At 48.6% G+C, this 117,710-nt stretch overlaps 4 protein-coding genes across 6 annotated transcripts; 2 read left to right on the top strand and 2 right to left on the bottom strand.

Annotated features, from left to right (window-relative positions):
- The first annotated feature begins 6,784 nt into the window (after nt 1–6,784).
- Nucleotides 6,785–19,257, top strand: LOC144731411 (uncharacterized). The gene is made up of 6 exons (XM_078612432.1): nt 6,785–7,126; nt 10,906–11,110; nt 12,415–12,575; nt 13,812–14,019; nt 15,083–15,226; nt 15,945–19,257. The coding sequence occupies exons 2-6, from the start codon at nt 11,079–11,081 to the stop codon at nt 19,132–19,134; spliced, it is 3,735 nt and encodes a 1,244-aa protein (XP_078468558.1). The 5' UTR covers nt 6,785–7,126; nt 10,906–11,078; the 3' UTR covers nt 19,135–19,257.
- Nucleotides 19,258–33,546: 14,289 nt separating this feature from the next.
- Nucleotides 33,547–40,701, bottom strand: EBAG9 (estrogen receptor binding site associated antigen 9). Of its 2 annotated transcripts, none has more exons than XM_078612454.1 (7): nt 40,567–40,701; nt 38,054–38,176; nt 37,067–37,139; nt 36,566–36,787; nt 35,272–35,373; nt 34,403–34,494; nt 33,547–33,912 (listed from the first exon to the last, which is right to left on the bottom strand). In XM_078612454.1, exons 2-7 carry the CDS (start codon nt 38,134–38,136, stop codon nt 33,792–33,794), a joined length of 693 nt encoding a protein of 230 aa, XP_078468580.1. In that variant the 5' UTR covers nt 38,137–38,176; nt 40,567–40,701; the 3' UTR covers nt 33,547–33,791. The 2 variants fall into 2 exon arrangements, with proteins under 2 accessions (XP_078468580.1, XP_078468571.1); XM_078612445.1 differs by having other exon boundaries at nt 40,439–40,612.
- A 313-nt stretch (nt 40,702–41,014) lies between these two features.
- DRC1 (dynein regulatory complex subunit 1) lies at nt 41,015–59,999 on the top strand. 2 transcript variants are annotated; one of them, XM_078612424.1, is made up of 17 exons: nt 41,015–42,220; nt 42,892–42,979; nt 43,886–43,998; nt 44,680–44,944; nt 45,749–45,886; nt 47,063–47,149; nt 48,313–48,435; nt 49,440–49,579; nt 50,205–50,339; nt 50,868–51,106; nt 51,425–51,555; nt 52,930–53,019; nt 54,424–54,531; nt 54,929–55,203; nt 56,163–56,312; nt 56,922–57,024; nt 59,104–59,999. In XM_078612424.1, exons 1-17 carry the CDS (start codon nt 42,096–42,098, stop codon nt 59,161–59,163), a joined length of 2,370 nt encoding a protein of 789 aa, XP_078468550.1. In that variant the 5' UTR covers nt 41,015–42,095; the 3' UTR covers nt 59,164–59,999. The 2 variants fall into 2 exon arrangements, with proteins under 2 accessions (XP_078468550.1, XP_078468542.1); XM_078612416.1 differs by having other exon boundaries at nt 41,016–42,220; nt 51,422–51,555.
- A 1,022-nt stretch (nt 60,000–61,021) lies between these two features.
- LOC144731385 (EMILIN-1-A-like) lies at nt 61,022–94,003 on the bottom strand. The gene is made up of 9 exons (XM_078612406.1): nt 93,855–94,003; nt 89,713–91,797; nt 74,908–75,033; nt 74,313–74,614; nt 71,784–73,534; nt 71,234–71,432; nt 69,564–69,986; nt 68,757–68,882; nt 61,022–67,647 (listed from the first exon to the last, which is right to left on the bottom strand). The coding sequence occupies exons 2-9, from the start codon at nt 90,072–90,074 to the stop codon at nt 67,226–67,228; spliced, it is 3,711 nt and encodes a 1,236-aa protein (XP_078468532.1). The 5' UTR covers nt 90,075–91,797; nt 93,855–94,003; the 3' UTR covers nt 61,022–67,225.
- Between the last annotated feature and the right edge of the window lie 23,707 nt (nt 94,004–117,710).

The raw sequence follows: 117,710 nt of genomic DNA, 5'->3' as shown, positions 1-117,710 counted from the left end.
TCGCATCACGTTTGTTAAAATTTAAACTTGCCAACGGCAGTTAACATTGCAATGTATTCAGCGTTAACGTAACAGCTCGGTCTCCATTTTGGTGGTTCTGGGCCAATGGTGGAAACTCCACATTCCTATGGCAGGGGAAAGTTCAACCACTGGACAAAAAGTGTTGACACTGTGTGTGCATGTATATATGTATGTATGCACACAAAACCTAAGTATTTTTTTAAATGCGGTATAAATGTGGCAAATGTTACGCGAGAAAGTGATGAGTTACGGCAAAAGGGATTTTTTTTTTGATGAACGTTGTCGACTGCAAATAGATTTAATCGGTGTGTGTGTTTAGTCGTGACAATGTAGGGCAACACATCCGCCTGCAGAGCAAACAGGTGATGTCTAATGGTGGAGTCTGTACAGCAAGTTGGTTGCTCATTGTCATTATATGGTACTCGGGTTTCTTCCCATGCATAATAGTGATGATCATTATGATTATCATCATATGTCCCAAGCAGGACTCGCCAGCGGAGTAGTCTTGAGACTCAGTGAGGGTCTTCCAGGCTGAAAGAACCTAAGATTAAAGAAAAAAATCAACACATTCATCAAACACTGCAGCTTTCAAATAGTATATATATATCCACTACGTTTTGGGCAATTGGTAATCTCATGCTGTATTTAGATTCCAAAGAACACAAGATGAGATGTTACTATCCTTTGTGCAAGCACTTCCAAGAGTTCATGAAAAGTGAGCCTGTATGAAGAGGAACAATAATCCGAATCACTAACCGATTATTATTATTTAATTTTAAGGCCGCCAAGTTATTGACGAACGTGTTGAGTTGTGCTTGTGCACCGCTGTTCACCAGCAGAATCGCCAAATTATCTGTTAGATTAAAAATTGTAGCGTTCTGACTGTGTACAAAATTTTAATGTAAAATATTGCAGGAAATGTCAGTGGCCAGTTGCATATCTTAAAATCTCACTTAGTTGAGTCTGATTTTAATGGGAAACAAATGTACACTTAAGTTGAATGCAACTGACCGCTGAAGTTCCTGATCCCCAACTCCTGAGTCGATGAGATTTCACGCATTCTGTCCCAAGAATGTATTCTTCTAGTATTGCTGTAGCGAATGGTAGCGACCTCTAGCGGCTGCATGATCAACAACCCCGTTAACTAATTACGTAAAAGACGTACGACTTGAAAAAAAAACACGTTGATTATTGCATGTGCGATCGATTCGGTGCGTGTATCATAAGCTTTAGAATCGATATCAATCAACGCATCGTAGCAATGCATTTGACAAACTGTCTTAAGCACAAAGTAAACATTAATCAAAAGAGTATGAGCATTATGAGAATAGGTTTTCCCCTTTTTTCTGGCAACAAAACAGGTGTTAAGATGTTAAAACACCAAACTGAAACATTTTATAAGGAATCATGTCTGCATTAAATACTTGTGGTCAGAATGCAAACAAGAACATACTTTGATAATAAATGCATTGTCTTCTTGGTTCTTTCGGTAAAGTCACGTAGAAGGGAAGTAATAAAATAATAAAAATAAAACATAATATGTTTTATTTTTATTATTTTTATGTTTTATTTTTATTATTTTATTACTTCCCTTCTACGTGACTTTACCGAAAGAACCAAGAAGATGAATCCCTGCAGTCACGAAAGCTTTAAATCGAAAAAAATGCATTGTCCTTGAAACTGATTGGTCCACACCAGAGACAGCTTTCTTTTGAGCCTCGTCTCAAACGGTGTTAGACCAGAGGACGCCAGAAAAGAAGGGGGAAAACCTATTCTCATATTTTGGTACTGGCAAAGGAGGTCCCATGAAGTATGAGCATTAACCGCGCACTTGCATGGGATGTGTTGCAAGTCCTCGTTCAACGCAGTATATGCGTTCCTGAAAAATGCCGCTTAAAGCAAAAAACGCGTCAAGTGAAAACAATTTCCCCATACATAACGTACTGATAAAGTTTGGTGAGATTGGATGTACGCACACACACGGTGAGATGGCGGGACAAATAACTGAGGGTACGCCGCCACGCTACCGTATCATTCCGCTCAGCCGCGCAGCTCAAGAAAGTAGTTCGTCATCGACCACTCAGAGACCGCGTTATAACGGCGCGCGTTCCGCATTCCACGCGCAAAAGCGATCCCTGATGGACACTGGCAGAGACAGTGGGGGGGTGCGGTGGCACATTCCCCCCCAATGAGCCGATCGAAATCCCCAATTTCGATCGGATCATTGGCGTTTATTAGTACTAAATCGGCATTTTGTGACCCCCACTGCCACTGTGTAGCATATTATTACGTTCCAGGGACTCTATGATATGATAGGACAACAGTCTGAGTCCATAATTGGACTCAGACAGTTGCGTATACGGTACACGACTTCCCTGAAGGCATACCCTCAGCGAGCGCGATGCCGATCACACACGGTTCGAATTCGACCCTCGATCAATGGCTGTGCCATTGCCACACACGCGTCGAATAAAAAGCAAGGGACAAGTCCTTCCTTACTAACAACTCCTCTATCATTTTTCATTGCTGGAGGGGTTGCCCCCCCCTACCTGAAAATCCTGGCTCCGCCATTGCTGATGGAGTAACCGTGAAAACGCGTTGTGTGAACACCACGCGTTAAGCAAGGCGTTTGTGTAACTTAAACGGGCACCTTGCCCACGTGTGATGACATCATAAGCAGAGCCATTCAGTCGTAGAGGGTGATGTCACCGCGTCGAAGCCATAGGCGTGGCTTAATGGGCGATGACATCATGCGTAAACGCTGGGGGGGGGGGTTAAATTTAAATCAATGGGGGGGAACTCATCTTGTGGAAGATTCTACTAATAAAGTGCGAGTCATTCCTCCGAAAGATTTGTGCTCCCATTGGTTTGTATTGTATGTTGTTATTTTTTTCAGAATTACATTTCGGAGGAAAACTTTTCTTATTATTATTGGGAAAAGGCGAGAATATTTTACCAGAATGTCCTCGCCAAGAGAAACGTTTCTGTTTTGTTTTTTTATCGTTTCGACGAACCGTTTGGGAGATCGAGCGTGACGGACGGACGAATGGACACTAGCAAATGAGATAGATGAGACTTGCCAGATTGACAGGTCAGGCAAAAAGGCCAATATCTTTGTTTACAGCTCATTGTCAAACCAACAACTCCTACTGCATTGGTGTGTTGAGCTTGTAATGACTATAGGGGTGTATTATTTTGTACGTGTATATATAAGATGAACAAACACTGGACTTATAAATAAGTGAAAATGTGATATTGTGAGAACAGTAATTCATCTCAATAGCAGTGTGAGCCCTTCGTATACTGTACTAGCAATGAGCCTTTTCCAGGCCATTTGTCATTTAATGCATTAGCGATGTGTAGTATTCGATGTAAATGTTCCACGTCCGTACGTATGTTTGTCTTTTGTGTCAGTGTCTGTCGATGTGAGCGTGTAGGTGCGTGAGTCTGTGTATGCATAAGTGCGTATCAGTGTGTACATTGCGTGGGTGTGTATGTGTTACTGTGTATGCATCTGTGAAGGGCGCGACTGGGCAGTTGGAGGCAGTCGCCCTCCAGCCACAACAGAGCGCAGAGGAGCAACGCTCACAACAACGAGCGGAGCGCCGGGCAGCTAAAATGCAGCAAGTTGGCACAGTAGGGGGTACAGCTGGTGGTGCGTCTACCGGTAATCTCAGTCAGCCAACCCATGGCACCTGGGTCTGTCCCGAGACCTCCTCCTGTCAGCGAGCCTTCGACACTTCACGTGGCCTCAAAGTGCACCTGGCCTGGCACAGGCGCCGTGGTGACGTCACCGCCACTTAGTGGCGAATGGCGGGGGTATTGGTATGCATCGGTGTGTGTGTGTCAGTGTATGTCTGGGGAGCGTTAGTCCCGCTCACGGCCACCCACACCAGCGACGATTATCTGAACTGGCCCCGGGTCTCCCCTAGGTCGATCTGCTGCGGTGTGTAAACATCGCGACGAGGGAGACAAAGGCGGCCCGGCGTGGGTGCCCCCTCGTGTGCCATGCCGGGCTTATTAGGTGCTCGCTAACAACACTTGCCCCGAAAGTATGTTAAGGCTCTTTGTCCATGTTCGTGTATTTGTCGGTCCTGTTTTGCCCGTGGCTGAGTGTGTGAGAGTTTCAGCGTGTGCCCATGGCAGTGTGTCAACGTGTGTGTGTCCGTTGTGGACGAATGTCTCTGTGTGTGCGTGCGTATGCGAGCACGTGCCCGAGTAATTTGCCATGTCAGTGGGTGCGTCACTGTGTGCGAGTCATAGGTTCTCGCAACAATCCGGAGTTCTTCGTCGTTTGCATGTGTGTGTGCGCGTGCCTGTGCCATACTGTAAATAACGACGCCACTTTTCTTAACGCCATGTGAGTTCCACACTTTTGTGAAATAAAATGTAAATCGGACGAGTTGTACAAATCCTTCTGTGCGCCGGTAATTATTTGACGACGCCGTGGTTTGTGACGATGCTCAAAAAGGGCTTTCGGAGTAAACATGGGACGTTGAGCCAACGTCTGCTGCAATCTTGCCACGTTCCATGCGCCATCGCTGCACACGCGTCGAATAAGAAGCAAGGGACAAGTCCTTACTAACAATTCCTATCATTTTTAATTGCTAGAGGGGTTGCCCCCCCTAGGGGCCGTCCATAAATGACGTCACGCACCTAGGGGGGGGGGGGGTCAGACATTTGTGACGATGTGTGACGAGGGGGGGGGTTGAGAAATGTGACCTCACATCAAAATGCGCAACTTTAAATATAGACAACACGTTCTACTTAATTAAATAGACTTTTTAATAAATGTTTTCTCCTACAACATCAGAGTGCAGCGCCACATTAAATACGCACTACAATGACAATAGTTTAAAGCGATTTGAAGCATGCTTTATTTTTTTGGGAGGGGCAGAGCTTTGTGACGTCATATTGGAGGGGGGGGTCTGACTTTTTGTGACGCCGTGTGATGAGGGGGGGGGGGTCAAAAACGTAATTTATGGATGGCCCCCCACCTGAAAATCCTGGCTCCGCCATTGCATCCATTACGCGCTGTACGCACCTGCTGATTGGCAAAGCCTGAAGACGTCCTCTTTAATGGATGTTTCACCACTTTAATGGATGTTTCACCACTGCTTGCGACCTATGAGGCCACCGAAACGCGAACAAGAAGCACCAGGGCAATTCAAACACCAACCAATTAATAGCTCTGGATAAGCAGTTGCATTTATGGGACCCTTTCGTCAGTATCAAGATATATCAAGACATCGATGCCCTATAAATGGTGTCTATTTGGTGTTTGAACTTCTTAACACCTCATCTGTTTATTCCAGAGAGGGAACACTTTTAAAATTATATATGATTAAATGTATTGCTACAGCCGAAAGGGCGCCATAAATATGTGGGGTTATTGTTTATCAATCATCATGCGCAGGCAGCGAGTAACGACTTAATCTGTACAAATTTGAATCGAGGGAATTTGGTAAAAGGTGAGTTCAAAACCCTCAGTTCTACCCGTTAAAATACTAAAGCACACGCATTCATACAAAACAATATCGTACGGAGCATTGAAGATAGATAATTATCTAATGCGATCACGACTCATTAATTCTAAATTTGAAGCTTTCGTGACTGCAAGGATTCTTACTCTTAGGTTTTTTTCGGTAAAGTCACGTAGGTAAAAAATAATAATAATAAATGAAAAATTACATAATTACTCTAGCATTATTTTCCCCTTAATTAATAATACGACGAATGACTATCAAATCACGTGACACAATGGAACATCTTGTTCCTGTAAATCATGTGTGGGCCTGGGGGGAGGGGCTAGAGGGTGGCGGGGGGGTGGGAGATGGTGATGTTGATAATGGGGTTCAGGTGTGTGGTGATGTGGGTGATGGTGATGTAATGTTGGATTCAGGTGTGTGGTGATGTGGGTGATGGTGGGGAGCGGTAGTGTAGCGATGAGCGCGCTGCGCTACGAACCTGGCGACCCAGGTTCGATTCTCGCTCACGGCCAACACCGGTGACGATTATCTGAACCGGTCTTGGGCATCCCCTAGGTCGACTCAGCCTCAAATAAGTACCTAATGCGATGTGTAAACATCGCCATTGGGGAGACAAAGGCGGTCGGGTGTGGTGCTGGCCAACCCACCCCCTCGTGTACCGTTCCGACTTTCACATGTGCTCGTCAACAGCACTTACCCCAACATTTTCTCCAGGGATATTTGTTTTTCTATAGTATAATATGTATTGTATATGTATTTGCGAACACAAAGGGGGGGGGGTGCGATTGAGTCTGTAGACGGGTGTGGCGCTACCTGTTAGGCTTGTGTGCTAATTTGTTTTATGATTCCCACATCCGACCAAATCTCCACACCTCCCCTCTCACCCCCTCCCTCTCACCACACCCCCCTCTCACCACATCCCCCTCTCACCACACCCCCCTCTCACCACACCCCCCTCTCACCACACTGCCCTCTCACACCCCCCTCACACCCCTCCTCACCCACCATCCCTCTCACCCCCACCTCACCCACCACCCCTCTCACTCCCACCTCACCCACCACCCCTCTCACCCCCCCCTCACCCCCCCTCACCCCACCTCACCCCCCCTCACCCCCCCCCCCCTCACCCACCACCACCCCTCTCACCCCCACCTCACCCCCCCCCTCACCCACCACCCCTCTCACCTTCCCCCCTCACTCCCTCTCACCCACCCCTCACCCCCCCTCACCCCCCCTCACCCCCCTCACCCACCCAACTCACCCACCACCCCTCTACTTAAATGGTTTCGTCCGCATGGAGAGCCGCGCAGGAGAGAGAGATGGAGGCGGCGTTTGCACGATATCATCGCTCGCGCCGTCTCAAACAAAAATAATAATACAAATAACGCCTACTATAATCTTACATTAATTAGCTCCAACGGTGAGAATTCAATACGACGTGAATTATAAAAAAAAATAGCCAGTATTTAAACATTGTATAAAACGGTCACTTGTGTGTTTATTGGCATCATGTGGTGTAAAATATCGTGGTAGGATTTTTTTTTCGTACATCATCGTATCCCTTTCTTCAATGGCTGGACTGCACTGGCTGAGGACGTGTTCGTCATTCTGCTCCGGTATAGTGGCTGTTTTTGTTCAATTATTTTATCGAGTTAATATCTTCGTTATAAATACCGTGCGTACAATTGCCGCCGTGTTAACTAACATCGCTTGTGACGAATGGATCATTGGTGGCGTTGTTTCTACTGCGTTGTCGGTCCTGCCAACGCGCACAAACATTCGACACGGTACGTAGCTAATAACACCAGGGCCTTTAAAATACAATACATAAGCACAAGCTATGAAGGGCCATTGCCAGAAACGTCGCATATTATATATTGTGTAAGGCTACAGTGATATTGGCGAATGTGAGTCTTTAAATCTTGTGATCTTGTATAGTTTAACACGCGTGTGTGGGGGGGGGGAGCGGTGGTTGTAGCGGTACAAACCTGGCCACCTGGGTTCGATTCTCGCTCACGGCCAACATCGGTGACGATTATCTGAACCAGGTTCTGGGCCTCCCCTCGGTCGACTCTGCTTCAAATGAGTACCTGGTGTAGCGATGTGCAAACATCGCCACTGGGGAGACAAAGGTGGCCGGGCGTGGTGCTGGCCACCCAGCCCCTCGTGTGCCATGCCGGCCTTCATAGGTGCTCGCTAACAACACTTGCCCCCAACAGTCTGCTAAGGCTACACGGGAGGATCTTTGCGTTTAATAATTGTCATGATTTTAAAGCGTTTACATATTTGAAACTGAACCCGCTCAGAATTGCGAATCCTGTGAGAAATTAATGGTGGTATATTTAAATCCTGTACCACGGGGATGGTATTCATTTCTTAAGAAATACGGATTGCATCACCGTCGCATGATGAACACACACTCCATCTGTATTCGCGCGATTACATTTCATATCTCATCCCCCATGAGCAGCAGCAACAGTAGCCACGATCTATCCACCGATGGATGAAAGCTTCCCCCCTCCCCCTCAAGGCATCGAACAATCCATCGAGTTCTTTCCTGCACGCGAGCCCCATTTCATTTCTCCACCTTCACGATTCATCCTCTTCCACCACGATGAAACCTCCTCCACCACGATTAAACCTCCTCCACCACGATTAAATATCATCCACCACGATTAAATCTCCTCCACCACGATTAAATCTCCTCCACCACGATTAAATCTCCTCCACCACGATTAAACCTCCTCCACCACGATTAAACCTCCTCCACCACGATTAAAGCTCCTCATCATCCTTCTCATTCTCAACCACCAAACCTGCATAAACCACTCCAGGAGCGACGTGTCCCCTGTCCAAGCCCCACATTTATAATATTACTACTAATAGTTAATATTCGTTAACGTGTGCTCGCTACATACATGAGTAAACGCAGATTTTCGCAGCATGTTGCAAGATGTATAAGTACGCAGCAACATTGTTCTGTATGTGTGTTGCCATGTGCGTAGATGCATAACACCATTCTCTAATTCGAGTGGTGTGTCTTGGTCGAGATTGTGTTATTGTTTGTGGCTGTGTGTATTTATCGATGCATAGAATCAGTATATTTGTGGTGGCAGTGTGTGCTACGAACACGGCGACCCGAGTTCGATTCCCACTCACGGCGAACATCGGTCACGAAAAAAATCTAAACCGGCCCCAAGGTTGATTCGGCGTCAAATGAGCAACTGGTGCAGTGTAAGCATCTGCACTGGGGATACAAAGGCGACCGGGCGTGGTGCTAGGCACCCACCCTCTCTGTGCTCGCTTAACAGTATTTGTAAAAGACGGCACGGCACACGCGTAGTGTGATCGGCACCACGCCCAGTCGCATTTGTCTCCACTGTAAGTTTACACACCGCACTGGGTCCTCGTTTTAGGCTGAATCGACCTAGGGGAGGCCCTGGGCCTGTTCAGATAAACGCAACTGATGTTGAGTCCCCGGGTTTTATAGCTTAGCGCCCTTACCCACTACAGTACACGTGGACAAGCAACAGTAATGCTCTCTGGTTCTTTCGGTAAAGTCACGTAGGTATAAAATTAAAAAAATATATAAAATATTTATGAAATAAAATATTTATACCTACGTGACTACCGAAAGAACCAGAGCGTATGGATTCCTGCTGTCACGAAAGCTTCAAATCAAGATTGAAGCAACAGTAATGCACATCGCACACTGCAGAACGGCAATCTGCATATCGACGCACACGGAGCCGACGCATCAGTAATTATGTAAGTCTGTGTGTGAGCAACAGTTACGTAACGAGTTGAGGGGGGGGATGAAGGGGCATCTCGAGAGATGAGATGCACGGAGATTTTGAGAGATTTGGCTGGGGGGGTCAAAGGGGGGTTCACTAAACATCTAGGGCAGGATGCTCCTTGATTTGAGCCTATGGGACTTGGCGAGATTCCTATGAAGGCAAAGATTGACAATGGGGGACCGACCGCTCTTGTGTTGACTGGACGCTCTGATTCGTGAGCGTGTTGTTTTGAAGTGAACATGGGGGTTGTGGTGTAGTCCGTGTGATATCGCTTCAGAGCATTCCTCGCTCACAAATGTCTCATTACTATGTATGTATAACTTCATTCGTACCGTACGTGGCCAACCGCGCTAATCTCATCTTATGTGTATAGAGCGCCTTTGATCAAGGCGTATGCGTCCTGTTTGCTTTCATTCTAAAAGGGCATCTCTAGCAAACACACGTGTCGTAGCTATATGTGCAATGCGTGCGTGGTTAAAAAAAATCTTTATTAAAATCCCTGCCTGGATAATTCCTGGATGATGGGAAATCTCGCATTTTGCAAGGGTGTCAAGGTAATGTGGAGAAAGCCAAGTGGCCACGCGTTGTCCCCATGAAATGACTTGAAATCTTTACCTCATTTTTTAATCATTGCTTGACTGGCAGTAATGAGTTGTGAATACGGGTTTTATTTGTAAAGAGCGACCGTGTGTTTGGGATGGCTGGCCATGTTATGGCGCTTTGTGAAGTGTCATTATTACACGATGGTGGGTTATGATGTAATTACAATGACTTCAATATATTTTAATCGGAGTATGATAATTATGATGAGGATTAATGGAGATGTTGATAGCGAATGACATTGACGATGATGATTGGAAATCACGAATGACAAGAATAGCCGATGCTGATGTACAACCGAAATTATTGTGGATGACACGTTGGTAATGGGATAATGTCATTACTAATGACCATCTTGGGCTATAATGATGAATATTGATGGTGATGAATATGACACGGGGATGATACGTGGACTTGTAAAGCATCTAAATATAACTGCATCTCCAAACGTGGCACAAACCACGAGGAGAAAGGGGCGAGGTGTATTTGACCTATTTGGTTTAAAAAAAAAAGAGAAGTCCATCATAGGCAGAGAAGGGTCTTGGGCCTTGCAGTAAAATGGTAGCGGGGAGTGGGGGGCACAGATGGTTGAGGGAAGGCAGTTCCTGACTGGGCCACCACAGAGTGGAGACCAACTTCCCGCCATGAGTTAAAGGCGGCCGGGAGATTCAATATGGTGATGAGGCTGGATGATGACTGAGATGACTGCGACAGAAAACTACAATGAGAATGGCAATCTTGACGGTGATGGTATCTTATATATGATATAATGATTATGACTTTCTAAAATGGTTATAGTGAGCTGACCATTGATTATGCTATTTTAAATTATTCTGACGTTATTAAGCATGATGGTTGTGAGATCTTCGTGATTGTTATATTGTTGATGTTGATTTTGATGGTGATGACAGTGGTGGTGGTGATGATGGCAAAGTTGTAAAATTATGTTGCCGCTGGCGAATGACGAAGGGCTCCCTTCGACACTCTCGTCTCTACAGCCATCAGTGGATGCAGGCAATGAAGGACTTCACCCAGTGCTGAACCACGGCCGTTGGTGGGGGGGGGGGCCTTGGGAGATCAAGACAAAGAGGGGGGGGGGCATTAGTGGCCTCAAGGAGACGTGGCGAAGAGAGGTGACGAGCACGAGAGTCGAGGAAGGTCTCGGTTCATCATGGACGGCATCTTCTCTCCTCCTTCTGTTACGTGAGTCGATCTCTGCCGTCTAGGTCAGGGGTCAGCAACCAAAATAACAAGAAGAGCCATTTCTTTCCAATTCGGTACAACATTCAGAATTTCAAGAGCTGCAATGCATCTGAGTACATACTGTTCATACGTACATATCGTCAAGAAGCAGTCTGTAAAGAGCCGCATGCAGCTCTGGAGCCGTAGGTTGCCGACCCCTGGTCTAGGTACACCGAGCGGTGCGTGTTGGGTCAAGGTGCACCCCTGTAACTGCTTGTTCAAACCACTGCTGGTCGAATTGTTTCCACTTGGAGGAGATCGAGAGCCCCCCCCCACCCCTCTCTCTAAAGGGTATTTAGCCTTCTCTTCTACACTGGCAGACATCTTGTGTGAGGTGGGGGGGTACCGACATGTGACCCCACTGCACACGACCTGCCCATCGACTAACTGCTGTGCCCATTTAGACTGCTGGGTGGACAGGGGCAAAGGGATTAGAGAAACCTGCCCTCTGTTCCAGCTGCCTTGGCGGGAGTTGGAATTGGACTGGCGACTTCTCGATTGCAAGTCCAGTGTGCCCAACCATTATACATACCATGGCAGCCAAATTGGTTTATTTTAAAAATGTGTAAATGTAACGGATTTTCGTCCACAGCTAACATCAGTGGCTGATTTGAGATCTGCACGGTTGTAATCCTCCCCTAGGTTGGCGCCGTCTTTAGTTTGCATACCGAGTGTGCGGTGTGTGAATGAGCATCGGTCACACAACCCCCTTCTGCTCTGTGCTGCTTTTCATACTTTGTTCAAAAGTCTCTCTGCTGCATGGAGACTCTTTTGTCATTGTATGTCAGCGTGCGTCATTTGAGGTCTTGACTTACAACGGTGTGTTTTCGTCTGTGGCTGTCATGTTTCGCTGTTTGTGTGTGTCGGAGTATAGTGGTGTGGGTCAGTAGTTTTTTATTGCGTCGGTCCGTGTATAATGATCTTTGGGGAGAGCTATATTGTCGTGGTTAATGTGCTGCGTTACGAATCTAAAGACCCGGGTTCGATTCCCGCTCACGGTCAACACCAGTGAATTATCTGAACCAGGTCCTGGGCTTCCCCTAGGTGGATTCGGCATCAAATGAGTACCTGGTGTGGTGTGTAAACATTGCCACTAGGGAGACAAAGGCAGGCCGGGCGTGGTGCTGACCACCCACCCACCCCCTCATGTGCCATGCCGGACTTTGTAGGTGGTAACAGCACTTGCCCCAACAGTATGTTAAGGCTATACGGGTGATTTGTCTTTGTAAAATGATCTACACGGAATCTTTGTCTCTTTTGCACAGGAGGCCACCTGGACCCCATCACAATGCGTCTTCAATTTTCACCTCCGCCCCTGGGGCGTCGCGCTTTGCTCACGAGGGCCTCATGCCTGCGACCCCTCGCAACCTCGCTCCCATCATGCCCCGCGGGAAAACACCCACAATTCACCACTGTGCACCCAAAGGTGGTAGCATTCATTGCCTCCTCATTAACCCTTTCACAACAACGCATATTTTATATTTAACTGTAGGGGCACCTGGCAGCCAGCCACAGTTTAAAATTAATGCTCAGCATGGTCAGTTGGATTTTTTTGTGAACAATTTTAGAATGAATAAGATACGACCTTGGTCATGCTGTACAATATTCTACGTTTTCTCGATTGTTGGCACTAGATGGCAGCAGACATGAGTGTGTGGGTGGGGGGCAGGAGTGCAGCTGTTTGTGCGCTGCGCTAGGAACCCCACCGCCAGAGTCAGATTCCTGCTCACAACCACCAACACCAAGTGACGATTATCTGAACCAGTCCTGGAACACATCCAGATCAATTTAGCCTCAAATGAGTACCTAGTGCGGGATGTAAACATCGCCACTAAGGAGACAAAGGCGGTCGGGCGTGGTGCTGGCAACCCACCCCCTCGTGTGCTGGCCTTCATAGGTGCTCTCTAACAGCTCCAAAATGTTGACCCTCAAAACCTACATTGATCCCTTGAAATATCTGGACTGGACACAGGAGGGCATAGTCAGGTTCCCCTCGAGCAGTGGTTCTTGGAGTGCGGTCCCCGGACAACCACTGGTCCATGACGCTCTTCCAAGTGGCCCGCGGGGCTGTGATACAAATACAGGTTTATCCGGAAATAATGATTATACTATTTCCATCCAAATTTTCCGAATAATATTTAATTAATAGATGAAGTTGGGTAAACTACCCTTACTCTAAGATATAAATGCCACCCCCCTAAAAAGGATCCTTATAGCTGCTTTCATTTTATGGTCCAGTAATACGAGCCATTTTGTGTTATTGGTATTTAGAAATAAATTAATTAGATTTTTGTCACTAAGGGTGTAGGGCTGGGGGCTGGGTGCTCCGGAAATGTTTACATCAGCTGAGTGGTCCATAGACCAAAGAAGTTTGAGAAATACTGCCTGAGATGGAACCGGCTATGCAATGATTGTTAACCAGAAGAGAAAAAAAACCCATCCTATGATGGGAAATGTTTATAAACACACATCCTGTGATGAGTAAATGGTAATCTTGTGATATGTGAAGTATAAAATCGCTTTCTTGTTTCTTTTGAAGTTGGCTAACCCCATGCATTCTCACACAAATGCTTCTATTATTTCTCGGACATTCTAAGTCCTCGAAGGTCTAAGTTCTTTAACCTCCATGGACACGTTTGCTCCATTTCACCCCACCCACCAGGATCTACTCCCAGCACGTGCCAAATGGCGGGCAACGCTCCCACAATGCAGCGTGGCGGTGTTACCACAATGCAACGGGGCAGAGGTCCCGCTACCATAAAGACGGCAGCTACCACCAGCACGCAGCGCACGGGTACCTACGGCTCGCTCGGCACCGCCAACGGTGCTTCCGGGTCACGGCTGGGCAAAGGTGACGGCAATAATGGACGGTACGTTGACGCCCACGACCCTGGTTACAGCAGTGGATTGACCAAGGGGTCTGTACATGTGTAGTGAATCACTCAGAGACACTAACAGTAGGAGGCACTATATTTAATATATAGGCTTCACAGGTACGAGAGGTAACTACTATACTATGGTCAGGACCGCTAACAGGCTGCCTGACCAACAACGCCGACGAGGTGAAGACGTTGACGGAGGACTCCAGCAGCACGACGGTTCCACTCCACAACAACAGCCCCGAACCCTCGCTCGGGTGTTTTCCTTTATACACCCAGCGTGGCCTCGCTCTGCCTTCGGCCATGCCCACCCTTCCTGAATCCACCAGAAAGTCCCCGGGCTTTACCACACGTACCCCCCCTCTATCCCCCTTGCCTCACGCCCCTCTCTCTGGCTCATCACATCCTGCTGGAAAGACAGGGGTACTACACCTCCGATCCCCTTCTGTGCCAGCAACCAGCGCTATGCGCCACAGTGACACATTCCACGTCACTACACGTGTACACGTGCGCAACAGCTGTAGGCTGAAGTTTGGGGTAAAGAACCCTTCCCAAGCGGAGGGGAGGCGGAGCTTACGTTTTATCTATTTGTTGCACTCATATCATTCACTCATGGAACTTGCTGACCTGCCCCTACTGGACATCTGTGAAAAAGAGCTTCATAGCTCATCGAATTCCTCCAAGGATAACATGTGTAGAGTACTGTTCCGTGCCTGTATTGCTTTGATATACTGTTGGGGCAAGTGATGAAGGCCGGCACGGCACACGAGAGGATTGGTGGCCAATGCCACGCCCGGCCGCCTTCATCTACCCAGTAGTGATATTTACACACCGCACCAGGTACTCATTTGAGGCTGAGTCGACCTAGCGGGAAGCCCAGGACCAGTTAAGATAATCGTCACTGGTGTTGGCCGTGAGCGGGAATCGAACTCTGGTCACTGGGTTCGTAGCGCAACGCGGTAACCGCTACACTACCGCTCCCCACACGCGCACACTCGCCCGCCTGGTGCCTCTCCTGCACATGTACACTGTCTCGCCTGTGTTGGGGTTGCAGCACACTTGAGGGTGCGAGGAGCCGCGGAGGAGAGGGGCGATGTGGAGTGGTCGCTCCACAACTGACGCCACTGCAGCAGCGCGAGCGAACCATCCGGGAGCTGCGCGCTTCGCTGCGGGATGCGCACGCACACCTGGACGACAGGTACGACGTGTTCTCAATACCGTGGGCACCGTTGCCTTGTACACGTGAACTCGGTCATCCTCGCAGAGGCGCCTTTTGGCTGGCCATCAAACAAAGATGGTCCACCGCATCGCGCGTTATCAGATGTGCTTCTGCAGCCACCTGGAATGCTCTTCCTTCCGATATGAGGAAGCCGCTGGAACTATGGACTTTAAAATCTAGATTGAAGAGTCATTTGTTTAGAAATGCTTTTTGTTTTTAGTTTGTTCTTCCCCCGCACCTCAAGTTAGTACGGTTGGCTACATAAGGTGCAAAAGAAGTTAAACATGCCTACATACATACCTTGTACACGTTGACAGACAAAGATCCCCTGTACAGCCAGACACTTAGTTAGCGAATAAGCACTAAACTTGCTGACCCACCCCGACTGGACATCTGTGAAATAGAGCTTCATAGGTCATCGGATACCCTCCAGTCTAAATAAAGATTCTGATTCTGAAGTACTAAGGCTGGAACGGCACACAAGCGGCTGTTTTGGAAAATATCATGCCAGGCCGTCTTTGTTTCTCCAGAGCTGATGTTTACATACTGCACCAGGTACTCATTTATGTCCGATTTGACTGAAGGGAGGCCCTTGAAGCAGTCCAGAGATTTGTCGCCTACGTTTGGAGATGTCGCCAGCAACATGCCTGTCCCCCCTTCCCTATCCTCCCCTCTCCACTGCCCCACACCTCCCCAGGAATCAGCAGCTGCAACAGCTGAAGCAGCAGCTGTGTCTGCTGCAGGAGAAGCGCACGCAGGAGGTGTCCCAGCACACGGAGGCCGAGCTCATCCTGTCAGCGGCGCGAGGCGAGCTGGCCCGACTCGGCAAGACCGTCCATGGCCTGCTGACGAGCCCCGAGCCACCACAGGACATCTCTTCCATCAGCCGGGCCGCTCGCTGGCGGGCCTCTCACTCCAGCGAGCTCGTCCAGGAACGTCGCCGCCAAATATCTCCCTGCTGCCACCATAGCTGCTGTTGCAGCAGCAGCTGCCACCACTGTAGGTGCCATCAGTGCTGTGGCACCCATTTTCGTGACGCGACCGTTGGAAGTGGCGAAGATGAAGCCCGTGTGGAAGGAGGCGCGATGCGGAGTCGTGCTGGATATCTTTGCCCCGGTGGGATCTGCGGGGGCGAGCGCAAGTGTGGCGATGGACGTTCGGCAGGCAGTGAACGCCACCACACAATAGGAGGAGAAGAGAGCTGCCATCGCTTTCAAGGAGAAGGGCGCGACCTTGTACTCCTGTGCGGGGATGAGTGTCACCGTCTCAACACCCGCGGAGGAGGCGTTGGAGTGTTCGAAGAGGTGGACCTTACAAGATCTACCTTTAAACCGATGGGCAGCTGTGGAGAAGATGGAGTAAGTGGAAGCTGGCGGCCGAGGGGGAAGATTTCTGGCAATGGCGAAAGGAACGGCGCGATCGCCAAAGTTGGGTCGCTCTTGCTGGCGCCTGTTGATGTGAAGGTTCTTCTGGTGGCCATGATGGTGGCAGATGGTGACGAGGAGTTAAAATTTTCACATGCATGCTTAAGCGATAACTTTTCCGACAGAGATATTGGAGAGATACAACCTCGAAGCGCTATTGATTTACCCCCTCTTGAATCTTCACCCCCTTACCTGTCGCTCATTCTGAAGAAGCCTGGTCAATCGGACTATTCCTTTAAGAATATGATGAAGCTGATTGAGGGCCGAGCGATGGAGGCACCTCGTGCGAGTTGCGCGAAGTGGCAGAACGGAAGCGTGACCCGTCGCTTGATCAAACAAGCATTGTGGCTGGTTCGGGAGGCATGCACGTCGCCGTCAAGATCCCTGCAGGAGAAACGGCCCGTCAGACGCCCCTCGGTTGCGTGCGGACAGGCGACGTCCACCGGCGACGGTCTAGTCGACGCGATGCACACGAAGGACATTGGCCACATTGAGATGGATGGTGACAACGGCGAGGATGCGTTTGGCATTGAAAGGTGCACGAGGGATGTTGAGGAAGCCGATGGGGATGACCGATTGGTGGTTGAGAGGCGCACGAGGGATGTTGAGGAAGCCTATGGGGATGACCGATTGGTGGTTGAAAGGCGCACGAGGGATGTTGAGGCAGCCTATGGGGATGATCGATTGGTGGTTGAGAGGCGCACGAGGGATGTTGAGGCAGCCTATGGGGATGATCTATTGGTGGTTGAAAGGCACACGAGGGATGTTGAGGAAGCCTATGGGGATGATCGATTGGTGGTTGAAAAAGGTGCAAGTGGAAATGAGGATATTGGGGAGGACGCTACGAATGTTGAGATAAATGAGAATTCCTGTGACATTGAGAAATGCCACGTGATGAAGGATATAGAGAGGGACGTTGCAGCTTTTGAAGACCACACCACGGAGTTTGAGAGGGACTGTGAATACGTTGAGAACAACATCAAGAGCATTGAGATAAATTGTCAGGATACTGAGGAAGGTGCCACAGACCAGGAAAAGAACAATGACAACATTGAAAAGAACGCTGCAGGATTTGAAATCGTTGATACCGATTGTGGTAGTGAGAACTCTAAATGGAATGCTGAGGACATTGTGGACACTGCAGAATTTGAAGATGACAGTCGAGACATTGAGAAAGACACCACAGACTTTGAGAAGGACGTTGAGGACAACACTACCAACTTTGAGGATGAAGACTTTGAGAAAGACGTTACAAGCCTTGAGAAGGATGATGAAAATATTGAGCTGTGTGAAGTCATGGACAAGGGTGCTGCTGATATTGGTGAGACCACCTGTGATGCTGAGAAGGCTCAAAATAACCTTGAGGACAAAGACAATTACATGAATATTGCCACTGAGAAGGACAAGGCCAACGATTTTGAGAAAGGCGAAGCTATCGTTGAGACCGCTGTGAATGTTGAGAAGGGGAAGGTGATGGAGGACGCTCGGGACCGTGAACAAAATGAGAACATTGTGGAAGGCGTTGAGATGGATACGTGGGATGTTCAGGAAGATAACAGAAAGAACACGGAGGCTGTCGCTAAACAGATCCATGTTCATCTTGATACCCAATATGAGCAGGTATCCACCTTTCAACAGACTGCAGATGTTGAGCAGAACCTCTCTTCAAACATCACTGAGGACAAAGAAGAGCCTGAGGAGGATGATAACATGGAGTGTTGCATGCAGGCCACAGTCACTGGGCACCTTGAGCCAGATCCAACTGGGGTGGTGCCAATCCAGCAGCTGTCGGTGGACTGCACACAGGATGTTAATCAGGCCTTCAATGATGAAGCATTTGGATCGGTCTCTTTGGTGCCGAGTGGTGGCCGAGAGACATTGCCGGCCGTGCTGAAACGCGGAGACCGCAGTGCCGACAGTGATGGCAGCATCCACGCGAGCGCAGCAGTTTCCGTGCGGGGGACCTCGACTCTAAACGAGGTCGTCCGTAGAAAAGGGGGGGACGCTTCATCTCAATCGGCACAACCACCACCAACATCATCACTGGTGGTGGCATCATCTTCAAATTCTGCCGATCGGTCAAACTGCTCTGACGACCGGTCCGAGACGTCGCTCATGAGACTCGCGAGCACTGATCGCGAGGCTTCGGTGGTTTCCCTTTACCGACGGCCAGCCTCCGAGTGGAGTCGCTGGGTGGCACTGGACTGGCTAGCGGCTGGAGGCCCCGTCCTGCCGGGGTTGGTCGTGTGGCTGGCTTGCCGGGCACGAGGTGGCGATGGCGCATGGCGGTGGATCGCTGGAGGATTCACGTGGCCCGGGCAGCCGCTGGCGTGCGGCCTCATGGGCCTCCTGCGCTTGTGCTGTGTCCTGGGGATGTCTGGACTGCGCGGAGCTCGCAGGGAGCCAAATGACTCTGAGAAATTAGAGCCGCGGGAGGAATCTGAATCGAAATCTAGGCAGTAGCAATTCCCGCTAGAAACCTGGGTTTGGTAGCTGTCTCCTATGTATGCAGGTCCACACCCGATATGGATTTAGTTGCGCAACCAACTCACTTGAGCAGGTCACTTCAAAGTAGTCTAGTTAAGCAACCGGTTATGCAACGACTCGCAACCAGTTGCAGAGATGGTCCACGTATAAGCGGTTCTGTTGCGTGCAACTGACCGCTAAAGTGTGGGTCCACCTTTAGTCATGATGGCGAGTCACGGTCCCCAATGGTAGGTTCAGTGTTTGCTGTTAAGCAAATCCCTCGAATGTCCCTGATCCGAAACCATGTTGCGAATGTATCTGGAGCATGGAATGTGCATGTACGTTGAACTTCTTTCACACCGTACGTAGCCAACCATGCTAATCGGAGGTGCGGTGAACTTGCTGGATGTTAAGCAGGCCTTCAATGATGAGAGTTACCTTTGACCAAATCCCCCGAATGTACCTGAACCTGCCAAAATTTGGAAGTTAATCAGAGGGTAGGGCTGCCCGGTGAGTACTTGGTTGAGAGAGTACCTGAGAATACTTGGTGTCGTAGGCTTAAACTGTGAGGTGGCAAGGACATTGCAGTCCAATAATGGTCTCCTGAATCTGTGTGGAGTGTTGTCCCCTTCCATTAGTGGTGGGGGTTTTGATTTCTGGGTCCTGTGGTTTCCTTTCATACCAAATGCTCAATAATGGCATTGACCCAACATCTTGCTGCAGTGCCCTTCTGTGAAGCCTTGACTTGCTGTCCTGGCAAAACGAGTGCGTCATGGTGGATGAGTGAGTTGTTTGATAACAGCAAGGGGAAGATGAGATGTTCCCACCGTTGTGATCACTTAAGTAGTCCTAGAACCCACCGAAGTGAGGAGAGGTTGACAAAAGGCTCAATTTCCAATTGGATCCAAGGATCTGGACATTTTAAACCTCGGTCTGCTGGTTTTGTTTGGTACATTGGGTTTTTTTTTACATATAAACTTCTAACGTTTACAAACCGTAAAATATCAATATATTCTGCTAATTAACCCAAGTTGTATATAACATCAGTGCTCCTGTTCACAACTCTAAAGTATTAATTTTGCCAGATTTTTCCCCCCCCTCCCCTCTTTACCTCCTGATGCCGTGTAGGCGATGGGAGTTAGTTGACCGAACTTGACCAGACTGGTCAGTTTAGTACGGGGGAGGGAAGACTGGTGAGGTTGGTGGAGGTGGGGGTACCCCGGACCATTTCAGATATCACTAGCCACTGATATTAGCCATGGCCGGGAATCGATCTATGATCGCTGAGTTCAGTCCAGTGCGGGAACTACTGCACCACTGCTTAGCGTGCCTCCCTTATCTTTGCATTATCATCCTGACATGTGATGCACAAGATCATAAAGACCCTCTGACCCAACCTACCATCTCAAATAGTGCAAAATGGCACGTTGGCATGTCCTGGTCCTTGGGTAGGACTGTAAATTGAGTTGTAGAAAAACCATGATGGGTAATGTACCCAACATCGTCACCCCTCACCCAAGAAGTTTCCACGTCATTTCTGCAAAATGTTCCCCCATCAAATGATCTCGGCCGGAAGCTGCGTTGTTGTTGAACTCTTGCGATTTGGAATGGAACTTTTTGAGAAGTTTTAAAAGGGGGTGGGGTGGAGGTACTCTCGACTCTCATCCTGCAGATGTTGGATGCCCGATACTGTTATTGCCAGTAGCACGAGGATAATGCAATCACATACTTGAAGATTCTGTGAATGTATTTCCTCGCATGTGTGGGACCTGTGTGTGTGTGTGGTACAGTGCTTTTTTTGCGTGCAATGTGCTATCAACTCTGCCACTTGGGTTTGATTTCCAGCCATGGATAACATTCGGTAACCTGTCCTGGGCCTTGCCAAGGTGGACTCGGCCTCAAGTAAGTATCTGATGTGTGTGTGTGTGTGTATACTCAGTACTGGTGAGACAAAGGCAGCAGTGTGGTGCTGCCCACACCATCCCACTCTTGCTTAAAGTACGCTTTAAAAGGTGAATGCTAACAGCTAACATCATTCACCCCATCAGTCAAGACTAGAGGAGGGGGGGAGGGGATGTGGGGGCAGCTTCAGTTAGATTTCCACTCACGGCCGACACGATTGACGATTATCTGAACCGGTCCTGGGCCTCCCCTAGATCGACTCGGGCTCAAATGAGTGCCTGGTGCAAAGTGTAAACATCGCCACTGGGGAGACAAAAGGCGGTCGGGCGTGGTACTTGCCACCCACACCCCCTCTTGTACCGTGCCGGCCGTAAGGGGTGCTCACTAACAACGCTTGCCCCAAATGTCTTGGACTATACAGGAGGGGACCTTTGATGTATACGCATCTAAAGTATCGATTCTTCAACTGGTTAATATGTAAATATTTGTCTGCAGAGCTCTTTGAAAACCACCAATTTCAATGAATGAGGTGTCCTGTGAAAGCTTATGTATGTTCTTATTTTTCACCGTGAGATTCGGTGTATACAAACAATGTCCGAATTATAAAAAAATATGACCTTTAACTTGATAATCCGAGAAACAAAGACGCCCCCTCCCAAGAGACATTTTTCTCGAACAACTTCATTGTATGAAACCCTCCATCGCCCCTCAAGTGTTTTATTTTGACCGTTGTATCTCAACGGGCTTCTGTATCTAAGTGTCTGTGCGTGTTTATAACGTATATATTACTATTGTATTGTGTTTTGAGGGTATCATCCTAGTCGCCAACGATTGTATGCATGTCAACAAATCCAGTCACCAATTTTGGTTTTGCACTTAAAACTCTGCCTCGGTTCATCTCTGGCGTCAAGTTAAGTATACAGGCATACCTCCTATAGCGCTCATATGTTCTTGGTAAACAGCGCTATACGAAACAGCGCTATTGAAGGTCATTATAACATGGTTCCAATGGAGATGCGTTCCTGACCGCTATTTTTTTTACCTATAAGCCGTACGAGTGCTTCATTGAGGTATCGATAATAGCCTTAATTATAATGTACACATGTTAAATGTATTAGCGCATTTAGTATTAACATATATTTGAATGATAATGACAATACGATAAGTTTATGTACTCACCGGTGCATTCGGTCGGAGGTTGCATAAGATTAACCACCGTCTGCCATAAAGACATTCCGAGGGAAGCTAAAGAGTACAAAACTAAACAATGGGATCACTCGGTGCATTGATCGCCAATGAATGGATGCAGCGATTAATCCTCGATTAATCCATACTCCGACGATGCTGACGAATCAACTATGACCAGAATCGATATAATAGACACCTCGATTCTGGTTTCACAAGATAATGTATGGGCGAAGATATGTCTACTTCCATATATGGGCTGAGCCGCACAGGAATTTTCCTCCCAGCACAAACGGCGTTATAGGAGGCAGCGCTATAAGAGGTATGCCCGTACTGTACTGGATGACGGGCACAGCGAACATTGTTCAGAGTTGAGAGGTTCCACCTTGTGGTTTGCAGTCCAGAAACCTACCGGGTGTTTGCGGTTAATTATATGTTGATGTAATGAATGTTTGTTTTTTCTTCTGAGACTCATAGGAATTTCGGTAGGACATTTATTTTCCTTGTGCCTTGACTCGATAAAATATAATATGTAGGAGGAGTCCTTAAAGGTTAACCTGCATGTAAAAGTCGGGATGGAGTTTGCTCAAATCTTGCAGAGGGGGGGGGGGGGGCGCATGGCGGCAACTCGTGTGCGAATACGGCACAGATGTGCAAAGCAGTGTGGGTCTTTTCAAGATGGAGATGTTGTGCTGTGGGGCAGCAGTGATTGTTGTTTACGAAGGAAACATGTCAAACCGGAAGTTGGCTATAGTTTGGTGATGCATATCTCACACAGATGTGTGTTTATTAACCAGTTGCAACATATTTACAAATTGACGCGAGTCATACGTGATGATGGTAACTGTATGTTTATTTAAAGACTCCCATGCTTCTGGCATTACGATTGTTCCAGCACTCACGGGAAGAATGTGTACGCGTATCAGGGGGCATACCTTGAAACAAATAAGGTATGTTTCTATCGCCCGTCAACTTTTTCTAAAACTAAAGGTGTAGATTTAAACTTGACTGGCCAACAACTAAATAACATTTATATCACAATATTTAAGAATAACCGTTTTTTGTGGTTGGGAAATGTAAGGAGACCTTTGGTGCAAATGTAATTCTTGCGAGACGTTTGAGACTTCTGCCAAATTCACTCAATTAGAAATGGCGCTGGTGAAATGAAATGCTCCATTTTTCACCCGTTATGGAGCAGTCGTCATCAGCCACGATCTATCCATTGTTGAATGGAGACCTCACCGTAAGGCCGTTTCCGTCTCGCACGATCTTGCGGAGCAACAATCCATCTGGCTCCACCGCACAAACCTGTTTCATTGCTCAATCTCCGGGTCGTGTCACACGGACATCTTCCTTTAGCTTCCACTTTGCCATTAGTCTCAACCACGGGCCATCGTCCGTTCTCAGAACGTGCCTACCCAATTCCATTTATTCTGCAAGCCCAAGTGTTGTTTTGATGAACGTGTGTTGTCTCTAATCCACGTATCTCTGCCTGTATCCGTGTAATTCCATGCATGCAACTCCATCCCTTTTCTTCGAAACTTTGACAATGGACATGCCTCTGATCTATGTCGGCAGGTAATAATGGATAATATACAGTACACAGATTTAAACACTTTTAGCACATTGGTAAGCAGATTTTTTTACGAGTTTAGTTTTGAAAAAACACGAAGCTGTTCGTCTGCCACTTTCATTGGTTTGATCCAGGTCGGCATTCAATAACTGTCCTGGGTATACACATACTGTGTGTTATCCCAGATGTGCCCTTCTGACATACTTTAAATTGATCAATTATCTTTTATTTTTGTTGCTCATTGATTTCAGCTGCCTTTTGCTTAAATTCAGTGATAGTAAATCTAAGTGGGTGAGAACAGGTTCGAGTGCTTTAGAGAAACTTTCCGACTTGATCATGAAACCTGACAACCCAATGCATCTTAAGAATAGCTTTTAATTGATGTGTATTACCTGCTATGACATGGAATCTGAAACACGGACATTGACGAAGAAAGTGGAACAAGCTGCAAAGGTCCAAAAATTCTGGAGATGTATGTCATATTACAATGCATATTCAAAGTGAAACGAGGATAGAACATGCATGTCAGACATGATTGACTGTTGAAGTAAGTGGAATTCTGCAGGACTCTTCGTTAAGGGATGATTACCTTATGATAGCTAACGACGGAGTGGCAAGCCGAGAAACATGCCGACACAGGCACATCCACCGAGTAAGATGAAGCTATGTATGTTGAACTTCTTTCACACCGTACATGGCTAACTTAGTTAATCGGAGGAGCGGTTGCTAATCGAAGGTGCACCGCCGAAACGATGAGATCGGTTCGTGTGCAGGAACGAGATTGTTGGATCGTGAAACCCTGTGTGGCTGTTTAAGGCTTGTGGAGCCCATCCCAGCAGTGGACGGATCATGGCTGAGCATTTAATAATCTGTAATCCTCCAGGACCGTTCGGAGATTGTTAAAGGGATGGCTGGAATTCCAAAATATTTTCAGGAAGATGTCCGTTGGGAGAACCATGTCGCCAAGGATATGGTAATGGTGTTTAAAATGCAATCATTGAGGTCCATCGACCTTTGCGACCTTTTGAAACAGTTTAATTTCAACTGTGAGAAATTAAGTGCTGTTCTGAACTATCGTCCCATAGACTGAAAGACCAACAATGTTAATGTATTTTTACTGGGCGAAACGGACAATGACAGTTCAGTTTTGTTGATAGGATGGTACACCTGATAAATAAAATCACTGGTGAAGGCTTCGTGGTCTCGTTTGTCTTTTAATCACAAGTGTATACAGTTGAGTTTATTTTTTCAGGCCCTTCTGTTCCACACTGCAATACCAACTTGTAGATGGGTATAATTATGCCATATTTGGATGGATGACTTGGAGCCTCCATAATGGTAATGTCTCTAGAGGGCATTTGGATGTGGCATCGTCCATGCCGACTGTCCTAGGAAGAGGTGGGCATACCCACTTTTTACCCCACCACATGCAAAACCTGCCAATGTACTGGAGGTGGATTTTAGTAAACTGCGCAATTTCCCTGCCACGCCAATAAATGGAATCTTAACAAGTGAGTACCATGACATCACGGAAACATCCCTTCCAAACAAGACACCATTAAAACAAGTTGATAGTGTTTTTTGTTCAAGCGTGTTTACTTGGTCAAAACGTAATGTTTCTAACCGAGTTGCCTTATTTTAACAAGTATGGTGCTATTGTGAACCCCACAGCGATTCCAATAATTGCCAGGGTTCCGGGTCACAAGCTGCAAGAAAGACGTTTGGTCATTGGTGAAAATGTAGGGTTCACGTTTAACCTCATTGCAACCCTTACCAACCCTTATCAACCCCATCAACCTTCCCAACAAACACCACGCTTATCGCAACCACTAGAAATACCACCAACACTACCACACGCACTGGCACTATCACCCCAACTGACACAACCCCTACCAACAACACCAACCCGATCACCCCGACCAAACTCACAACCCATATCAAAACCAAAACCCCCTACCAATCCCATCAGCCATACCAACCCCACAACTCCTACTAAGACCACCACCCCTATGAATACCACCAACGCCACCGCACCCACCAACGCCAGCACCCCAACCAACACCACCACCCCACCAATATGCCCACCCCCACCCTAACCAATACCACCAGCCCAAATGTAGTGGTGATACGCGCTGGGGTAGCGATCAGGTGCCAGCGCGTTGTGATTGGATGTGTGGGTGGTGACGCGCGCTGAAGGTGAGGGATCAGGGGTCAGCGCGGGATCGTGGGTTGTGTGGTGTTGATTGGCTGGGTGCCGGTGACGTGCTGGTGTGGGAGTGATCGAGTGGCAGCGCGGCGTGATTGGTTGGTGAGTGAAAACACGCGTTGGGGAAAAAGGATCGTACAGATAGCGCGTTGTGATTGGTTCACTAACAAGCGATGCTCGCATCGAGGTCCGCATCCGCTCCGTCTCCCGGGAGGAACGACTATATAAGGGGATGCGCACAGGCGCACGGGGAGAGTGTAACCAGCGAAGACTGAAGACGGGAAGAAGAGCCAGGGCCCTGCGGTACCTAGTCCCGCTGTCCTGCGAGGACCGGGACTCTGTGTAACCCAGAGGCGGGGGTAGTGTGAGCATGCAGTGTCAGCATGCCGAGTGTGTAGCCGGGGCCTAGAGTCTACACGAGACGAGTGATAAGGGTGTAGCCAGAGGCATAGGGTCTACACGAGACGAGTCTACACAAGAAGAGTCTACACGAGACGAGTGATGTGTGTGTAGCCAGAGGCATAGGGTCTACACGAGAAGAGTCTACACGAGACGAGTGATGTGTGTGTAGCCAGGGGCATAGGGTCTACACGAGGCGAGTCTACACGAGACGAGTGAGGCGTGTGTAGCTAGAGGCTTGGAGTCTACACGAGTTCAGTACGGTGTGTTATAGGAAGAGAAGAGGTTACGAGTTGTACCGGTGTCTGGTGACCGTACGCGGAAGAATAGAGACTACACGTTGTATCGAGATAAGTGAAGATTTAATAAAAGAAGTGTGTTACCCGTCAAGGAGTTTCCTGCCGTCATTTCCAATACTTCACAAACAACCTCCCCCACAACACTCCCACTATCCCCACCTCTAGCCACACCACGCAGGGTGGCCCCTCAATCCCCAGACCCCTGCCTTTGTTCCGTCCTATTAAACAAATACATTTGTCACGAATATTTGTGAAATATATCAGTTGGTGTTATAAGTAACATCAAATTAAATGTTCCATATCGGTGTGCCGTAATTCTTGTGGTGGCAATATTCACGAGCTGAATGGCAATGTTGAGGTCTGCTCTTCATGACGAAGATGTCTTAAGGAGAGAGTATGTGTCGTTTTGCTATCCCTCTGTTGAAGCACATACTAGTTTTGCCAAGCGATTCATTATGGGTTCCATGGCCACAGTCAACACTGTGGCTTGTCTTTGTATCCCTTTGGGTCATTATGTATCTTTGCGTGTCTATAGGGTTACTATATGGTCCAGCGTTTTGCTTGCATGGCCACAGTCAGTGTGGCCCCTCTTTAATTCTCCAATCATGAAGGAGATGTGCACATTCAGCCTAGCTCGTTTTATTCACGTGAACAACACGTGGGGGAGACAGGGATCCAAAAAGACCCTGAAACTGGAACTTTTAATATTTTACAACCTAAAATAGTCGTACCGAGCCTCGTGGCGAAGTTTCAGGAGAGTATTGGTTGTTTCACGAGGCGGATTTGTGGGCTCATGACCAGGAGGGTATGTGAATCCTTGTCAAACCTACCTCTCTTGCGACAGGCAGAACACGTGCTATATTCATGGTGGAAATTCCATTCAAGAACTGTATCTCTTCCGTCTCATTTGGGCAATGTTGCTCCGTTAAACCTAAATGCACCATTTGCAATTACAGCGTTCCCTCGTTATTCGCGAGGAATACGTTCCAGAGATGCTCGTGAATTGCAAATTTCACGCAATGATATTGGCCTAGGAAAACATATCTTTTAAATTAAGTACCTAAAATAAAAACATACGCTATTGAATACCTGAACATTCTTTCATCACTTTATCTCATCACTTTATCTAATCACATTGTCTCATCACTTTCTTTCTCTCTTACTCTATGCAGTCGTTGAGATTTCCAGATCAGATTCGCAGATAGCCAAAATAACGAAGGAATGCTGTAATTCACGTACAATTTTCATGAATCTTAAATAATTCACCAGCACAAGATGCTTCCTCATCATAAAAATCGCTCCGTGTCTTGTGATAAGGGTGACCTGTTAATTGACACTACCTATCCGCTGAAGGATCATTGTCTGAAACGTCGCCTATGACATACTCCTTGTTTTTAAGACCAGTTGTGTTATTAACGAATATGTGTTTTTGTGATATGGGTGTATTGGCAAAGCGGTGGTGGATGGCAGTAGTGGCGATTGTGATTGCGCAGTTAGTGATGGTGGTAGTAGCAGTGATGAATGGCGGTGCTGATAGTGTTGGTGCTGATTGTAGGATTGGCAATGGTGGTGGCAATGATTTTGGGCTTAATGATAGTGAAGGCAGTGATGGTGGTAGCTGTGGTTATTGTGATGGTAGATTAATATTGATACATAGCGTCATGATAAATGCATCAAATACGCGTGCAAACCGATTATATATGAATCATAAGCATACATACTCTTTGGGTATATCGGTAAAGTCACGTAGATAGAAAAATAATATAAAATCACGACGTTTCGATTGCAACACAAGCAATCGTCCTCAGGTGAAAAATATTTAGCAAGAAAGCTGCTGAAACAGCAGGGTGTTATATAGGCCTGAGATGGGTGCAGCCCAAGAGTAAGTGGGCGGGGTCAGAGAAGGAAAATCGAGGGTACCCCAAAGCTGTTGGGCTGGCCATTGTATTGTGAGAGATTAGCATGTCAATGTAGCCACCGCCACATCGAGGAATGCAACTCAGAGAGTCGGAAATAACTGCTAACATCGGCAGGTAGGATGGAAACATCACAGCCAGTTATGACTTAAACTGGTTAATAACGTCCTTCCAATGATTGCTCAGTTTGTATCCATCTTCTCGGTTGAAAATTTGTCTGTGTTTATATATCTGGATGGCTTCATGAACGAATCTTTGTTGATAGCCAATAGGTTTGCAGAGTACTTTCGTCTTGGAGAAATCAATTTCGTGTGTGCCCACAGCGTTAAAACAATGACCAGCCACGGCCGAGGTATTGGTCCTGAACGTGTTTCAGATCTGCCTTATGTTCACGAACACAGTCCAAAACATGTCGCTTTGTTTCCCCAATGTAACTGCTGCCACATCCACAACTTAGTTTGTAGACACGAAGGTATTGCATGTCAGGGATCACATCCTTCACAGATGGGATCAGATCACAACTTTTATGTAGTGTTGAATCGAACCTGGATCTTGTGTTTGCTCATGATTTTGGAAATCTTTTTGGTAACCCCTGCTATGTATGGCAAGGTGATGGTTTTGATTGGGTACTCAGATGGTTCTCTCCCAACGGTTGGGGTGATGGCTTTATGGATTGTGTAGTCCGAATATCCATTCATTTTGAGGGCTTGGTGTACGTGCTCCAGTTCACTGGCTAGGTGGTGGTCGGAATGCAACGAGCCCTATGGTGTAGAGTTTTGATGAGGGAATTCTTCTGGGCTGGATGGTGGTGGGAGTCGGTTTTAGATAGGCATCCGTGTGGGTGGCTTTCCTGTAGACAGTGTCCCAATGAGTCATCTTTTCGATTAAAACATCCAAGAATCTTGATTTGATGCTTTCGTGACTGCAGGAATCCATACTCTCTGGTTCATTCGGTAAAGTCACGTAGATAGAAAAAATTGCCATCCTTTTCCACCTCCATGGTGAATTTGATGGCTGGGTGTATGGAATTGATGTGGTTGAAGAATTAGTTCAGAGCTGGCAGGCCGTGTGGCCAGATGACAAACGTGTCATCTATGTATCTCTTCCATAGGGAAGGACGTAGGATGGATGCCTGGATGGCATGTCTCAAATTGGTTCAGAGCTCGCAGGCCATGTGGCCAGATGACAAATGTCATCTACGTATCTCTTCCACAGGGAAGGACGTAGGATGGATGCCTGGATGGCATCTGTCTCAATTTTTTCCTTGAAAACATTGGCTATCACTGGAGATAAGGGAGAACCCATTGGGGTACCTTCGAATTGTTTGTAGAATGTACCATCATTCCAGGTGAATAAGTGTTGATGAGGCAGTATCTCACCTGGGCCGGTACATCAGCATTCAGTCCTTGTTAAACCAAATCTTCAATGATTGCAATGGTGTCAGGTACAGGAACTTTGGTAAACAAGGAAACTACATAGAAACTGACAAGTAAATCACCTGGAGATCGTGAGATATCTTTAATTATAGATACCAAGTGAGCTGAATTAAGTACAGCTAATCTCTCACCATACAATGGCCTGCCCAACAGCTTTGGGGTGTCCTCGATCTTCCTTTTCTAACCCTGCCCACTTATCCTTGGGCTGCACCCATCTCAGGCCTATATAACACCCTGCTTCAGCAGCTCTCTTACTATATATGTTTTTCACCTGAGGACGATTGCTTGTGTTGCAATCGAAACGTCGCGATTTTTTTTATTTTTCTATTGACGTGACTTTACCGAAAGACCCAAAGAGTATGAATTCCTGCAATCACGAAAGCTTTAAGTCAAGATCATAATTATACACATATTCTCAAGTGACATTTATATATCGTGGAATGAACAAGATGGAACATGAGACCGAACAAATAAAAACAATACAAATGAGATGGTAAAAAGCACCAAATAAAATGGATTCTTGAATCAAACCGCAACCTGGTATCACAAAAAGAGCATTGATTTACCACAGGTGTTAATGATTACATGCCTAGTTCATGTAGTGGTGGTAATGCGGATTGCAGTGATGCTGGTGATGTTAAGCAGTGATGGAGATGACCTTGGTTTGTGGTGGTGTTGGTAGTCACTGGTGATTGGCGTCAGCAATAATGATGATGGTAATAATTGACTCACATGTGCCACCTGCACTCCAGCTGGAAGCAAACCAAAATCCATTACAAACCAACAAACTCGACATGCACACACGGGTAAAAACGCACACGTTTCATTTAGACCAGTTCTCAATAATTAATCACCATTTAATCACCAATTGCCATCCCAACTCAAACTGAAGTCATCTGGTTTTGTTATCGTGAAAAATAGGCAGATTACCTCCTTTCACTAACCAGGCTATTATTCTGAAAGGGTGTCTGAAATGTAGACTTAAGGCCCTAAAGACCCCTACCAAAACCTCAGTATATTCCATCAAGGAAAGATGCCTCTAAAATACAGGTCGAAAGATTTGGTGAATTGTCGCAACTTAAGATGGCAATGCAAATCAAAACGTTATTTCTTTTCATTTTTTTGCGAAAGTAGTGGCTTCTTGTGGTCGCAGGAGTCGCATTAACCCTCATTTAGAACATCTAAAACAAAAACATGAGTCTTACACCTGCAGTGATATGCATACATCTTTTGAGCTTAAATAATCCATATTAATCCACAAATCGACGCACGATTACGTCCCTACTCAAATGCGATGCTCCGTGCTCGTTTAATGAACACGCGCGTTAGATTTTCACTTTTGGGAAAGGCCACGAACACTTGGTTATTTTCTCAGCACAGCCTCTACCATTCTCTCTCTGCACTTGAGTCAATGTGCAAAGCAACCAGGTTGGCATCCACCAAGAGAAAAGGATTCGTCGGCATCTTGTAGCCACTCGTGAACCACGCCCTTCCAGAGACGGTGGCATTTCTTTTTTTTTAAAACGGTGTGCACATAGGCTGTCGTTCAAGAGGGATGAACAGACCAGAATTGTGATGGCCGGTGGGGGGAGGCAGGGCAGCTGACCCGACCTGTCTAATGGTCCGCCGATGTTCTTGGGTTCGTTACGTGGTTTGGCACTGTCACAATTGAGCAAGGCTTCTGCCGTTTGACAGCCGTTGATATGATTTGACCTGTTGTCTTTCTCTTCAATAGGTTGTTGGGAAAGGAATGAGGCATTACTTTTGGGGATGTCCCGTGCGCTGTGGTCGGGTAAGAACATTACGAATCACTACATTTGGGGCATCTAAACGATTCACCTCGCCCCCCCCAACCCCCCACGATTGCTTCAGGTCACGATTCGATTCAAGAATCGATTTTATATCGTCTCGCCCATAATTGCTTCTCGTTCGTTCTGCCTCGTTTGTGGTTTTTCTTTAGCACATTACACTAAATGTAACAGCACAACATCGGATATAATTTGCAGAAGTCATAATCGATTCTATCACTCATGATATGATGCATGTATCGTAATAATCGATTTTAACTGATGCAAGTTATATGTTTAATCTTTTTTTGGCGCGCATAAGGTCTAACCCGAGGCACTGGCTTACAATAGTCCACTGCATAGCAGCCTATTGGCTAGTATTGTGTGGTATCTCCTTGTACGTGGGTTTTCTCTAAGCACTCCAGTTTCTAATGTATATGTAAAATACACCATGAGGAATTGGCCAAACAACCAAAGCAGCACTTTTCTGAAAAAGTATTTAGACTCCCTTTGTCTTTCCAAGGCGAATAAATGACCCATTATTATTATTTACAGCCGATGGCGAGCTTTGGTTAACATACCAAAGAAATTGTCAAAAGCTGCCTGTAGGGGGAATCAAACTGTTGACTCCCATTGTATGTTTGTATGTTGAACTTCTTTCGCACCATACGTAGCCAACCGTGCTAATCGGAGGTGCGGGGAAAGGACAACAAACTAAACACAAAGAGCAGTTCAAAAGGAATGAGTTTTCAATTTAGAAATCTATTTCACCGATGTGTGGCCCATGGACACTGAGGCTGGTAGGGGTCATTGTGGCCTGCAGTGCAAAATGAAAATACGAATAATTTCTAAAAATTTCACACACATCTGCAAGAAAACGCGCGTGAATGTTAACCTACAATTAAATAATATTCACAATTACCGCATCCCCTTTTTACAACGCCGTATCATTTAAACAAGAACCTCTCTTTCATTCCACCCCTTACAGACAAATGGAACAGTCCGCTGAGCTAATCCTATGCATGAGAGCACAGATTTGTAGGCATTTTCCCAGCACAGCGGGGTTTATAGATGGTTTGTCTCCCTTATCCACGCTGTCCAATTGGACTGTACCACCTCCAGTACAGACTCTCGCTGTGCTACGCAACGACAGAAGAATGGCAAATATGAAAGGTTTTGCTACTTTGAGGAGGTGCATGGACTGTGGTTTTACTAAAATGGACCATCAGAGATACAATTGTGGGTTTAAGCCTGTTAACTTTTCGTACGCTACACAAATGACAATCCGATACACCGAGAAATTGCAATCAAGGATCCGAAGATCTCTGCGGTGCTGGCTCAGTGCTCCGACACGGGCAAATGGCATTGTGTGTTTTTAACACTCCGTGTGAAGCCGCGTTAAAATTGTACCATGTGCTTGAACGCCGAGGGGAGGAAGCGGCGGGATTTTAAATGTTCCCGTCAACGGCAGGAACTTGTAGACGGAAAACAGTGTTTGTGCGACCTCCACTCACTCAGCATTACCCCCTGCCCACCTCCCCCGAAAACTCCCACACTATTCGCCGGCCAGAGGGCAGCTGCTTGCAAAAACCAGGTGTCTCGATCACTTGGGAAGAAACTACGAAGATCTAGGGCAGTGGTGGGTAACCTGCAGCCCGCGGGCGGCAAGCGTCCCATGCAGCCCCTCGGTGGTGGCTTGGTTTCTAGGGTTATGCATGGGGTCATGATCAGTGCACAAGCATGATGTCAAGCTCGCAGTCCACTGAGGTGAAGGAGGGCCGCTGATGTGGTCCACTAACTCGTCTGGGTTGCACATCACTGGTCTAGGGGAACTGCGGGAGAATTTGGCTCTTGCTGACAGCGCAGTTGTAATCTCGACGGTCCCTGCCACGGTGTGCACATACGACCGCATGTACGAGTGAGCGCGCGTGCGTGTGTGTGTGCGGGAAGGTCAGGAGAGCTTCACTGCGATCTTCCCGTGCTCCTTCCGTTGGGCTCTCAGGATGTCCTTCTCCACCTTTTTCCGAAGCTGCTCAGCTGTGCGGCGTTCCCTCTCCATTTGCCTCTGCTGCCTGCAAGGGTTGGCGGTGATGGCAAAGGTTGGTGTTAACGGCTGAAACGGGGTGCATGTTACATTAAAAGCTCCCGATCTACATGATAAGAAGCTACATTTGTGTGTCTGCCAAACAGAGCACTTACGCAACTCATTTTTATGATAGAAAGTTGAATAAGGGATCATTCTGACCAAAAGTAACCAGGGAACTATGGGACCAAGGACAATGTATGACCTTTGACCTCCTACTGGCAGACCAATGTCCACTTGCTGGCTGGTGCTGTGTCCACCTTGTGTCTTGCAGGGACAGCTGCCACTGGGGGTCCCTTGCAGCAGGGTTCTTCTTCATAGCAGAAAGATTGAGTGAACTATAGTTGCAGACAGCACCACGCATCGTGGGGCGCTTCAAATTCTCTACTCCTATAAGACACGTACCCTGTGTGGCCAAACAGGGAAGCCATATCCATTACTTGTGTGTGTTCGTGCGTGCAGGGGCAGTGCGCGCTCACCTCAACACCTCGTCCGCCTCCCAACTAGCGTCTCCTTCCTCCTCCCAGGCATTCCTCCCCTCGGGCCACGTGTCCAGCTCCCCCAGCTCAGACTACGCGCGGCGAGAACAAGGAATTTGTTAGATGTGGACAGATTCCAAACTCCCCCTTGCTGTGCTCAACAGAACTCGTTCGGTTATCGGTCTCCACTGATGTTAGCCGTGATCACGAAACTAACGTGGTTCACAGGGTTAATACCGCAGTGTCGCCACTGGACCATCACTCCATGCCAATACCAAAACGCAGCTCAAATCAGCATGGGGCAATGCACCCTTCCAATTTATAGTATCGAGTCCAAGAGGAATTAAATGCCTTTAGTCGCTCAACCTATTGCGCCTGATCACGTGACTTTTAAATAAAAAGAACGATCTTGTACAACAATATTGTTGTCCGATTGTTGTGTTGATTTGTCCCATGTTTAATATGGAGTGCTCTTTCCAACAACATCTGGGAATTCAACAGTAACTGTTAAACAAGTCCCGACAGCCAATGAAGATCGAAACCGGCCGAAGAATGTGCTTGCTTAAACAATTGCCACTTGATGATATTGGTCCAGCAAGCCAATAGTCTAATAGACTAAAACATATTTAAATTTACATGTGGAGAGACAGAATGGGGTTCTGCTTATATTTGCTTGTACAATAAAGTGCGTCTATTCCAGAAAAAAGGTCAGATATACACAAGACCAGCAGTCTCTTTCAAGAGACTTAAAAAAAAAGAAACAACGTAGCGGGCAAACGGCTTCTCGTGTCAAAATTGTAAATGTTACCATCAGAATGCCAAAACATTTCTCGAGGTTGTGCTGCCCATGATGACCGCGGTGTATTTACCGTGGGTGGGAGAAAGGATTGGTCCTGGGAGGCAACGAGTCGGCTGGAGAGGGTGGATGATCCTGACAGCCCGATGAAATCTTGTTTCTTTTTGACAATAATCTGGCGAGTAAATGCACACACAAGCATTGGCACACCACACACGTGCATACAAAGACAAAGATTCCCTGTATAGCCTTAACAGATTGTTGGGGCAAGTGCTGTTAGCAAGCACCTATGAGGGCTGGCACAGCACACGAGGGAGTAGGTGGCCAGAACCACGCCCGGCTGCCTTTGTCTCCCCAGTGGCGATATTTACACACCACACCAAGTATTTATTAGAGGCTGAGTCGACCTAGGGAAGGCCCAGGACCGGTTCAGATAATCATAACTGTTGTTGGCCGTGAGCGGGAATCAAACTCAGGTCCCCGGATTCATAGTGCGGCACACTAACCGCTACGCAACCGCTCCCCACATGTGTAAATACATGCACAACCACACATAAGCTCACCGTACAATACAATTTGGATTATATTGCACCTAAATACAACTGCTTATCAAGACGATGTACCAAAAACAGTCTGGCATGCGTATTTGGAGATGGTAACATATACAGTATATCCTTATTATATATATACCATAGAATAGATAGTCAGCGGCAGAAGACAAGAGGAAGATTTTGAGCCTGGATTTGAAGACAGGCAGGGAGTTAACAGCACGGATGGCTGGAGGGTATTCAATATTGCAAGGGCAAAAGAAGACAAAGAATGACCTCTCACTGAGCAGAAATTGACTGGGGGTTTCAAGTCACCATTATTCCTAGCCTTTGTAAGGTACGTATGTATGTTGGCCTCGTCTCACCAGTGTCAGACCAGAGAACGCCAAAAGGTGAACAGTACAAAAACAATGCACATATCAGAGTATTTAGTATTAATAGCTATATCAAGAGAGTACAAATAAGACAAAGCAAGGCCGGATAAATGAGGGAGAACAGATGAGACAGGATGAACAATGAAGACACCATAAATTAAACTTAACTGATGATACAGTATGATTTAAATAGGACAATTTGTTTTAAATATTAGAACAAATGGGCTCCACACAAGACAGAAGACATAAGATAATAGCAAAAGTACAAACAATATCGTACAGATGAGATAGCATAAACTAGCAATAACTTTTTATTCACGCATAAAATGTGAACGAATTGCTGGAGGGGAGTGAATCGTTGCATGCCTAGGGGCCAGAACCACGCACGCCCATCCGAAGCGCAGGGACACGAGGTGGCGTCATCTTTTCCTCTTGGCTCACTCACCTTCTGCGTCTTCCGGATGGTGGGGGTCATGTCGCTAAAGAAGTCCGGCTCAATGATGTCACCGGCTATGCCGGCATTGACAGCCGTGATGGGGAGGAGAGCAGCCGGGCCCAACCCAAGGCCTCCCCCGCCAGCCCCACCGTTCCCAGCTCCTCCGCCATTGTCGATGCAGACGCTGGTCGGAGCGTCGTCATCCCACGAGCTCCACTCCTGCAAGTCGGTCTGCACCGGGCAGATATCGGTACGGATCAGGCGAGATTAACAGCTATATCGCCATTGCAACCGTGTGGCTGTGGTGCGGTAATATGGTTGTGCGATTCTCTCAGAGATGGGAAGGATTGGCTGGGGAGTGTTGTTGTGTGGTTGCTCACTCCTCTCCCATGCAAAGAGCTGCACGCCAGAGATGATTGTATGGTAATGGTGTTTGTGATGTGGATGGTTTTACACGTGTAGTGGCGAGATTGGTTGGGTTGTGGTGTGCAGTTGTGGTGCGGACCTGACCTTGGGCAAGGAAAAATCCACGGTGGTGGGAAGGATCACGGAGTCACCACTCAACTTCCTCCCACGCCCTGACCTGGGGGTGAGGAGCACACAGAGGCCAAGTGGTTAAGCTCAGATCTTGTCCCGCATGTACTGGCACCACACATACACCCATCAAAACAAATATGGGCGACCTAATTTAGTGGTGGCCCATGGAGATTCACCATCTCTTTTGACCAGAAGATTGTTAACAAGTTATTTTAAATAATCAGGTGTGCCTGTATACAAATTAATATTCCTGGCCACAATTAACATTAGTGGGCAATTAAATCATCACTAATTCCCAGTGTCTCCTCGGTTGACTCAACCTTAAATGACAACCTAACATGGTGCGTAAGCATCAGCACTTGGGACAAAATGTGCCGGGGCATGATGCTGGACACATAATTATAACAACCTTGTATGCTAAGACAGGTTTAATATATGCGTGCTAATAGGAGTTTCTCCAACAGTCTACTAAAGTCTATATGGGGGATCTTTGTTTTGTGAATAAACTGACTGTGAAAGTGCGTAGGCAAGTAGGTTGCGTGTATTGCTATTCCAGTGAGTATTTGCTTCTTAGTGAACACAAATATCCATACGCTGTCTGTATACATTTGAGTGTGTGCTGGTGTGTGCAAGAGGATGTGTTTTGTACGTGTGTCAATTCTGTTGTAAAATACGTGTATTAAACAGGCTGGTTGTGCCAGTGTTTGTATGCCCACATGTGTTTGGTTGTATTGATATGTGCAAAAGCATGTCTGGTCTTTGCCAAATATGAAAGAAATTGACGCGGTTAAACAAATAAACTTGAAGACGGTCAAATAAAGTCTCTAACTCTGATAACCAACATGATCAACCTTAACATCAGCGTGACAGTGGGCTGTGCCTAATCGCGACTCAATTGCGAACATCGTCAACATCATCATCATAAACATCGAACGTGACGGTGTGTTGCGAGCGCCGGACCGGCACACGAGGCGCTTGAGCAGAGCGAAGATTGCGGAGAGGCAGGTGCAGAAGCGCAGCAGCCGGAACCGGGGCAGGGCCATGCTGCTTGTACGCGCCGCACACTCAACATGCCCCTAGCACCTACGCAACATACGTTCAATGCACTCGGCATGACACACGTACACACAGCGCTCCATATCTACAGCACGGTCAACATCATTAAGTGCAGTGTGTTCTCCTATGACGCGGAAGTTGCGTTCCTTGAAGAACACTGCGTTATGGAAAAATCGCGTCATCTATATATATAAAATCGCAAATCTGTCTGTCTGTCTGTGTGTGTGTCTGTCTGTCTGTGTGTCGCCGGACCATACGCAGTTTCATTGGACGAAATGTGAGGGATTTGCGAGACACGATTGGTCCGTTTGGTTTTCCACGGCGGTTGCCCCTGGCAACGGGTAGCGACGCATTCGCTGCGGGGTGGACGCCATTTTTAATTCCCGTTAAAAATATGCGCACGCATTAACACGCGACTCTGAGGTAAATTCATCAAAGTTTCACGTCCTCTTCACTCCCCCCCCCACCCCAATGTGTGCAATTACTATTATAGGGTCGGTAGATAATAAAATTATAGCGATTAGACAGTATTATTGTAGCGCGGGGGGGGGGGGTAACGGCCCCAGTACCCAGCCTCAGCCGGGTGGGCAATTTAGGCGAGGCCGGAGGCTCTGCACGGTACTAGGCCTCGACACCCCACCACACTATAGGCCGTACATATTACTGCACAGCGGCCGAGGAGATCGTGGCTGGGGGGGGGCAGGGGTAGCAGCCCATCTGTGTATATATGTATGGTTATTAAGAAATATATTTTTCACCCGGGCAACGCCGGGTACTTCTGCTAGTAATAATACATAATATAGGGTAAAGTGGGTAGCATCTAGAAGCAACCAACAGCATCCCGCCTTGTGTGATGCTACGGACGAGGCAGCCACACAACCGCTTATTCCTACTCACGTGACACAGTTCTGTTCACTAGATCGCGTTATATATCCGATTCGTATCCGCGTTATAAAAAAGTGTTCAGTCAAATTCATTGCGTTGTCCAGTCCGCGTCATGAAAGCACGCGTTATAGGAGAAGAGGATGTATTATACTCGACATGACATACCAAACACTGCATTTATAACACTCTCAAAAGGACAGAGCACAAAATGTCACCCGAACAAATCCCATCACCTAAATGCAGCACACTACTTGAATGTCATACCCTTTACTAAGGAGAGAGTTTTTCCAACCACCATATCTGTTAAGAGGTTGACAAGAGGCATGGTACATAAAATACCTTAAGTGGCGACCTCCCACCCTCCTTATATTAATTTAATACAAGGGTTGATTGACTGATCCAGAATTTACCTATTGACTCCAGTCACTCGCTCACCGGCGGTCAGTCACCTCCCTGTCGTTCTTCTATCGCTACCAACATAGTTACTGTTCCCATGAACTTACTCATTGATTTCTCCATCCACATTGGGAATTAGGTCCCATCCATACTGTGTTCAACCATCATACTGCACGTCAAAACATTGCCCGTACTGTTGGTCTCTCTTCGCACTGAACAAACTTGGAATTCCCTCCCATCGTTTCTTTCCCCAAATACGTATAGCCTTGCACAGTTAAATAGAAGCATTAACTCACATTCAATAGTGCTATTTGCTGTTGGCCACTGGCATGTTGGGTCTTTGCTCAGCAACCGTGAATTTAAAATGAATTACTAAGTCAAAATGTGATGTCAAATTGTTGACGCAAACATGGTTTTGGTTAATTCCGGACTCAGGGGTACACAGTTCACATTGATGCAAAACATAACACAATAATGAAGCGATTATAGTCATAGGTAGCAATTCATTTATAACCAGATTAAAGCACATTCAGACAAAGTCTCTTGTCCAAGGGAGACCAGAGTTAAAAACACATATAGCAAACAAGCAAACAATACGTAGTGCTCTCCAAATGCTAAAGGAATCCAACCGTGAAATAAAATATTTCTCAACAAAAGATCGCCTGTTTGATGGAAAGACTGAGCCGTGCCATGGGAATGAGTTTACACCACTGGTCCTGGGTCTCTTAACAGAAATCAGCACAAGCGACCCGCTCACTTAGGCATGGAAAAATATTCGCATTATTCAAGACGCCGATAAAGACCATCATAAGCAACGTAATAATTCACATTAATGACCTTTACAGCACGTTAAACAAATGCCGGCCTCGGAGCGTGAGGCCTATGAGAGTCCGGGGCAGCCTGGCAGTCTCGGCCGGAAGACCTCGCCCCAAAGCCCGCAACGATCTAGTCGAGGACCGGTACGGCCTCAGGGGCGCTTCGTCAAAAACGAATATTTCTTGAATGTACCTGCAACAATATAAAAAAAACCCTGTGCGAGCGCTTGGAGTTGTTTCGAGGGTGGTGGGTAAGCTGGTCCGTGGATGTTTAAAATATTCCAAGGTAGTAGTGGAGGCGTGTGAGTGTGTGTAGGTTACGAGCGTGAAGAGGGGGAAACGCCGTCAGAGACGAGTCGGAGGCTCTTCCGGGCGTCGGAGTTTTGTTCGTGGCCGTCGTTCCTCTTCTGGAAGACGGAGACGACGTTTTAATCTTCGCGAGGCTCGTGGAGGGAGTACGGGAAGACGCTACTGTGGGACCACCCTCCAACAACAACGACGGAGGGCGGAGGAGCGATGCTCACAACAACGAGCGCAGCGCCGGGCGGATAAAATTGAGGCAAGTTGGTACGGTAGTGGGGGCAACAGCTGGGGGGGGGGTCTGCCCCGTGACCTCCTGTCAGCGATCCGTCGGACACTTCACGTGGCCTCAAAGTGCACCTAGCCTAGGTTTTTTCGGTAAAGTCACGTAGGTAAAAATAAATAATAAATAATAAAAATTATAATAGAAATACGATTTTTTCTATTATTATTTTTATAATATAAATAAAATTATTATTTCTATTATTTTTATTTTTTATTTTTACCTACGTGACTTTACCTAAAAAACCTAAGAGTATGAATCCTTGCAGTCACGAAAGCTTCAAATCTAGAATGCACCTAGCCTGGCACAGACGCCGCGGTTGACGTCAACGTCACTTTAGTGGCGAATGGTGCCTGCTGGTATTGGTTCGATCTTCGGAAGGGAATCTGAACTCTTTGGTTCTTTCGCTAAAGTCACGTAGGTATAAGAAATAAAATAAATAAAATAAGTTATTTATTTTATTTTTCTACCTACGTGACTTTATCAAAAGAACCAAAGAGTTATGGATTCCTGCAGTCACGAAAGCCTCAAATCAAGAGGCAATCTGAAGTTTGAGAAGCACCGTCCGCGGGTTTTGTTTTTCACTCCGCACGGAAGGGAATTCCAATGCCGTAAGATAAACTTCCAGAAACGACAGCGTGAATTCCCTGGGGAGGAGGGGAAGGCGTTCTTTATTGTTTGTAAATGACGTGGGGCAGCAGTGTGTTCAGAAGCGACAATGCCAACGTTGACTGCACGCCACGAGAGGACTTCAGGAGAAAGAGAGTCCATGTAAGTTTTGCTATTCCTCCATTGAAGGAGCGCGCACGACACGGGTGCCCCCATAGTTTTGGTTGCATGGCACACAAAAAACCACGTGAAAAAGAGCTTTATAGCTCATCAGATTCCTCCAGCAGAGAAAAATAAAAATTCCCGCGCGCAACGAAACGGCTCCAACTCTTCTGAGAATCGTTAACTCGCGTCCTGATTGGTCAGGGTATTGGAAAGGGCGTGACTTTCCCCTGCAACGGCCCCTAGCAACGCCCCTCCCTAACAACGCCCCCTAGCAACGCCCCTCCCTAACAACGCCCCCTAACAACGCCCCTCCCTAACAACGCCCCCTAGCAACGCCCCTTGACTACAGCATCCCAAACCCAACTGCTTTGAAACCTCTCTTCACACGACCGATTGATGGCGCGGTGGATTTAAAAACAAAGTTGGTGGTTTCTAAATTGCCTTTGAATCAAATTTGTTTCGGTGGTGGTGAGGGTGGGGGGTGGGCGAGAAAATGAGCGCGGAGGAGGCCGACGAGGAGGTGAAGGCGGCACCTCCGTCTGTGGAGTCGAGCGATCAGACGGAGCGAATCGAGGCGCGGAGACTGAGAGTGGCGGCGAGGGTGGAGGCGTTGAAGAGGTGAGATGTTGACATCAACATGGACATCATCGTCCACATCATCGTGAACAATTCTGCGGAATGAAACGATAATAACGGGTGCGTTAAACGCTCGTGCGCGTGACGATTTAAATGTGTTTGGCTGTGTCGGGTGGTGGAGGGTCGTAACGACACAACATTGGCCATCTTTACGTGGGCCGGCCTAACAGTACATTTCGAAGCATAATAACACAAAGTGTAAAATTATCAGGGAAATTAATCAGGTCTAGTAAAAGAGCCCATGTAAGCTTCAATGTTTTTTGCACTAATTCCTGTTTTTCTTCATTAATCTACTTTGTCTCATGGTATTGCTTTTCTAATTTTGTGACCCAGATTACGCTTGCAAATGAGACTCATCCTGTTCTCCTGAGTCCGCACCTGTTTAAACAAATCAACTTGAAACTGGTCAAATGAAGTATCTTACTATGCTCTTTGGTTCTTTCGGTAAAGTCACGTAGGTATAAAATAAAATAAATTATCACGAAAAATTCAAATCTATCTTACTATGATCATCAACACGATCAATATTAATATCAGCACAATACGCTGTGCCCAATCGTGACTCAATCACCATCGTCGTCATCATGGACATCTAACACGAACTCTTTTCCTCCCACACAAATGTCTGCTTTCACACAAACCTGTGGACACAGGGCGATTCTGGGTGAGACATCCAGCCTATCACTCGATGCCCTCACCCAGGGTGGCCAAGCCCAGCGCCGTGAGGAGGAGAGCCGTCAGGTGAGGCCCAGGACATGGACCCCCACACAGCCATTGAATAACAGCAGTCATATATAACAAATAATTTGTTATTGCCGGGATCAGCAATTGCTAATGTACTAGGTAATATAATTATAGGTACCTCAAGCACACACAAGACACATACAAGGTACACACGCACAAGCAGGCACACAAGGCATGCACAAGCGATATACACACAAGACACACGAGACAACCATACAAGGTAAGCACACACACAAGACACACATAAGGCATGCAAAGACAAAGATCCCTCATATAGCCTGAACAGACTGTTAGTGCTGTTAGCGAGTAGAACCGATGAAGGCTGACACGGCACAGGAGGGGGTGAGTGGCCGGCACCACACCCGGCCGCCTTTGGCTCCGCAGTGGCGATGTTTACACACCGCACCAGATACTCATTTGAGGCTTAGTAGAGCTAGGGGAGGCTCAGGACTGGTTCAGATAATCGTCACTGGTGTTGACCGTGAGCGGGAATCGAACCCGGACCGCCGGGTTCGTAGCACAGCGTGCTAATCACTACACGACTGCTCTCCATAAGTTATTCATAGGGGATGGTTCTAGTAATTATTTTAATCACAGAAAAAGTTAACTTTTATTCATCCGAATTCATGAGTACTAATAATTTATAATATCTATTGTAAGTTTGATTGTTTGTTTTTGTGAGGTGACGTGGTTTTTCTGCCTCGCTGGATTTTTCTGACTTACTGGGCACCTTGAGATATACTGTCCTGCATGGGAGGCATGGTATGTTATATAAGTAATGATGGCGAGTAAAATTTTTTTAAATCACCATTTCTTCAAGATGGTCCGGAAGCAGCTTGTGATAGCGAACGAGTTAATGTGTCTCCTTGCTAAAGTGAGCTCATCTGGCTGTTGCTGGCACAGAGGCTGGACAAGCTTCTGGAAGACGGCACGGAGCTGGTGAGTAATGTACGCGTGGCGGGGGATGCCAGAGAGGTACAGAGGCGCGCGCACAACGAGGAAGCGCGAAGGCTGAGGTAAGCGAGAGGTTGTCATCATTGTCATTCTTATGTCATTTGCAGCCCATGCCTATGGTGTCATCGGCGTTCACCATAAATATTGTCATCCGAATTATCACAACCATTGTCACCACGATCACCATGGTGATCGTGACATCATTATCATGGTCGTGACATCATTATCATGGTCATAACCTTCATAGTCGTTCTCAGCATCGTGACGATCATCATCATCACGCATAATCATAATCATGTTGCAACCATCAACAGGGCATTAGCAGCACTGTGCAGCGTACACAAGAGGCATCAGCAGTAACACTGCTAGCGAGCAGTGCATCACATTCAGTTGAATAATGCTGCATATGTCATTGGAACCCACATTTGTGATATTTAAATTAAGAAACTTTTAACATTATGGGGTGAGACCATCATAATTATACATTTCAGAACTTAGTTTTAGTCAAATGTGACTGGTATCCTGTGGCTCAACTTTTTGAACTCAGCCTTCAATGGTGCAGTGTGCGAACATCATTACTAGAGAATGAGCCAAACATTCTAATTAGGACTTGGCTACTTCTTTAAGCACTATTTTTACCTCCTGGACTGTGAAGGAACAAACTAACGAATCAACAAAATAGGTGAATGAATCATTTCCTCGTGCTATTGACACATCTCCAAATCTCTGCCGTTGCCGCTCAGGCTGGAGAAGTTAGAGTCGGAAGCCCGTGAAAGCCTCGAGAAATTCGAACGCATCGCCAGCGGTTGGCACGCGCCGCTCGGCGGCTTGAGGGACTTCAGCGGAAAGACCAGGGTGACCGCCGATGGGGCCGTCAACGCTGCCACCAACGAGACCAAGCGGGCCCTCCCTGTGCCTCAGGCGCTGCGAGATGCCCTGCATGCACAGCAGAAGCTGTGCGCTGCTCTCATCGAAGACAAGAACAAGCTCATCACTGAACTCGAGCAGGTGCCCTGTGAATGTGATAGGACACCAACGAGTGGAAAGCAAGAACAATCATTAAATGGAAAGCAGGGTTAAGTGTCATGGTTGGGCTAGTGTTAAGGATGGGGTAGGCGTAGGGATATAGATAATGGCTGGTTGGATAGTTTGAGAGTTATGGATAGGATGAGTGTTCGATTGGCTAGTGTGGTTAAGGTTTGCACTCATGCTTGGCTGCCTTGCTTGTTGGAGTTAGGAGTGATTCTTATGTGCTTAACTTGTGATTAGAGTAGGGCTCATTACTTGGTTGGATACTGTGGATAGGATTACAGAAATAATAGACATTTATTTTCAGAAGTCGCTTGAAGGAAATGGAGTAGCCAGAGAAAATAATTGCATACAAGAAAATCACATTCAAACACCATTGTACAAAGTAGATCAGCATCATACTTGCTTTTTTCGATTTAAAGCTTTCGTGACTGCAGGGATTCATCTTCTTGGTTCTTTCGGTAAAGTCACGTAGAAGGGAAGTAATAAAATAAAAAATAAAAAAATTGTTTTATTATGTTTTATTTTTATTATTTTATTACTTCCCTTCTACGTGACTTTACCGAAAGAACCAAGAAGATCATACTTGCTGTACTGCCTTCTGCCAGTATCATCTCACTGCCCGTGCAATAATCCCACATACATGGGGAACTCGGCGCAGTCCACCAACGCCACCCCCTGGAGCTCTGGATTACAGGCAATTTCTCACTGCAAATGCGAGACTTGGTTATGTTCGCATGCATGCGTGCTTGTTAATTTATGTATGTGTGTGTGTGTGCTCAGGAGCTCAAGACACACGATGAACAGTTTGTTCGAGACCTTAAGCGACAGGCGACCGACATAGAACTTCTCACGGAGCGGATGGAGGAGCAGGCACGCAGCATCGCCCAGACATGCCGTGAAGAGATGACGAGCCTGGAGGTAGCGCTTGGCGTGAAGGAATATTGCCCTGTATACAGAAGTCTTGGGTTCGATCCCAACCCTGACGCCTGTATAATTGGAATTTACATGTTCTCCGCGTGGTCATGTGGATTTTTCTCTAGCTCATCCGGCTTTTCCCTCCACAATTAGAAACATGTGTTTAGATTATTTGGCTGCGATAAATTTTCACGTGAGAAGGCCGCACCTTCGATTAGCACGGTTAGCTACGTATGGTTAGAAAGAAGTTCAACATACGTACACAATGCTCCTAATATAACAGTAGTAATTGTCATCGCTTTGTCAATCCACTACTGGAGGAAGATCTTCCCATGCCATGCTGGTAATTGGGGGTTGTTTGATCAAACTTATCCATGCTGGTTATTGTGGATTTGTGAAGGATGATCCTAGCACTGGTTCAGGTATCACTTGCTTTTCATTTTAGCCATGGCTGGGAATTTTTTGTGCAGTCCAATAACCACTGCACCAACCACGCCACTGCCAGTATAAATAATAAAGCTGAATTTTAGAACTCATTTTCAGGAGGGGTTTTTCTACAATGGAATGTTTGGCCATTGAATGAATGAGTGTTTGGCACATGAGCGGAAACCAAAGTACCCGGATAAATTCTAGATTTGAATTTCGATTTAAAGCTTTCGTGACTGCAGGGATTCATCTTGGTTCTTTCGGTAAAGTCACGTAGAAGGGAAGTAATAAAATAATAAAAATAAAACATAATAAAATAATTCTCACGACGTTTCGGCCACAACGCAAGCAGCCGTCCTCAGGTGAAACGTCGTGAGAATTATTTTATTATGTTTTATTTTTATTATTTTATTACTTCCCTTCTACGTGATCTAGATTTGAAGTTATAAAACCCACCACACTTATGAGGGAATGATGCTCAGAGCTCTACACAGATAGATACATTGCTGTGCTGCCATTTTCTGGCCACCATTAAAACCCAAACCTTAATGCCTAATATGCCCAGGCAGTCTCCCATCCAAGCACCTACCAAGCTCAAACCTGCTTACCTTCTGAGGTCTGATGAGATTGGTCATAGACAAAATTACGCAATTGGGAGGTACCATGGCATATTTAGCAATTTGCCATAATGACGCCTTGGATTTTTAATACGAATGTATTTTTTCTGTATTACTTCTATGCCTATCCTTGCAGAAAGAGTTTGAAGCAGAGAGGCGTGAGCTGCTGGAGAAAAACCGCAAGGAGTGGGAGCAAGCGACACACACCAGGCGAGACAGGGAGGTGAGTTTTCACACACACACACAACACCACACTATATGGCCAGCCCAACAGCCCTGCCCTTACCCTAACCCTAAGTGTAGCCCTTAACCCAAGGACTAATTCTCAAATATATGGTTCACTAAACTTTACTTCAACTTTCAACCTAACATAATCCTAAACTTAAATATGACCCTGGTAGTAGGTGCCCTTGCGTGGAACAAGGTGGATGCCAGGGGGGGCGAGTGATTCTATATAGCTTCATAATTAAGAAATTTGCAAGTGATTTATAATACTTTTAAAAAAATTGGACCGCGATGCCGGAACACATGGAATAATGTCACGAGGTCTTTAGCTTCCACTGCGAAGCGGACAACACGTATCTTTTTACAGTTGTAGTGAGTTCAATTGAGTCGCAGACGCACTTCTTGGAGGCACCACATTTATTAAAACCAACACACGGGGCACTTACTACCCCTTAACACATTAACAACCTATGGTGGTGGAACATCAGGCTAATACTGGAGTTAGCTACACCGGACTGGACCCTGGCCTGGGTCCCGGTCCACGTGTTGGTGACTCTTGTAGGACCTAGAATGTAGAACGTAGATTCTTCCAGATGAACAACAGCAGTCGGTCCCTCTCGGGGACCCGGCTTTTATCCTCTGTGGCAGGGCTGGCTCCGCCCTTAGCCACGACCACCTTCTAGAATCCTCTAACAGGTGCTCGACCCTGACACGTGACCACCCCTAGCCCCTACCTGGGACCCCTGTGTCGACTTTACCGGTCACGTGTCATTCGGGGTCAACCAGAGTGCCATGGCCCTTAGTAACCCCATTCCCATGGCCGGCACTCTCACACCCTATCCTGTAGGGGTCGGCACTGCACGCAGAGCGTGGTGCCACTCAGCACTGTCGGACAGCGCTCACCGAGCCCCTCTAGGGCCGGTAGTGCACCCATATATACGTGGTGCCCGCAATGGCAATACATCGAATGCCGTGCCTGTCTAGAGCTGGCATTACACAGTGACATCCGCGATGTCACTAAACAGTTAATACACCTGCAGCATGAGTCAGGGCGGCCACTGGGACTGAACCGTGACGCTTTGCAACAAGCGGCGAGCGTGCTACCGACGGGCCACGTCACCTTCCAAGTCTGAGCCTGGCCGTGGCTGTTTGTGACCACAGGAGCAGCAGCTGGAGGGGCGACTGCGTCGAGCTGAGGATCAAGAGCAGCAGCTTCAGGACTTGCGGCGGCAGGGGGTGGAGGAGACCAACGAGATCAAGGAAAAGCTGGAGGGCGACGTGCAGGTGATCATTCATCAGTCAGCCAATTCATGAGTTCGTCCAACAGCTCATTCATTAATTAGTTAAATGGCATTAGTAATGATATGATTGGTGTATTGTAAATGCTGATGGTGTTGTTGACGGTGTTAACGCCAATGGAGATTATATTGATGACCATCAAAAAATTTGGGATGTGTTTTCATGGATGTTGATGGTGGTGGTGGTGATGTTGTCATTGTTAACTGTGATGATGATCATGTCAATAACGTAGAATGATGATATTATAACATGCTCATGATGATTTTTTAAATGATAAGTTCTAGTAGTACCATAGAGAATGAGTTACCTCTCACTGAGCGGATGGACGACTGGGGGCATCTAACCAAAGGGTTTGGTTTCTGGATTGTAGAGAGTATGGAGGGGAGTAGAGTGAAATGAGACAGGAGAGGTAAAGTAATGCATGGAGGGGAATGCCATGAGGGTAGAGGTGAGAGAGTATAGAGGGGAGTGGAGTGAGATGGAGAGGGGAGAGGTAGGCAGGGGCGAGTTCATATAGAATCTTGACGTTGGTGAGTGTGATCTTGAAAGTGATTCGAGATTGTATTGTCAGCATTAGGGTGATGTGGTCTCATTTATGGGTGCTAGTTTGGCAGCGGCATCTTAGATCATCTGGAGTTTAGAGATGAGGAATATGGGGGGGCCATGGAGGAGAGGTGTGGAAGCCGAGTCAGGATATGATGAAGGCATGAGTGAGAGTCGAAGCTGCAGCTGGTGAAACAAATGAGAAATGCAGGAGATGTTGCACAGATGGAAATATGAGGTTCTGCAAAGTTGAGTTATAATGTTACACAATTATGACATTGAACATTTATGATGATCTTGTTAATATAAAATGACGATGGTAATATAATAAAGTTACAATAATCATGTCAATAAAAATAATGGTGATTATTGAAAATGATCATGTTGATATTGTAAAACGAGGATCCATATTTGCTTGGTCTCGACGATGTTGGCTGACACTCCAGGCCCTGCAGCAGCAGCTGCAGCAGATGAAGGCTACATACCAACTCAACCAGGAGAAGCTTGAGTACAACTTCCATGTGCTGAAAAAACGTGATGAAGAGAATGCCTTGGCCAAGGCTCTGCAAAAACGCCGGCTCACAAGGTAGCACCACACTTGTGTGTGTGTGTGCATGTGAATATTGCACCTACCCTCCTGGAGCTGGGTGGCTAAAATGCAGCAAGTTGGCAAAGCAGGGGACACAGATGGTGCATCTGCCAGTCGTTTCAGTCAGTCAACCCATGGAACCTGGAACTGTCGCATGACCTCCAGTTAGCGAGCCTTCGACACTTTACGTGGCCTCGGAGTGCACCGAGCATGATTCACTCCCAGAAGGCTGTGTGGCTGATGAGTTGCATAAACATACTTTTTTAATGTGGTGAAACAAATATGGAAGATGAGGTATTAATTATTTACTTACAATGAAGTAGGGTTCAGACATGTTGAATTAGTTTTTTCATCAATTTTACTTAGAAGTAGCTTTAGCCCTCGCCGGCCAATTCTAATGAGAAAACAAATGCACTTTTCCTGGAATTTTTTTATTCAGCTGTGAGGTGTGCCAAATGCCTGTTTTAAAAAGAATAAGCGTGTTCTAGTACTCAGTCGTAAAATTGTGTTCATCATGACTATCTTGACTTAATTGTTTGGCCACACCAAAAGCATCACGATATTTTTGTGAATATAAATATTTAGAGATTGTTAATACTGCACTTGAACGTGGGCCCTACAGGCAGCAGGATTTGTTAACCTCCTTGAAGGCCCGTCACGCCAAGATGGAGCGGCAGTACAAGGACGAGAACTTGTCTTTGGCGAGCGACTTCACGCGGATGTCCGAGGAGCAGCAACAGGTGCATAGCCTCACCAGGTGAGAGGTCGGCACACGCGGGAGAGTCACTCCCACTGAGACCTTCATTTCAGCCGCAGCTGTCCAGGGGCTGAGTTTCTGAAAGTATTTAGGTTGTGGTGTGATAATGGGATTGACGGAAAGTAAATAGCTGTTGGGGGGGGGAAGTTCACATTAAAGTCTGTGATACATACCCTCATATACGTATGTTTAACTTTTTTTGCACCGTACGTATCCAACCGTGCTAATTGGAGGTGCGGGTGAAGGACAACAAACTAAATACAAAAAGCAGTTCAAAATAAATGAGTTTCAATCTATGTTTGAAAGTGGATAGCTCCAGTGGCTTCCTAATATCGGAAGGAAAAGCGTTCCAGACGGCCACAGAAGCACATATGAAAGTGCGCGATGCAGTGACCGTCTTTGTTTGATGGTTAGCCAAAAGCCACTGCGAGGTAGACCAGAGTTTGCGTGATGATTTATACTCCTTGACATTAGCCTTATCAATCACCGTTCATCTCCCACCCTCTGCCCTTCCCGTATGCGACGCAGTCACTTTGGCGGTGTGGACGCGCGCCGTTTCCGTGGCGTGTGGCTCATGGCGGAGGAGGAGGCACGCCGCCTCGCTCGCCGGGCCCTTGACGCCGACCGCGCCATCACCGAGCAGCAGCTGGGCCTGGACTGGGAGGCCCCCCCTGACTCCGAGGCCCTCCTGGTTGGGCCCAGCCGTCTCGCCACGAGCAGCCACCGGACGGCCGCAGAGCTCACCAAGAGCGTCCTCACCACGCCCGGTGAGTAGCTGCAGGGGGACACACTGCTGTCCGTTGTAGCGGTAGTAGGGATTAGCAGTGTGATGATGATTTAATCCTAAGTGTACGCTAGGCAAACTATATCTGTTGAACTCTTAAACCATAACACTGTGTGTGATTCCCAGAGAGATTAATAATGTGACGCCTCCATAATTACTATCAACTCTCGTTCTATTATAGAAAATGTTACGGCTTTTATTTGTAAATCCCTCAACTAGCTCCTAGCCACGTGCTGTTATGCATAAGTGCTGTTTTGTTGTAATTTGGAGTGTGGAGTTGGCACTGTGTCTGTTGAAGGAGGGCTGAAACAAGAGGATGAGGAGGAGGAGGAAAAGGTTAGAGAGGCAAACACATCGAAGGAAGGGAGGGAATCTCCAGCACTTACCCCTGCAACGTTGAAACGAATCCTAGAGCTGCTCAGCGATGAATCGGTAAGTGTCCATGACTTTTGTAATCAACAGTAATGCTTTGTGCTTGTCTAGAAGGTTGAGCCACAAGTGAGTCTTGGTGTGTGTATGTGTGGTAGAGCAGTGACATAGTGGGTAGCACACTGTACACTGAATGCTACGACCTGAGTTTAATTCGCGGCCATACACAACATCAGCGGAAAGTGGTGTCCTAACCTGCTTGGCCTTCTCTAGGTCTAGTCAGCCCTAAATGAGTACCTGTTGTAATTTGTACACATCAGCACGGGGGAGACAAAAATAGCATTGTGGTTCTTGCCACACCACCCCTTTGTGTGCTGTGCCAAACTTAACAGGTGCTTGTTAACAGCACTTACTCCAAGAGCCTGTTTGGCTATTAAGGGATCTTTGACTTCTGCTAACTAAGTTCCTCTCACCTGACAAAAACATTGGTGACATCACCACCACTTTGCTGTAATTTTGTGTGCAAAGGAATAAGTATAAAGATTTGCATATATAAGATGCTTATTTGCATCAGCAACTCAAAACGTCTTCCATTACATCTCATCGCAACCATTACAATGCCCTCCTGGAATCTCGTCAAGGGGACCCCCAATCGCAGCTGTCACTGCGGGTACAAGGTGAACGTAGCAGCGGCATTGGAATATTAATTAGCCTTCCAGTAGGGGGAAATTACTGCGATGTGGTGATTCCCAGTTACATAATTTCCAAGTATTTTTTTCAGATTTTATGAATATTGGCAAGGGGGGCCTGGGTGCGATTCCCGACTCGGGTGCCTTTTCTGTGTGGAGTTTGTATATTCTCCCTCTGTTCTGCATGTTTTCTCTCCGGGTTCTCTGGTTTCCTCCCATAACAACAACAACAAAACATAATGTAACTGGTATTAGCCAAACATCTCAATGCTGAAATATTACCAACTGAGATTACACTGTTAAAACGTGGCTGGACCCTCATGAATAACATTCTTGAGATTCAGTGATACTTGTCTAGGTAAACAAGTGTGAATAAATAAATACGTGAATAAAAAACTAAACTAAACTATTCTTTACTTTACCAGGTAAGGCACACTGAGCTATATAGCTCTTTTTCAGAAGTGACTTGGCCACAAACGATAGCTCAATGAAGTGGCTTATCACGTGTAAATTTATAACAGCCAAATACTCTAAACACATGTTGTTTATAAATGTGGAGGGGAAAAACTGGAGGACTCGGATAAAAATTAACGTGTCCACGGTGAGAGAGAACATGCAAACTCCAAATATACAGGTGTCAGGGTTGGGATCGAACCCACGATCTGTTTACCAGGCGAGGTAGTTAACATCTCGCCACCGCAGTGCGTACATTATAAATGTAATGTCCAGCACTGCCATTCTCCCCCAGGGTTTCTTGGTGGAGCAGAAGCTGCTGAAGCTGCTGGAGCCTCTACCCCGTGACGAGCGCTCCCTTCTGACGCTGCACACCGTCCTCACCGTGAGTCCCATCGTGAACCGCCCACCCCCGCGATCTCCAATGCAACACAAGCGCTCCTGCCCTCCCACCGCCTCACGTGAATAAGAACTCACGCTTTCGTTAACAACACTACTGTGTTCTCAAAAGAAAAGAAATATATAGCAGGTGACGTTTCGGCCAATGGGTCTTATTCATGGCACGTAGATCATAATCGAGTGAATACGAGTCACTTCCAAAGTGCCTCGTGCTGAAATGAGCGCCGGGTGGTGGTAGGTTTGTCACAATTTATCTAATAAAAGTGATTGTTATGCTCATGTTACATGCATTAAATAATGCATGTAAGTATCCATTAGACTCTACACACGTGATAATTGTGGTTTTGGGGTGATGATTAAATAAAAAAAATTAATACGTTTTTATTTCTATAATATATTTTAGCTGCAGGTATTATGCTAACCAATTTTACGTAACATTTTTGAATGTAAAATCATCTATTACTACACGTACAACTTTGTGCATGTATCATCAGCATTAAAAGCGATTTTGACAAATCTTTACTTAATTACCTGCATTTTATATATACAGCTTATAGTATAATACATTCATAATATACATGGTATACAGTCTATTGTATGGGGCTGGTTCAGGTATTCTCTTCAACCTGTAGTTGTTTCCAGCCCGTGTGTGTTTTCCGGTTGTGTGATGGGTTTTTTCGTCATTGACAGGAAATGTAATTTTTTTTTTGCCTTGAGGCAAGTACTTTGGGCATCCCCATAATGTAAATGTACAGTATGTTATCTCCATATATTGGGCTCCCAGCGGCATAGAGCGGCAGTGAACGTTGATGACTGTACTGTACGAATGAGTCCTAATGAGAACAAAACTAGTCTTTAGTTGCTTCTTTGTTTCACTGCTTCCTCTTGAGAGCAATAAACAAGCTCACCTGTTCCCATTTTGTGGTTTAGACAAGGCTGGGAGTACTGTAAGTGCAATGTGGTGGTCACATGAGCATGCATGCAAGGCATGATGGGAGTAATTCCTTCCTCCTGTTTGTGATTTATAACAGGGTCCTGGGGCAGCAAAGCAAACTGTACACATCATGAAACCCATCGCTCTATCATAAACACCCAAGATAAAACCTCTTTTATTTTCAGCTTAAATATCTAAATTCTGCATGAGACTTATTAAGACTCAGTAAACATACCAGTGCCAAAATACATATTAACCACTTTGCTTTTATAATCACTCTTTTGAACTAGTGGTGGTCATACGGAGAGACTGACCATGTCAAAGTGGAATTTTCAACACTAGCTCAGTAGTTGCCAGCGGACGTGAGCGCCACCCCTCACTTGAGCATGAAGGCACTCTTTGACTTCTTTGACTTTTTAATCTTTTGAATGGCGCTTGCCTGTGCCTTGTCTCCAGGCTCTGGGTTTGGAGACGGAGGAGGACGTGAAGAAGCTCGCGGAATTCTTCCTGGCATTCGGAAAGGAGCGGAAGGCGGAACGTGCGCAGCTCTGGGCTGCCGTGAAGGTAGTGCTCGTCCATAGTGCTGGGGGTGTGTTCCCGATTGTAGGATAAATCCGCAACGTGCGGAAATTGAGCCTAAATAAAAAGTTTGGATTGATCTGAAAGTATGACATTGCGGAAATTGACATCATTTTTATTACGCAACTTTCGTGGCTTTTCCTGCCAAAATCGGTGTCACGTGACACCGAGCGACGTCACTTTTATTAGCACGAAGAAACATGAAAATTATTACATAATATGCATTTTCCAACATTATGAAAAAAAAATCCAAAATTGTCCTAAAAATCGGAAATGTGAAATGTAAAAATATAAAATTCATCCCGAATCCATCCATACATTTACATACATACAAGGTAAAGATCATATTCACAAGCTGCTGCGATGGTGTCAACTTGTGCAGGGAAGTGAGAGGGCTGCCTCTTTGAAGAAGGAGAATGGAGAGGCTGGAGCTGCCAAAGTTGAGGAGGTAGGTGGAGGGAGAGAGAGAAAGGAGGAGAGAGATGGAGAGCAGGTGAGCGAGCGAGCGGAGGAGGAGAGAGATGCAGACGGGAGGAATGGAGGGGAGACAGAAGGAGGAGAGCAGCCCTTGGCGCCCACAAGCGATGATCTCATCGACCCCGACGATGTCCTGTTTGCTCTGAAGCTGTTCATGAAGGAGCATCGCAAGCCCAACAGGTGTGCACGCTCATTCATCCGACTTCATACTCATGATTTAAGTTCAACTCATCAATAATACAACACGATACCATATGTAATTATATACCGTATATTGCCAGCACATCTTATGACACTGTAGAGAAACAATGGGCATACTTATATGATAGAGAGTAGGCAGAGGAGAAAAGGAAGGTCTCTTTGATTCACCGCTGCTTGTTGGGATCGCTACATTTTCAACTATTTTTGAACCGGTGCCATAAACGATAATACAGCGACAAATTCAGCTCAGCTCTCGTGGCTTAGACAAGGCTGAGAACTCTGTACGTGCAATGTTGTGGTCATGTGACATTACGAGACGTGTTGCGTTGCACTTGTTTTTCTCGCATTTCACGTCAGAATTCTCTTGAAAAGGAGATGTGTTGTCTCGGTGACCTCCAACGTCATTTTATTAATTAAACGTTCTGCATACCCAACTATCCTACTTACCTAGCTGCCTGTCAAAACAAACCTACCTTCATATCTACTTACCCACAGTGGTGGCTCGTCATTAGGGGCTGGTAAGGAGGCAGGCCACACCAGGTGATAAAAGAAATTTGTCAAAAGCACGTAACAATACGTATTTGATGCTAGCCCCTGCCAAACAAGTGTGATTGATCACTCAAGTTTGCTGCTGTTGGGCCTACCCCTATCTTTCTTTCACTTTATACGTTTTCATCTCAGCAATAAAGAGGTCCAGGGAGCCTGGGCCTGATTTGCAAAGCCAATCATATTGCATCGTAAAAAATAACAAACAAATTTGTGCAGTTTTTACTTTGAAAATCTGTAGGCAAGGTAAAAGGGTTTAAACATTGTCAGCAACCAGCTTAAATCAGTGGGGTCGGCAACTCTGCTTCTGAGATAACTGCAACGAGGCTTCTACTTTGCACTAAAACTCCCACTTATCGCGCTGCCATGGGACGGGGCTACGTGGGCGGCAGGAGCGGGTTTGACCGAGCGCTGCTGGAGGCCGGGCTTGGTGAGCGCGACGAGGAGCGGGATCAGGAGTATTGGCACCAGCTCGCCGGGATCATCCCCGACGAGCGCCTCACAGTGTGGGACGCGCTGCTGCAAGGCCTCGACAAGTACCAGTGAGTGTGTGTGTGTGCGCATGCGTGTGCATGCCTTGTGCTGGCCACCCACCCTCATGCGTACCGTGCTGACCTTTAGAGGTGCTCGCTAACAGCACTTGCCCCAACAGTCTGTTAAGGCTACACGGGGAATCTTTGTCTTTGCATGCCTTGTGTGTGTCTTCTCTGTGTGTGTGCGCATGCCTTGTGTGGTTGTCTAGTGTGTGTCTTGTGTGTATGTGTTGATTGTGCATGCCTTGTGTGTGTGCCTGCATTGTGCGTGTGTACCTTGTGTGTCTTGTGTGTACGTGAGGTACCTATAATTATTAGATCACCCTGTACATTAGCAATTGCTGATCCAGCCGATCACAAATTCTCCACATGGGCCATAATGTACACGTACATCCCATTTTTCAATCCACTACTGAATGAGGGCCCCCCACACTGGTCAGTGCGGGTTGGTGAAGGTAGGGGAAGCACAGGACAACGATGGATTTTGCTGCACTGATTATGCTGCCCACATGCATGGTGGTTGCCCTTCCAAGTACTGTTTATATCTCAACTCTGCTCGGCTTCTGAAGTGGCTACAAACAAGACTACACCTCTTTGTCTACACCGTGTGGAGTGCAGCACGGTGCTGAGTGCCCGAGAGGGCCTCGTCGGTGAGACCGAAGCGCTCAGGCGGCAGAACGCCGAGCTGCATTTGCTGCTGCAGCAGTACATGCATACGCGGGTAAGACGTACACAACGCACGCAGCACATGCTGAGATCCACAACACACCACATACACATCATGCCACACACACCACAATAACAGCTGCCATATTCCACTAAGCGATGGTAACATCATCACAGAGCTTGTGCCAGGCTAGGCGTACTTTGAGGCCACGTAAAGTGCCGAAGGCTCGCTGATAGGAGGTTACAGGACAGACCCAGGTACCATGGGTTGACTGACTGAGATGACACATGCTATATACAGTAATCCCTCGCCACTTCGCGGTTCAAGTTTCGCGGCCTCAGTGCATCGCGGATTTTTCGAACTGATTTAAAGGCCTCATTATACCTGTGCAGTAACACCATAATCATCATCATTCATCATCACATTCATCGAACTGCACAGGTCTGTCATCGTCGTCATTGTCATCGTCATTGTCATCGTCGTCGTCGTCATTACTGGAGTCAAGTCTCAAGATACTACTGTCATTGGTGAGTGTAGAACACCATAATACGTATCGTATGAGAGAGAGAGTGAGTGTATAATATTAAGGTTTTATAATTAAATAGATTTAAGTAAAATATATATATAAAGTGTAAATATACATTTAAACATTCTGGTACCCACACACACATATACGGAAATTCCTAGGGGGCCAATCCTACTTCGCGGATTTTCACCTATCGCGAGGGGTTCCGGTCCCCATTAACCGTGATAAACGAGGGATCACTGTACACCACTTACTGATATATACACCATGCCACACACCGCATCACACACAAGCCATAAGCTGATATACACACCACACCAAAAATGTGTAGTGACATCGCGGATGTCACTGTGTGGTGCCGGTCCTAGAGAGGCACGGCGTGCGATGCACTTACATCGCGGACATCACGTGTGTAGCGACATCGTGGATGTCACTGGGTAATGCCGGCTCTAGCGAGGCACGGCGTGCGATGTATTGCCATCGCGGACACCCCGTACATGTGAGTGTAGTACCAGCCCCAGAGGGGGCTTGGTGAGCGATGGGTCATAGCGCTGAGTGGCACCACGCGTAGCGTGCAGTGCTGACTCCTACAGGAGGGAGTGTGGGAGTGTCAACCATGGGATGAGGTTACCCCAGGCCATGGCACTCTGGTTGACCCTGGAAGGCACGTGACAAGTAAGATCTACACAGGGGCCCCAAGTGGGGAGCTAGGGGTGGTCACGTGTCAGGCGAGATTCTGCTAGAGGATTCGAGAAGGTGGTCGTGGCCAAGGGCGGGGCCAGCCACGACCCATGAGCATATAAGCCGGGTCCCCTGAGGGACCGGGGTTGAGTGTTGCTGTTGTCATCCTAAAGATCTACGTTCTACGTCCGAGAGGAGTCACCAACACGTGGACCTGGACCCAAGCTGGGGTCCGATCCGTTGTAGCTACTCCCAGTGTAACTCGTGTAGTTAGCCTGGTGGTCCACCATCATAGGGTGTTATCTGGTAAAGGGGCAAGTTACCCCTTTGTGTTAAGTGTGTTGGTATTAATACATGTCTTGCCTCCAAAGAGTACGTCTGCGACTCAGTTGAACCCACTACACATGCAACATTCTAGGTTTTAGGCAGTATGGCAACAAAAGCAAAATAAACTAAAAAATAATAACTAGATGTCACAATTAATGATTAAAATGTTAAATAATTATCAAGGACAATGACATTAATAGCTCTGCACTTCACTATTATAATCATAATTAAGATAGAATGTTCAAGCATATGTTAGTCCACTGCTGGATGAAGGTTGTGCCAGTCATGGGGGTTATTTGAGCATACTCAACCATGTGCCAGGCGATGTGGGTTGTTGAAGGGAGGAGGCCATAATTAGTTCAGATATTACTTGCTACTACTATTAGCTATAGGTAGGAAATGGACTCAGGTGAACGGGTTCATAATGCAGTGTGCCAACTGCTGTGCCAGTACCATGAATCCAATACACTGACCCTAACCCTCACTTTTTATTTCTCCTGAGTTTCTACACTCCCCTTCTGCATATCTCTTTCTGCCACATCCACAAATCTCCCTGCACTGCCCCCCATGCCCCACTGACTCCACGCTTTCCTGTGCAGGTAAACCCCGAGATGAAAGAGCCCTCTTCTAAATCCTTCGAATGGGCTGTCCTGCCGTGATCTCCGAACGAGGCCGGGGGTCAAACGAGAATCAAGTGAAGATCACCCGTGAGGAGGTGCTGGAGGGACAAAAGGTCACAGCCACTGCTCCAATTACTTGGAGTGCGAGAAGAAGTGGAGATCACCGTGAGGAGGCGAGAAGGCTTCAGAGGGACAAAGGGTCAGAATTACTGCCCCCGATACTTGGAGTGTGAGCGTATATTTTATAATTTCTGATAATTTCCATGGGCAATTGCCAAAGCGCTCTTGCTAAGGTGGACCTCAAAGACCATGAAATGTCATCACTCACAAGTGACAACCGAAATCTGAATTTTATACATTTTCCTAGAAAATAAATTAATAACGCAGCCTGTGCAACTACATTCACCTATATGCCCCTTATAAAGAAGGACATTAATATGAAATTGAATAAGTAGATGTCAATCGTATGGTTAAATAAAGGACAACAATTGAAGAAGCTGTTCAATGAATAAGAATTATTGGCTGGTGAAGCCTGCATTACCACTGTGAGTGTTCACAGGTGAAACATGCCAGGCCGAGACAGCTGGGGTCAGAAGCTTGACACTTTAACTTTTCTAGTGCTCACTAGCTTGTTCAATATAGAGCACCTATGTATTTACTTCCAGTGACTACTATAAAATGATAATGTGCCAAGGAGAATGATGCTTGATTTTATTTTGTCAGGAGAGTGGGAGCAAGGGGAAAACCAGAGCAATGGCTCTAACTCCAAGAATTGTGGGTTTCAGATATTGTCGTTCTCACATTCACCTGAAAGCATTTTACTTTCCCGCATTTTTATTTTGCTTTTTAGTTATTAAAATACATTTTCCGAATCACTTATTTTTCCACATTCGTATTAATTTGCAGTTGCAAAGTATCAAGCGTCTGATCATTACAATATAATGTACAGCCCTTTGTCAATCCACTGCTGAATGTAGGATCCCCTAAGTTGCGTCAATCGTGGGGGCTATATGACCATACTTCACCACACTAGTCAGTGCGAGTTGGCAAAAACGGGGTCTGTCTGGTGAGGTTATACCAGCGAGGTTTTTAATTATTTCACTTGGCCCCAAAGTGCACCCAGCCTGGCACATAAGTGTCATGGTAACTGACACTTCATGGCGAATGGCAGGTATTGTTGTTGTTGCACAACTTGGGTTTTTGAGACGGACACAAAGCAAGCCGTTCCAACATCGGGACAAGGCCAGATGAATAGTACTCTCACTGCAGAACAGGGGGAGAACATACAAACTCCTCTCATTCTCACCATTGTTTGTGTGTAGTCAACTGTGTGTTCACCTGCATGTGTACACTCACGTGTGTATGCACCTGCGATCGTTGAACAGTGTTCACGTCTGTGCATTGACCTGTGCGTGTATTCACGTGTGTTCAACTGCATGTGTTCATTTGTGTGCGTACGCTCACCTGTGTATATTCACCTGTTAAACTGTGGAACTTGTTTGCATTTACCGGTGTGTGAGTGCTCACCAGTATGTGTGCTATCATGTGTGTTAAACTGTGTTTGTTTACCCGGACACAGACTCATAAGTGAGCTCCTCCGTCAGGCAAGGCTGCCTTGCCTTGATCATGTAGCTCACATGCCCAAGCAGCTTCTGATTGACTGGCTAGAGGGAGCTAAACAGGCATGGTTTGGGCTAGAGAAGAGATGAGCTCATGTGGTAGAGGATGTGGAGCTGAGTGGACTTGCCAATAAGTGGTACCAGTGGTGTCCAGATCGGCCTCTGTGGAGGCTCATCACCACGTGGACATTTCATTGTCCATAACATGAATGACACCGTTGCCACCATGGGAAGGAAATTGGGAGAACAATGCAGAGAGGAGACAGCAGAGTGAAGAGTGGTATCGAGAAAGTGAGTTTAATTATGACAACGCAAGCGACAACAGTCCACAGCTGATGGAGAGTTATTTCGTCAATGAGCACACATCTCCGAAGGTTCATTTGCATCTGTAACAACATTTCTCAAAGTACACAATCTGAAAGGTTAAAATTATACACTGGTATTCATATGCATTATCTTTAGTTCAATTGATGGTTTTTTTTTAAAATATATACTGTTCTTTACATATGTTATAGCCTACCAAGTTGTAGCCATGAGTTGGGGATAGAGAGAAGCTCCGTGTGATTTGGTTTTCTCTGCCTCGCTGTAAGACAGTTTCTGGTTTAGGTTAACCCTAAGCCTGAATGAAATGTCTTATTGGGCCAGGGATGGGGAACCTGGGACCAGTAGCCCCCATGAGGCCTACCTCTTCAAAACGGGCTGCTCACAATAATTACACCGTGTAACAAAAAAACATTTTGTCCCTGGCTAGTAAGTGTTATTTCCTCATTGCTTATGCCTCAAAAGTACAGAAAATGGCTATTATTCCTCACAAACCAGGACAGTGATATTTTGAAATGTACCTATTTTCAATGAGAAAACGTGTGCATTTGTATCATTCCTTCACAAAAAGTCCTGGTCACAAAAGCAAAGTTTGTGGGGAATAATTGCCATTTTCTATACTTTTTAGGCATAAGCATTTAAAAAATAACACTACGCAGGGACAAAAATCGTGTTACATAGTGTTATCCATCACTCTGCGGGACTGCGATCCGACGTCAACTGTGCGAGTGAGAGGATACAACAGTGAATTTGAACAACAACGCAGAATGTTTGCTGCGCACAAACAGCAGGAAGGCACAATACCCATCATACCTGGCATGCGTGCCATGTGATCACCAAATTGCATGTACAATACTCCCAGCCTTGTCCAGACCACCAGCTCAAGAGATTAATGTGTGGCATGCAATGTAATCGCAAGGCATGATGGGAGTTGTGAGTGTTGTTAGATTGAATTTGTTTCCAGCCTGCGTGCATTTCGCTGCTGTGGTGATGGGGTTTCTCATCATTTGGGAAGTCTTGGATTTGAAATAGCGAGGGGAAAGCAGCCACAGGCATCGCATGGAGCGGTAAAGGTGGGCCCTCATTCGTTTTTTTTTTGCTTTATTATTGGATAACACTTCAAAAAACGTATTAGAAAAGAACATGGGTGAAACGGCTCGGTTTTCAGAAGATCAGATGTTCTGGAGAATCTGTTGTTTCCCAGCGTGCTGTTGACCATGGGAAGGACTACCTATTGGATAACGCTAACAACCTGCGTGGCCAAAGGGTACCCGGTCAAAAGTCCTATTTTGACCCTCGATAAGGAGGAGGCTTCCCCACCCCTGTTTAGTGGAGAGGTTTACGTTCGTGGAGTCCAAGTCAACGTCAGCATCCACTTCCCCTGTTGGTGATTGATACTTTTTGTGATTTTTTTTTGGCAAAAACGTGCTGACATTTCTCATCACCGAGAACGTTTTTTGGTCATTTTGTCAACATACAAATCTGGTCGAAAGTTGTTTTTGCCACTCAGACGAGCATCGGACAGATGCAAGCTCCCCTTCACTGCCCTGAACCAGTGGTGGATAATATGATTGTGAAGGCAAATCGGCAGGCTAACCACCATACATTCTCATGTTATTGACATGAGAGGGGTGACTGGCTGAGACAACCCCGACTGAGATTTGAACTCGCAACTTTAGGGGCGTAACGATGCGTTTGTTAATCTGTTGATGCATTGAAATCACATTCTAAACAGTCGATGCTTTCCGATTTGCATGCGACGTTAAATGTGATAGGCTTACATGCGTCCAACGGCTAAGAGAGGCCACTTGTGTTCACCGCGATGTTAAAACGTTCGTTGGAGCGAATCGCGACCCTGAGCCTGCAACAATTCATAGAATTGATGGCAGGGAGAGGAGAATGAATCATTACACTGCTCCCGAAGAGTGTTTCTCTCACAACTCCAAAACAAGCAGGCCCTCTAACTTGCAGCATTTGACTTGCAGCAACCGTTCTCTCTTCTTGCGTATGATGACAGCAACGTGTTCAGCAGCTAAATGCCAACGTCAAGGCTTGCTAGCCATGAGAGGGCTTCATGAGGAAGATTGTGTCGTTGTTTTATTCTTCCTCTGCTGATGCAGCACAGGTTACGGTGGTTTACTATGTGGTCCATCGTTTGGGTTACATGGCAACTGTAGTATAATGACAGTGATTATTGGTAGAAGGGGGGAGTTGACTCATTAATTGCTGTATTTTATTTAAAAATACAGTGAACAAGGGCATATATGTCATATGTATGTTCGTTGAACTTCTTTTCGCACCGTACGTAGTCAACCGTGGCATTGGAATGGCACCCAGTGGTCAGTGACCGAGGGGGGGGGGGGGAAATAAATGTAGATGAACAGTTCTTGGAGTTTTGGCGTAAGCTGTGAAGATGGGAGGAGAGACGCTATCCTGACGCGTAACGGCGTTGGAACGGCGTTGGCCGTTGTGACATCTTGACTTTTAAAATAAGCCAATCGTTTGGGGCCGGTGCAACACGTGTTTTGGAAGAGGCTTTGTCGAAAACATTTCGACCCCACGTCATTCTAACACTACAATGTGACAATAAAATTGTATAATGTGTAACGCAAGTGTTTGACCTATAATAATGCTGCGATAATGATGATACATGATAAATTGACACCGATAAGTAATAATCATATCAATAACAAAAAAAGTTATACGAATGACATTGTGATTAAATAATGACAAAATCTGACAATATAATAAGGTCCAATCTCTACAGCTGATATTAATACAGTACAGTAATGGTAACACGTTACATCTTTGGCATAACATCTATAGCACCAATCGCCTCGCTGGCTCACGCGTAATTTGCTCAAACGACACTGCCAAGCGTTGCCAGAGTCCACAAACCCACCCGGTATTATTTTCCTCTTTTTAAACCAAAAATATCGGTTTACTTCTCACGTAAAAACACACAAAATGTAAATCCGTGTTAATAAAAGATAAGCAAGCCTGCATGGGCTGCTTTAATTGAAAGGGAGACGCCTCCATCCTTTCCATGTGTTTAGGCAGCACAGAATTCAGGGGAGGTGACCACACAAGCCCAACACATTACCCATAGCTGCCAGCCTAATCAGAACGATGTCAATTATAATTCTCAATTATTTAAACGGGGAAAGCCCTCACTGATAACCCCTTTTCCACTTGCACATCCAAGAGCCGTGCTTGGGATGTGCCGAGTCCGCGCGGCAAGGGCTAGGAAGCACGGGTTTGTTTTTTCCCACTGCACGAGCCGTGCCGCTGACGTAACGCACAACAGATAACGTCGTGACGCGAGGTGTGCGCACACTGACGTGAGATGTATCGTTGCGCATCGTTAGCACCACCCCGAACACGGCTTGAACTTGAGCCGGATTCAGGTGTCTTGTGCCAGGCCAGCGTAGCACGACCTGATTCCAGCTCGGCTCGGCAGATAACCAGCGGGGAAAAAAACACATCCGTGCCACGCTGGCCCCATGCTGACATTAGCTCGGGTGTGCAAATGGAAAAGTGGTATGAATCTCAAGGCTAGTTTTCAGGAGGATCCTGCAGTGGGATGCTTGGCCAATTTTAATGATGTGTCATTGGCTTTGTGTGGGAGGGCACCAGAGAACCCGGAGAAAACTCATCACGCATACCAAGCGAGTGACTCAGCCATCACATCGCCTTAAACATCTGCCTGGTGTTCACCCATGCAGGTAACTGACCAGACTAACCCTGCTTAACTTCCGAGATCTGATAAGTGAGGGTACATTTAGGGCGATTTGGTCATAAGCACAAGGTTTCGCCATTCAATAGAACTGTGTCGCCGAGCTGGACTTGCGTAATTTATTTTAGGTTCGTGGGGGTTCATCAGCAGCTGGAGAAAACGCTGCCCCCGTTTATAATTAAAGAGCTTCAAAAGTAATCAGAACACTTGGAAGCAAAACTGCGCATCACATATTGCAGCAGGGAGTGCATTTCCCTGCTGCAAGCTCTTGGTATTTGCAACTTTCCAGCTGCCCTTTTGCGAGCGTTAAACAGTGCCCATCCCCGTTTGATCCACCAACCCCAATAATTTTTGGCAGCCATAGTTTCATATAGGCACCCGTTGGACATCATGTCATGATACCTTGTACACTCATACGTATATATATATATATTTTTAAAGACATTTTAACACACTTCATTAATCAACCGCAAGGTATTACTGCGATTTCACAAATAATAAATATACACTTATTATTTTTTTACCCTTGTACGATTTCTCTGTGTCGGGATCAATAATAATAGTCACCATGAATGTGTCCCCGCGCTCACAAGAGAGTTGGGTAGTGCTTATCTCCGCACTCAGTCCTGAGCCAGAGGTGAAAACGCCACATTACTATGACAAGAACCATGTCTCCTTTGATGAATGCAACAATTACTGCTTCTGAGTTCCACGCATCGTTGGTGCTCATTGTATCCACCCAGTAGTGATGGTTATGATGACGGTTATGATGATTATGATGATGATGGTCATGATGATGGTTATGATGATGATGGTCATGATGATGATTATGATGGTCATGATGATGGTTATGATGCTTATGGTTATGATGGTTATGATGATGATGGTTATGATGATGATGGTCATGATGATGATGGTCATGATGATGGTTATGATGCTGATGGTTATGATGATGATGGTTATGATGATGGCACAGCGCCGTGGTGATGTCACCACCACTTAGTGGCGAACTGCGGTTGTTTTGTTATGATTATGGTGATCATGGTGGTGGGGTTATGATGATGGTAATGGTGGTGATGGTTTTGGTTGTGATGATGGTTATATGGGGAGGTTATGGTTGTAGTATTGATGATGTTTATAGACGACGATAATGGTGGTTGCTATGTTGATTTTGATGATATTGAGTGAAGATGAGGATTATGGTGATGTAGATTTTCTTCAATGATAAATCGAATTTTTTTTATTGATGATGGTGATATATTAATGATGACGATGATTGTTATTTATTGATGATGACGAATGGTAGGCTGAGTCAACCCTAACCAGCATAGTCAACTCACAACAGTGAAATCATAAACCTGGCCCTTCACCAGCCAAGCTATTATGACAACAATGACAACGCACTGATTAAACCAAACTAGCTGGCAGGGTGGAGATTGTGGAGTGGGGAGAGAGGAGTAAAGAAGACCTGAAGAAGATTCCTCTGCAGTTATTGCTAATAACAACAGCGATTATAATACTCTAAGTAATGCTGATGTTGAAAACCCTTCATGTGATCACCGTTACTTTAAAATACCTTAGCTGCAGTTAAATAAATACTGTAAATGTTTAAACCTAGGCACAGCCAATGAAACTATGAGTGCACATGAAAGATATCAGGTTTTGTCTATGAACTCTCCTTTTAATCTTCACATTTGCAATTCTAGGTGCCTTTATTGTAGGAATGTGCATATGTACGTGTGCATGTATTGTAGTATATTAGTACGTGTGTGTGTGTATGTGGTTGTTGTTGCATATGCATGTACATGAAGTGTGTGTGTGTGGGGAGCAGTGGTGTAGTGGTTATTGCACGGCACTCTGAAATGGGTAACCTCCATTCGATTGCCACACAAGCAACATCAGTGGTGGGTGATATCTGAACATGCTCCGGGCCTCTGCTAGTTCGACTCAATCTAAAATGGGTACCTGTTGATGTGTGTAAAGATCAGCACCGGCGAGACAAAGGTTTGTGGTGGTGGCTACAGCACCCATTCATGTGCTGTGCCGGCCTTATCAGGTTCGAACAGAACTTTCCCCACATATCTTTAAGGCTATACAAGGAACCTTTGTCACTGGTGTGTGTGTATTCCGACTTCAATAGGTGCTCGCTAACAGCAGTTACCCAAAGCAGCAGTCTATCAGGCTACGTGGGTGATCTCTGAGTGCACGCTTGTCGCACAAGTACACTAGCACAATTATAATTCCGTCAACCAGAGTTCCATTCCACATCCTCACGTGCGGCACACCGAACTCTCAACTCGGCCTGTGCCTCCCCAAGGTCGACTCGGCCTAAAACCAGCAGCGTCTGCACAGCGTCGGTGGCGGTTCGAGAAGAATGCCACCTGCGTGAACGTCCTCGACCTCCCGACGCTCGCCCATTCTCCCCCTAACCGTCCCCGCCATCGTCGTCTCTGTCGTCGTCACCGTCGTCGTCCAGATCGTCGCCGCCGTCGTCATAGCCGACAGCGTAGTTATGCACGTCCCTGTCCTCGTAGAGCAGCGCGGCGCTGAACGTGGAGTAGGGGTCGTCCGAGGCGTGCAGACGCCCCTCGACGAGCTCCAGGCAGAGCGTGTCCCCCTCGGACAGCGACAGCACGGCGTGGAGCACCGCCACGCCCGGCGGCTGGGCGCCGTCGGCCCGTCGCGGGCCCTGCGCCTTCTCGATCTCCTCGGCCCTCGGGCCCTCCGAGTCGAGGTGGAGCAGCGAGGTGTTGGATCGGCTCAGGATGGCGAACACCTTGCTGCCCCTCTCCGCCACCAGCACGGCGCCCACCAGGTACCGTCCCGAGATGGGCGCCGTGAACATGCCTGCGCCGTGGCCGGGAGTGCAAGCGGAATGAGAATCGTCAGAATCTTAATTTGGGCTGGAGGAGGAGTACCGATGAGCTATGAAGCTCTTTTTCACAGATGACCGGTAGGGGCGGGTCAAAAAGCTACAACAACAACAAACAATACAAAAACCGAAAGGAGCGCAAAATATAAAAAAGGGAACCAAGTCATGATGAGTAAATAAAAAAAACCTACAAATTGCAAAAGTACATCAATTCCTTCCGATTTTCCAACACCAAATGCTAGCTTGGGGCAAGGCAGCAAAGCAACAACAGTCTCAGATCACACCAAGACAACACACAGTCCCTCAATAAATAAAAGTGCAGATTAAAAACAACACTTTCACGGTTGCTGTGCACAGGCCCAAAGCGCCAGCGACAAATGTGGCCAGCAACAAATGTCACTGTTGAAGGTGTGATTGACAAGAGTACAACACATCATGAGGCCTCCTTTGCCAGTAGCAAAATATACTAATAGTGTTTTTCCCCTTTTTTCGGCAAACAAAACTGACACCTTTTGCAAGGAATCATGTTAACATTAACCACAATATTTGCAGTCAAATGCAAACAAAAAAAAGCTGTCTCTGGTGTGGACCAATCAGTTTCAAGGACAATGCATAAATTATCAGAGTTTTGTTAGCATTTGACTGGAAGTATTGTGGTTAATGTTAACATGATTCCTTGAAAAAGGTGTCAGTTTTGTTGCCAGAAAAAAGGGGGAAAACCCTATTAGTAAAGAGTGCAACACGTTACGTGGATTGAGCGAGGTCATAAGAAGGGTCGATGGGTGAGCGAGCGAGCGAGTCTAAGGGTGAGCGAGTGGATGGAGAGAGCGGTTGATGGCAGATTGAGTGAGTGAGTTGAAAGAGGACATTATCGGTGAGCAAGTGAGACATTTGGGAGAGGAGTTCATTGGCAAGTGAACGAATAAGTTGGGCGAGCAGTTAATGGGGAATTGAGTGAGTTGGGAGAGACCTTTATTGGTGGGCGAGCGAATGAGTTGGCAGAAGAGTTGACGTGGGGGTCGAGCGAGCTGAGAGAGGAGGAGTTGGGGGTGATGGGCGAGTCGGTGGACACGGAGCCACTTACCAGTGTTGGAATTGTAGTGCCCTCCGTCATTGAGCAGGATGTTGTTGAAGCGGATCACCTCGTCGTGAGGCGGCCGGTACCTCAGGGCGGCAGTAAAGGCCACGCGGTGAGAGATGGCGTCCTTGCCTGCACGCGCACAAACAAAGAGAAAGATCCCCCGTGTAGCCTGAACAATAGAAAGATGCCAAAGGCCGTCCGGCATGGCGTGGGCTTGTTGCGGCCTTATGCTCCACAGAGAGCAAAGAGGAGTAAGTAAATAGCCTGAACAGAGTTCTGAGGCAAGTTCTGTGAGCGAGCAGCTATGGAGGCTGGCTGGTACGGCACAGAATTTGGTGGGTTGCCAGCACCGCGCCCGACTGCCTGTGTCTCCCCAGTGGCGATGTTTACACATTTGACCAGGTGTTGGCCGTAGCACAACGCACTAACCTCTGCGCCACCGCTCCCCACACTGACACGCACACTGACTAAAAAAAGACAAGATCCCCCGTATAGCATTAACGGACTGTTGGGACAAGTGCTGTTAGCGAGTACCTATGAAGGCTAGCACGGCACACGAGGAGATGGGTGGCCAACACCTCGCCCGGCCGCCTTTGTCTCCCCAGTGGCGATGTTTACACCACACCAGGTACTCATTTGAGGCTCAATCGACCTAAGGGGCGGCCCAAGACCGGTTCAGATCATTGTCACTGGTGTTGGCCATGAGCAGGAATCGAACTCGGGTCTCCGGGTTCATAGCGCAGCGCGCTAACTGCTACACAACCGCTCCGCACACACTGACGCACACACTGACACACACACTGCAGTCACCTGCTGGCCCCTGCACCCCAGGCTGGCCGGGGAGGCCGTCACTTCCACGCTCCCCTCTGAGCCCCGGGGGTCCTTGGGCCCCGGGGGTTCCGGGGGTCCCGGGGGAGCCGGAAAAGCCGGGGGGCCCCGGGAGGCCGTTCATCCCAGAATTCCCAGCAAGGCCCGGAGCGCCCGGGTGCCCGGTGGGTCCGATGGGGCCGACTGGGCCGCTGGGTCCAGGGAGACCGCTGGGACCAGGGAGGCCGGTGGGTCCAGGAAGGCCGGTGGTTCCGCTGGGACCAGGGGGTCCGCTGGGACCAGGGACGCCACTGGGACCAGGAAGGCCAGTGGGTCCAGGAAGGCCAGTGGTTCCGCTGGGACCAGGTAGGCCAGTGGGTCCGCTGGGACCAGGGGGGCCTGGTATGGCAGGGCGGGTCCTCCAGTCTGGGGCGGGGGGGGGGTCCAGATAGTGGGACATGCATACGTGTGTGTGTGCACACGTGTATGCAAGCGTATAGGTACGTGCACGACAAAGGAGCCAAAGTTGTCACAAGTTCGAAAACTCACGCGTGCACGTGGATTGCGTATCGCTGTAGACTGGATCACCTAAGCGAGAGTTAAAGTGCTCCAACGCCGCCTCACCCCTACCACCTCCTACTCCGTTCCAGAAGTATGCAATTACAAACCCATAAACGTTTGCAAGTACACACTGTTGCAAGTACACACAATCAAGATTGTTGACGTGTTGTTTGAAAAGCGTTACATTTCAAAACGGTCGGGAGTAACTCATTACACCGGTCGTGCTTTTAATCACGTTTCTGGTGATGATGAGCTGATTTAAAACATCGACGATTATGATCTCGGCGATGACGATTGTAAAACCATGATTGCTCATCACAAATGACAGGAGTTACACGTTTAAAATGGCACAGTGGGCAATGCGTTGAAAATGATGACGATATTGCTGCTGCCATCTTTGGCATCACACCCATCAACGTCATCAGTTTGTGCCAGGGTTCCTATCAGGTGTTCCAATTCAAAATGATGACGGTTCACAGGAAATTATAAAAAATGTAATCATTATTTGCCGATGCTGCTGGTGCTGCGTTGTCAGTGGTGGAGAAGCAAAATTGACGAAATAACCTCAACACACTCGTCAATAACATAGTTGTGGCCTTCAGAGATGAAATATATATAATCGGCAACGTTTCGGGCAATAACCCTTCTTCATGGCACATAAGCAGATAGGCCAGAGAGACAGAGCTAATAGGGGTTGGCGACTATATGTACGTATTCTTAACTTCTTTCCTCCCGCGCGTAGCCAACTGTGCTAATCAGAGGTGCGGGGGCAGGACAACAATCAAGATTTAAAAGTGCATAGCTCCAGTGGCTTCCTAATATCGGTAGGAAGACTGGACTTGTTTACAATATGGGGCCTGGAGACCAGTTTTTAAATTGCCATGTGAATAGTCACACTATTATTAGCTACCGCGTACCAGACAGACCCTTAAATAATCACAAAGTCTGACGACTAAATAAACGAATTTATTATTGAAAGTAAAGTAAAAAGGAAAATATTGCTGGCACAATGCACTACGGGGGAAGGATTGTTCTTGTGAGGGCAAACGAGGCGGAAAATGAGCGACTGCGATAACGACGGCGGCGCCGACGCCTGCGTGTCGCCACCGCACCCATGGTCAGCTTGTGCAGGGTGCCGTTGAGGTGCTGCAGGGCGTCTTGCGTCCGCCCATCGCGCTCCCAGGTCCTCGCGCGCTCCCGCTCGCACGCGTCGGCCACGCGTGCCGCGTCGCCCTCGAGCCGCGCCACGCGCCGCTCCATCTCCTCGCAGCATGTGCTGGCACCACCGCCGCCGCGCCCTCCGCTCTCCACCTGGGCACAGCGTCACCCCTCTTTCGCACCGTGCATAGCCAATCGTGCTGATCGGAGGTGCGGTAATATGTACGGAGATGTGTTGAACCTGTTTTTCACTGTGCGTAGCCAACCGTGCTGAACGGAGGTGCAGGGGGGAAGGCAAGCGAAACTTGTTTCACGGTGAAGCTGCAAAATTGACGAAAACTGCGAGCATTGGAAACGTTTACGATTTGCCTCGGTCACACGCCCTGGACTCTCCGCACCCCTGGATCCCCCAGACCCCGAGGACCCCAGGACCACCCCCCCCCCCTCCACACCAGACCCCCCCCAGACCCCCTGGTCGATGCCCCGGAAGCCCGTGACCCTCACCTCGTTCCACAGGTCGGAGAGTTCTCCCTTGAGGTTCTGGAGGGCGCCGCCGTGACCCCGGATCACCGCGCTCTGATTGGACAGCGCCTCCCGCACCCATGACACGCGGGCGTCCAACCGCCCCTCCGCCTCCCCCAGCGAGTCGTTGAGCACCCCGATCCGCTCCCGCACCACGTCCAGCGGGGAGCGGCCCCCCGCTCCGCTCTCCCCCTCCTCCTCGCCCTCGTCACCCCCTCGATCGCCCGTGACCCCGCCGAATAGTCCCCGCCTCCCGCCGGGCGTCTGCCAGATGGTCAGATTGACGGCGTGGATCCGCTGCCGGTTGGCGTCGCACTCCGCCGCCGTGCTCCTCCACCGCTCCGTCACCTCTTCGCGGAGCCGCGACACCTCCTCGCGGCAGGCCCCGGGGCACTCGCCGTCGTCGGTGCTCGGAGACGCAGCTCCTCCCGTGCCCAGCCCCAGCAGCGCCTCCTCCACCTTGTCGACGCGCGACCCCGTACGCCGCACCTCGCCCGCCAGCGCCGAGAGGTTGGCGGCCACGGTGGCGCGGTGTCGGGCGAGGAGAGAGTCGACGCGCCGGGGATCCGGCGGCGGGGCGCTCGTCAGCACGGCGAGGCGCTCCTCCACCCCGGCCAGGCGCCGCTGCAGGTCGCCCAAGAGCTCGGCGCCGACGCCGTCGTCGCGGGGAACGCCGGGCGCTGCAAAACCGTCGAGCGCCGCCCGCAGCGCCGCCACCTCCTCGCCGAGCCGTGCGTAGCGGGCGTTCATCTCCCCGCGCAGCGAGCCCACCGACTCCTTGAGCATCTCGCCCGTCGTCTCCTGCCAGTGGCGGCAGCACTGCTGGGTGCCGCTCAGCGCCGTTGACAGCCGCGTCTCCGCGTCGCGCAGGCGCTTGCCCTGCTCCCGCAGCTCCCGGAGGATGTCGGCGTCGTCGCGTCGGCCGCCGCCGTCGACCGCGGCCGCCAGCGCGGCCGCCGTCGAGCTGGCGTTGCCCTCGAGCGCGTGCACGCGCCGCCCCAGCTCGGAGCAGCAGGCCTCGGCCCCCGCGGCGAGGCCGTCCAACTCCGAGCGCAGGCGCTGCACCTGCTCGTCGACGCGGCCCCGGCACGTGGACGACAGCTGCTCGTGCGATCGCTCCGCTGACTCCCGCCAACGCTGGTGCCGCTCCTCGAGCGCCGACAGCTCGGACGCGCAGCCGCACGCGCCGCCACCGCCGCTGCCTCCCACCCCTCCACGCTCCTTGTCCAGCGCCGACCGCACCTCGTTCACGATTTCTCCGCGCAGTTTGGCGAGCCTGCGGTCGAGCGCGCCGTTCGGCGGCTGCTGGGGCGGCGGCCGCGCCGCTCCCCCGCCTCCGCCGCCACTCCCGGCGACCTTGTCGAGGATCTCGTTGATGCGGGCGCCGTGGCCCGTCACGGTGCCCTGCAGGTGGTCCAGCACCTTGCCCTTGCGCGCCAGTGTCTCGTTCACCTGCGCGATCTTGCCCATGACGTCGCCGAGCCAGGGGGCCGCGCCCCCGGCCTCCCCGCCGCGGCCGGGCGCGTGTCCTATGGCTCCGTTGAGAACACTGCTGCTGCTGCTACTGCTGCTGCTACTGAGGCTGTTGCCGTAGGTGTTGAGAAGGCTGCGCAGCTGGTTGCTGTCCTCGAGGAACGCCCGCTGGAGGCTGTGCACCGTGCTGGAGAGGGTGTTCACGCTCTGAGCCAGGCGCTGCACCTCGCTCTCCAGCTGACGGAACCGGTGGCCGTTGGCTGCGACACGCAAGGAGGGGGGGGGTGCGATGGCGATTGGAGACGGCGCTGTTAGGGTGGCAATTCGGACAGTTGTAACGAGGCCCGAAGGTGAGCTCGTAAACAGCAGGAAAGGCACGACTCCCAATCGTGCCGTGCGTGCCGTGTGGCCTCCGCATTGCGAGCGCGATGCTCTCAGCCTTGTTTAGACCACCAGCTCAAAAGAGCTGAAACAGCAGAGCGCAATGTGGTAGTCTCGTGACTCGCCCCACAAGGCATGGTGTCAATCGTGGATTCCAGCCGTTTGCGAGCAACACACATTTGTGTTCCGTTATTTCTCTTTGTTTTTTTTCTTTCCCAGCCTGCACACATTCCCCTGTTGCGATGGATCAAGAGTTGTGATTGAGAGATGGCCAGGTAGCTCAAGGGTTACGGGCAATGAGCCATCGCACCCCAGAGATCCTGGATTTGATTCCGGCTTTAAGCAGCGAGCGATTAAACCGGGTTCTCAAGCTCAGCAAGCTGGTGATCTTGGCCCTGGCACCAGTGACTGCTCCGTGACTTAATCATTGTAGTTTGATTGCCATGCAACAAGCACTCTCGGAGGGAGCGTATATAACGCGTACCCCTCTAATGTGGTTATGGAAGTATTTAAGTGACACAGGATGATGCACTGCGCGCTGTGAGAGTTTTCTTTGTCTCAGGACGTAATACCGATATAAGCGGGGAATCGTGGGGGCCGAGCCCAAAATGGAACGTGGACCGTTGTGCTCGGAGTCGAACCCACCGCCCCGTTTACCTGCAGGCCTTTGCGGCTGCCCCTGCCCATTGCCGTGTCCAGGCGGTATGGCCGCCCCCGTGGCGACCCCTTGCTGGGGTCTTTGGGCGTCCAGGGACGTCGGGACCCCCTGCGGAGGCCTGCGGGGATCGCTGGGGGATCCTTGGTCGACGCCCGGCGGTCTGGGCTCGCCGCCTCCTGTCGGGGTCCCGGGCTGCGACTCCTGGCAGGAGGGCCCCGCGTGCCCGGGGCAGCACCGCCACTCGACGGCCTGGACGCTCTTGTAGGCGACGCGGTAGCGGGGCCGGACGCACGCGCGGTACCTGGGCACGCCGACGCCGGCCTCGTTAACATCCTCGCCGTCCTCGTCATCGTCATTGCAATCGTACTCGCCGTCATCACTTTCATCATCGTCTGCATCTCCGATTAGCACGGGTGGCTGCGTAGGGTGCGAAAGAAGTTCAAGATGCATACATCGTCCGTGCAATCGCAACGAACATCGGTCACAAACTTTGCCTCTGTCTTGAATCGTCAAAAAAGTGATGAGGGCGTTGGTGGGTGGGAAGACATTGGCTTGGGGGGAGGGTATTGGCTTGGGGGGAGGGCATGTCCTCACGTGATGATACGAGGGCAGTTGCGCTGCCCCCAAGGGCAGGGCTGGTACTCGGCGCGTGCGTACGACTCCACCCCGTCCTCCACGGTGCAAGTGACCGAGCGCGACACCACAAACGCGCACCAGTTCCTGCGGGAGGGACGCGCGCACACACACACACGCGTTGAACTTCTTTCGCGCCATACACAGCCAACCGTGCCAATCGGAGGTGCGGGGGGAAGGACAACAAACTCAACACAAAAAAGCATTTATAAACAAATGGCTTTTCAACCGAGATTTTATAAGTGCATAGCACCAGTGACTTTGTAATACGGGAAGAGCGTTCCAGACGGCCGCAGAAGCGCATCTGAAGGCGAGCGATGCAAGTGACCGTCTTTGTTCAATGGTTAGCCACAAACCACGCACACACACACACTCGTGGAAACACACAGACAGAGATCCCCCGGGTAGCCTTCAACAGACTACTGGGGCAAGTGCTGTTAGCGAGTAGCAGCACCTATAAAGGCTGGCACGGTTTGATGTCAGTACCATTCCCGGCCGCCTTTGTCTCCCCAGTGCCGATGTTTACACACACTGCCAGGGGTACTCGTTTGAGTCGAACCTCGGGGAGGCTCAGGAACGGTTCAGATATCTGTCGCTGATGTTGGCCGAGAGAGCGGATTGAACTTGAGATGCCAGGTTTGGAGCGCATGACATTTCCGCTCCCCACTCGTTTATAACAAACTGGGAAGCGAGTGCGTTAAAGGAGCCCGAATTTTGTTTGTGTGTCTACTTCTGTGGCTGTGCGAGTGTGTGTGTGTCTTTGGAGGCAGTTCGTGAAGGACGCTCCTGGGCACTTGGAGGCAGGCACCCTCCAGCAACAACGAGCGGAGCGTCGGCGAGTTGGCACAGTGGGGAGGCACAGCTGGTGAATCTTCCAGTCATCTAAGTCAAATCAACCCATCATAACTCCAGGGGTCTGTCCCGTGACCTGCCGGCGAACCTTCGACACTTGACGTGGCCTCAGCGTCCACCTAGCCTGGCACAAGCCCTGTGATGATATCACCGCCACTGAGTGGCGAGTGATGTTTGTTGATGTTTGAGTGGCGAGTGATGTTTGTGATGTTTGTTGTCCACTTGTGAGTCGGAGGATTGCCTGTGTATTTCTTGGTGCATATGGCGATGTGAACGTGGATGCCAACACCAGTGGTGATTCTAATTATCTGAAACGGTGCCGGGCCTTCCCGAGGTAGATTCAGTCTCAAATGAGTACCTGGTGTAGCAGTGTGTAAACATTACCACTAGGGAGACAAAGGTGGCCGGGCGTGGTGCTGGCCACCTACCCCCTCGTGTGCCGTGCCAGCCTTCATCGGTGCTCGTGAACAGCACTTGCCCCAACAGTCTGTTACAGGCTATATGGGGGATCTTTGTATTTAGTCTCAGCATATACAGTCCACCCCCATTAGTAGCTGGCAGCTTACAGTGTTTAATAAGCGTTTCTTCTAATCTTCCCGAACAACTACGCATATCTGTGCGTTGGTGTTGGTGAGAGCCGTGTGGTTGAACGTTTCATTGCGATTGGTTCGGGGATTTGTTGTCTTTTTTGTCGGGGTGACCTGGCATGTAGAGACATCATCTTTCCCAGGCTCGGAATTTCTTTTTTTTAATCCGATAAACTCTCTGAGCTGCTTGTTTTGCGGTTCGAATCCAGCGGCCACCCTGATTAATACTGCGCGGTGTGACGACTGTATATGCATGTGTGTTGAACTTTTTTCGCACCGTACGTAGACAACCGTGCGAAGGTGCGGGAAACCGTAGCAATAACCACGCGCCGTCAGCCTTGCTCAACATCGGACATTAAAGATCCCGCGACATCATTCGCAAGATTTAGGCCATTTCGTGTGTCGGGCGACAGGCTCGGAATTTGCCAAATGTAAGAATGACACCACAAGTTACTCAATGACACCACAAGTTACTCAATTGAGACCGCACACGCACGCAGTGACCATCGCTCTTGCTGGCAGACTCAATGCCCTTAGTTTCTCTTGTAACTGAAGGCTCATGCCTGACCTCTGTGAGTTTCTCACCTCCGCGTTATAACAACGGGGCGCATTCCACGTTGTGCGAAAAGTGTTCCCTCGCGGAAGAACCGCGTTACAGCGTGAACACGCGTTAAGCGAGGATTTACCGTACTCATTTTGTTGGGCCCCAGAAAGTTGGTGGGCTGAGTCAACCCCCAAACGCCACGGTGGGTGCCACGGTGGCGAGATGTTAACTATCTCGCCTGGTAGGAAGGAGGTCGTGGGATCGATTCCGACCCTGACGCCTGCTGTATATTTGGAGTGTGTGTATGTCTCTCTCCCCATGGTCGCTTGGTTTTTTCTCCTCCGACTTTTCCCTCCACATTTAGAATCAACACGCGTTTAGAGTATTTGGCTGCTGTAAATATCCACATGATAAGCCACTTCGTTGAGCTATCATGTGTGGCAAGATCGTTTCTGAAAAAGAGCTACAGAGCTCAGTGGGCCTTACCTGGTAAAATGAAAAATGCATAATTTAAACAGGATTGGAAGTCGCTCGCTCTACGCTGCACAGCCATGCGTTTGTGTGCAGTCATCGGTGACCGGGCTGAGACGACCAGCTCGCTGGCACTTGCGAACTTTGGTTTGTACATTATGTATGTTAAACTTATTTCGCACCGTACAGAGCCAACCGTGCAAACCACATGGTGGGAGCTGAATCCCGGATCTAAAGCCTGGATTTTAGCAGTGCCGGTTTCACTGCCCCACACTGCTGTATCCAGTATCGTTCGATTTAAAGCTTTCGTGACTGCAGGGATTCATCTTCTTGGTTCTTTTGGTAAAGTCACGTAGAAGGGAAGTATTATATTATTATATTATTTTATTATTTTTTATTTTTATTATTTTATTACTTCCCTATCCAGTATCTCTCAGCAGACCTTGGATGCAAATTATTTTTCAATCCCAGCAAGTGTTATTATCCCCAAACCCCCCCTAATTAGTTCCATGTGAGTGGCCCGAGCTACCATTATGCAAGTGGTTGTGGGGTAAACCACTTCTTTTAAAAGGGGGGTTAGATGGAGGAAAGTGAGTTGGTGGCTTGTGGGATGAACGAGTTTGGAGGAAACGGATGTGGTTTTTTTCCTTTCATGCCTCATTTATCCTCACTTGTGTTTGGGCAAATAGTCATCGTGTGTACACATGTGGGTGGGTTTGCGAGTGGTTAGTGTGTGTGGGTAGTGCGTATGCGTGCGTAGGTGTGTGTGGGTGTTAGTATTCGTATGTTGGGGGTTGTGTGTGTGTGTAGGTGTGCGTGGTTGAACCAGGATTTTTTATGGCTATCAACCTAGGGGAGGTCCAAGACAGATGCCACTTGGCACCGAGGCGCAGCAACATGGACAAGCATCGAACCAAGGTTCCCCACATTGTAAGGCAACGTACAAACAAAATCCCCTGTGTAGCCGTAAAGACGTTTGAAGCAAGTGCTGTTAGCGAGCGCCTATTAAGGCCGGCACGGCACGCGAGGGGTGGGTGGCCAGCACCACGCCCGACCGCCTTTGTCTCCCCAGTGGCGATGTTTACACACCACACCGATTATATTATCTGAACCGGTCCTGGAACTCCCCTAGATCGATGCGGCCTCAAATGAGTACCTGATGTGGTGTTTACACATTGCGCCAGGTAATCACTTGAGGCTGAGTCGATCTAGGGGAGTTCTAGGACCGGTGCAGATAATCGTCACCGGTGTTGGTCGTGAGCGGGAATCGAACTCGGGTCGCCGGGTTTCGTAGCGCAGCGCTTTCAGCTACACTACCGCTCCGCGCACACTCATGGACACGCAGATGCACACATGAGGGGGGGGGGGGGCGGGGGGGGTACATCTGCAATATATTTCCACTTCATTTGTCCCATCTGTCACGGCACGGGCGTTAGTCATTTCCATCGCACAAGAGTCAGTTGAGGGCTCATTCGGAGCAGTTGCTCAACTCGATCACGAATCTCTGCGCGAGACTCTCGCTTGACACGTCTATTTACATCGGATCAAGGATCGTTGAGCGGGCTCAACTGGGGGATTGACTCTGCAGTCGATGTATGTTTATGTGCGTGCGTATATGTTCTTTCGCACCGTACGTAGCCAACCCAGCTAAGTTACAATGCGTATCACTTTGGTGGGAAAGTCAACAGTGGTTATTCAATGGCTACGCCCACGCCTGCCATAGGAACGTGGAATTCCATCACTGGCTCTGGGCTGGAAGCATGATTTGAACCCATAAACTCAGCAGTCAGTGGTCTGGAAAGCCAATAGACCAATGGGCCAAAACATCGTTTGTAATTAATATATGTGCTTATATATGCTTTAACCCGTAATCTCTCCCTTTCATGCGTCTACTCGGTGCTTTGACATGGCCATTATGGCTGGTGTTGAGAGGGTCTGTGGGATGTAGGGGGTGATGAGGGGTCTGTAAGACCTGGTTGGTGTGGAAGGGGCCTGTGGAACGTGGGTCGTGTTGAGGGGTCTGTGGGCGGTGTTGAAGGGGTATGTGGGATGTGGCTGGTGAGGTGGTCTGTGGGATGTAGGGGGTGTTGGGGGGGTCTGTGGGATGTGTCTGATGTGGAGGGTGTCTGTGGGATGTAGGGGGTGTTGGGGGGGTCTGTGGGATGTGTCTGGTGTGAAGGGGGTCTTGTGGGATGTAGGGGGTGTTGGGGGGGGGGTCTGTGGGACGTAGGTGGTGAGGAGGTGGTCTGTGGGATATAGGGGGTCTGTGAACGTGTCTGGTATTAAGGGGGTCTGTGGGATGTAGGGGGTGTTGGGGGGAGGGTCTGTGTGATGTAGGGGGTGTTGGGGGGGGGGGTCTGTGGGACGTGGGTGACCTTTGCGTCGTGCGTGTGGCTGTCACGACTCCGCACTAACAATAGACGGCGGCGAATGCCAGGCATGACATGGGCCCTCGGCTCATTGTGTATTTATATTTACATAAAGTATGCACCTCCCCTCGATATGTAAGATCGTATAAATGAGTTCGTGTGCATTTGCAAGCTTCTACATTCGTGACTGAACATTGCCAATTGTGTTGTGTCTGTGTGAATTCATGTACGTGTGTGTCGGCATGTGCATGTGTCCGTATGCGTGTAATTGTATGCACTCAGTACAGATTGTAAATGTTGTGGCTCGTCTCTCCGACACACCGGTTAGTGCTGTGCTAGTGACGAATTGGCACGTTCTGTTTACGTGACAACCCTAACTGGTTGGCTGTGTCGGGTGGTGGCGGGTTTAACGACACATATATTTACACGATCTAACCCAAAAAACTCTATTATGGATGTATGTGTATGTCTGTTGCCAGGTTCATAGTTTAGCACGCATGAACCTGGCAACCCAAGTTCGATTCCCGTTCACGGCCAATACCAGTGACGATTATCTGAACTTGTCTCTCACTAGGGATACAAAGGCGGCCGGGCGTGGTGCTCGCCAAGCACTCCCATAGGTGCTCGCCAACAGCACTTGGCTCAACGGTCATTCACAGCACTTAAATTACACAGAAGCACGCATCACTGAAACGAACGCAGCATATTTACAGCGTATAACCCTGACGTGATGCAGCGGCCCTTGAGTCGGTCCACTTGTGGATGAAGGCCTTCTCCACCCTGTGCGGGGTGGGGGGTGTTGTTTTGACCATACTTCACCACGCTGGTCAGCGTAGGTGTTGGCGATCAGCATAGGTAGGAGTCCATGATATCGCTCGCCACTGCTGTTAGCCGTGGCCCGGAATGAAACTCGGGGCATTGGGTTTCACAGCTCAGGCCGCCAATCACTGCCTGCCCCCCAAACCTATCACCCCCCCCGCGATTCCAGCATCAATCCAAATGCGTTATTCTCAAGGTTACTGCATTGTCACACCATCAACCCTGGATTGCAGTGACCTCGACCAAAGGGGGGGGGGAGGAGGTGGGAGCCTTGCAAGTTGCACCACATTTCATTTAGCAGTCTTACAAATCGGCGTAACTGTAGATGCCAGGAGGCTCCAACATCCAAACTTAGGTCTGTGACGGGACTTATTGACACCGGTTTTTGTGTTTTCATTAAATTTTCAGTCACTATTCATTCGCGTTGCAGTAAGTTCCGGCGTAGGGTTTCGTGTAAATATATTTTTTGTTTTTGCTTCTCGTTTGCACATTCCCACCCTGCCGCTCGCTGCCACCACTGCCGACAGCCCCGGGTTGTGGTCGTCCTTTGCCGGGCGGTGGCGGTGGCGGTGGCTACGCTGCTGTACGCTGCTGCACTGGAACCCAGCACTGTGGAGGCAGCGGCGAGCGTTGGTGGATCACCGCACACAAATGTTTCTAAACTCCCTTCTTCCCGTGGACGTCGACGAGATGCCGTACCCTGGCTCGCCAGGAGAAGGCGGTACAGCAAGTGGACTAAATCGCCATCTGTTTCCTTCTGTATGGGGATAGAGCGTTGCCCCCTCGCACGTGCGGGTTTTCTCCAGGTGCTCTGATTTCCTTCCACGTTAATAAAACAACACTTGTCAATTGTTCGAAAGCATCTTGAAAATTAAAACCCAACGCAAAACCCTCCTGAAAAAGAGCCCTTACAACTTGGTGTTCTTCTTGGTTCTTTCGGTAAAGTCACGTAGAAGGGAAATAATAAAATAATAAAAAAATACAACATTATAAAAAGCTTTAAATCGAAACTTGGTGTTCATCTGACTCTGAGCTTGGCTCCGCGCCTCTGAGTTGCGGCTACTACGTCTGCAAATTTGCGCGCGTTACAAATTGAACTATTATTATTATTATCTACTGGATAGATAAAGGAGTGATTTATTATAACATTATAAAAGAGCTTCTGAGCTCAATGGGGCCTTACCAGCTGAAATGAAGTTACGAGTCATAGTCTAAAGCCACTTATCGAAGACCCTGAGAGGACTGGGAGAAGCGGCCCGAGCCACGACGTCTGGCTGCCTCGTTTTGCGATGCATTTTACTCAATTTGTTGTAACTCAAAACCACGTTGTGTATGCACGCGCACATATTTATCGTGGCAACTTTTGACCCGCTCAGCGATTCGATGGATTATTCCAATTGAGGTTTGCGATTTGATTCAAGAAACACGTTGGGTTTTTTTTTTGCCGTCTAATTTTCTCCCTCGGTGTGTACTGTACCGTCTGTCTCATCTGTACTGTCCACCTCGTTAGTACTGTGTATATCACCGGCACTCAGGGCAGAATTTCTTCTTCAGCTTCTGAGCGTTTGTTCCACAGTCCTTGATCCGTCACCATCTCCAGGGTAACGCCGCCGCGTGCCACCGCGTACGCGTTGACAACTTCTCCTCCCTCTTTCTCTTTCCCGCCGGTCGTCACATTCTGAACTTTCTTTCTAACGACGATGTCTTCCGATCGTTCCAGCCAAAATGTCCGAAGCCATCTCGGTCGATTTCCCCTCCCGACTTCTCCTCCTCGGGTCGACGACCGCCAACCTTCACTCACTCATTCCTCACTCGCTCATTCCTCTCTCGCAAGATCTTTCTTGGGTCAACTCCAATACTCCATCTCTCATCGGTCGTCACGCTCGCCGTGTCTGCCAGCAGACTCGCGGTTTCATTCCTCTTCTCGCAACAATTCCCCGGGGAACGCTGCCACTAGGCTGGCCTCAAGGAGGCAATATCGGCATAAGGCACGACCAACCACGATGAGCAAGGTTATTTATGTACGGTGCGAAATAAGTGCCACATACATACACCCAAGGAAAAGGGACCGCCTACCCATAGCAATCCTATATTATTGTCCCCTGCATTCCTATTATTCTATGAACGGGTTTATATATATTCTAGATTTGAAGTTTTTGTGACTGCAAGGATCCATACTCTTTAGGGTTTTTTTTTTCGGTAAAGTCACGTAGGTGAAAACAAATAACTCTCTTCATATGCTGCAGTAATTTTGCTGGAGCAGTCAACATCTGATGACGGATGCTTGTGTTGCTTCCGAAACGTCGTGATTTAATTTAGTTGTTTTATTTTATTTTGTTTTCACCTACGTGACTTTACCGAAAAAAAACCAAAGAGTATGGGTTTATATATATATATTTTTTTAAGTATGAGAACAATAAAAAGAGAGATGAGTGTGGCTGGGTGCCAAGATTATTTGCAGAATAGCTTTCCGGACTGTTCCGGCTGAGGTGAAGCACCGCCCGTTATCGTGTCCCATCTCGCCTGCGACCGTCTGTGCTGAGTTGGGTTTCGTGACCACACGGCTGCTCCAGGCGGACGGACACAATGAGAAGAGAACATCCCTTTTGCATCGATTCTCAGTGGGGGTTTTGTCGTCGTCGTCGTTGTTGTTGTCTCGTTTGTACAGTTTCGCTTTGAAACTGTACAAACGGACTGTGAAGCGTCACTTCTCAGGCGCACAATTCGGCGCGTGTGTCGCGAGATTTTTGGGGTAAGTGCATTTTTGGAATTTCAAGCAAACGGAGTTCCTGGAGTTTCTGAAGAATTTTGAAACTAAAATTTTTTTTTTTTACCAGGTAAGGCCCACTGAGATCAAAAAGAAATTCTTCAGAAGCGACCGGACCACAAATGCGAGCTCAGCGAAGCGGCTTATCACGTGTACATTTATAGCAGCCAAATATTCCAAACGCGTGATGTTGATTCTAAATGTGGAGGGAAAATCCGGAGGACCCGGGGAAAAATCCACGCGGCCACAAGGAGAGAGAGACACGTAAACTCCAAATATACAGCAGCAGGCGTCAGGGTCGGGATCGAACCAACGACCTCCTGCATACCAGGCGAGGTAGTTAACATCTCCTCGCCACCGCAGCACCCCTAGCGCTATATCAATCGGTGCGCGGCGCACGCCGAGTACGAACCGCGCACCGCACGCGGAACAAAGGAGACGGGATAAAGGCTGAAAAAGTACGCTAACAAAACCCGGGGGGAGCTACACGCTTCGAATTGCAATGAGAGACGGGGAGAGAGAGGAACGCGCGGATCGGGGACCACAATGCGAACGAGAGAACGTCGTCGCGACTGTTTGGGAGAGTTCGTGGCCTTGGGCAGGACATCTCACGAGACGGGTGGATGATGACCAGTGGCCGAGACTAGGGGGGGTGGGTGGATTGGCGGTCAAGGGAGAGAGGACACATGAGAGGCTAACAGCAGTGGAGATGGAGCGATGGGATCAGCTCGTGGGCAAGAGATGGATCGTGGAATCCTCAGTCTATGAGGGATGGCAACGGAGTGAGAGTAATTCATCCATGCCTGATGATACTGCTGCTGCAGCCAATGATGACGATGCTACAAATGATGCTGCTGATGATGCCGCTGCTGCTCATGAAATCGCTGCTACAAGTCATGATGATACTTTTGCTGCCGATCAAAATAACTCTATCACTGCTGCTGCTGATGATGATGATGAAAATTTTCTACTGATTCTGCTTAATGACATTGCTGCTGCTATAAATCAGGAATGCATAAATGTGTGTTCATTAAGATGATGCTGATGATGAAGCAGAAGCAATGATCCTGTCACAATCGTCACCAAGAAAACAAATGCACGATTTAATTCAGATCGGCATCACTCAAGCCGCAGCGGGACAAAAGGAAGGCATGAAAACACACACACGCAGAGACAGACACACAGACACGTCTTCACGTGCAGCGGATAGCAATGATAGAACAGTCTACGATGATCTGCTGTTTGACGTCTCCGCTATGATAGCAGCAGCCTTGACTGACGCCACTCTGCCGTACGAAGTTCGGCACGAGGTTGGAGTGACCGAATTCCATCCGTACACCCCCCCCCCTCTCCGTCTCACGCACGGCTTTCTTTTCGGGTGATGGTGGTGGTAATGTGGAGGAGGTTGGTGGTGGCTTTGTCATTCTTAGTGGTGGTAGTGATTGTGCTGATGGTGGTGGTAGCGGTGATGGTGGTGGCTTTGTCGTTGGTGGTATGTGGGAAGCGATAGTGGGAAAGAGTGAGAACGTGTGGGTGTGTGCGTGCACATTTTTGCGCACACGCTTGTATGGGGAGCGGTCGTGTAGTGGTTAGCGGGCCGCGCTATGAACCCAGCGACCCCAGTTCGTTTCCCGCTCACGGAAACCAACACCAGCGACGATTTTCAGAAGCGGTCTTGGGCCTCTCCCTAGGTCGACTCAGCCTCAAATGAGTACCTGGTGCGGCGTGTAAACATCGCCACTAGGGAGACAAAGGCGGACGGGCGTGGGGCTGGCCACCGACCCCCTCGTGCGCCGTGCCGGCCTTCATCGGTGTTACTCGCCAACAGCACTTGCCCCCACAAGTCTGTTAAATTCTGAAAAGGGGTGATCTTTGACCTTTTTATGTTTTTTTATGTATATATATGCGGTTGTGTGTGTGTTGTGTGTAGGTGTGTGTGCGTGCTTGCGTTTAGCGTGTCTCTCTGCATGGTTTATGGCTTTGGGCCATAACCTTGACCAGCCCGCAGTAAACCGGATGTTTAACAACGTCATATTCACATGCAGCGTCGCACGTAAGTGCGCATGACACACAAACTCCCATGAGTCCGTGTCATAGCCCACATTACAAATATTATAGACAGTGTAAGAATCCAGTGCTGTGCTATACACCGGTCTCTTGTAAATGAGAAAATAAAAGAATCTCAATGGGTTTCTCACGATGGTTAACTAATGGACATTCGTCACGACAAGATAATGCATCTCCCTGGGCTCTCACCTGGCTAAATAATGGACGCCGATCACAACAGTTAAGGTATCTCAATGACCTGTTACCTGGTTAAATAAAGGATGTCAAGAACAAGAGATTGTGAATCTCAATGACCTGTCACCTGGTTAAATAAAGGGTGGCAATCACGATACATAACACAACTCAACGGAGCTGTTACTTGGCTAAATAAAGGACGTTGATCACAAGGGGTGATGAATCTCAACGGGATCTTAAATCATTAAGTAAACGGTGTCAATCGCAAGGGATCATGAATTTTAACAGAATTTCAATCTGACTAAATAAAAGATGAAACTGATGAAGAGATAGTGAATCTCAGCGGGCTCTTGAATCATAAAATAAAAGTTGTTCATTAAAACCGCTACTTTGTACACAAACCACTTTTTTTTTATCCAGAAAAAATTCTGTGCTTTGAAAACACATTTTGTTTCGTTTTTACACAGAAAGTCCCATGCGATTAAAAAAAAACTGTTTTCATTGGAAATAGTTTTCATTTTTTTACCGAGGGGGAAAACAACTCCCGCTTAAAGGTTTCGAATATATTTAAATTATACAGTCAATCTCGACAACAAAGTCTTGCATTCAGAACGCGCGTGCTTTTACAATAACGAAAAAAATGCAACTGCGTACAGAAAAAAAATTGGGCAATTTTCACCGGGAGTACATTCCTCGCTCACAGCCGTTGCGCGCTCGGCATGGCTTCTCTACGTCCTCGTCGAACCTTTGACCTTTGACGCAGTTTGAATCAAGTGTCAATCTTGATTTGAAAAACATTTGCGGTGTTTTTTTTGACCACTTTTATTTCATACTCTTTGGTTCTTTCGGTAAAGTCACGTAGGTATAAAAATAACAAATAAAATAGATCAGGTCCTCAGGCCGCTTGCGATCGAAACGTCGTGATATATAATTTTTTTTATTTTATTTTTCTACCTACGTGACTTTACCGAAAGAACCAAACAGTGTGGATTCCTGAAGTCACGAAAGCTTCAAATCAAGATTGACACTTTTATTTCAATAAGCCCGAAGCGTCGCGCGACGAGACGTCGCGCCCGCTCAAACCAACGGCGCAGCAGCGCCTCGCCCCGTGTTTTAGAATGGCCCCGGGGAGAAAGTAGATTTCACAGAACTACGTCTGAGATCCCTTCCAGTGACCTTTGCAGTGCTGTTAGCGAGCGCCTATGAAGGCCGGCACAACACACGAGGGGGTGGGTGGCCAGCACCACGCCCGACCGCCTTTGTCTCCCCAGTGGCGATGTTTACACACCGCACTCGGTAGGTACTCACTTGAGGCTGAGTCAATCTAGGGGAGGGCCCGGGACCCAATCATATATTTGAAATCACCACCGACGTAACGCAGTGCGCAAACAACTGCACCATCACTCCCCACGCTAACACACACACAGGCATACAAACACATACATACCCACGCATAGTAACACAGTGCACAGATACACACACACCGTGATTAAACGTGTGATAGTCGTCACTGGTGTTAGCGGGAATCGAACTCAGGCCGCCGGGTTCGTATCGCAGCGCGATAACCGCTACACTACCGCTCCCCACTATGCAGCATATATATACAGCACACACGTAGGAGTGCTGAAGTTTCCCACGTAAACGCTGCAGTCACACCGATGTCATTAATTCAGCGCTGGAACACTGTACAACTCAAATATTGTTGGGATGTTTCGCGTGGCAATTGTTGGTCATGCTGACACCATCGAGTCGCTTCACTTGAGAAGTAGTTCACTCGTGGGTGGAGTCAAAACGAGGGTCTCAGAGATACAGACTGCACTTTGACCCCTAAAGCACTTGGTCACCTCTGAGCCACTATCTTATCAACGTGTTTCATTGCTTCACAGACAAAGGACTAATCACATAGCCCGACAATCACCCATACAAACCTCGCTGAGTCTCAAGGCAACTTTTCAGGAGGGTTCTGCTGAGGACGTTTGACCAACTCCTCTACTCAATCTGAATATTGTTATTGTTTATAAAACATATATATTTATCTTGGTAGTGTGACAGTGTATCCGTGTGGCAGGGCAGCAGCATTCCAGGATTAATGCCAAGGATTGAAAGAACAGAAACAAAACCTTCCAATATATGGAGATAACCTGCCAGCAACCTACATGCTGTGCTGCCCGCGTAAGATTACAACTTAGTTCAATGGATTCATAGCTCGGTGCACTAGCAGCCTACCCAGAGCTGGAATGTAGCTCAGTTAAATTCCTTTTATTGAGATGGTAATTGGGTTCCCCGGAATGCTTTGCTAGGTGGTTTGAGCATTATTCTCACAATAACAAACCCTTCCCACAATGCAATGTACCAGCACCATGTGATACGTTTTACTTTCAATGTGAATGCGTTTGTTTAGCAGTAAAATTTTGAAATTACTGAAGGGGATGTCTCGTTTTCCAACATCGACTATTCGGTAACTATACATATGCAAATGCCAATGTGAACAAAAAAAACTGGGCATCAGAAAGGATGTTTAAATTGTAATTCTCATCAGGTCCCATGATGTAAAAGTTCAAAACTCCAACTTCTCATCCCCGCTACCTTGCTACTAGCCTCTATATCAATGGGCTGAGAAGGGGTGTCGGTGCATGACACGGCGCCGATGAAATCGTTTGCTTTTTTAAGATCACGTCGTTGTTGGCGAATGTATTGCGTTTTTTGTTAATTCAATTAAAATATAGTAATGACTATAGCTTGTAAGTTGATGGATGTGGTGAAGAGCTATGAGCCACCACCTGTAACACGTCGGATTTCGCGACCAATATCGTCCATAAGATAGGTTTTTTTGATAGATCGCAAAAATATAAATGCGTCGTAAATACTGGCGAAAAGTCGAACTCAGATGGTAAATGTTGTGGTTTTGCTCTCCAACACACCGGTGTGCTGTACTAGTAACGAATTGGCATGTTCTGTTTACGTGACAAACCATACCAATTGGCTGTGTCGGGTGGTGGCGGGTTTAACGACGACACATTTATATTTACGCGATCTAACCCTCAAAAAAACCCCGATATTATGGACCACCACCCTTGTTACCACCTTTGACCTAAGTGTAAAAAAAAATAAAGACGCGTGACCAAGAATTCGTCATCACGCGAAACCAACATTGTCCGGAGCGCCGCCTAGCGGACAGAACGAGGTACGTTACAGCCGGTGTGGAAAAATTAACCCGTAAAAACAAAGTTTTTCACTATACTGTAAATCCTTTATATGCGTGGCGGCTAGAGTCCTCTCGTCCTCTGGCTTGAGATGGCTGCCACCTATGGGTCAGATGATTGCCTGCCACCATTAAGCAATTGGTAATTAAATATAATTTATTTTTTCCTAAAAAGTGTAAAATTTTGGAAAAAAAATTTCACGAAAATAAATTGTCACGCACAACGAGTCTGTGTGCAAAATGTCAGCTCAATTGGATCACGGGAAGTGGGTTAAAAAACGACCGAAAGATTTGCACGGTCGTAAGCGTGCAAGCAAGCAAGCAAGTGAACTTAATATAAAGGATTTAAAAATAAAAACGCACCTGGGCGTTGAAGGATAAAGCCTCGAGATGATTCAAGCCACTCGTGCTACGGGCAATTGTACGAACGATTAGAGTGTATGATGATCATTCATCTCTGCACATTGTTGACCCAGCAAAAGCCTCAATGAGTCTTTATAGGACTCTTTTCTGGGAGAAGTGCTGCTAAGTTTTTGTAGGAGGCAGCGACGCATTGCTCGGCGTTTCCCAATCAAGTATTTTACGCACGAATCATTTGTTGTTGTTGTTGCTGTAAAGTTTGGACAATGACGCCGGCACACGATGGCTTACTGTTCCTAGAATTACGTCACGGGAACGTTAACGTGTACTGAGAAGCAGACGGCGCCTATCTTTTTTTGGCGAGTACAAGCCGTCGCGTTGACCAGGGCGGCCTGTCGGATGCGAACCGCAAACATCTGCAACGAGTGGCGAGCGCGCGTGCTTTTGCCACTGGGCCACGACACCAAACAAACGCATGACTATAAACAATGCATTACTAGCAACAAGCTCAGTCAATCCGTCAACATCGTGACATCACCACAATCATCACTCACCTATTCCGACCGTTATCCTTGCCGTTAGACACCAGGTAATGCTGCTGCTGCTGTTGCTGCTGCTGCTGCGATGACAGTTGCACCTGCTGCACGTGCTGCTGATGTTGCTGCTGATGATGTTGATTCGATTGATGATGCTGGTAATGTTGCTGATAGTGTTGCTGTTGTTGCTGCTGTTGCTGCTGCTGTTGTTGCTGCTGCTGGTGATAGTTGTACTGATGGTTGTTGTTGTTGTTATTGTTATAATTCCACGCCTTTGCAGACACTGGTGTCACGGCGAAGATGATGAAGACAACGACGTGAACCATGGAAGAGGAGGAGGGAACAGGACAGCTTCTGAAGTCTCGGCGAACACGAGGCATCTTGATGTGGTTCCGCCACACAATTTGACAGACACGTGCTCTTTCTCTCACACACACACAGGTGTATGGACACGTGCGCGCGAGTGTTTCGCTGCGTTAAGGTTCAGGCACGTGGTCCGGTGTCGAAGACTTTTCTTGTTTCTTCCTTGGGAGATGCGTGCTGGCGAATTCGCGAATGTCAGAGGCAGGACTCGCAGATGTTCCGTGAGCCACGAGAGATGGGCGGGTGACGGCTGCGTGATGGGGTCAGTGGAGGGTTGATGAGTCGGCGATGGGTGAGTGAGTGATGGGTGGATAAGTAGGTGATGGAGAGGTGAGTTATGGGTGGATGAGTCGGTGAAGGATGAGTGAAGGGTGGATAAGCGGGTGATAGGTCAATGATGGGGTGGACAGGTGAGTAATGGAGGTGGTGAGCGATGGATTAATGGGTGAGCGACGGGTGGATAAGCGTGGTTGGTCAGTGATTGCGAGCCGTGGGTGTGCGTGCGTTGTGTAATGAGTTCTGGGTGGGGAGTGAGCGATCGAGGAGGCGAGTGATGAGTGACTGGTGGACGAGTGGGCGATGTATGTGCGGCTAGCTGGATGGTTGAGTGATCAATGGTATCGATGAATGACTTCACGCTGATTAATCGCTTGTGCGCATCTTTTCACTCGCCGATGTGGAGTTCGCTGCGTCGCGGACCCAGCCGTAAAATCGACGCATTCCCCTCTCCACACAGCCGCGCCAATAATAACAATAATGACGATCGCGTCGCAGTTGGCGAGCTCCTATTAAGGCCCAGTGGAACAAATCAACCTCGAACTTTACGAAATAACCATAAAAAACACAAATGGAAAACACCACGTGTCTTATCCCCACGTGCACGCCAATTATCCGTGCATCAACACGCGCCTCCAAGTTCTGCACACGGCACCGTTCAAAACAAAAAGTGCGTCTCGCGTTCTGCTGGGAGTATTCGCTGGGTCGCCACTCGGTTCCTCCCGCCCTCCTTCCTCTCCCTGCCCCTGATCTCTCTCTCTCTCGTTGTATCTCTTCACCTGTTCGTCACTCCTCTTAATTGCGTATCTTCCTTTTTGTTGCGAACGAGATGTGTGCGGGTTTTCTCTTCCTCGCTGTCAGAACCTCCCTGGCGCTGCCCGCGTCTCCCCCCCCTCCCCTTTGATCGTCTCTCTACCTCGTCGCAATCCTCTTTCTCCCTCCACGAAGTCCTTTTCCCAGGAGCTCTTCTTGTCTCGCGCTTCTCTCTCTCTCTGTCTTCACTTGCCAAGTTTCGTTCCTTTTAATTCTCCCCACTCGTGATGTGACTTCTCATTCCTCGAGTTGTGCGTTTCTACCTCCTCTTGTTGCTGTTATTTTATTATTTTTATTCTTCTTCTCAGTTTCACTTCTCGTTAAATCTCCCCCCTCCTCCTTCTTCTTCCTCCTCTTCTTCCCTCGTGTATTTGTATCCCTCCGCTAACTCCGCTTCGTCTCGCTCCTAGAACTCCCGATCCCTAATCTCGTCCTCGCATTATACGCCACTTCCCCTTCCTCTCATAACCAATGGATGACGAATTGTATTCTTGGTTTTCTCGTTCCGAGCTTATTCTCTTTAATGCTCCGCTTTATATCGTCCGAGTCCCGCTCCGTCTCCTCTTCTCGTCCTTTGCTGTCCCCCTTCTCTGCCCACCTCTTCTAAGCCCCCAACGCCGTCCCTCCCCCTCTTCCCATGCCGCTCGCTGCCTGTCGGAGACGCGTGACGGAGAAGAAGAGCCACAAATCACAAACACAAACGCCAAACATCCCCCCCCCCCGATCGCCTTTAGCCGCACACTGTTGGGGCGAGTGCTGCTATCGAGACATCTCTGAAGGTCGGCGCCGTACACCACGTGGCCAACACCAACCTCGGCCGCCGTTGTCTCCCCAGTGCTAATGTTTACGCACCGCACCGAGTACTCATTTTAGGCTGAGTCGACCACCGCTGTTTTGTGCCGCTGTACCAGACATAATAGACTCTCACGCACAAACTCAACAACAACAACAATCGCCACTACGTAGCGGTGGCGTCACCAATGAGCTTGCGCCAGGCTAGGGTCACTTTGAGGGCACGTGAAGTGTCAGAGGCTGGAGGTCACGGGACAGACCCAGGCGCCACGGGTTTGACTGAGATGAAACGCAGCAGGGAGCACAGGTGGTGGTGCATGCATCTGCCAGTCATCTCAGTAAACGCACAAACTCTCCACATACCCTCACAACAATACGTGGTGACACAGGGAGACAAAGGGAGACAAAGGCGGCCGCGCACGTGTGGCTCTGAAAGCCCCAACCGCCTTAATAGGGGCTCGCTAACAGCACTGGCCCCCGCAGCCTGTCAGGCGAAACAGGTGGATGGTTGATTGCGTGCGCGTATCTGTGCGTCAGAGGTATCACTGACAGAGACAAAGATCCCCCGTATAGCCTAAACAGACTGTTGGGGCAAGTGCTGTTAGCGAGCACCTGTTAAGATAAGCACAGCACACGATGGGAGTGGGTGGCCAGCACTACGCCCGGACGCCTTTGTCTCGCTCGTGGCGAAGTTTACACATCGCAGCAGGTACTCATTTAAGGCTGAGTCGACCTGAAAGAGGCTCAGTAACCGGTTCGGATATTCGTCGCCGATGTTGGCCATGAGCGGGAATGGAACTCGGGACGCTCGATTCGCAGCGCAGCGCGCTAACCACTGCGCCACCGCTCCGCACACAAACTCATGCGAAAGCACAAACTCCTCACACGCTCACATTGTCACTCTTGCACACTCTCAGACACACCCCCACACTCTCACTCACCCTCACACTCACACTCTCACCCACCCTCACACTCTCAGACACACCCACACACTCGTCACCCACCCTCACACTCGTCACCCATCCTCACACTCGTCACCCATCCTCACATACCCTGTCACACACTCCTTCGCTGTCATACTCTCTCACATACTCTCATTCTTACACTCACTCTCACGCACGACTGTCACAACCTCTGTCCCACTCTACTCACACACCCTCACTCACTGTCCCACTTTCATACACTCTCTCTCTCACACCCCCACTCACTCACTCACCCTGACACTCTCACTCACTGTCACACTCTCATACTCTCACTCACTCTCACGCACTCTCACACACCCCCACTCACCCTGACACTCTCACTCACAGTCACACTCTCACACACTCTCACACCCCCACTCACACACTCACCCTGACACTCACACTCTCACACTCTCACACACTCTCACTCACTCTCACACACCCCCACTCACCCTGACACCCTCACTCACTGTCACACTCTCACACACTCTCACGCACTCTCACACACTCTCACACCCCCACTCACTCTCACACACTCACACACTCACGCACTCTCACACACTCTTACACATCCTCACTCCCCCTGACACTCACGGTCACACTCTCACACCCTTTCACGCACTCTTACACACTCTCACTCACTCTTACACATCCTCACTCACCCTGACACCCTCACTGTCACACTCTCACACCCGCTCACGCACTCTGACACCCTCACTGTCACACTCTCACGCACTGTCACACTCTCACGCACTCTCACACACCCTCACTCACTGTCACACTCTCACTCACAGTCACACTCTCACGCACTGTCACACTCTCACTCACCCTGACACCTTCACTGTCACACTCTCACGCACTCTCACACACCCTCACTCACTGTCACACTCTCACGCACTCTCACACACTCTTATACACCCTCACTGTCACACTCTCACTCACAGCCACACTCACCGGGAGGTCTCTCTGCTCTCCACTCGTCCCAAGGCGCTGCTTGGTGCGTGACGGTTCGCGCCGTGAAGCGACCTGATGATGAGTGCGGCTCCTGCTGCGTGATCAGAGGCAGCGACTCTACAGGGAGAGAGAGGTGGGGGGGGGGCAGGGGGCGGGGTTGGGGGGGGGCAGATGAAGGGTGAGCGAGGGGGAGTGGGGTGAGAGGTAGGGAGGGGAGAGGGAGGGGAGAGGGAGGGAGGAGAGTCGGAGGGAGGGAGGGGAGAGGGAGGAGAGATGAAGGTAATAGAGAGGGGGGGGGTGAGTGGGAGTGGGAGGGATCGGGGGGGCGGGGTGAAAGAGAGAGTAGAAGGGAGAGAGGGCAGAGGGAGAAGAGATTATTCTGTCTCTTGTATAGCATTTTAAGGAAACGAGGAGGAAAAAAAACATAACCGTTGTGTGTTGACATTGGTAATCCATGCGATGGCATCACGAGTTTCTTGTTGCATCATGCCCCCCCCCCTGGTGTACGCGTGTCATGGGCAGTGGTCGGTTACGTGGTGAACAGATTTCCCCTTCACCACACTCACAAATGGGGCGACTTTCATCTTGAGAGACGCGAAGGGAATGGAGAGAGAGGGAGTGAGAGAGAGGGAGAGGGTTTCAGGGGTTATGGAGGAGAGAGGGAGGGAAAGGGGGGGGGGGCAAGAGAGGTGATAGGGATAGGAGGTGAGAGAGAGGGGGGGGTAGAGAGATGGAGTAGAGAGACAGGGGGTAAGGAGAGCAGAGCGTGAAATCTTTTGTGAAATCTTTCATTTAAAAAAGGGGGGGGGGGGGTGACATCAAGCAAAGCATAAAAAAACGAAATGATGAACGAAGCAAAGTGCCGACTACACCGAGCATCTTCTTGTTTCCACTGATCGTAAAAACAAACAGAGAGAGGCTGAACAGAGAGGGAGTGAGTGCACGGGGTGAGCAGAGTGACAGGTTAGGGTGGAGTGACAGGGGGGAGGGAGAGACAGCCTGTGAGAGGTGGTGGAAGAGAGACGGGGAGCGGAGAGAGGTGATGGCGAGTGAGAGAGGTGGGAGAGGAACCCACGTGGATTCAATGAAACGAAAATTAATCAAATAAATCCGCAATCGCAGCTGCAGAAGCGGCGGCACTGTACGTGCGTTGCGTAACGACCCATCGACCCCTTCCCAGCGTTGCGCGTCGGTCAGCCATGGGCCGGTTGTGCTAGCAAAGTGCTTTCAGCAAGCAGCTGTTATGGAATTAAGTTGATTTTTTTTTGTCGTCGTCGTTGTTGTAACGAGGCGGTGAGAACTCACGCGGGCAGGGTGTGAGTCTCATTGTGCAAGAGTGACCTGGGCAGAGCCGTCCCGAAAGTACGGCGAATCGGGGAGACCGCCCCGGGCCCCGTGCTTTGGGGGGAGGTGGTAGGGGGGGGCGGCGCACTTCGACATCAGACGTAATACTTGTAATACCGGTTTAGTTTGAAGGCGTCAGAGTGGCCCACACAATGGGATTTGCTCCGGTCCCACCACGCCCCTCTAATGGACGGCCCTGGGACCTGGGGCCATTGGTCTGCCAGTAGGGGGGCGATTGATCACTGCTGCTTCGTGATCCTAATTGAGTCATCTTGCTGTGTAAAGTGTGGGCAATCCCCCCCCCCCACCTCCCCAGCGTGGAAGAGTAGGCCCTCAAGATACCCTCGAGAGAGGCCCTCTTCGAGGCTCTCGAACGCGGTGACCCTTTCCGCCCAGCAGCGGTGGCTCGTGCAAGCAGTCGCAGGGCCGCGCCTTCATCCTTCTTCATGGTTTCAACGTTTGTAATGTTCAGCCCAGGTGAGAAGCTCGGGAGACCAGGGATGAGTCTCAATTTGCGTGGAGTGACCAGGAGCATCAGTCTGCCGGCAGGGAGCGATTGTCGCTGCGCGTGGCTTTGCTCCGGTCTCCCGCACCTCCGAATTGGCACGGTCGGCTACGTACGGTGCGAAAGAAGTGCAACGTACGCACGGTGTACGGTTGTTACACCGCGCAGTAATGATGAGGGCGGCCGCTGGATTCGAGCCGTGCACCTCTGGTGCGAGCGCAAGGCTGTGGCAACGGCTGGGTAAGGGGCGGTGTGACGAGAATCACGCCCGGTCGCCTTTGTCTCCCCCAGTGCTGAGGTTTACACACGGCGCCATGTTACTAATTTAAGGCTGAGTCGACCTAGGGGGAGATCCGAGACATGTTCAAATATTCGCCACTGTTATTGGTCGCGAGCGGGATTTTTAAGTCGGGTCGCCGGGTTCGTAACCACAGCGCCACCGCTCCCCACTGGAGTTCTCACAAAGACCCCCCGTGTAGCCTTAACAGACTGCTGGGGCAAGTGCTGTTAGCAAGCACCTCTGAACGCCGGCACAGGCACACAAGAGGGTGGGTGGCCAACACCACGCTCGGCCGCCTTTGTCTCCCCAGTGGCGATGTTTATAAACCACAGCAAGCTCTCTCACACACACACACACGTGTGTGGGCACACGTGTGTGTGTGTGCCCACAGTTTTTGCATCTCCGAGCATATTTTGAAACTGAGAGGTTCACAACAAGTGCTGCTGCCGATTGTTTGAACATAATGAGGCGTTTGTTAACCTGCAATCATGAACTCACTTTCTTTCCCCTGACTTCCCGCGGGACTTTGGCGGTGTACAAAAAAAACACGTTTACAACTTTCGGCTATTAATGTAAATATTGAGAACGATATCAAGGCTACAGTGACTTTGTTTTCAAGGTGGGTGCTGCGGGTGGGTCATACGCAAACTTAAGGGGGGGGGTGACGAGGTGGGGGCACTAAAGTTCTTATAGTATAACTAAAATTATCTTTAAAAAAAAATATTTGACCAGGTAAGGCTGGAGAGCTATTTTTCAGAAGTGACCTGGCTATCACAAACGATAGCTCAACGAAGTGGCTTTATCATCATGTGCAAATTTACTCACCCACACTTAACTAACCTAAAAGGTTAAAACACTTGACGATGGTACTGCTGCTGCTGCTTTGCCAGTGGTGCACAATGCCACAACAACAACAACACGTTTCGTGTCAATAACAACAACAGTCTGCGGCATTAAAAGAAAAACATGACAGGCGACCTTTCGGGCAATCGTTCGCTCTTCATAGAACACGCTCAAACACTCTTTAAACACATGTTAATAACCGCCAGGACAGAATGAGTTGACGGTGCGACCCACTTTGGTCTACCGTGCATTCCACTCTGGCTCTCGGCCGCTGTCTGATTGATCTCAGTGAAGACTGCGATACGAACTTGAAACTATTAAATTAAAACTATTTTATATAAATACATAATAAATATATGAATAAAAAATTAAACTGTTCTTTTTTATTTTACCAGGTAAGTCCCACTGAGCTACATAGATATTTTTCAGAAGCGACCTCGCCACAAATGCTTGTTTTAGAGCAATTCTTCTGGAGGGAAAAACCAGAGGACCCGGAGAAAATCCACGCGACCACGGAGAGGTGGTGCAAACTCCAAATACACGGGCATCGTCAGGGTCGGGATCGAATCCACGACCTCCTGCATACCAGGCGAGGTAGTTAACATCTCGCCACCGTAACGCCCCTTAGAAGAGGGGGGGGGCTCAGATTTTACCTCCCACCCCGGATGCTACATAGCTGAACGAGATGGAGCGGCGGTGGCGCAGTCTGTAGCGCTGTGAAACCCAGCGACAGCCTAAGTTCAATTCCCGGTCACGGTTAACATCGGTGGCGAGTGATCTGTGATCCAGCACTGGGGTTGCCCCTCGCACCAACCGTCGCTGACAGCCCTCCGCCTCGTTGCCGCATCTTAAAAAAAAAACGATAACTGGGTTTTAACCCCATTTTTTGCATGCGGTTATTGGTAACCCCCCTAAAAAAATCGGTTTAACCGCGGGAATTCACACATCATACGTAAACGCTCACATGGATTCACACACAGACAAATATATCCCGTATATCATGAGGCCTCCTTTGCCAATACCAAAATATAATAATAATTTGTCTCCCCTTTTTGCCCGGCAGTTTTGTTTCTAGAAAAAATGGGACAAAGCCTATTATTATCTCCCATGTAGCCTACACAGACTGTTGGGCCAAGTGTTATTAGTGAGCACCTTATAACGGCCGGCACGGCACAAGAGTTGGTCGTGTAGCAAACACCACGCCCGGCCGCCTTTGTCACCCCTGTGCTTACATTTACACACAACGACGAGTACTCGTTTAAGGCTGAGTCGACCTAGGGGAGGCCCAGGATTGGTTCAGATATTCGCCACTGATATTGTGAGTGAGCGGAAATCAAACTCAGGCAGCCAGGTTCTTACCTCTGTAATGCTGACCACTACGCCACCGCTCCACCACACCCACGCGCGTATATATACGTTAACAGACACACACGTCTGTGCATAAGTTAGAACTCCCTCCCTTCCCTCGCTCTGCACTGCTTAGGAATGTGCCTTAAACGAGAATCGTACACCAATTTTCCCCAAGTCTGGCCCAAGGTCACACACAGAGGACTGGGGGCAGGGGCGGGGGGGCGGGCTTGGGTTGGGCTACAGATGGGTTCACTGCACACTCCTGCACTGCACCTTGCCCCGGAGCAAAGGTCAGAAATGTTTAAAAAGGAAGGGGAAAACACACGCGCGCGCACGGGCACACATTTATGTTTGACTGCAAGCTATCCCCTAGAATGACCGACAGAAATGCCGGTGTGTCAGCCCCATCAATCATGCGAGTCAGCGCTGGGCCCTATCTTTAACCTGGTGAGGGCCCTTGTCAGAGATCCAGTGAAAGTGTGACGCCTGTTAGCTGTCATCCTGGCTTGACGCCTCCTACCACGATACTGGCCTCGTCTTTCTCAGAACTCATGGGCGAGGAACGGCCCTCTTCGGACAACTGCAGGTAGGTGAGGCTTGTAGGCAAACAGAGCTGCATCCTTTGAGGTAGGCAGCAAGGTAAGCTTGTAGGCTTTCAGGTAGGTGGGTTTGTGGACTTACACGTAGGGAGGCAGGCTCGTAGACTTTCAGGTAGGCGTATAGGCTTCAAGGTCGGCTCGTAGGCTCTCAGATAGGCAGGTAAGCGTGTAGACTTGAGGTAGGCAGGCAGGGTCGGATTAAGATTCAGTAGGCCCCGGGGCTACAGGTACTGTGAGGCCCCCAGTAATATTTTCTAAAGGAAAACAAAGTTAAATAAAAAATAAAATGTATTTGTACAAGGCTAACAATAAATAAAATTCAGCATTCACAAATGAAATAACTTTTCACTTAATCTCTGGAGGCCCCTGGGCTGCAGCCCCTAAAGCCCATGCCTTAATCTGGCCCTGTCGGCAGGTAGGTTGGCTAGTAGTGGGCGATGTTGCAATATGTCTTTACACAATTCATTAATTTGCAGGTAACTTTAAAACGTAACTGTTTTTTTACCGTGACTCCAGCACGACACGGCCTACTCTTTTTCGAATACGGCAACGTCACAGGCCCTTCGTCGTCCACTGTGAAACAGGACGGCGTGAATCTTTGGTTCATAGGCGGCAGTATTAATCAGGGCAGCCGCCAGGCTCGAACCGCTGAACCTCTGCAACAAACGGTGAGCGCGCTACTGGTCGGCCGCTCCACGGTCCAGTGGTTTGGCAGATTGTGAGATACAGTACTCAGGTATGCAGTCTTGTAGGGAGGTCTGTAAATAAATAGGTAGGTAAGTGGAAGTTCTATTAACCAAAAGAGGCTGGTAGGCTGACAAGCATATCTGTGTGTGTATGCGGGACAACTTAATAATGTAAACCACATTAGACAGCTCTTCCATGGGACCCTGAAGTCGAAAGTACAGACTAAAAAAGACAAAGATCCCCCGTATAGCCTTAACAGACTGTAGGGGCAAGTGCTGTTAGCGAGCACCTATGAAGGCCGGAACGGTACATGAGGGGGCGGGTGGCCAGCACCACGCCCGGCCGCCTTTGTCTCCCCAGTGGCGATGTTTACACACCGCACCAGGTACTTATTTGAGGCTGAGTTGACCTAGGGAAGAACCCAGGACCGGTTCAGATAATCGTCACTGGTGGTGTTGGCCGTGAGCGGAAATCGACCTCGGGCCGCCGGATTCGTAAGCACAGCGCGCTAACCGCTACAACAACCGCTATTCGCCACCAAGTGGTGGTGACGTCACCACGACGCTTGTGCCAGGCCATGTGCACCGCTACACTACCGCTCCCACACACACAGGAGCAACGAGTTCAGGAAGAAGGAAAAAAACCCATTTAAGTTATATGAACCGGACGCATTTGTGGTGTACAACGTGTGGCTTGGGGTTTAAGGGTAGAATTAGCGCTGGTTCATTCCATTCTCTTCACGGATGTTCGGTGAACTCGAAGCCAAAAATGCCACAGTGGTGTTTTAATCTCAAAGGCCGAATGAGGGCAACAAACATTGTCAGCTCAATCAACGTTCGCGGTGGAGCCGTGGTGCAGCGGTTTGCCCAATACGTCACGAGCCTGGTTGCCAGGCCGTGCGTGTCATTCAGCAGCGAACGATATCTGAAACGGTCGCGGGCCACGCCACTTCGCCAAGCGTGGTGATGTTTGGTCCAGCAACCCCCATGACCGACACGGCATAAGGAGGCCTATCACACAGCAGGGCATCGAGAGAGGGCTGTCGACTAACACGTGTGGTGTAACTTCGAGCCTTATCCCTTCATATTTGTGGTGGGTTTTCTCCGGCTACTCCGGTTTTCCTGAAGCAAGCCACGCACTCATTGACGGGATTGGCAAAACATTCCAATGTAGCAGGACCCTCTTGAAAATTATTCCTGAGACTCCTGGATGAATAGTAACGATTATTGGGCTGATGGTTTCAACCACAGAGGTGGGAGGGAGTGCTTTGCCTTAGGGCCCAAGCTGACCCGATGTATGAGGGCCCATCTGCGCGGTCAGCAGGCATTTCATTTGCCTCTTTCTAAAATTCCCACACTGAAAGCAGCTGTCGTTGAAATGATGGTTAATAATTATCGACGCACAATCTCTGTCCAAAGAAAACAAACAAACACGGCAGTCGGCTCATGTTGGCTCAGGATGTCTCCCTCGCGCTGAGTATTTTATGGGAGTAATAGGGGACCCCAAAGAGTGACCAATGTATAAGTTAGAAAAAAGGGTTTGCACATAGAAGAAGACCCGATGCAGGCAGTGATGAGAAGGACACTGGCACTAAATTTTGACTTAAAGCTTTCGTGACTGCAAGAATTCATATTCTTTGGGTCTTTCGGTAAAGTCACGTAGATAGGTTCAAAGAAAATAACAAAAAATGACGACGTTTCGATCGCAACACATCCCTATCCTGATGACGACCACTTGTGTTGCGATCGAAACGTCGTAGTTTTTATTTGAACCTATCTACGTGACTTTACCGAAAGACCCAAAGAATATAAACCGGCATGACTATTTGGACACACGTGCAGGATGGACAACAACAGGAAAACGTAAATGTGTTTTGTTCGGGAAAATGGATGGACCTGGAAAGAGAGGAAGACCTAACAGAGAATGGCTTGACGACGACACGAGAGAGAGTGGTGCCAGAAAGTTGTGGCCACTACGTGAGCATATTGACACAAAGCAGAGGAAAGTGGAACCAAATGACGACATGTGCAGTGGGCACCTGCGGGGCTATCTGACCATGGATCGTGATGATGATGATGAATAGTGGGGCGAGAGGGGGGGTGTCCCCCTATTGAAGAGCAGTGCGCCTCCGTTCAGAGCTCAGGTGACTCAAGTTAAAGAGTCCATCACAGCTAATGCTGCAGTAGCTTCTTTTTCTCTGCCCGATCCTGCTTCAGCTGCACCGTCTACCCGTGACTTAGAAAGTGTATATACAAATAAATCCCACTGCATCTCAAGACTCAGTACGAATGGGGGAGGCGTGCACGTCCAAAGCGTTGCAAGAGGATTGTGTTTTGCAGTACTGCAGGAGATTATGGGTAGAATTGTATAGGCCAGACAGAGAGAGCCCAAGACTGCATTATCGTAGAGGAGCCAAAGAAGACACTGCATAGACCAGGGATCGGCAACCAAAATAACAAAAAGAGGCTTTTTTTTCGAAATCGGTCAAATTAAACCTCAACATTTTCAGAGCGGCAATGCATCACGGTGAATACAAGACTGCGGTCCTTGATAAATAACGTCACGAATCAGTCCTCATGAAAGCCGCATCCGGCTCCGTAGCCGCAGGCTGCCGGCCCCCTAACATAGACAGAGAGAGAGTCGCAGGCAGGAGAGAAGATCTTGAGAATGGATTTGAGCAAAAGGGTCTCGACATTGTGTCCTGCCAGAAGCGCATCTGACAGCGCGCGCGACACGGTGGCCCTCTTTGTTCGATGGTGAGCCAAAAGCCCCCGCTGCGAGGGTGACCGGAGTTCCCGTGGTGGTTCGCGTGACGGCGATGGGCCCGTTGACACGCGACAGCGTTGCGAAACAGAGACGCGACAGAGTTGCGTTCGCAGAGAGCGGTGAAGGTCGCCTCGAAAGGAAATTGCGAGCGCCGTTCAAATTCGCCTTCGGTGGCTGGGGTTGCGGGACCACGCGTCGGCAGCCACAGCACTAAGCTATAAAACTACACTTTTTGGTTTTATATTACCAGGTAAGGCCCACTGAGCTGTATCAGAATCAGAATATTTCTGATATGGCAGAATATTTATTGATACTGGAGGAATCCTATGAGCTATGAAGTTATTTTTCACAGATGTCCAGATAGCTCTCTTTTTTAAGTTAGCTCTTTTTTCTAAAGCGACCTGGCCGCAAATGACAGCTCAACCACTCAGCTTATCGTGCGGAGATTTATAGCAGACAAATACTCTAAAAGCATGTTTCTAGATGTGGAGGGGGGAAAACGTCAATGCCACGGGCTCGTTCTTCACCCCACCAACCCCTGCGTCCACTTAGTGCCCAAGCAAAGCGAGATTAGGGCACGGAGCGCGTTTGACTCGGCGTGTTTATCTTGAAAACTCAGCCGCGTATAATTGTTGTGGGGAGGTAATTCAATTCCCCGCAGCCTCAACAAAACCCAGTTAAAGCTTCTCAACAAAGGAAATTCAGATCCCTCCATTTAGCCGGGATTTACCGTGAGTTCGGTGGGTTTGTGGGTAAGTGCCATTGTTCGTGAGCACCTGTTAAGGAGTCCACGGGGTGGGGTTTAGGCCCTCGTGCGTGAAGGCACTTGGCAGTGATGTGGCCGGCAGCATGAATTCCCACCGACTTTGTCTCCCCCGGTGTTAATGATGTTGACCGCGCCACTGTGCAGGTAGCCATTTCAAGGTGAATTGGCATAGCGGTGGGTGTCCGGAAAACGTTCAGATGCCAATTGTCTCCCGATGCTGGAATGTATCGTGGCTGACAAACGAACATGGGTCGCTAGGGTGGGAGGACACATGTACGTGGACACAAAAAAAACGAGCGTTTCCCATGTAGACTTTACTAGACTGTTGGGGAAAGTGTTGTTATCGAGCGTCTATTGAGGGCGGCACGGCACACGAGGGGGTGGGTGGCCAGTACCACGCCCGGCCGTCTTTGTCTCCCCAGTGGCAATGTTTACACACCGCACCAGGTACTCATTTGAGGCTGAGTCGACCTAGGGGAGGCCCAGGGCCGGTTAAGAAAATCGTCACTGGTGTTGGCCGTGAACGGGAATCAAACTCCGGCTTCCTGGTTCATAGTGCAGCGCGCTAACCACTACACTACCGCTTCCCACATACATACGCACACACATGCACACGCACACACGTATATATCCCTGTTCTCCCTCCTGCTCAGGAAATGTCAAACATCCCTCTACCTGAGCCCCATTCCAGTCCCGTCAGCTCCTCCCTTTTGTAACCAGTAAATCTGACACCCACCCGACCCTAACCCCCAGCCGCCCACCCATCCACCCACCAACCCAACCATCCAGCCACTCTTGTGCCTATCCAGCCTGTCACTCATCTACCTATCCGTCCATTCGCCCAGCTATCTACTCAGTCACCCAAACATCCCACCAGCCACCCTGCTAGTCTCATAGCTACCTACTCAGCCAATCAGCCGTCCAGCTACCTACTCGGTCACCCACTCATCTTGCCCCCACCCAGCTAGTTGCCCACCTACTTACCCAGCCACTCTCCAACCAACACACCCACCAAAACAACCGTCCAGCCCTCCTACCAAAATACAAAAACAAAGATCCCCCGTATAGGCTTAACCGACTTTTGGGGCAAGTGCTGTTAGCGAGCACCTATGAAGGCTGGCACGGCACACGACGAGGTGGGTGGCCAGCACCATTCCCGGCCACCTTTGTCTCCCTAGAGGCAATTTTTTCACACCACACAAGGTACTCATTTGAGGCTGAGTCGACCTAGGGGAGGCTTGGGACCGGTGCAAATCATCCTTATTGGAGTTGGTGGTCGCCAGGTTCGTAGCGCAGCACGCTAACCGTTGCACTACCATCCCCCACCGACCAACTACCTTCACACAGACATCCAACCACCTAATCACACTGTCACCCCGCAAACCCAAAGCAGTCACCCATCCGCACATTCGCCCAACGAACCACCCACCCAGCCACCCACCCGCCAGCACCCTGGTCTTACACCCTCCACCTTCAAAACACACCCATGGAATGTGCTTCCTACCCTGCCTGTACTAACCCATGCACTACGTTAGTCATTACAGAGAAAAATACACATAAACTAGCGTGAAGTCAGACAAGAACAGAAGAAAAAGTCCAGCTGTGATGGAAACACTGTGGTCAATGGAGGAGTGTTAACCCAGTGGTCCACCTTTCACCACTCCTCCTTCACTCACCCGCACTGACCAGAGTGGTGAAGTATGTACAAACAAGTCTATAATCCGACAGGGAGTGCGGAGGCCTTCACACAGAATATTGTCAAGGGCTGTGAATTATAATAAGAATAATTATTATTACTTAAGTATTCTTAACTTGGTTATGCCAATGTTTTTGTTTTGCTTTATTCCCACATTTAAACGCCCACATTCTAATTCCCAGCTGTAAAACATTTACTGGGCAAAATGTGAAGTAATTAAAGAGGCACAATATAATCTCACGCAGATTAAATCTTGAAAATAAAACAAACGGTACAGTTTTCAGCATTCACATGTTATCATTTAGGACATTTGGGGCAGTGCTCATCGCTGTTGCCAATCTTCAAGCAATAGTGGAAATTCCACATTATCATGGCATGACTCTTATCGGTAACACAACACTTATTTGTTATTGGCCCACAAAGGCAGTGGGTGGAAAGTCCACATTCTATTGGCAGAGCCCAGTCTCTCCTTCTTGAGCACCACATTCAGTGTTGACTCTCTTACCAACTTACCAAGTGGTGGAAATTCCACCTTCCTATGGTAGAGCCAATACGTATAGCCTCACCAGGTGTGCCTCGCTTTACACACATTCTATGATGATTATGACCATGATTACACTGACGATGGTGATGCTAATGTTGCTGCTGCCGGTGATAAATTCTGATGATGATCGTCATCAGCAGCATCATCAGCCATGATCTATCCCCTGCTTGATTAAGGCCTCCCCACGTCGCCACCATCTCCCATAGTCCCAGACGTCCACAACCCATCTCGTTCCTGTAAATGATCTTCTCCCATCGCTCTCCAAGCGGCCATTCCTTCACCAGTCTTGTCCATCTGCTACCATCCTTTCTAAGCAATGTATCCTGCCCCAATACTAATTTCGTCCTGCCCAAGACCACCTTTGTCCTTCCCAAGATGATGGCGGTGTTGATTTTGATGATGATGCTATTTTGACATACTTTTGATGATAATGGTCCTGATCATCATCATTGCAATAAACCAATGAAGACAACTGATGACGATGATCACAATAATAATGACACCAATGATGATGACGACGATGATCCAATCAGCCTTTGCTCACAGCAAGTAAATCCAGGAACGGAGTTCTGGACACAACACGACCCCCTGTCACGTGCCCACCTCCCCACCCCGCACCGCTCGCCCCAGCGAAACCTCCCAGGGGTGTGGGGTTACCCCGCTGTCGGCCGGCTTGTCAACACAGGTGTGCCCGTGTTTACTTTTGAGGAACCCATTAGAAAGCAAACGGTGGCGAGGAGAGACGATGGGACGCGATCGGAGCTCGCCTGTGTCTGGGACCGGCGTGACATTTGTGGCCACAGTAGCGGAGGGGGGGGTTGTCAGATGATCGGTGGCCCGGTGCTCTTCGCCAGGCCGCGTTTTGTAAACGTTCCCATGAGGCTGCCGGCTACCCGAGTGGACGCCGCAGCGGTCACGCCGCTCCGCTTGCCGCGCACCTCCTGACCACCTCCTTGACCTCGTGACCTCGTGCCGCCGGCCCGAATCCACTGGAATGCTCCCTCGGTGACCCTGTGCGGTACAGGGGGGCACCCTGTCTCGTCTCCATACCGAGACGTCGTCGTCTCGTACGATACGGAATCGTCGTTTGCCGTCTCCTCCGGTTGCACCTCCGATGAGCACGGTCGGCTACGTACGGTGTGAACGAAGTTCAACATATGTACAGACATTTGATACGGAACACTTTCTGATTGAAATATGTATATTTATTCTAGATGTGAAGCTTTCGTGACTGCAAGGATTCATGCTCTTAGTTTTTTCGGTAAAGTCACGTAGGTAAAAAATGAAATAAAATTTTATAAAAATAAAAATAAATTAATAATAAAATTACGACGTTTCGGAGGCAACATAAGTCTCCATCATCAGGTGGGACCGTCACAGCCAGATTTGCTGTATCAAGTGAGGCCTCACTTGATACAGCAAATCTATTTTTATTACTTTTTATTTCATTTTTTACCTACGTGACTTTACCGAAAAAACTAAGAGTATGTATTTTTATGTTGTATAGTGCCCTTGTCTTTTATTTATAAAGTATCGTGATAATATCCAATACGGAAACATGGTGTGCTCGGTGCAGAACTATCGTCTCATCCGATGTAGAATCGATCTAACATCTGATACTCAAAACTTGTCCAACACAGAACCCTAATCTCATCTGCTACAGAATTATTATACAAATAAGGGGCATTTGCCTGATATACTGTAGTGTGCTTGTTTCATCTGACGGAGAATCAATATACGATCATGTAGGTAACGCTTGTCTGAATCGGCATCAACATCTCATGCAATAAGGATTCCGTGTTTTGTCCAATACAGAACCTTCAACTCACTTAACACAGAATCGTCGTCTCATTGAATCGAGCGGTTCGCGCACTGCGCTACCAACCCGGCGACTCGAGTTCGACTCTCACTCACGGCCAACGTTAGTGACGAATATCTGAACCAAGGTTCCTGGGCCTCACCTATGTCGACTCATCCTTAAATTAGTACCTGGCGAGGTCTATAAACATCAGCACTGGCGAGACAGAGGCAACCGGGCGTGGTGCTGGCCACCCAGCCCCTCGTGTGTCGTGGCAGTCTTCACAGGTGCTCGCGAACAGCACTTGCCCTAACAACCTACAGAAGCTACACAGTGGATATTTGTCTTTATTTATAAGCCTGGGGTTGGTGGATCACAGTGACAGGGAACCATCGTCTGTGCTAGCTGCCAAACCCAATGAATTGTTGCGATTCAAAGCTGTGACTCAATTCACCCGTCATTTACATTGCGGTGAATTTAGCGGCCTCTAGTGACCGGCGGGGTCACACACGAATCCACAACAAACAACACACGCGAATTGATAAAGATCAGTTCTTACATAATGCAAGTCGGTGCATATATCCTGGGCTTGAGACTCGATATTAATCGATAAAGTTACGCATGGTTATGCTAATTCTTTGGTGAAGCTGCGTCGGTTGTGGTGCACAAGCACAATGAACAGATTGAATGGCATTGGCTAAAACGTCGCCTATTGTATCGAATTTTATCCTGTTTATATTTATATAACGCCTTATTGCAAGGCGCTTTACAGCAATTATACAATTGCAATAAGATGAGAGTGGTTGAGAGAAAGAGTGGTTGGATCCTGACACTGACGCCTGCTGTATATTTGGAGGTTGCATGATCTCTCTCTCCGTGGTCGCGTGTTTTTTTTCTCTCCGAGTCCTCCGGTTTTTACTTCCACATTTAACAAAAAACACACGCGTTTAGAGTAGTTGGCTCCTATAAATCCCCACGTGATGCTCCACTTCATTTGGGCTGTCATTTTATGGGCAGGTCGCTTCTGAAAAGGAGCTGTTTAGCTCAGTGGTCCTTACCTGGTAAAATAAGAAAAAAATGTTTTTCTTATTTAAGGCTACAGTGTTGAATTGGAGAATGTGTTAAGTCTAATACACAGGACTGCAATTGGGAAACCGAACACTTGTATCGATGCACATTCGTGATTTCATCCACTGATGATGTTGGCCAACTGGGGGCCCTGAGCAGGAATTATTTTTAGGAATTCATAAACTCCCAGTGAGATGACAGACGAGATGTCGGCAAGAGAGACAGATGTAGCAAGATGAAAGAAGAGAGATACAGACGACAAACAGAGATGCAGTTGTATGGGAGACTTGTAGACTATACTATGTGGTAAGATGAAAGAGGAGATGCCGACGAAATAAAGCTGAATTCGTATTTTAAGTTTAAAAAAATGCGTTTGGTAGGATCAAAATTCTAGACGATATTTGTTTGGCTCAACCCTATTTGTTCATTTAACTGGAGCCCCTTGAGCCAATTGGGGTCCTACGCGTGTGGTTGTTTTTCTTATACCTAGCGCCACCACCGATCTCGCCCGATACAGAATCGCTTGCCGCAATCAGGTGTACAACATTTCATCTATTCGTAAATCAGATGTCTGTGTCAATGTTTAGAGTTGCAGGCAATTTGAGATGTGGGCTACGTGACCTTTTGTTTGTTGTTGCTGTTGTTGTTACCGCTGAATGTGTGTGCGCGTGTGTCGGGCTGGGTGGCTCAGCGCTGGAGCAAGGCCAGAGACATCCCTCGGGGTACGGCGAATGGTGGTCGACCGCCCTGCGCCCCGCGCTTTGGGGTGGGGGGGCTCCGACATCACAATGCCAGATGTAATCATTCGGGTTTATCATCTTGGTTCTTTCGGTAAAGTCACGTAGAAGGGAAATAATAAAAATAATAAAAATAAAACATAATTAAATAATTCTCACGACGTTTCGGCCACAACGCAAGCAGCCGTCCTCAGGTGAAGAACAAGTCTGTCGGGAAGACAGCGTCCGAATGAAACACCCCAGGCTTGGAGCGTATATTTAAGCTGGGTTGGAGGGGGGGTTTAGTTTGAAGACGTCGGGAGGCCCATGCGGTGGGATTTGCCCTGGACTCAGCAACCGCCACCTTATGGACTGTCCTGAGCAATGTGTTCACAAGCGGAAGGTTGAGAATTAAAACGCTGGTTCGATGGGGTTAACTCAGCCCGTCATCTCTCTCGGGAAGATAACACTCTTTGAGGAAGTCAACAGTGCTTGACCTATGGATAGACTCTATGTCGCCATAGGAATGTGGAATTCCCACCACTCGTCCCTGGGCCGTTTCTCGGAGCTGAGCACCGCCTTAATGTTCATTCGTGAAGAAAATCGATTTCATTTAGAATAATATTAAATTTTTGCTTATATCGTTATTTAGCTGGGAAATCCTTAAACGAGAATCAAGACTCGGTTTACAGGAGGGTCCTGCATTGGGAAGTTTGGCCAATAGCTTATTGAGCACATTTTTTGTTCTACGTGAGAGGACATCTTCGATAACAGCCAAGTAGTAGCAATTAATTTTTGTTGTTTTGACTTTTGCTTCATTGCTGCACTTGGTTGTCTTTAACACATAAAGCTTCCTGGCTGTCGCCTGATGATGCCGGTTGTAATTACTGGCGAAACGTCGTACTCAGATTGTAAATGTTATGGCTTTGCTCTCCAACACACCGGTTTGCTGCAACCAGTGACGAATTGGCGTGTTATCTTTACGTAACAAACCTTACTAGTTGGCTGTGTCAGGTGTTGACGGGTTTAAAGACACATTTATATTTGCGCGATCTAACCCAAAACAACCCTGTATTGTGGTTGGTCGTATTTGTTTTTTTCTTTTGTAATGTTGGTGACCCGGGTGACTCTTCCAAATTAGGACTCCTACTCTACTCTCTCTCTCATTGGCCTCGTGGGTTCTCGTCCTGGTTGCACGAAATCAACGTGACGCTTGAACTATTTGCTGTAACTGCACAAACCAAACAAACAAAATAACAAATATCCCTCCGTGTAGCCTTAACGGACTGTTGGGGAAAGTGCTGTTCACGAGCACCTATGCAGGCCGGCACGACACACGAGGGGGTTGGTGGCCGACACCACGCCCGGCCGCCTTTGTTTACCTCGTGGCGATGTTTACACACCGCACTAGGTACTCATTTGAGGCTGAGTGGCCCTAGGAGAGGCCCAGATAATCGTCACCTGGTGTTGGCCGTGAGCGGGAGTCGAACTCGGGTCGTCGGGTTCGTAGCGCAGTGCGTTGACCGCTACACCACCGCTCCCCCCACCACATGCACCGTCTCGGACAGTTTAGTTGCGCATCTCGATCAAACACTCATCTTTGAATATGGCTTAACGTTGACGTGAGCCACCTACCCCACGCATATCCTGTCACCTTATCCGCTTGGCATAGCCCCTGGCTACCTGATGCTGGAGCTGATTGGACGCTTCCCCGTTGGCTCTCTCTCTCTGTAGGCTCAGCTGCCCTGGAGATTGATTAAAGTCACATCTTGTTTGTCAAAAAACCACCTCCCCCACACGAACGCATTCTCTCTCGCCACCAACAACACAGGGGCCGCTGTCTTATCCGGCATCCACATAGATAGCGGCACAGCAAAGGAAATCGTTCCTTTGTTACTGGGAACTGGTTTACACACTCACACACATTCATACATTCATATATACAAAGACTTTTAACAGACTTGAGGCAAGTGCTGTTAGCGAGCACCTATAAAGGCCGGCAGATACACGAGGGGGTGGGTGGCCAGGACCTCACCTGGTCGCATTTGTATCCCCAGTAGCGATGTTTACGCACCGCGCCAGGTACTCGTTTGGGGCTGAGTCGATATAGGGGAAGGCCGGGACCGGTTCAGAGAATCACCACTGGTGTTGGTAGGTGAGAATCGAACTCAGGCAGCAGGCTTCGTAGTGCAGCGCGTTAACAATGACACACCTATCAACCATCTACACACACCCATCCAACCACCTACACACACCCATCCAACCACCTACACACACCCATCCAACCACCTACACACACCCATCCAACCACCTACACACACACAACCAACCACCTACACACACACAACCAACCACCTACACACACACAACCAACCACCTACACACACCCATCCAACCACCTACACACACACAACCAATCACCTACACACACCCATCCAACCACCTACACACACCCATCCAACCACCTCCACACACCCATCCAACCACATACACACACACAACCAATCACCTACACACACCCATCCAACCACCTACACACACCCATCCAACCACCTACACACACCCATCCAACCATCTACACACACCCATCCAACCACCTACACACACCCATCCAACCACCTACACACACCCATCCAACCACATACACACACACAACCAATCACCTACACACACCCATCCAACCACCTACACACACCCATCCAACCACCTACACACACCCATCCAACCACCTCCACACACACAACCAATCACCTACACACACCCATCCAACCACCTACACACACCCATCCAACCACCTACACACACCCATCCAACCACATACACACACACAACCAATCACCTACACACACCCATCCAACCACCTACACACACCCATCCAACCACCTACACACACCCATCCAACCATCTACACACACCCATCCAACCACCTACACACACCCATCCAACCACCTACACACACCCATCCAACCACATACACACACACAACCAATCACCTACACACACCCATCCAACCACCTACACACACCCATCCAACCACCTACACACACCCATCCAACCACCTCCACACACACAACCAACCACCTACACACACCCATCCAATCACCTACACACACACAACCAACCACCTACACACCCATCCAATCACCTACACACACACAACCAACCACCTACACACATCCATCCAATCACCTACACACACACAATCAACCACCTACTTGACATAGGGGAGGCCCAGAATCGGTCCAGATAATCGTCAATTATGTTTTATTGCCAGAAAGGGTCAAGCCTATTCTTATTTGTTTCTTCATCGTCAACGATGTTGGCCGTGAGCGGGAACCGAACTCGGGTCGCCGTGTTGCTTTAAGCGCAGTGTGCCCACCGCTCACTCCCCACATATACAAGACAAAGAACCCCTCCATATACTGTATATCATTTAACAGACTGTAACAGCAAGCAGCGAATACCTACGAAGACAGGCACGACACACAACGGGGTGGGTGGCCAACACCACATGCATACAGATAAATATACACACTCATGCACGCACACAAACCCATGCACACAACGTACGCACACACAGAGACATGCACGATAATATGCACATGCACCGCAAACACAAAAAAAAATTCGATTTAAAGCTTTCGTGACTGCAGGGATTCATCTTCTTGGTTATTTCGGTAAAGTCACGTAGACGGGAAGTAATAAAATAATAAAAATAAAACATAATAAAATAATTCTCACGACGTTTCGGCCACAACGCTTCCCTTCTACGTGACTTTACCGAAAGAACCAAGAAGACAAACAAAAATGCCCCGTGTAAACCACACAGACTGCTGGGGCAAGTTGATGTGAACGATAACCTATGAAGAACAGCGCAGTCCGTGATACGTATCAACACCAGTATAAATTCTCATCTCACTCATCGGGGCTTTCGCTAGGTCAAATCAGCTGACAATAAGTACAATAAGTGACACAGGGAGACAAAGGCGGCCGCGCACGTGTGGCTCTGAAAGCCCCGACCGCCGTAATAGGGGCTCGCTAACAGCACTTGCCTCTGCAGCCTGTCAGGCTAAACAGGTGGATGTTTGATTGCGTGCGAGTATCTGTGCTTCAGATGCTCTCTGTCTGCTGAGTGTCTGGGTATCACTGAGAGAGACAAAGATCCCCCGTGTAGCCTTAACAGACTGTTGGGGCAAGTGCTGATAGCGAGCACCTATGAAGGCCGGCAGGGCACACGAGGGTGAAGATGGCCAGCCCCATGCTCGGCTGCCTTTGTCTCCCAAGTGGCAATGTTTACACAATGCACCAGATACTCATTTAAGGCTGAGTCGACCTAGGGGAGGCCAAGGACTGGTGTTGGCCGTGAGCAGGAATCGAACTCGGGTAGCTAAGTGGGCCTTACCTGTTAAAATAAAAAAATAGTTTAGTTTAAAATAACAAAATATATATATTTTAATTTTAGAACTGCCCCATTTTCCTGGTTAACTTGACTTCCATTTCGGACGACTGCGAACATCAGTGATATTTGAACCGATCCTGGGCTTCCCCTATGTAAACTAAGCCTTAAATGATTGCCTGGTGTCGTACACAAATCGATACTGGAGAGACGAAGGCGGCCGGGTCTGTTGCTGTTCACACGACCTGCTCGTGCACCTTGCCAGCCTTAACAGGAGCTCGCTAATGGCACCTGCACGGACAGTCCCGTTGAAAGATATATTGAGGAAACCACAAGACCTTGCTGATCTCAAGGAGCATAAATCCATCACGCGAATTCCGGTCATCCTCGCAGCAGCGGCTTTTGGTTAACCATTGAGCGAAGATGTGCTTCTGCGGCCGTCTGGAACGCTCTTCCTTCCGATATTAGGAAGCCGCTGGCGCTATGCACTTTTAAAATCTCGGTTGAAAACACATTTCTTTGGAACTGCTTTTTGTGTTTAGTTTGTTGGCCTTCCCCCGCACCTCCGATTAGCGCGGTTGACTACGTACGGTGCGAAAGAAGTTCAACATGCATACTGTGTGCGTATATCTCTACATATGTAATACATATTCTTTGGTTCTTTCGGTAAAGTCACGTAGATAGAAAATGAAAACAATTACAATTAATAGATCATGACGTTTCGATCGCAACACAAGCAACCGTCATCAATAGGTATACCCATGTTTACATGTGCGTGTACGTAGGACACGCACATTCGTGAAGCCTTATATATGTTCCTATTTTACACCCATTTTCTGTATACAGCATGTATAAAAGATGCGCTCTACTAGCCGTGTATTATTTGTAATGCTGATGGTAAAATGTTGATGGACGAACTTGCCTTTCGGAACTTAACCACATACAATTAATATGGTTTTTCAACTTATGTTATTACTTTATGTATTTTTTTCCATAACCAGGCTTCTATTGTGTAACCAGGTCCCAATCGAACATGCGCATTGCGTAATGGGTGTTTACCTGTGCCAACATTACAGTCCGTGCCAAGCAAATACATGCACGCACGTGTGTCTGATGTATACGTGTGAGTGTGGGGGCGTGGTGCTGGCCACCTACCCCCTCGGCCTTCATAGGTGCTCATGAACAGCTCTTGCCCAAAAAAGTATGTAAAGACTATACGGGGGACCTTTGTCTTTGTAGTGCTGGCCACCCACCCCTTTGTGTGCAGTGCCGGCACCTTCATAGGTGCTCGCTAACAGCACTTGCCCCAACAGTCCGTTCAGGCGATGCGGGGGATCTTTGTCTTTGTGCAGTTTGATGACTGATATGGCGCGGGGAAGGAATGCTTTTGACAAATGCACGCAGCACCGCCTCCCACCTCTTCCCCCCCTCCCAATAAGTCCACGTGAGGTTTTGTCTCGCCTCTCCCCTTCCCACCACACAGCCGTCCCTCACAGGGGGGGGGGCGCGAGACAGCTCTCGGAACCCAGACAAGAGATCGTCAGATAACCCCCATCGAGGAGGAGGTGGTAGGAGGTGGGAGGGTCCTTTAAGTGAGGCAAGGCACGACACGATTGCACACACGAGCACACTCACGCGCACACACGAGCACACACACGAGCACACAGACACGCACACACACACGCACGTGCACACAGACACGCACGCACACACACACACGCACGTGCACACGCGCACACTCACGCGCGCACACACACGCACACAAACCCACCAGCACACACACACACGAGCACACAGACACGCGCACACACACGAACACACAAACGAGCACACACACGCACGCACACACACACACACGTGCACACGCGCACACTCACACGCGCACACACACGCACACAAACCCACCAGCACACACACGAGCACACACACACGAGCACACACGCACATACACACACGTACACACACGCGCGCACGCACACAAACCCACCAGCACACACACGAGCACACAGACACATACGAACACACACACACACGAGCACACGCACACGCACACACGTGCACACGCGCACGCGCACACACACACAAACCCACCAGCACACACACGAGCACACAGACACGCGCACACACACGAACACACACACACACGAGCACACACGCACACACACGAGCACACGCGCACACTCACACGCACACACACGCGCACACAAACCCACCAGCACAAACACGAGCACACACACACGAGCACACAGACACGTGCACACACACGAACACCCCCCCCCCCTTGCACCACGATTGATGGTGACAGGGCTTAAGGACGCCACCTCCGAGGCTCAAACGCTCATCCCTGAATCGCCACTTTGCAGGGCAAGAGAACACCATCTCAAATAGACCAATTGGTGGCTTGGGGCGAGTGCCTTGTTGTTGTCGTCGTCGTTATCGTCGGTGAGTCAGTTTATTTTGTTGAACCAGGTGACGACTCAAGAGGCCACCGTTCGAGTGTCATTTGCGAGAATGCCCGGCGTGTGCCACAAAAGCGATAGCAAAATGATTTAAACACAAGCGGGGAGAATGTTCACTTTTGGTCAGCCGCGTGGCTCCGTGGCTAGAGACACAGAGCCAGCAACGCTCAGTACCTGGGTTCGGATCTGGGTTTCACCTGCACCACAATGAAACCGGGTTCTCAAGTGCAGCGAGTGTACACAAAAAAACACCGTTCATATTAACGACGTATTTCTTCACTTTTTAAATTAATTTTAAATTTGATATTTCAACGTATCGATTTAGCTTGCAATGAAACGCACATTTTCGCTCAAGCAGGGCGCGCTTGGAAGTGCAGAGCCCCCCTAGCGAACATGCTCGGCCACTTGAAAGGATCTAAAAACGTAGTTCTGTGATATCTGCTTCCGCGTGCCATTCTCTAACACAGGGTGGTACACTGCTCTGCGCGAGACCCGCCATGAATCGCTTTGAGTTTTTCACTTAGTTGGATGCATGCCAGCACAATTGAAATCCGCTTGGGAAAAGGGCAATACATATTTTAACTCTTGCACGGAATTGCAAGGTGGCTTTGAGTTCACACTAAAGACAAAGAAACCCCCCGTGTAGCCTTTAACAGACTGTAGGGGCAAGTGCTGTTAGCGAGCACCTATGAAGGCCGGCAGGGCACACGAGGGTGAAGATGGCTAGCCCCATGCTCGGCCGCCTTTGTATCCCGAGTGACAATGTTTACACAATGCACCAGATACTCATTTGAGGCTGAGTCGACCAAGGGGAGGCCCAGGACTGGTGCTGGCCGTGAGCGGGAATCGAACTCGGGTGGTCTGGTTCGCAGTACAGAGCGCTAACCGCTACACTACCCCAATGCGGATGTTTACACACAGTACCAGGTACTCATTTAAGACTGATTGGACCTCGGAGAGTCCCAGGACCAATCCACTTGTTTTTCGTGAGTTATCACTAGACACACATACACGTGCGTGTGCGCGTGTGTGTACGCGCCCGCGCCCGCGCGCACACACACGCGCACAATCGCACGTAATCTGGAGGAAGTTTTGTCGTCTTAATATTTCCACATTTTTCGATGTTGACGTTGATCGTAATCCCCGATCTCCGAACATGGAAGACCCCGTCCTGAAATTTGCGGGGCGATTCGTGTCTGGCGGGTAGAATGCGGGCAGACGGGAGGGTGGGTGAGTAAGTAAGAACAGTTGATATTGCGCACTCTTACGAGTCCAGTTCATCACGAATGCGCATTGATCACACATTGACGCAGGGTCTTTGAAACAACAACAACGTTTTGAGTTTGTTGCGGAACTGAATGGGCGAGTGGATGGGCGCGTGAGTGAGTGTATTAATGAATAATTTGATAACGTAGTGAACGATTGAGTCACTGGGTGAGTTTACGATAGGGCGAGCAAGCTGAGAAGTTTAGTGAGAGCGACAGTATGGCTAAGCAAATTAAAGAACGGGTGCGTGAATGAATGATTGAACAGGTGAGTATGTGTAAGAATGATTAGGTGAATGAATGAGTCAACGAATGAATGTGTGAACGAATTAAGGAGTGGGTGCGTGAATGAATGGGTGGGTGAAAGTAGGAATGAGTAAGCGAAATAAATAATGATGGGTGGCGATATAAAAACAATGGGGGGGGGGGGTCCTCCTCGACTAAGCCCCCCCCCCTCCTCCAACTCCCCCACCCCCCTCCCCGTATCGTGTGGGAGGCTGTTTGTATTTAGTCTGACGTGAGCCGCGTGTCGCGTGAGGGATACGGGTCCTGTCGCCTCGTGCTGGGTGATAGAGAGAGGATATAGAGACGCCGAGACAGAGAGACACAGACAGAGAGAAAGACAGAGAGACACAGACAGAGAGAGACAGAGGGACACAGACAGAGAGACACAGACAGAGAGAGACAGAGAGACACAGACAGAGAGAGACGGATCGAGAGACATAGAGGCGACAGACACACACAGACAGAGAGAGACAGATAGAAATAAAGAAT

Source organism: Lampetra planeri, chromosome 2 (genome assembly GCF_965212315.1).
Source record: "Lampetra planeri chromosome 2, kcLamPlan1.2.h2, whole genome shotgun sequence".
In the NCBI taxonomy this organism is placed as follows: Eukaryota; Metazoa; Chordata; class Hyperoartia; order Petromyzontiformes; family Petromyzontidae; genus Lampetra; species Lampetra planeri.
This window is presented reverse-complemented; position numbering and strand designations above follow the sequence as displayed.

What these genes read in the sequence shown, in the direction of transcription:
- LOC144731385 (XM_078612406.1), bottom strand. Translation starts at nt 90,074, where the DNA reads ATGCCTCGTGTTCGCCGAGACTTCAGAAGCTGTCCTGTTCCCTCCTCC. An exon ending in AACTGCCCTCGTATCATCAC is followed by an intron (nt 74,615 to 74,907) that starts GTGAGGACATGC and finishes CGGCGTGCCCAG; the next exon opens with GTACCGCGCGTGCGTCCGGC. An exon ending in GCACTACAATTCCAACACTG is followed by an intron (nt 67,648 to 68,756) that starts GTAAGTGGCTCC and finishes GCCACGGCGCAG; the next exon opens with GCATGTTCACGGCGCCCATC.
- EBAG9 (XM_078612454.1), bottom strand. Translation starts at nt 38,136, where the DNA reads ATGGCCCTGCCCCGGTTCCGGCTGCTGCGCTTCTGCACCTGCCTCTCC. An exon ending in CTCAAGCGCCTCGTGTGCCG is followed by an intron (nt 37,140 to 38,053) that starts GTCCGGCGCTCG and finishes CCTCACCCCCAG; the next exon opens with GTCAGGGCGTGGGAGGAAGT. An exon ending in AATCCTTTCTCCCACCCACG is followed by an intron (nt 34,495 to 35,271) that starts GTAAATACACCG and finishes CGCCGCGCGTAG; the next exon opens with TCTGAGCTGGGGGAGCTGGA.
- LOC144731411 (XM_078612432.1), top strand. Translation starts at nt 11,079, where the DNA reads ATGGACGGCATCTTCTCTCCTCCTTCTGTTAC. An exon ending in TTCTCTCCTCCTTCTGTTAC is followed by an intron (nt 11,111 to 12,414) that starts GTGAGTCGATCT and finishes TCTTTTGCACAG; the next exon opens with GAGGCCACCTGGACCCCATC. An exon ending in GGTGACGGCAATAATGGACG is followed by an intron (nt 14,020 to 15,082) that starts GTACGTTGACGC and finishes TTGGGGTTGCAG; the next exon opens with CACACTTGAGGGTGCGAGGA.
- DRC1 (XM_078612416.1), top strand. Translation starts at nt 42,096, where the DNA reads ATGAGCGCGGAGGAGGCCGACGAGGAGGTGAAGGCGGCACCTCCGTCT. An exon ending in AGCTGGAGGGCGACGTGCAG is followed by an intron (nt 48,436 to 49,439) that starts GTGATCATTCAT and finishes CTGACACTCCAG; the next exon opens with GCCCTGCAGCAGCAGCTGCA. An exon ending in AGCTGCTCAGCGATGAATCG is followed by an intron (nt 51,556 to 52,929) that starts GTAAGTGTCCAT and finishes ATTCTCCCCCAG; the next exon opens with GGTTTCTTGGTGGAGCAGAA.